The 144,179-nt window shown below is 32.8% G+C and overlaps 7 protein-coding genes and 1 long non-coding RNA gene across 10 annotated transcripts in view; 3 read left to right on the forward strand and 5 right to left on the reverse strand.

Moving 5' to 3' along the window:
• Positions 1-325: 325 nt before the first annotated feature.
• Positions 326-17,553, reverse strand: LOC139513814 (post-GPI attachment to proteins factor 3-like). The gene is made up of 8 exons (XM_071302637.1): positions 17,414-17,553; positions 10,937-11,347; positions 10,110-10,259; positions 6,972-7,034; positions 6,177-6,238; positions 4,581-4,717; positions 3,476-3,680; positions 326-2,335 (listed from the first exon to the last, which is right to left on the reverse strand). The coding sequence occupies exons 2-8, from the start codon at positions 11,258-11,260 to the stop codon at positions 2,266-2,268; spliced, it is 1,011 nt and encodes a 336-aa protein (XP_071158738.1). The 5' UTR covers positions 11,261-11,347; positions 17,414-17,553; the 3' UTR covers positions 326-2,265.
• Positions 11,644-12,867, forward strand: LOC139511149 (putative uncharacterized protein DDB_G0291812). Its single transcript, XM_071297723.1, has one exon. The coding sequence runs from the start codon at positions 11,644-11,646 to the stop codon at positions 12,865-12,867; it is 1,224 nt and encodes a 407-aa protein (XP_071153824.1).
• Positions 17,554-20,053: 2,500 nt separating the features above from the next.
• LOC139513815 (E3 ubiquitin-protein ligase TRIM45-like) lies at positions 20,054-24,375 on the forward strand. Its single transcript, XM_071302638.1, has 2 exons — positions 20,054-20,488; positions 22,796-24,375. The coding sequence occupies exon 2, from the start codon at positions 22,804-22,806 to the stop codon at positions 24,130-24,132; it is 1,329 nt and encodes a 442-aa protein (XP_071158739.1). The 5' UTR covers positions 20,054-20,488; positions 22,796-22,803; the 3' UTR covers positions 24,133-24,375.
• A 450-nt stretch (positions 24,376-24,825) lies between these two features.
• LOC139513816 (uncharacterized) lies at positions 24,826-26,805 on the reverse strand. The gene is made up of 2 exons (XR_011662517.1): positions 26,571-26,805; positions 24,826-25,063 (listed from the first exon to the last, which is right to left on the reverse strand). It is a non-coding gene; the product is annotated as an uncharacterized lncRNA (long non-coding RNA).
• Positions 26,806-38,381: 11,576 nt separating this feature from the next.
• LOC139513817 (transmembrane channel-like protein 7) lies at positions 38,382-64,629 on the reverse strand. The gene is made up of 17 exons (XM_071302640.1): positions 64,538-64,629; positions 59,430-59,508; positions 57,227-57,408; positions 55,696-55,768; positions 55,094-55,166; positions 53,203-53,375; positions 52,821-52,954; positions 52,100-52,244; positions 50,614-50,717; positions 49,021-49,165; positions 46,503-46,631; positions 45,853-45,927; positions 44,937-45,050; positions 43,738-43,943; positions 42,353-42,535; positions 40,389-40,467; positions 38,382-38,830 (listed from the first exon to the last, which is right to left on the reverse strand). The coding sequence occupies exons 2-17, from the start codon at positions 59,484-59,486 to the stop codon at positions 38,768-38,770; spliced, it is 1,935 nt and encodes a 644-aa protein (XP_071158741.1). The 5' UTR covers positions 59,487-59,508; positions 64,538-64,629; the 3' UTR covers positions 38,382-38,767.
• On the reverse strand, positions 61,505-62,218 carry LOC139511150 (uncharacterized). Its single transcript, XM_071297724.1, has one exon. The coding sequence runs from the start codon at positions 62,216-62,218 to the stop codon at positions 61,505-61,507; it is 714 nt and encodes a 237-aa protein (XP_071153825.1).
• A 325-nt stretch (positions 64,630-64,954) lies between the features above and the next one.
• On the forward strand, positions 64,955-86,141 carry LOC139513818 (probable ubiquitin carboxyl-terminal hydrolase MINDY-4). Of its 2 annotated transcripts, XR_011662518.1 has the most exons (17): positions 64,955-65,112; positions 69,351-69,470; positions 70,202-70,412; positions 70,731-70,921; positions 72,863-73,290; positions 73,681-73,984; positions 75,881-75,969; positions 76,324-76,422; positions 76,849-76,915; positions 78,538-78,603; positions 79,377-79,447; positions 79,965-80,028; positions 80,395-80,559; positions 82,019-82,199; positions 82,831-82,909; positions 85,339-85,951; positions 86,044-86,141. XR_011662518.1 is itself a non-coding variant. In XM_071302641.1 (16 exons), the coding sequence occupies exons 1-16, from the start codon at positions 65,032-65,034 to the stop codon at positions 85,385-85,387; spliced, it is 2,265 nt and encodes a 754-aa protein (XP_071158742.1). In that variant the 5' UTR covers positions 64,955-65,031; the 3' UTR covers positions 85,388-86,141. The 2 variants fall into 2 exon arrangements, 1 of the variants encoding a protein (XP_071158742.1); XM_071302641.1 differs by having other exon boundaries at positions 85,339-86,141.
• A 12,883-nt stretch (positions 86,142-99,024) lies between these two features.
• The window catches only part of LOC139513819 (corticotropin-releasing factor receptor 2-like), an 89,598-nt gene continuing 44,443 nt past the window's right edge, over positions 99,025-144,179 (reverse strand). Inside the window, exons 4-15 of one of the 2 annotated variants that reach the window (XM_071302642.1) lie at positions 125,622-125,726; positions 114,421-114,527; positions 112,013-112,131; positions 111,465-111,594; positions 109,747-109,903; positions 109,135-109,265; positions 106,137-106,222; positions 105,325-105,460; positions 104,402-104,443; positions 103,770-103,883; positions 102,901-102,927; positions 99,995-100,938 (exon numbers count right to left, since the gene is read on the reverse strand). In XM_071302642.1, the coding sequence (XP_071158743.1) occupies positions 100,141-100,938; positions 102,901-102,927; positions 103,770-103,883; positions 104,402-104,443; positions 105,325-105,460; positions 106,137-106,222; positions 109,135-109,265; positions 109,747-109,903; positions 111,465-111,594; positions 112,013-112,131; positions 114,421-114,527; positions 125,622-125,726 (1,952 nt within the window). In that variant the 3' untranslated portion in view covers positions 99,995-100,140. Of the gene's footprint in view, positions 100,939-102,900; positions 102,928-103,769; positions 103,884-104,401; positions 104,444-105,324; positions 105,461-106,136; positions 106,223-109,134; positions 109,266-109,746; positions 109,904-111,464; positions 111,595-112,012; positions 112,132-114,420; positions 114,528-125,621; positions 125,727-144,179 lie in introns of both variants that reach the window. The other variant, XM_071302643.1, reaches the window with a different exon arrangement.

Consider the following 144,179-nt stretch of genomic DNA (forward strand, 5'->3'; position numbering starts at 1 on the left):
GTAAAGGAATGATAGTTTTGATAATCTGTGCTTAATCGTGGCTTAATCAGTAGAGGTTTTATTGGTGGGCGAATCACAATGTGTATTTGGAACCCACTAAAAAAAGCAGCAATCATTGTCAATAAAGATCCAACACACCTCTCCACAAGAAGAGTACAAACTCACAGCCTTAGAGGTGATAAGCTGGTTTTGACTGCACTTGTATATAAAATCATAGGAATGAGAGAAAAAAATGACCTTTTATATCAAAAGAAATCTAAAAGTTTGAGAGAAAAAAAAGCGGCTGATTGCAATGACTTACAAATGAATATAAGGTAACAAAAGATAACATAAATAAATTTAATAGTATTTTTATCATCTTTACACAATATTTCATGCTTCTTCAACAAATATATTATAACAATCAATAACCTGTAACAAATTATAATAAAATCATTGTATTCGTTAAGTAATTGGTCCATTTTGTTTTAAACATCAGAATATGTGACTGAGCATTATGCTTATTTAGTTTTCCTCTTTAATACATTATAGTCTGAGTAATATCTTTAATTCAAAGAAGCATTATTGCCTCCAATTTAATCAATCCTCAACTAAATTTCCTGTACTGTCCTGATAGAACCTCCTAAATTATCCAACAGAAACAAAGTATAATGGCTTGTACCTTTCCTATGATGAAATCTATCAATAATTATATATCCTCACAATAAACTGTGCGCATACTTTTAAATGTATAAACTAGAGGCTCTTAAGGGTGAGCCTGTATCGTTCACCTTGGTCTATGTGCATTTTAAACAAAGGACACACATGGATTCATGACCAAATTGTGTTTTGGTGATGGTGATGTGTTTGAAGTTCTTACTTTACTGAACATTCTAGCTACTTACAATCATCTCTATCTATAATGAACTTGGCCTATTAGTAACAGAGGAAAACATTTTGTAAAACTTTTACAAAAATTTACAAAATTTATGAAAATTGTTAAAAATTTACTATAAAGGGCAATTACTCCTTAAGGGGTCAACTTACAATTTTGGTCATGTTAGCTTATTTGTAGATCTTACTTTCTGAACAGTATTGCTGTTTACAGTTTATCTCTATCTATAAAAATATTCAAGATAATAGCCAAAAACTATAAAATTTCCTTAAAAATTACCAATTCAGGGGCAGCAATCCAACAAACGGTTGTCTGATTTATCTAAAAATTTAAGAGCAGATAAATCTTGACTTGATAAACAATTTAACTCAGTCAGAATTGCTCTAAATGCTTTGGTTTCAGAGTTTAAGCCAAAATCTAGCCATCTGCCATCTTGATTGGTTGGCTGGGGGATCACACACTTTTTTTAAACTAGATACCCGAATGATGATAGTGGCCAAGTTTGGTTAACTTTGGCACAGGAGTTTCAGAGGAGAAGATTTTTGTAAAATAAAACAAAAATTTACGAAAAATTGGTAAAAAATTACTATAAAGGGCAATAACTCCTTAAGGGGTGAACTGACCATTTTGGTTATGCTGACTTATTTGTAGATCTTACTTTGCTGAACATTATTGCTGTTCACAGTTTATCTCTATCTATAATAATATTCAAGATAATAACCAAAATAAGCAAAATTTCTTTAAAATTACCAATTCAGGGGCAGCAACCCAACAACCGGTTGTCCAATTCATCTGAAAATTTCAGGGCAGATAGACCTTCACTTGATAAACAATTTCCTCCAGTCAGATTTGCTCTAGATGCTTTGGTTTCAGATTTATAAGCAAAAATCTACATTTTACCCCTATGTTCTATTTTTGGCCATGGCGGCCACATTTTTTTTTAACTTGATACCCTTATGATGATTGTGGCCAAGTCTAGTTAAATTTGGCCAAGTAGTTTCAGAGGAGAAGATTTTTGTAAAAGTTAACAATGCGGGACGCCAAGTGATGAGAAAAGCTCACTTGGCCCTTTGGGCCAGGTGAGCTAATAAAAAGAGGAGTGGAATATATGTCAATGAGACAGCAATCCATTGACACAAAAATCTGAAACATCTAGAACTCAGCATTGACAAAAAGACTTGGTGCTGGGTGCCAATTCTCCCCCCAGAGACCATATATAACTATAGGTCACAGTACAATTGATTATTAAACATACCAAACACATTTAAAAATCACTTACAAAATACATTGTACACACTTAAAGATCAGTTATACAATACACATTTCCTGATTACATATACAATACATGCTTAATGAACACAAATTTAACACACATTCAAAGACTCAGAGTATCAAACTATTTTCTTGTCTTTTTTATCTTCTAATTTTAATTCCAAATTTAAGCCATCTTCTATAACAAAACTGAAAAGAGAGAAAAACATTTCTTTAATATTTAGATATACTGTTTAAATTGTAAGACTTAAGTCAAATGAACTAAAGACTATATCAACATGCAGAAATAAAAGTCTAATCTATATACATTTTGTACTAAACTTACCACTGATATTTTAGATTAAAATCTTTCATTTCCTTCTTTTAAAATAAAATATTCTTCTCTATTACTATGAAAAATCCTTTATTTCAGTAAAAAGGCAAAATCAGATATTTTATGATTTTGACATTACATAATAAACTGCTTCGATGAGCGCAGCTGGATACGCCCACAGAGGTCCAACCCTGAACAATTGTGGCAAAAATGGACACATTATTCAAGCTTCATCCAGGTCTGAATTTGGATTGTAATTAAATATTTGACATATCCTAGGTTTCTGAATAAATGTAGTCAAAGAATTTGAAATTGATTATATGAATTGAATTTATATTCAGTTAAAGATTTCTTGATGTTGTGCAATACACTGTGCTGTTGTGCAATACTTAGTAAATCTGTTGTCAGACTATAAAAAATAAAGTTTAATTTCTTCTCAATGTCATATTTGAAATTAATGAAAATCAATAGGGAGATTACATCAATAACTATAAATAATTCACTAAAATTTCATGAGAACTGCTGAAAGCATTTTTGAGTAATTGTCCAAAAACTGATAAAAAACCTTTTTTATGAATAAAGCCTTGAACTCAAAAACGTTAAATCTGAAATTTATAAAAATCAAAACAAAGCTCATGTCCATGAATTTAAACAATTCACCAAAAATTCTTGCAAGTTGGTGAAAGCATTCTTGAGTTATTGTCGGAAAACTGGAAAATTCCCCCTTTTTTAATGAATAAAACCCAAAACTTGGAAAAGATAAATCTGAAATTTATAAAAAACGAATGGGAGCTCATGTCAATAGATATAAACAATTCACCAAAGTTTCATGCATATTTAGTAAAAAGTTTTCGAGTTAATGTCCGACATGTTGATGACGAATGGATGGTCAAAGAGTCAACAGTATACCATAATACGTCCTGTAAACAGCGTATAAAAACGATAAAAAGCATCAAGCTTGCCCCCACTATTTTCATGATGCTTCTGCCTTATGTTAATCAGTGAAAAATACATACCTGTACCACAGGTAACACACAGGTATGGTTCCTGCATGCCACATTGAATGAGCATCAAAAATCCACAATATTGGAGGAAAATCCAGCAGTTCTAATAAAATAAGGAATGTCAGACCAAACATAGCTAGCATACATTTTTGTACATAACGTTTTTTTATTCCTTCTCTGTAAGCATAAAGAATCCATCCAATAAAGTTTAGTGCACCTGTATTCAAAGAGAAATATTGAAAAATAAAGCAATTAGGCATTTGTTATTGATTCATATGTGTGTAAACTGTGTTTGTACTCTATTTGGCTTTTTGGATTTTTTTTAAGTGTGTGTCACTGATGAGTCTTTTGTAGAAGAATCATATGTCTGATCCCTCTGGTGTTCAAAACTAAAATCATAGTATCTAAAATGACTTTATATTCACCCTTATGAAGTAAGATTTTCCAAATCAGATACCACTTACTTGTGAATCAATGAGTTTTACTTAGGCAATGTGTCATGGACTTATTGATTATTATTATTCTGTTTTCTAGTGTTGTACGGTAAGCTGTTTTAATTTTCCCTTTTTAAAGAACAAAATATACTTCTAGAAAATATCAATGTAAAAATAGAAAAATATAATAAAATTGATCAGGAGTTATCTTCCATAGGCCTAGGTCTATAAATTGATTTAGAAATGTATTTTCTCCGAGTCACAGTGGCTTCAAAAGTGACAATGTTTTGTCAATAACATTTTGTAACTTGTTTAATCATTCTAATCATTTACTGTGCTTTAGTTTGTTATTCTTTGATTGTCATTATTGTATAGCTCAAGTTTTGGGCACCATGAATAGTTTATAAAATATCTTGTATCTTGTTAGTGCAATCTTCCTGTGAAGTTTCAAGAATCTGAGTTAAAAACTGTAGGACAAGTGTTGATCACAAAAATTAGGTCCCTACTTTTCCTTGCCTGCATCTTCAAACTATAAACCTATCCAACCCCTCCAAAAATGAAAAACTTCCCCATAGAGACTACACAGATTATCTGCTGATAAGACAGAGAAAACATCATACAAAGGACAGGATCTTTGGAAGTGGGATCACAAAATGAAAATATTCAAACTGATTTACACTTACCAAAAAAAATATTTACTTGCATGTTATAACCATAATCAAAATGTACAAAGGCAAGGTAGTAAATATGGTAAGTGTATAAGGCAATTACTAATGCTGCAAAAATGAGAGGACGGCGCACAGGACTGGTTCCATATAATCTGAAATATATCAAAATAAATCTTAAGTAGGCACGTGCACTGAATGTGTTCCATATGATTTTAAATATATGGAAATAAAACTGAAGTAGAAAGCTTCAATGGACTTGTTCCATTGATCCGAAATATATCAATATAAAAACTTAAGTAGACTGGTGCAATGGACTTATAATTCATTAACTGACAAAATATAAATCCTCTGACATAAAATACACAGTATCATAACTTTTGTTGGGTGAGTGAATATCTTTAGAACTTAATCAGACAATAAATGTAAAGAAATTCAGTTAAATAGTCACAAATTATTCCAAAATATATATCCTAAAATGAAATCTCAATCTGGAGTTTCATATTATTCAATGATCTTTTCATTAATATTAGAAGATAATTTCTTTTATAGTAGAATCACAGGGGCCATCACAGGAATCAAAATGTTAAAAATATTTAAAAAGGCAAAAGGGAGATAACTCTGAATAAAATTCAATTGACAGAAATAAGAATCTGACATCACCACAAAGTAGGCACAATTAAGGAGTTTGATTACACCATGGTTCGGCTCAGCTCAGAGTCGGAATAATGTGTTCAGGTACGTCATATTTCTACTTGCAGGTTAAACTAGAGGCTCTAAAGAGCCTGTGTCGCTCACCTTGGTCTATGTGAATATTAAACAATGGACACAGATGGATTCATGACAAAATTGTGTTTTGGTGATGGTGATGTGATTGTAGATCTTACTTTACTAAACATTCTTGCTGCTTACAATTATCTCTATCTATAACAGTACTTTCTGTGGAAAATGTTATTGAAAATCTTCAAATTTTAGGAAAATTGTTAAAAATTGACTATGAAGGGCAATAACTCCTTAGGGGGTCAATTGACTATTTTGGTCATACTGACTTATTTTAAGTTCTTATTTTGCTGTACATTATTGCTCTTTACAGTTTATCTCTATCTATAATAATATTCAAGATAATAACAAAAAAACAGCAAAATTTCCTCAAAATTACCAATTCAGGGGCAGCAACCTAACAACCGATTATCCGATTCATCTGAAAATTCCAGGGCAGATAGATCCTGACCTGATCAACAAATTTACTTCCTGTCAGATTTGCTCTAAATGCTTTGGTTTTTGAGTTATAAGCCAAAAACTGCATTTTACCCCTATGTTCTCAGCCAGGTGAGCTAAAAATCAGGTTAAAAATTTAAAATTTGATATGACATAACCCTAAAAAAATCATAAACCTGAAAATACCAATCACATGCATATTTGCAAACTTTCACCTGCGATGAATGCAGCCTATTTGTTATTAAATCATAGATGCTCTAGTGTAATTTAATTATTTATCACCATAAAAAGTTAAGGATTTCTTGTGAGATTATATAAAAGGTTGTTTCATGTAGTTATCTTTCTTTAAAATTCTCTGCAGATAATAGATGTTATTTTAATGCCAACAGTACTCACCTACATAATACAGCAAAACAGTTACTAAGAACCACAGAAAATGCACAGAAATAATCCATTTTCTAAAATAAATAAAAAAGAATTAATTTTATATCAATCTTCACCTCATATGCAATAATACAAAATTTAACCTTTTTAAAAATGCTCTCTCTGCTAATTTCATTTTATTTACTTACTAACTTACATAAAGTCACAAGTGCAGAAAAAAGGAAATTATACTAGCAGTATGTGAAAGTCCTCAAAAAGAGAATTAAAACAAGTGAAACTGCGAGCTACTGCTCACTGATGATACCCCTGCCGCAAGTGGATAATATTAATAGTGTAAAAATATGCAAGTGTTCAGTAAACAGGAAGTTGTCGAGTGATGAATCTGAAAACGCATCACATGGTATAGCTGACTTATATAAATCCTGAAACCAAATTTCAGAAATCCTTGTATTGTAGTTCCTGAGAAAAATGCGACGAAATATATTCATGGGACGGACGGACTGACTGACGGACTGACGGAAGGACAGTATACCCCCCTTTTTTAAAGCGGGGGTATAAAAATTGTGAATGGAAATGGGGAATGTGTAAAAGAGACAACAACCGAATCGAAGGCCACAAATGGGTCTCATGTAATATAAAAAGACCAGTGTTCTTAGATATTATCCATTTAGATATATCTTTAAAGATACATGCTTATAATAAAAAGCATGTTGAAATATTGTCTTTGTCTTAGGAGGCAATCAATATGAAAGGGACTACATTGATTTTGTTTAGAGATAAGATATAAAAATGTGGTAAAACTCATACCTCTGTAAAATCTGTATCTTTTGTATGAAAAACTGTAGACCAAAACCAAGCATTTAATGCTACCTGAAATAGACCAAAAAAACTGTAGACCAAAACCAAGCATTTAATGCTACCTGAAATAGACCAAAAAAACTGTTAATCGAAACCAAGCATTAAAATCTTCCTGAAAAAGACTTTAATCTTATTTATAGTAATCAGCTTAATCATTGATAATGTAAATTCTTATGATCATGATGATAACCCCTTAAATTAATATCAAAATTATTGTTTCTAAATAAAATTATTTAAGAGCTTTTCCATTTAAATGGACCAAATGGTGATAGGAAAGAACTTCAAATTGCCTTTATAAACAATTACATGTATATGAATAACCCTGCCACATTCTGTATGTTCCAGTTCCAAGTCAGGAGTCCATATTTTCATTGGTTGTTGGTAGTTGCTATTAATATTTGTTTATACAATGGCATAAAGTTGCAGCATAGCTACATCATTTGGTTTCTTGTGAATAAATTCTTTTAAATACAATTGATCAAGTTATGAGCTGTTTTCCATATGCCTGGTTAGGACAATTACACTCATCCCATATATAATAAAACTACAATTTTTGCTGATTGTTATTTTACTTACTAAGGCATATAGATGCCAGATATAATATAAAGATTGTTATTTTACTTACTAAGGCATATAGATGCCAGATATACTGTAAACCAACTTATTTTCGCAAGCGATTTATTTTCGCGACTTTCGCGAGTAGAAAAATAACGCGAATATAAATCGTCGCGAATATGTTACACTTGGATCTTTCCTTACTGAACTTCATTGTTTAAATTAGAAATTCACGAAATTAAGTAGCCGCGAAGTGGACTTTAAATGGCAATACGCGAAATAAAGTATTCGCGAAAATAAGTTGGTTTACAGTAATATAAAGGATGTTATTTTACTTACTAAGGCATATAGATGCCAGATATAATATAAAGGATGTTATTTTACTTACTAAGGCATATAGATGCCAGATATAGTATAAAGGATGTTGTTTTACTTACTAAGGCATATAGATGCCAAATATAATATAAAGGATGTTATTTTACTTACTAAGGCATATACATGCCAGATATAATATAAAGATTGATTGTTATTTTACTTACTAAGACATATAGATGCCAGATATAGTATAAAGGATGTTATTTTACTTACTAAGGCATATAGATGCCAGATATAATATAAAGGTTGTTATTTTACTTACTAATGCGTATAGATGCCAGATATAATATAAAGGTTGTTATTTTACTTACTAAGACATATAGATGCCAGATATAATATAAAGGTTGATTGTTATTTTACTTACTAAGGCATATAGATGCCAGATATAATATAAAGGTTGTTATTTTACTTACTAAGGCATACAGATGCCAGATATAATATAAAGGTTGATTGTTATTTTACTTACTAAGACATATAGATGCCAGATATAATATAAAGGTTGATTGTTATTTTACTTACTAAGGCATATAGATGCCAGATATAATATAAACATTGTTATTTTACTTACTAAGGCATATAGATGCCAGATATAATATAAAGGATGTTATTTTACTTACTAAGGCATATAGATGCCAGATATAATATAAACATTGTTATTTTACTTACTAAGGCATATAGATGCCAGATATAATATAAAGGTTGTTATTTTACTTACTAAGGCATATAGATGCCAGATATAATATAAAGGATGTTATTTTACTTACTAAGGCATATAAATGCCAGATATAATATAAAGGTTGATCATTATTTTACTTACTAAGGCATACAGATGCCAGATATAATATAAAGGTTGATTGTTATTTTACTTACTAAGGCATATAAATGCCAAATATAATATAAAGGATGTTATTTTACTTACTAAGGCATATAGATGCCAGATATAATATAAAGGATGTTATTTTACTTACTAAGGCATATAAATGCCAGATATAATGTAAACATTGTTATTTTACTTACTAAGGCATATAGATGCCAGATATAATATAAAGGATGTTATTTTACTTACTAAGGCATATAGATGCCAGATATAATATAAAGGATGTTATTTTACTTACTTAGGCATATAGATGCCAGATATAATATAAACATTGTTATTTTACTTACTAAGGCATATAGATGCCAGATATAATATAAAGGATGTTATTTTACTTACTAAGGCATATAGATGCCAGATATAATATAAAGGATGTTATTTTACTTATTAAGGCATATAGATGCCAGATATAATATAAACATTGTTATTTTACTAACTTAGGCGCATATAGATGCCAGATATAATATAAAGGATGTTATTTTACTTACTAAGGCATATATATGCCAGATATAGTATAAAGGATGTTATTTTACTTACTAATGCATATAGATGCCAGATATAGTATAAAGGATGTTATTTTACTTACTAAGGCATATAGATGCCAGATATAATATAAAGGTTGTTATTTTACTTTCTTATGCATATAGATGCCAGATATAGTATAAATGATGTTATTTTACTTACTAAGGCATATAGATGCCAGATATTATACAAATATAGCCTTTGTATGAGGTCGATACAAGGATATATTGACCTGAAAGAAGTATATTGACTGAGGACGAAGTCCGAGGTCGATATACTTCTTTGGGTCGATATATCCTGTATTGACCTCATACAAAGGCTTTATTTGTTATATTATTAATTTCTGACCATATTTGTATCAAAATCGTCATTAAGGTTTGTTGGAATTTTATAGATATTACATTGTCTCCTTGACAATAACAACATATTAGTTGTTATTTCATTTACTTTTTTTTTTTGACATCTTATGTATTTGAAGATTTTTTTCATCAAAATAATCGATCACAGATATCATGTGTTTCAAAACGTTAAACAATATCCTGAAATTCATTACATGACGTCACAAAGTATATTGGTTTTTAGACATTCTAAAAATAACCGTGCAATATGCTTTTTGCAGGTCAATATGCGTTTTGCTATCCGCCTTTTTCTCTCTACCTTCGAAATATAGTTTAACATGTGACTATCCCTAAACGAATCAAATTTGTTAAATTATACGAATTAATAATATAATATAATATAAAGGATGTTATTTTACTTACTAAGGCATATAGATGCCAGATATAATATAAAGGAACTTGTGGAGATACTTGTTTCCTGTAGGATAGGATTCTCAGGTGGGCTATTCCATTCAGTACAGAGAACAACACTGATGCTGGCTCCTGTATCCCAAACAGTCGGACAAATGGCCACTAAAACAGAATTAGAACAAAAATTATAGCAGTTCATGCATTAGTGTCTACATACCAGACAGTATAAAGAACACATCATACAAAACTGTGTAGGTTGACCAACAGGCATCAGATATAATAACTCACAATAATATAGGGTTTAATAACCATCATGTACCATTTTCCCTTTACAAAAAATGACATTATGTTTTATTTCTTAAAATACAGATCTACTAAAACATATAAGACCCATTTGTGGCTTTTGGTTGTATTTGATCTTTGGTCGGGTGTTGTCTCTTTGACACATTCCCTATTTCCATTCTCAATGTTTATGTCCATTCTGTTAATCATTTTGTTAATAGCTAGTCAATATACAGGAAAATTTTTCCTTCCAGTAAATAGTTCATACATGGTGTTTTTTTTAAACTATTAACTAGTAAATAGTCTTTTTCAGACCATTTAAATGTGTGAAAAAAGTATATCCAATTGTCTACAATTTATAAAATACAAGTATCTTAATTTATATCTGCATTACTAAAAACAAACGTGTTAGCCAACGTTTGGACTGATGCTTGTAAAAGGTTATGCATTTGTCGTATATGTAGCTCCATAAAGGTCTTCCTTTAATCCCCCTCTGTATTTTTCAGTTAAACTAATGAACATTTCGTAGATCGTTTTGAACTGATTATGATACTTACTTTCCCATGAAATTGTGGAACACTCAGTCCATCTTTGTGAAAGGCATCTACAGTTTTCCACATACACTGGTATTTACATTCATCTTTACACGACCACTGTAATACTGTTAGGTACCAGGGCTGAGCAGACAAGAACTTTGATTCACTGGTACAGTTTTTATTGCCACAGTTACTAACACATTTCATGAATATGTATGATCTGTCGCCATAGGAACCTACAGTTACCTTGACACACAAAAGAATTAGAAAACACAATAAAAGTTGTGATGCACTAATGTAACTTATTGATGAACAGATTTTGTGTGTTAGTCTTTGAATTCCCATATTGTCTTTTAACTGTAATCATTTACACAGAGTTGGCTGTTCTTTCTTTCATTTCTTATTCCTTTTGGTAAATTGAACTTCTTAAATCTGTAAAATAAGTTTAAATATTAAATGTTTCTGATATTGTTACCAGTTAAATATCATTTAAAACAGGCAATTGATTACTAAAACAAAACAATTATTATTCATTTATTAATAGCAAGTAACAGCACATCATCAAAGAATAAATTACCTTTCAAAACAATTTTACTTTTCATGTGTTTGGTGAACTTTGGCAACTGTGCAGATGATATTTACTTTTAACACTGTTTTTTATAGAGATGATGTAATGTATATTTCAAATACTAAATGTCAATGTAATTCAAACCAATATCAGAATTACAATGTCAGTCAAACCAATATCAGAATTACAATGTCAGTCAAACCAATATCAGAATTACAATGTCAGTCAAACCAATATGAGAATTACAATGTCAGTCAAACCAATATCAGAATTACAATGTCAGTCAAACCAATATCAGAATTACAATGTCAGTCAAACCAATATCAGAATTACAATGTCAGTCAAACCAATATCAGAATTACAATGTCAGTCAAACCAATATCAGAATTACAATGTCATTCAAACCAATATCAGAATTACAATGTCAGTCAAATCAATATCAGAATTACAATGTCAGTCAAACCAATATCAGAATTACAATGTCAGTCAAATCAATATCAGAATTACAATGTCAGTCAAATCAATATCAGAATTACAATGTCAGTCAAACCAATATCAGAATAACAATGTCAGTCAAACCAATATCAGAATTACAATGTCATTCAAACTAATATCAGAATTACAATGTCATTCAAATCAATATCAGAATTACAATGTCAGTCAAACCAATATCAGAATTACAATGTCATTCAAATCAATATCAGAATTACAATGTCAGTCAAATCTATATCATTACAATGTCAGTCAAACCAATATCAGAATTACAATGTCAGTCAAACCAATATCAGAATTACAATGTCAGTCCAACCAATATCAGAATTACAATGTCAGTCAAACCAATATCAGAATTACAATGTCAGTCAAACCAATATCAGAATTACAATGTCAGTCAAACCAATATCAGAATTACAATGTCAGTCAAACCAATATCAGAATTACAATGTCAGTCAAACCAATATCAGAATTACAATGTCAGTCAAACCAATATCAGAATTACAATGTCATTCAAATCAATATCAGAATTACAATGTCAGTCAAATCAATATCAGAATTACAATGTCAGTCAAACCAATATCAGTATTACAATGTCAGTCCAACCAATATCAGAATTACAATGTCAGTCAAACCAATATCAGAATTACAATGTCAGTCCAACCAATATCAGAATTACAATGTCAGTCAAACCAATATCAGAATTACAATGTCAGTCAGTCAGTCAAACCAATATCAGAATAACAATGTCAGTCAAACCAATATCAGAATTACAATGTCAATCAAACCAATATCAGAATTACAATGTCAGTCAAATCAATTTCAGAATTACAATGTCATTCAAATCAATATCATGAATATCAAAATTACAGTGTCAGTCAAATCTATGTAAAATTACAATGTCAGTCAAATCTATATCATTACAATGTCAGTCAAATCTATATCATTACAATGTCAGTCAAATCTATATCATTACAATGTCAGTCAAATCTATATCATTACAGTCAAATCTATATCATTACAATGTCAGTCAAATCAATATCATTACAATGTCAGTCAAATCTATATCATTACAATGTCAGTCACGTCAATTTTAGAAATACAATGTCAGTCAAATCAATATCATAATTACAATGTCAGTCTAACATGTCTAAAATAAATATGACATGAAGGTCAGAATTACAATGTTCATACATCATGTACATGTCCAAGATGTAACTAGATGTCTATGGATGTTGTCATCAACAATGTAGACACAACACATACACATATGACACATATCGAATGGATATTGTATTGTTTTTCACATAATTATGATATCTCATATAATTACAACATCAGTCAAAAATCAATATCATAATTACAATGTCAGTCAAATCATGATCAGAATTACATGAATGTCAATCCAAAATATCAGAATTACAATGACAATCAATTCCTGCATTTCTATGACACCATAATATACCTTATAAAAGTATCCTTGATTTTAATTGGTTAAAAGCTAAAGCATTATTCATGTATTTTCATGATTATAAGAGAACAAATTTTGTTCATATGTATTACTATCATTTCTAGGGCATGTAGGGTATATGCACAAGAATTAACCAGTGGCAAAACTTTTTATGAACTCTTTGAAGGGGGAGGGGGCACTGACTGACCTAAGTGGGCCACATCAGTCATGCTTCAGTTATTCCTTATATAATAAACCAATTTTTTCCCAAATAGGGGCTGGGCTCTCCTGGATCTGCCTTAGTGTTTTAACTTTCATTACTCTCTCTGCTGTGGTATTTTTCAAAATGTATTTACATGATGTATGCTTTTTTATTCACCATATGTGAGCACTTTATTAAAAAAGGCTTTATTTGCTAACATCATGAATGTCTAGAGACCATATTTCAGTGTAGATAATGTCAGATGATGTATTAAATTTTAACATTTACCTGAACTATCTGCATTGATTTGCAGTGTTGTTTAATTATATATATACTGACCGGCATTAGAAACGCAACACTAGATTATTTTTTTGTTATTTTTGAATGAATGTGTCCCCGTCAAAAGCGATGACTGCATGTTACAAACGCTAAAATAATTGTCACAAAGGTCAACAAAGTCTGTCTGATATGTTTTGGGTTCTTTTTTGCACCTTCTGGTTTTGCATTTGTTCAACCCATTAATTGGTTTTGGCAATTATGCGGTCGGAACTTGAGGGCTTTTAAGGTTTTCCTTCAGTCGATTCTTTGGCAATTCAGTTGATGGGAAACATTTATGGCATGAATCTGTACTCAATGGCACTCTGCAATTTGATTAGCAGTTGACGTTGCGGCCGTAAACCTGTCTGGCAAATGACGTTGCGTAATCAAATTCTGTTGACGTTTCATTGTCTTTAAACGTTTATCTGTTCATTGATGGCCAGCAACAAATCTTGTCTACTTGTATCGTTGTCGGAAGGACAGTAAGACGAGTTTCTGAAGTCATACGATATGGTTGCAGCATGTTTATGTTTTAATGTTTGCAGTATTCTTAAGGGGTAATTCAGTTTTTTGTTATTCAGTCTTGGTCAAATGGAGATGCAACATTTTTAAACTGGTTTAAGTGAGGCAAAGGATTGAAAGAACTGTTTCACAAAGCAAAACAACCTAAACAATCTTTCATGGGTCCAAAATTTCGCTTTAAGAAATTCGTGCGAATTAAAAAATTTGGTATGTTCAATAACCACAGGTTAGTCAGATTTTGATTTTTTTGTACGGAGAAAGAAGTATGATAAGCATGGAAAGTAGTTGTAAGAAAATCAAACAAGATTTAGTTAAAAAAATTTACAAAATGAGTGTTGCGTTTCTAAAGTCGTTCAGTATATTATCTTCAAAAATAACAGTCTTCAGAAGAAATTTTATTTACTTGGCCACTCATAATATTTTCCCTTCTCTCTGATATTTTTTTTTAAATAACCTTAAAATTATGCTTTTTAAATATAAAAACTGTACTGGTATTTGGAAAATATATATAGATTATTCACATAGATAACAAAACTGTTATTATTTGGTGAATTAGATATACAGACATAACAGATAATGAAGATTAATCAGTAACTTGTCATTTGTTAAATATATGTATTGGAAATATGAATTGGGACAGATAATAATAGATTAAAAAGATAAATTAATATAAGATAAGATAAGATAACTTTATTAGCACTAACACATTGACAATAAATAATTATGGCAACAAATTAAAGACAAACTACAATAACATATATACAATGAAGGAGTGACAGTGGATAATTATGAGAGAAATATATAAAAAATAAAAGAGAAGCATATACATTATTACAGAAATCAAGTACCTTTTAATAATGAGTTTCTCAGCAACAAGCATTCATTCAAATAGTTGACAACAATTTTTAATATTGTTGGGGAATTACTATTTAGAATTGATATAAGCAAGTTATATGATAAAGAAGGTAATTTGTTGTTCAATAGAACATTATTTAATTTTTTAATGAGGTTATCTCTCACATAGTTATTGGAGGAACATTTTAAAAGAAAGTGTAGTTCATCTTCAATGTCTCCATTGTTGCAGCAAAGACATACCCTACTCTGTTTTGGTATTTTTAGATATCGCCCTTTTTCAATAGATAAAGTATGAGCACTTAACCTCAATCTACATAATGTTGATCTATCACATTTGGATTTGCATTGATCAACATACGAGGGTCTTTTATTTGGTTTATATAGTATATTAAAAAAGTTGATTTTTTTATTTTGATTGATGTCAGTCTCTTGCTTCTGGAAGGCTATATCGTTGATTCTCTCTTGAACGGGTTGGGGGTTCGCGGGTCTAAATCATTTATATAGGATTTCTCTATATTTTTCTATAAATGAACTTTATCTTATAGTTAATAGAAAAATCAAATAAAAAAGTGGGGTCACCGTTCATTTTCGCTCACAATCTGCCTTCGAAAGAAGCATACATTTTTGTAAAGGTGTTTTTTTTCTGTTGAAGTAATAGGAGAAATAAAGTTAATATCGAAATAAAAAAACGAAATTTATTACAGAACTCGCTCAAATTTTACAATAATTTAGTTTAAGTACAGCTTATATGGAAATTATATTAAAAAATATAGGTCACCGATGAGTTAAAAAAGATATTTAAATTTTAAAGCCAAAAAATGGCATTTTTCCACCAAAGGGAGATAATTTGGAACTTTTTCAATGATGTATACGTTTTAAAAGTCATATTGGGCATACACAAATTGATTGTTTTGAATGAGTTTTGTACCATATGATAAAATAACAAATACAAAAGGTAATAAATAAAATTTGTAATGAAAAACAAATGTTAAATTTTTTTCTGAAATTTTTATACCCTCGAGCCTCCTTAAATACATTTTAATATCAATAGGATTTAGAGTAATAAAATGAAATCCAAGTCTTGAAATAAGATTTTTCATATTTATTATCCAAGAGTTATTTTTTTCAGTTGCTTTATATATTCTAAGGGCAAGTGAATTATTGGCTCAAGTATATGAAGCCAATATTTTATTGCTGAAAATTCTATTCTGGTATATAAAGGCAATCTATTCAGCTCAGCTAAACATGTGTTGTTTGCCTATTCCCCATACTTCACTACCATATAGAGTAATAGGCACAACTAGGGAGTCAAAGAATTTTTCTAATAGCTTGCATTGGTTATTCAGTCCAATTGTTTTTTTTATCTTAAAAAGTGCTTTTCTACCCTTTTCAACAAGCAATGAGCTGCACAGATTTAGATTTCCTGTGTGCTGCAGTCTTACTGTCATGCCAAGGTAGCAGTATGATTTGACAGTTATACATCATGTACATGTTATTTACATTTTGATAAACAGATTCAGAGACATATCTCTGACAGATTTAAAAGAGGTGTGTTGGTAAAGTGTTTTCATTTGAAATGATTTGTGTATGTTCTATATACCCTTGATTAGTCAATGTTAAAGATCAAATATGTAAAAAGTGGGATGGGTTAAGAAAAAAACACATAATTAAAGCAGATTAACCCACCCAAGGATTTGAATAGTAAATCATTGACCAACATAATGATTAAGTTCCTGCCCATAATAGGAACCTTTTATCAAAGTGGTCATATCTTCATGATCTTAATGTGTGCGATTCTTTTTCTTATTTTTATGAAATTATTTGGCTTGATCTGTTGGTGGTAAAATTGTTTGATTTATTTATTCACTAATTGTTTTTAGGCATGAAAGTTACTTCTTGTACACACCCATTTATTGCTTAAAAAGAGTGCAGTCTGTATGTTTATAGTACATTTATTTAAGCTCTATTGATCGAACCTTTAGCAACCAACCAGTAGACTGTAGGCAGTACTGGATTGTGTATAGTATTGGTTTATATGTTTACCTTACTCGTTCGTTGAATTTATTTATATAATAATACCTGACAACTTACCGTTAAGCGTGTCAGCTGTCATGTCGAAAAAATACAACCATTTTCTTGTTTAAGAATTAAGTAAATTGCCGGCTTTCCTCTATTTTTTCCTGAGTTATCTCAGCATACAAATAGCGACTGGTTCTTTTTGTAAGTTATTTATCCTTCGCTCATCGTTAAAACATGGGCTTCAATTATCAGTTCAAAGGGACTTAAAACTATACATTGCTGAGGCACTAAGAGGTTTCTCGTCATGAAACTATCACAGCTACCGGTATTTAAAAAAAAGTGGTTTTTTTTAGTTAGAATATTATTTTGACTAAGACTTGATCGATTAACAGCGCATTTTGTTTATGAAATGATATTTTAAATAAACCAAATCTAAATATTGAACATTTTATATTCGGTGAAAAGCTAATTAGAGCTTATAAATGTTTGTATTGTTTGTCAATATGCCGAATCCAAATAAAGTATTACTTACTTACTTATTGAGTTCAGTAAGCATTGGATTTGTATAGTTAATCCTTAATCAGAACGATAGTTGTATATGTGAGTATATGCGAGTGGGAGAGAAAGGCTTTTTATTTTTACTTTATGTGATTACATGCTTGTTATGAGCCCTATGATTAGGAAATAAAATATCTTTATCTTATCTTATCTTTTAGTGAGATCTTACTTTACAAATCCTTGCTCGAGTATTGAACAAGCCAAGGATTGTTATAGTAAGCAGGGGCGGATCCAGCCATTTTAAAAGGGTGGGTTCTCAACCCAGGACCAAAAAAAAAGAGGGGGGGGGGGGGTTCCAACTATATGTCCTCATTCAAATGCATTGCCGGATCGTCAAAAAAAAGGGGGTTTCCCGAACCCCCGGAACTCTCCCCCCTGGATCCACCACTGGGGAGATCTCACTATACAAATCCTTGGACAAGCTAAAAGTTGTAAGTGATAAATTGTGAATAAGCAAAATGTATTCGGAATTAAAACAGATCAACGATTTATTTGGAAACGGTTTGATCATTGCGTCTCGGTTTTCTCTGCACCGTTCTGTTTTGTATATAACTTCATATTAACTTTTTTTCAATAAATAGACCACGCATGCACCTGTTATAAATCAGCTTTATTTAGATTGAAGACTGGAAAACTTAAAGAAAAGGGGGAAAAAGAGAGCAAATCAATTAATTTCTCAAAACCATTAGCTCCAGGTTATATATTTCAAACAAAATAAAGAAATACTTAAGACTACAAAAGAAACATTTTAGATATGATTCTCATATTTTTGTAATAATTTACTAATGTTGCACAGTATGAGGGTAGTTGTAATGAATCATGCATTCAGAGATTAATAAAACCAGAGACATATAATACATTGTATTATATGTCTCTGATAAAACTCGCAATAAGAGCAGCAAGAATAATTTTAGATGCCCCTTTCTTTACACCATCGAGAGAACTTTTAGACAGATCAGATTAGAATGGATTAAGTTTCGGAGACAGAATGTCATATGACCATGGAAGAATAATATTGACCCTGTCAATATAATACTTCCATGATATGGCAAACAAATTCTAAACTATAGAATTTTACACGATAAATTTATGAAGGAATATTTTGTCTACTGAAAGATAATTTGGTTGTACGACCAAACATAAACACCGGAATGGAAAATAGTTCTGCAATTTTATGGAACCGATTATCAATGAAGATAAGAAACAGTTACACATCATATTATACTATCTCCGTTAAGACACATGGACACTAGTTACTACACACAATTTGCATGCCTGATAATCTTCTGTATATGTCCTTTGATGGATTGGCTATTTAGGCCTTGGGCATGACATCTATCTATTTGTAGTAAACAACCTGAACATTGATACTTTGATACTGAGACTTAATATCAGTATATATGTATAATATGTGTGAGTATACTCAGGTCAAGATTTATCTGCCCTGAAATTTTCAGATGAATCGGACAACCCGTTGTTGGGTTGCTGCCCCTAAATTGGTAATTTTAAGGAATTATTTTTATGAAGCCCAAGTTAGATATATGCATGTATAATAAGCAAAACAGATTCATTCGGTATATATGGTATATTAACAAGATTAAAATGCACTAGAAAATGACAGGACAATAATATAGACAGAACTTATCTGTTTCCTTTAATTTTCGCACATTGACCCTTTGTAACAAGAGACTTGCAATACACATGTGTGGTATGTATACAGAATAAGGTGACATCACATAAGTCCAAATGAAAAGGGTCTAAGCAACTAGGGGTCACTGTCTCTGTTTGAACTTTCAATTTTGAATTTAATATTAATTCCTATAATAAATTTATAAAATGTTTAACTCAGTGGAACATATTGTTTTTTTCATTTATTTTCATTTAATCAACACCTCAATAGTGGATTGTCGACCATTTCTAATATTTACTGAACATATGTGGGTCCTTTTTTTACTGGAAAAAAATCCCAGTTTCACTAGGAACATTTGTCCGATGTAAAGCGCTCATAACTTTAGCTTACTTGGTAGTTAATATCAGAACCTAGATCTATCGATGTTTACCGTCATTTATTTGTTCCTGTTCAACAAAACACAGAGTTTTACCAAAATCTACAAAATCCCCCTAAGTGCCTAGTTTTATTACTTCGATTACTCCCTATACAATTATTTCAAACCTAGCCGCAAAAGTATTGTAAAAATGTCTGGGATGATAATTGTAAAATTATCAATTTTGGAATGTTTCGGTTCTCATATTGTATAAAAATAAGAATCTTACTTCATGGTTTTAATATGGCACGCACAAATACGATGTGCGAACGTTAAAAAAGTGAAGATGGTGAAATGAGAAACACAAAGGATAGGCCTAAGGGAAATATTTTTGTGTTACATTGGACTTTTTCTAGATATCCATTCACATCATCTTTAATTGAGGCGGGTCAACAACATACAAATGAAAATAGGTGAACTTAATGTTAATTTTACCCTTAAAGAATATGAAGTACACAAAAGATTTACTGTACACAGTGAGATGTCTGAGCAATACACAAATCAATACTAAGATTGTTTGTTGATGGATTATAATAAGTAATATGTAAGTATATTTAATATCATGCTTATTACGTATATATATGTAAACAGAAATGGTTGTGGTGTATTTTAAACAAACAAAAGAAAATATAGAATGAGAATAGAATAACCACAGCAGAATTTAAGGTTGATTATTATATTCATATATTGGATGTGAGGTTGGATGTCAGTATAATTATCATTGTTTTAACCTCATCTCTTTTTTTGTATTAAAACTTTTCATCAGCAATTTTTCGAAATCACCAGAAGAGTCGTTACTTACACTATATGCCACTTAAACGTCAGTCTAAATAGGCAGAATGCCACCTTTTCTAGGTTCCTGAAATGCATGAATTGAGAGGAAATTAGTTGTGCTGATCATGCAGACTATTCGACAGAACTGGTTCACGTCTTATTCAGTTCTTGATAAAAAAAAAAAAAAAAATTTACTACAATTTGTCTTTCATCAGTTTCAAATACCTAATTCAATTCTGAGAATATGGCAACGTTAACACCTAGTTCAAATATGCTGCTTATCAGGAAACCCAAACATATGCGACATCCAAGGAATGTTGTCAGAATACGAGTTTTTAAAAGTCCCTTTAATGTCAGTTTAATTATATTGATATCGTTCACTAATGTAAGACACACATTCTATGTTCCAACTGACACTTTGAAGGGTCTGCGATCATTTGGAGAGATCTTATTTTATCAATAAATACATTAAATGTGTGTCAAACTATTCAATAAGATATTATTTAGATTCTTTATTACGATATTCAAAACGACGAAATTTAAATCTGTATTATATAAAGGTATTGATAGATTATGTATGTGTGTATTATCAATTATACGTATTTCGTTATTACATAGATTCACCTGGTTGATGAAACCTAAGGCATTACAGTTTAGACTTGTATAAATCTATTTACTGTTATAACAACAGTAATTAATGGAAGATACAAACTTATGTTGGTGGTATGATAATATCTGTCCCTCTAACCCACATGTCTTAATTTATGCCAAAGGACATGACGTCTGAGACTTAGTTAATGGTAGTGCAGCTGTTTATTTATAAATATTATAAGAAAAATCTATTGACATTCGAACAGTATGGGCTGCTCTTCTATGTTTAAACTTTATGGTTCTCGCATAATGATACTCCCTTTTTGAAGAGTGATTTTTACGATTCCGTCTGTTTGTGTCTGCTACTGCTTCTGAACCGCTAGACAGAATTTTGTAACACTTCGTCTGGCGTCTTAAATTATAATCCTGGTACTTTTGATAACTATTTTTCACAGAACCTTAATCACATGATATACTTTTGAACCTGCCATGGACTTTATATCCGCTGGTCTTAAACCCCTCATTAGAAATTACCGGAACTTTCTAATAATCTTCATCATATAATTTCGTTAAACACCAATCTTGTTTCTTAGTCCGATTTTTTTATTAATTTTTCATAGCAAATCAAAGAATTGCATCATTGAGTTAGCTTGCCAATACTTTTACAATTTTAGGCTGAATTTCAATTTTCAAAATCTATATTTTACTCTGCTAATAAAATGTGCTACATATTTTTATAGCAAATATGACACGTTGACTGCTTATATACAAACAAATCGGAAAAACTAGTAATGTTTGTTTATGTGTTAAATATTTGTTTTTCGTTCATTTTTTTATATATATATATAAATAAGGCCGTTAGTTTTCTTGTTTGAATTGTTTTACATTGTCTTATCGGGGCCTTTTAGAGCTCACTATACGGTATGGGCTTTGCTCGTTGTTGAAGACCGTACGGTGACTTATAGTTGTTAATGTATGTGTCATTTTGGTCTCTTGTGGACAGTTGTCTCATTGGCAATCATACCACATCTTCTTTTTTATATGATTATATTATAAAATAGAACCATAGAAATAGTACGGAAATACATGTTCTCAGATACCATCTCCCATAAAAAAAATCACATCATGATAATAGAACCTAATATGTGTTCCTCTCCTAGCTACAAAATGTATCCAAAATCAAAGATGTGGAACATATCCTATCATAACAATTTGGTAGGCAATACAGTAAGTGTCTCTTCCATGACAGTCTTGAACATAAAAAACTAAATATTAAATAAAAATACTCCTTATGCTCAGGTTGGCTGTCATTTTGCAATACAGTAAATAATATGAAACCCTATTGGAAAACCCAGAGAACTCCTTTTGTCAGAAAACTATGTCAAAGATCCAAACATACTACCACACTGATATGTGTCCACACTTGTATTATATTATATTTCGAGATTTCTATATAAATATCATAAACGACTCGTGTATTTTTCAGAAACGAAAATGATGAAAGAAGAAGAAAAGATAGAGCGACTGAGAGAAAGAATTCTCCAATGTCCAATTTGTATGGACGAATACAACGACCCAAGGATCCTACCATGCCATCATTCTGTTTGTTTTCAATGTCTACAAGATTTTGTTCGGCACTCTTCGTCTTCTGGTCGGCTATTCCGGTGTCCACAATGCCGGTCAGATATATGTGTTCCGAGGGGAGGAATCAAAGACTTCCCGCCTAACTTTTATGTCAACTGTATTCAGGATGAACTTGGTTCTAAACCCTACTTTAGCACGTGTAACGTGTGTGAACGTGATTGGTTGGTCTCTCAGTATAGATGTGTGGATTGTGATATCGATATATGTAAATTCTGTATCCACGAACACAAACTATTCAAACACGATCCCTCCAAAACTCTAAATATCATGCGTATTGAAACTGGAAACATGGGCACGGGCATGTCTTCTCAAAAACAGTGCACTGAACATTCAGAACATATTCTGAGTATGTTTTGCTCCACTTGTAACAGTGCTGTCTGTATAGATTGTATCTTACAGTCACACAAGTCACATGATACATGTACACTGGGTAAAAAACTAGAACATGCAAGAGAGTTCCTACAAAAAGAAATGGATTCAATAAACACATCTGTTCGATCAGTGAAGAAGGCAGTTGAGGAGTTGGACAAGTTGTCAACAGACATAAAAGATAACACCACGCACTGCATTAAGGATGTCCGGAAACAAGCACGTGACTTAACAAACACAATAGACCAAATCGCTGAACAACAAGTGAAAATTATGACAACGATTGAACTTGAGAATTTAACGCCGATTAATAACTATAAGAAGTCTTTGGTTGACTTTACGAACAAGGCTCATTCTGTTTGTCGGTTTCTAGAGGATCTACAAGAGGATGACATGAGTTTGGAACTTCTCGAGTGTTATGCTCAGTACAAGACAAATGTAGATGCCATACGAGAATCAATTCATAATAAGAATATATCTGTTAAAAAGTTCACTTTCAAACCTGGTAAATTCTATTCCTGGAAGGATATTAATGTTTTCAAATTCGGAAGAACAAAAACGGAACCAAACGAAAAAACATTCTTACATGTGCCATCGGAACCGAAAAGAACATTTCGAGGCACATTAAAGTCCATATTTTCTATACAAAACATTATTCTAGTCTTAGTGCCGACATTTATGTTGATAACAATAAGTAGAATATGTGCCTTAATGTCAGACGAAACGGACAGATTTCCAGACGCAATCTGTGGCTTATTTTTATTTCTTTATATATCACTTTCTGCTGCTGTTTCTTATGTAAAAGGGTGATTGAGATCATCAAACTGGTGCAAGAAATATGTTGTATTTGAGGTTCTCTAATAAGGTTTACAACTCCAGTATTTTAACATGTTTAAAAAAAAAACGTGTTCAAATTTTAAGTAATAACTCCATACAGAGACAATCACATATAAACAGTTATTATATTATATGTCTCTGCTCCATATTACATATATTTTTTTACATGTCAAATTTATTTTTAATGAAAGGACATTTGCTATCCTCATATCCTTATGCAATTAACTTTTAGTAAGATATAGTAACGCATTCGTATTATCACCAAGAGTTTCCCCATGAACAATTATTTGAAACGGTTATTGGTTAAGCCAGTTTGGGATTGACACATCTTTTGATTATAAAACTTTCGTTCCCGAGCTGGTTAATGACTCAAAAGGGTCTCTAGTATAGATATACTAGTATTAGGCTTTGTTAACATATGCGGATCTAGGGGGTGACCCCTCTTTTGGTGGGAAAATTTGGTTGATTAAGTAGGGAATTACTGGGGGTGGGGGTTGTAGGCCAAACTTGGTTGATTATTTTAGGGAACCACTGAAACATGACAGTTCTGGATCTGCCACTGGTTAACTCTGATTGATAGAAGCAAATTTATATTTATTTAAAGCTTTAGGGTTCAATATAGGGCTTGATGATTACCTTTTCTTCATAAAACAAGTTTGTGTTTAAAAAAAAACTATTTAATATTTAAAGATGCAAGATGGACTACGCAGATTGTTATGTTTAAAATAATCATGATAATATAGTTATATGTCATGTAGGTCATGTATGTGTGGGCATTTCTAGTATTTTGGGCTTTCATGATAAATTTTCATGTTTGAAAGGCATTTTAAGCACTAAATGTAATATATTTACATTTGTGGGACTCCAGTTTTTAATATTTAATAACGAGGGTGCAGTCAAATGCCTTTTGGGTCTCACTAATTAGCGACAACAAGCGTCAAGAAGCGACAACAAGCGTCAACAAGCGACAAGAAGCGACAACAAGAATTATTTTAGCGACAACAAGCGACAAGAAGACTATTTAGCGACAAGAAAACATTTTTTTTTATCCCTAGATATAAAGAAATTTGTATTTAATGTTGTTTTTTTTAAATATACGAGCAGATATGTGTGTCTAATTAAAATGTTTTATTATATAGATAGACAAAGAAATGAAACATTTGTGAGGAAGAAAGAGATTGTGAAGTTTATATTAGTATATTGGTAGATGAAGAAATTTAACATTTGTGAAGAAGAAAGAGATTGAGCTTCTTTTTTTCATTTTTAAATATGAAGAATATGTATAAGATAATGTATGTATTTGTTTTCATCAAAGTCAAAGTATGAATAAACGAATGGAGATATATATGGAGCGGGCATAATGGAATATAATATTTTGATTCATTTGCTTAATACTATGCTCTAAGTGTACTCTTGTTATGTCAATTCGATGCTTTATTTATAGAACTCTCAGCCACGCTTTGCCATCTTTATTATTTAAGCGTGTTTCCAGACCCCACGACGAGGAGGTGGTTCTACCTTGGGGCCGTCTATATAATTTTTAATTTTTTTTTAATTATTTTTAGTCATTATATAGTAATATGTACATTCCTATCTAACATAATATTTATACATTTTGTACATGGTGGTCCCATTTTGATAAGCAAACATGTGGAACATCAAATGAGATTAACGAGTCGCGTGTCCCTTGTTTTATTGCTACAATAACATCCAATTAACCCCTTCAACTTTGTACACGCGTCAGACTTTACAATTACACGCGCCAGAATATACAATCATTGTAAATAATGAACACCTGTTGAAAATTCAAGATTGTTATTAATTTCCTTTCATCTTCAATCAATATGCATAAACATGATAAATATCGTTAATGAGGCAATATACAAATAAAAAGATGAAAACATTCACTTTTCAATTTTCTTTTCCTCCTGTTTGATTTCAGTTCTTTGTATTTCACAATTTGTGTCAATATTTTCAGGACAATGATGCACAAATAATTCATTTTGCGAGCTTAATATATATTGCACGAAAAGAGTTTTAACAAACAAATTATAAGATAAATAATATGTTCTAAAACACAAGGAAAAGTAATCTCATAATACAATAATTAAACGTACGTAATTAATACTGGCTGTTATTCATAATAGATGATAAAATATTATGTAAATAATGTTTCATTTTTTTCTATCAATTTTAACTTTCTTGTCGCTAAAATTATTTTCTTTTGCACATTCTTTTAATATTTATTGCAATAATTAATTTTAATTAAAAAAAAATGTTTTCTTGTCGCTAAATAGTTTCTTGTCGCTTGTTGTCGCTAAAATAATTCTTGTTGTCGCTTCTTGTCGCTTGTTGACGCTTGTTGTCGCTAAAATTCTTGTTGTCGCTAATTAGTGAGACCGGTCAAATGCCCCAAATATTTTGCAATGAAAAAGTTCAATTAGCATGATTAGGTCATAAGAAGACACATTTCTCAAATAAGCCCTGTTAGAGAGCAAACCGAAACTAACGGTAAAACTTCAGAGAGCCTCACTTTTCGTGCAATATTTTCAGTAGATGCTGATAATTTTCGTTTTATACATGCATGCATGTGCAACTGCGTTTGCTATTTATTTTTTTGCAAGAATAAAATTGACTGAACGAATATATGCAATGGCTTTACTACACGTAAATTATCTGAAAGAACCGAAAGTCGATTAAGATACAAGTATACCTCGACGTAGGACATGACTGATCTACACTCCTGTTAAACTTAAGATGAAACGAAGTATGCACACCTCCCCAAGCTAGCAGAATTTGAGATAAACACAGCTGGTCATACGGTAAAACAACTGTTAACTCTGTAACACCGTGAGCTCATTTGAAAACACAATGAGTGACCATCTTACCATTTATTAAAGTACGGTAACATTTTGTCGTGATATAATTTATTCTTTGACGGAACTTAAAATAACTACAAGTAAAAATGGTTAAGACGGATCCAATGGTTCTGTTGAATTGAGATTTACAGTACCAGGCAAAGATAACAGTCTTTTACAATAATCGCCTAGGCTATTGGCGACTCCTTGGAATCGGTCGATCTAGGTCGAACTAGACTCGGAACATTGCTTTTCTTCAATAAGCAAGCGCATTGAGGAATAAGACCAAAGACTGGTCGGCTAGGAGTCATACATTTCCGTGTAGGGTGACTGTCTTCCTTATGTGAACGGTGTCGTTTGTTGCTGTTTATCATATTTGTTTTCCTAATTTGTGTTGGCCATTAATCAGGCCGATAGTTTTCTCGTCTGAATTATTTTACATGTCATTTTGGGGCCTGTTATAACTTATTTTGTGGTTTTTGCTAATTGCTGAAGGGCGTATGGTGACCTTTAGTGGTTTATTTGTACCTCATTTGGTCTCTTGTTGAGAGTTGTCTCATTGGCAATCATACAACATATTCGTATTTTTATATAGCACGTTTAAAAAAAATCAGATTTAGTACAAAGCACATTTGATATTTATTTAACATCAAGTGTCACCGTCCGTTCCAATATGCAAGTTACAGAGGCATAGGAGAGTGTATGAAGGTCGATGGACACTTCACCATATGTATCGATATGTATGATACAGAATCATAGGTATTGTAGGTTAACTTCCGAAATTAAAGAAAGCTTTTATAGTCTATGTAATAGCCTGGAATTCTGAAAGTTAGTATGTGTCCCTTTTCATTTTAACTCATATTTGCCACTGGACATAACATACATATCTATCTTTATCTGCGACACTACCAACCGATCTCAAATAGGAAACTTAGATGATGAGACTGTGCAATATTTCATTTATAATTTTGTAATAAACCACTGGGATATGGTCTCATATCCAACACTCATCCTTATTTTTTTTTATAGAAACATATATTTTTTATTCAACAGCTTAAAAAAATAAACACTGCCTTTGGCAAATCTGATATGTAAATTATACTTACTGTGAATTACTGTTTATGGTTCAATACTGTCATATACATTAGAGGCTATTTTTATAGGTGAGTGGCACTGATTTATATGAATAAAGTCCAGTGATTATAGAACATTATATATCGACACTGTCATAAAAACCACGACACATGTGATGGCTAGTTAAGATAGATATCAGTTTTAATCCTTTAAATAATTTATATCGAGGTGTTTCCATGTTTACAACAATACAGCAAAGCCAGTAACATGGTTACACTGCCATTATACAACAAAATAGGCTATACACGTATATATCTTTATTGGTTGGTGGTGTATGATGTAACATGGTTACACTGCCATTATACAACAAAATAGGCTATACACGTATATATCTTTATTGGTTGGTGGTGTATGATGTAACATGGTTACACTGCCATTATACAACAAAATTGGCTATACACGTATATATCTTTATTGGTTGGTGGTGTATGATGTACTTCTAAACAGGAATGGTAGCTTTATTGGTTGGTGGTGAATGATGTACTTCTAAACAGGAATGGTACCTTTATTAGTTGTTGGTGTATGATGTACTTCTAAACAGAAATGGTAGCTTTATTGGTTGGTGGTGTATGGTGTACTTCTAAACAGGAATGGTAGCTTTATTGGTTGGTGGTGTATGATGTACTTCTAAACAGGAATGGTAGCTTTATTGGTTGGTGGTGTATGATGTACTTCTAAACAGGAATGGTAGCTTTATTGGTTGTTGGTGTATGATGGACTTCTAAACAGGAATGGTAGCTTTATTGGTTGTTGTTGTATGATGTACTTCTAAACAGGAATGGTAGCTTTATTGTTAGGTGGTGTATGGTGTACTTCTGAACAGGAATGGTAGATTTATTGGTTGGTGGTGTATGGTTTACTTCTAAACAGGAATGGTAGCTTTATTAGTTGTTGGTGTATGATGTACTGCTAAACAGGAATGGTAGCTTTATTGTAAGGTGGTGTATAATGTACTTCTGAACAGGAATGGTAGCTTTATTCGTTGTCGTTGCCTGGTGTACTTTTAAACAGGAATGGTAGCTTTATTGGTTGTTGGTGTATGATGGACTTCTAAACAGGAATGGTAGCTTTATAGGTTGTTGGTGTATGATGTACTTCTAAACAGGAATGGTAGCTTTATTAGTTGTTGGTGTATGATGGACTTCTAAACAGGAATGGTAGCTTTATTGGTTGGTTGTGTATGATGTACTTCGAAACAGGAATGGTAGCTTTATTGGTTGTTGGTGTATGATGTACTTCTAAACAGGAATGGTAGCTTTATTGTTAGGTGGTGTATGATTTTCTTCTAAACAGGAATGGTAGCTTTATTGGTTGGTGGTGTATGATGCACTTCTAAACAGGAATGGTAGCTTTCTTGGTTGGTGTTGTATGATGTCCTACTAAACAGAAATGATAGCTTTATTGGTTGGTGGTGTATGGTTTACTTCTAAACAGGAATGGTAGCTTAATTAGTTGTCGTTGCCTGGTGTACTTCTAAACAGGACTGATAGCTTTATTCGTTGTCGTTGCCTGGTGTACTTCTAAACATGAATGGTAGCTTTATTGGTTGGTGATGTATGATGTACTTCTAAAGAGGAATGGTAGCTTTATTGTTAGGTGGTGTGTATGATGTAATTCTGAACAGGAATGATAGCTTTATTGGTTGTTGCTGTATGATGTTCTTCTAAACAGGAATGGTAGCTTTATTGGTTGTTGGTGTATGATGTTCTTCTAAACAGGAATGGTAGCTTTATTGGTTGTTGGTGTATGATGTACGTCTGTCAACCTAAGGTGTGCGTGTTTACGATTACGTTAACAAAATGACACCTCCGCTAACGCTATTGGGTCTAATCGTTTTCTCCGTTTTTTCAAAAATACCGGCGAGTTTATCGGCTGAGCACAACTTTAGTGTTATTAGTTAGTTGTCCTGGCAGTTTGCTAACTTTCTGCCGCTATTTATAGGGGGTCGCATGTATAGTTTGTCCACAATTCATTAAATGGAAGTGATTTTCCAGACTGTCATAGATTTCCGGGAGTGTGCTAAATGCCGAAAGTTGTTACAACAAAGCATACATCTACTGGCATGAATTTGTTGCCCTGTTCCTATGCTACAAGTCGATATCATTTTTTTATATGTGGCCGTAATATTATGCCCGCAACGTCTGTCAACCTAAGGTGTGCGTGTTTACGATTACGTTAACAAAATGACACCTCCGCTAACGCTATTGGGTCTAATCGTTTTCTCCGTTTTTTCAAAAATACCGGCGAGTTTATCGGCTGAGCACAACTTTAGTGTTATAAGTTAGTTGTCCTGGCAGTTTGCTAACTTTCTGCCGCTATTTATAGGGGGTCGCATGTATAGTTTGTCCACAATTCATTAAACGGAAGTGACTTTCCAGACTGTCATAGATTTCCGGGAGTGTGCTAAATGCCGAAAGTTGTTACAACAAAGCATACATCTACTGGTATGAATTTGTTGCCCTGTTCCTGTGCTACAAGTCGATATCAATTTTTTATATGTGGCCCAAATATTATGCCCGCAACGTCTGTCAACCTAAGGTGTGCGTGTTTACGATTACGTTAACAAAATGACACCTCCGCTAACGCTATTGGGTGTAATCGTTTTCTCCATGTTTTTCAAAAATACCGGCGAGTTTATCGGCTGAGCACAACTTTAGTGTTATTAGTTAGTTGCCCTGGCAGTTTGCTAACTTTCTGCCGCTATTTATAGGGGGTGGCATGTATAGTTTGTCCACAATTCATTAAACGGAAGTGACTTTCCAGACTGTCATAGATTTCCGGGAGTGTGCTAAATGCCGAAAGTTGTTACAACAAAGCATACATCTACTGGCATGAATTTGTTGCCCTGTTCCTATGCTACAAGTCGATATCATTTTTTTATATGTGGCCGTAATATTATGCCCGCAACGTCTGTCAACCTAAGGTGTGCGTGTTTACGATTACGTTAACAAAATGACACCTCCGCTAACGCTATTGGGTCTAATCGTTTTCTCCGTTTTTTCAAAAATACCGGCGAGTTTATCGGCTGAGCACAACTTTAGTGTTATAAGTTAGTTGTCCTGGCAGTTTGCTAACTTTCTGCCGCTATTTATAGGGGGTCGCATGTATAGTTTGTCCACAATTCATTAAACGGAAGTGACTTTCCAGACTGTCATAGATTTCCGGGAGTGTGCTAAATGCCGAAAGTTGTTACAACAAAGCATACATCTACTGGTATGAATTTGTTGCCCTGTTCCTGTGCTACAAGTCGATATCAATTTTTTATATGTGGCCCAAATATTATGCCCGCAACGTCTGTCAACCTAAGGTGTGCGTGTTTACGATTACGTTAACAAAATGACACCTCCGCTAACGCTATTGGGTGTAATCGTTTTCTCCATGTTTTTCAAAAATACCGGCGAGTTTATCGGCTGAGCACAACTTTAGTGTTATTAGTTAGTTGCCCTGGCAGTTTGCTAACTTTCTGCCGCTATTTATAGGGGGTGGCATGTATAGTTTGTCCACAATTCATTAAACGGAAGTGACTTTCCAGACTGTCATAGATTTCCGGGAGTGTGCTAAATGCCGAAAGTTGTTACAACAAAGCATACATCTACTGGCATGAATTTGTTGCCCTGTTCCTATGCTACAAGTCGATATCAATTTTTTATATGTGGCCGTAATATTATGCCCGCAACGTCTGTCAACCTAAGGTGTGCGTGTTTACGATTACGTTAACAAAATGACACCTCCGCTAACGCTATTGGGTCTAATCGTTTTCTCCGTTTTTTCAAAAATACCGGCGAGTTTATCGGCTGAGCACAACTTTAGTGTTATTAGTTAGTTGTCCTGGCAGTTTGCTAACTTTCTGCCGCTATTTATAGGGGGTCGCATGTATAGTTTGTCCACAATTCATTAAATGGAAGTGATTTTCCAGACTGTCATAGATTTCCGGGAGTGTGCTAAATGCCGAAAGTTGTTACAACAAAGCATACATCTACTGGCATGAATTTGTTGCCCTGTTCCTATGCTACAAGTCGATATCAATTTTTTATATGTGGCCGTAATATTATGCCCGCAACGTCTGTCAACCTAAGGTGTGCGTGTTTACGATTACGTTAACAAAATGACACCTCCAATAACGCTATTGGGTCTAATCGTTTTCTCCATGTTTTTCAAAAATACCGGCGAGTTTTTCGGCTGAGCACAACTTTAGTGTTCTTAGTTAGTTGTCCTGGCAGTTTGCTAACTTTCTGCCGCTATTTATAGGGGGTCGCATGTATAGTTTGTCCACAATTCATTAAACGGAAGTGACTTTCCAGACTGTCATAGATTTCCGGGAGTGTGCAAAATGCCGAAAGTTGTTACAACAAAGCATACATCTACTGGTATGAATTTGTTGCCCTGTTCCTGTGCTACAAGTCGATATCAATTGTTTATATGTGGCCCAAATATTATGCCCGCAACGTCTGTCAACCTAAGGTGTGCGTGTTTACGATTACGTTATCAAAATGACACCTCCGTTAACGCTATTGGGTCTAATCGTTTTCTCCGTTTTTTCAAAAATACCGGCGAGTTTATCGGCTGAGCACAACTTTAGTGTTATTAGTTAGTTGTCCTGACAGTTTGCTAACTTTCTGCCGCTATTTATAGGGGGTCGCATGTATAGTTTGTCCACAATTCATTAAACGGAAGTGACTTTCCAGACTGTCATAGATTTCCAGGAGTGTGCTAAATGCCGAAAGTTGTTACAACAAAGCATACATCTACTGGTATGAATTTGTTGCCCTGTTCCTGTGCTACAAGTCGATATCATTTTTTTATATGTGGCCCAAATATTATGCCCGCAACGTCTGCCAACCTAAGGTGTGCGTGTTTACGATTAAGTTAACAAAATGACACCTCCGCTAACGCTATTGGGTCTAATCGTTTTCTCCGTTTTTTCAAAAATACCGGCGAGTTTATCGGCTGAGCACAACTTTAGTGTTATTAGTTAGTTGTCCTGGCAGTTTGCTAATTTTCTGCCGCTATTTATAGGGGGTCGCATGTATAGTTTGTCCACAATTCATTAAACGGAAGTGACTTTCCAGACTGTCATAGATTTCCGGGAGTGTGCTAAATGCCGAAAGTTGTTACAACAAAGCATACATCTACTGGCATGAATTTGTTGCCCTGTTCCTATGCTACAAGTCGATATCATTTTTTTATATGTGGCCCAAATATTATGCCCGCAACGTCTGTCAACCTAAGGTGTGCGTGTTTACGATTAAGTTAACAAAATGACACCTCCGCTAACGCTATTGGGTCTAATCGTTTTCTCCGTTTTTTCAAAAATACCGGCGAGTTTATCGGCTGAGCACAACTTTAGTGTTATTAGTTAGTTGTCCTGGCAGTTTGCTAATTTTCTGCCGCTATTTATAGGGGGTCGCATGTATAGTTTGTCCACAATTCATTAAACGGAAGTGACTTTCCAGACTGTCATAGATTTCCGGGAGTGTGCTAAATGCCGAAAGTTGTTACAACAAAGCATACATCTACTGGTATGAATTTGTTGCCCTGTTCCTGTGCTACAAGTCGATATCAATTTTTTATATGTGGCCCAAATATTATGCCCGCAACGTTTGTCAACCTAAGGTGTGCGTGTTTACGATTACGTTAACAAAATGACACCTCCGTTAACGCTATTGGGTCTAATCGTTTTCTCCGTTTATTCAAAAATACCGGCGAGTTTATCGGCTGAGCACAACTTTAGTGTTATTAGTTAGTTGTCCTGGCAGTTTGCTAATTTTCTGCCGCTATTTATAGGGGGTCGCATGTATAGTTTGTCCACAATTCATTAAACGGAAGTGACTTTCCAGACTGTCATAGATTTCCGGGAGTGTGCTAAATGCCGAAAGTTGTTACAACAAAGCATACATCTACTGGTATGAATTTGTTGCCCTGTTCCTGTGCTACAAGTCGATATCAATTTTTTATATGTGGCCCAAATATTATGCCCGCAACGTCTGTCAACCTAAGGTGTGCGTGTTTACGATTACGTTAACAAAATGACACCTCCGCTAACGCTATTGGGTCTAATCGTTTTCTCCGTTTTTTCAAAAATACCGGCGAGTTTATCGGCTGAGCACAACTTTAGTGTTATTAGTTAGTTGTCCTGGCAGTTTGCTAATTTTCTGCCGCTATTTATAGGGGGTCGCATGGATAGTTTGTCCACAATTCATTAAACGGAAGTGACTTTCCAGACTGTCATAGATTTCCGGGAGTGTGCTAAATGCCGAAAGTTGTTACAACAAAGCATACATCTACTGGTATGAATTTGTTGCCCTGTTCCTGTGCTACAAGTCGATATCAATTTTTTATATGTGGCCCAAATATTATGCCTGCAACGTCTGTCAACCTAAGGTGTGCGTGTTTACGATTACGTTAACAAAATGACACCTCCGCTAACTCTATTGGGTCTAATCGTTTTCTCCGTTTTTTCAAAAATACCGGCGAGTTTATCGGCTGAGCACAACTTTAGTGTTATTAGTTAGTTGTCCTGGCAGTTTGCTAATTTTCTGCCGCTATTTATAGGGGGTCGCATGTATAGTTTGTCCACAATTCATTAAACGGAAGTGACTTTCCAGACTGTCATAGATTTCCGGGAGTGTGCTAAATGCCGAAAGTTGTTACAACAAAGCATACATCTACTGGTATGAATTTGTTGCCCTGTTCCTGTGCTACAAGTCGATATCAATTTTTTATATGTGGCCCAAATATTATGCCCGCAACGTCTGTCAACCTAAGGGGTTCGTGTTTACGATTACGTTAACAAAATGACACCTCCGCTAACGCTATTGGGTCTAATCGTTTTCTCCGTTTATTCAAAAATACCGGCGAGTTTATCGGCTGAGCACAACTTTAGTGTTATTAGTTAGTTGTCCTGGCAGTTTGCTAATTTTCTGCCGCTATTTATAGGGGGTCGCATGTATAGTTTGTCCACAATTCATTAAACGGAAGTGACTTTCCAGACTGTCATAGATTTCCGGGAGTGTGCTAAATGCCGAAAGTTGTTACAACAAAGCATACATCTACTAGTATGAATTTGTTGCCCTGTTCCTGTGCTACAAGTCGATATCAATTTTTTATATGTGGCCCAAATATTATGCCCGCAACGTCTGTCAACCTAAGGTGTGCGTGTTTACGATTACGTTAACACAATGACACCTCCGCTAACGCTATTGGGTCTAATCGTTTTCTCCGTTTTTTTCAAAAATACCGGCGAGTTTATCGGCTGTGCACAACTTTAGTGTTATTAGTTAGTTGTCCTGGCAGTTTGCTAACTTTCTGCCGCTATTTATAGGGGGTCGCATGTATAGTTTGTCCACAATTCATTAAACGGAAGTGACTTTCCAGACTGTCATAGATTTCCGGGAGTGTGCAAAATGCCGAAAGTTGTTACAACAAAGCATACATCTACTGGTATGAATTTGTTGCCCTGTTCCTGTGCTACAAGTCGATATCAATTGTTTATATGTGGCCCAAATATTATGCCCGCAACGTCTGTCAACCTAAGGTGTGCGTGTTTACGATTACGTTAACACAATGAAACCTCCGCTAACGCTATTGGGTCTAATCGTTTTCTCCGTTTTTTTCAAAAATACCGGCGAGTTTATCGGCTGAGCACAACTTTGGTGTTATTAGTTAGTTGTCCTGGCAGTTTGCTAACTTTCTGCCGCTATTTATAGGGGGTCGCATGTATAGTTTGTCCACAATTCATTAAACGGAAGTGACTTTCCAGACTGTAATAGATTTCCGGGAGTGTGCTAAATGCCGAAAGTTGTTACAACAACTACTGGTATGAATTTGTTGCCCTGTTCCTGTGCTACAAGTCGATATCAATTTTTTATATGTGGCCCAAATATTATGCCCGCAACGTTTGTCAACCTAAGGTGTGCGTGTTTACGATTACGTTAACAAAATGACACCTCCGTTAACGCTATTGGGTCTAATCGTTTTCTCCGTTTTTTCAAAAATACCGGCGAGTTTATCGGCTGAGCACACCTTTGGTGTTATTAGTTAGTTGCCCTGACAGTTTGCTAACTTTCTGCCGCTATTTATAGGGGGTCGCATGTATAGTTTGTCCACAATTCATTAAACGGAAGTGACTTTCCAGACTGTCATAGATTTCCGGGAGTGTGCTAAATGCCGAAAGTTGTTACAACAAAGCATACATCTACTGGTATGAATTTGTTGCCCTGTTCCTGTGCTACAAGTCGATATCAATTTTTTATATGTGGCCCAAATATTATGCCCGCAACGTCTGTCAACCTAAGGTGTGCGTGTTTACGATTACGTTAACAAAATGACACCTCCGCTAACGCTATTGGGTCTAATCGTTTTCTCCGTTTTTTCAAAAATAACAGAGAGTTTATCGGCTGAGCACAACTTTGGTGTTATTAGTTAGTTGTCCTGGCAGTTTGCTAACTTTCTGCCGCTATTTATAGGGGTTCGCATGTATAGTTTGTCCACAATTCATTAAACGGAAGTGACTTTCCAGACTGTCATAGATTTCCGGGAGTGTGCTAGAAATGCCGAAAGTTGTTACAACAAAGCATACATCTACTGGTATGAATTTGTTGCCCTGTTCCTGTGCTACAAGTCGATATCAATTTTTTATATGTGGCCCAAATATTATGCCCGCAACGTCTGTCAACTTAAGGTGTGCGTGTTTACGATTACGTTAACAAAATGACACCTCCGCTAACGCTATTGGGTCTAATCGTTTTCTCCGTTTTTGTTGAGCTTGCAACGTTTGTTGCAGAAAGCTCGGCATAGGGATAGTGATCCGGCGGTGGCGGCGTTAGCTAACTTCTTAAAAGCTTTATATTTTAGAAGGTAGAAGACCTGGATGCTTCATACTTTGTATATAGATGCCTCATGTTACGAATTTTCCGTCAGTCACATGTCCAATGTCCTTGACCTCATTTTCATGGTTCAGTGACTACTTGAAAAAAAAGTTAATATTTTTTTTGTAATGTTAAATTCTCTCTTATCGTTTTCTCTGGGTTTTTTTCAAAATACCGGCGAGTTTATCGGCTGAGCACAACTTAAGTGTTATTAGTTAGTTGCCCTGGCAGTTTGCTAACTTTCTGCCGCTATTTATAGGGGGTCGCATGTATAGTTTGTCCGGAATTGTTCAATTTATCTCCAACTTCCTGTGTAGATGCATCTAGTCATACCAATCTTTTTTGCTTTAACATTTTAAGGTAGCAATACACAGTTAGGAGTTTAGTTTCGCATTTTGGCCCCTGTGGATTTTTAAAATAGGAAAGTTATTGTGTAATAAAATTCATTTTTAGACAGATGAGTGCTAATTTAGCCTTCAAAGATGGTTTTATAAGTTCATCAAGATTATTTTTTACATGTTTTATGGGCTGTTTTCTGTTTGACAATCCATATTTTCATAGCTAGACCGGCCATCGGTCCAGAAATTAATGTACTGTTTACAAACACTCTTTTTCTACGTGAAGTTTTTGAATCCGTGTCTGTCCGCCCTGATTCTGGTTCGCCCTAGTTTCTGTTAGCCCTAGTTTCTGTGCGCCCCGAGTCCGTTCGCCCTGATTTTATTTTTTAGTATAGTGTTGCGTTGTGTGTATATAATTGAATGTGTTGAAGTCAGTCTACAATTTGGCCGATCATTAACGATGTATCATGTTGTTTATAGCTAGCTGCTACTAGGTTATAAGTTTCTGTACATTTCAGGACTACAAGATATTGTGACTTCAAGGTATTGGCAGTGGCGGATCCAGAACTTTTCATAAAGGGGGGGGGGGGGGCTGACTGACCTAAGAGGGGGCCTTCTCCAGTCATGCTTCAGTGATTCACTATATAATCAACCAAATTTTTCCCAGGTCCCACAAATTTTATTCCCATAAATGAATATAGGGCGAACAAACCCAGGGCAAACGAACTACCAGGGCGAACAAACTCAGTGCAAACGAACCTAGGGCGAACATGTAATCAGGGCGAACGATCCCGATACCGAAGTTTTTGACGCAATTTTACAAAAAAATGAGATGAAAGACATATGATTTTCATTGGATTTGCTGAATGATATATGTACACAGTTTCAGAAAAGGTATTACTTCAAGCGATTGAAATTCTACTTTTAGCCAAATTTTGGGGAAATATGTGACATCTTTCACCCCTTTTTGCAATATTTTATAACAAACAAATGCAGATTGTTGCCATGGATACACCAAAAAGAAATTATATTTTACCATTTTATTTACTGGATATAAAATCTATGGAAGATTCTGATTACATACATATGCGCATATACGACACAAACAGTAAGCTTGATATTGCAAGAAAGCAATGAAAAGGGGATGGTAAAATTCATAAGGGCAAATTTTAGTATTTTTTCCTAACTGTTTATTGCTAAATTTTTAATGATAACAGTCAAAAACTGAAAAGAAAAAAAATTAACATTGTATTGATGCATCTCAAGAGATTTTTAGATTTACCATCATCTCAAAGTTGATTATATATAAGAAAATACTTTCATTTCAGATGAAATATTCAATATAGGGTCTTCAGATTTTTCTCAAAATTTTAAGGTCAAAAGAACTTTGTCAATGTCTTCACTAGTGTTATTAGTTCCACATGATTCCAAGTTCTTGCATTTTTTTCATTCGTTGTCGATTATCTTCTCTTTCCTGTAAATATACATCAATTTTATTTTTTCATCAGATAAAAGAAAGAATAACTGAAATACAAAACATTGATCCAAGCCTAATCTGATAGAATTATTTCTTCTGCCTCTTTACCCAAACTAAAAAACAAGTTTTTGAGACACTTTCTAAATAGTGTGCCACTATCATCCATAATTCTGCTTTTGAAGAAGGTCCTTGACGGAAGGACTTAAACTGGTGTGGCTATGTTTCTTCACCAGGCGCGTTTACTTGTGTGTTTTGGCCTCACCTAAAATGTACTTTATATTCGTCAAAGTTTTTTTCCCACTGATACACATAAGTTATAAGTTCAACAAATGAAAACTCCATTTGAGCTATTGTGTTTACTCTGACACAAGGGATGACTTTTGGACAAAAAAACTGAGGTTATTGGGAATTGGATGTGATGTGTTGAATGGGTCGACAGTGGCAGATCCAGGATTTTTCATAAGTGGTGTTGCGAAAGTACGCAATTATAAAGACATTGGACTTTTATTTTGACATTGTGTATATAAAATTACATTGTTATCTTAATCATAGTAAATGAATCATACTAGAATATTCTAGATGGATAGTGAAAGTACTTGTGTATATTTATGTTCAAGAAAGTGTTGGCAAATTCCGGAATTTACCCTGTTACTAAAAATAGATTATTTATCATTTCTCTAGTTAATTATAGTTTGTTCTAGATTTAGAATGTTCTTATGATTTTAGTATATAAGTTAAGGGTTTTTATGGATAATTATCATTGTAAAAATAGTAGTAACAGAAGTATAGAAGTATTATCAGTTGAATTAGAAAGAAAAAGACGGATTATTCCAATGTGGTATTTATAAACTGTACATACTGTAAATAACTGTTAGTTATTGGATTAAAGATATAAAACGATTCCGTGTTAGACTGATTTCGCCACAAGTGGGGCCCACTGACTGCCTAAGAAGGGGCCCGCTCCAGTTACGCTTCAGTGATTCCCTATATAAGCAACCAATTTTTTTCCCGAAAAGGGGGGGGGGGGGGGCGGCTCCCCTGCCCCTAAATCCGCCTCTGGTCGAAGCAAAAAAGGGAAAATTCTGTAATAGCATACAGGTTTGGAATGGCCAGGGGAATGAACAGTTCAGTACACTTTATTTTTTGGAAATCACGAGAAATCGTCCAACACTTAGATACTTTTCACAACTTCAGTATAGTAAGGGTAGAATGATCATATAATGTTTTTTTTTGTAATAAAATGCTGAAAATAAACGATTACAGGAACTGCTGAAAGTTTGACATTTTTAAATGCAAGGGCTGTATAGCCAGTCAATGGTCGTTAAAAACTACCATCATCATTACAGGAACTGTTACCCATTCTTAAATTTTGTTTTTTTAACCCTTCAAGAAATAAAATTAACAACAACACTTGGGTCCTTTAATAAATGCATTACAAAAAATTATGCTCTTGTAACCTGTAGTCCTTCAGCAGAAACAATTATATTTCTGTACTTCATTAAGGAGAGACAACAATTGTGGTTTTGATATATAGAGTATTAACTGTGATACATACATGAGTAAGTTCTGCCTGGAGAAGAAGTCGATGCTGTTTCTCCCCTGCTAAGATCTTTCTCTGGTAGCTCAACAATGATCTGAAACAAAAGATTTTGGTTCTTATTAAATGGAATTATTAAAACATTAACTATGTCTTATTCCATAAAACAAACGATAATTTTACAATGAACAAAATAGGACTTTCCATAAAGCAACTGAAATTAGACTGATCTCTCATTTTCCTATACATTGTATAACAAACTTTCTCTAATTCTTCGTAAATTTTTCCCTTTCTGCACCCATTGTATACAAAAATTTAATCAACGTGTGGTCCGTTTAATCTCAGTTCTTCATTGGTTGAAATCCGATTATGACGTTGAATTTTCTTGCTTTCCTCTGAATTTCATATTGTGACGGCATGAAAAAAGGCGACCATGCCTGATGACATAGAAAGAACACATTTTTTGCAGATCATTCACAAAGAAGGAGTATGTTTGCCTGCATATTGTTTGAAAATCATTAGAGAAATAGATTCTACCAACAAATCTCGTGTAATCGATATTTATCCACTCTCGACAGTTAAATTTTAAATATTTAAAACGCTTGGCAAGCTATGCGTTTTAAATTTGAAAATTTAACTGTCTCGAGTGGATAAATATCGTATCACACTCGATGCAGTGGTAGAATCTATATGTATTGCATTTAAGTTCCTATTGTGGATTTATTATTATTAAATGGATACCAATGTTCGTGGATTTCCTGGGTATAGGTGAACCATGAACTTAAAAAGTTCAACAGACTAGACAAAACCACAATATTAAATATCCAGGAATACACAAGTTTTTCGTAATCCACTAAAATTGGTACCCATGAAAATAGATTAAACCACAGTATTCATGCTCACTAAACAGACTGTGTGTCATTTGGTCTCTTGTGAAGAGTTTTCTCTGATTGGCAATCATACATTGTTGAAGGTGTACGGTGAACAATTGTTGGTAATTATTGTGCCATTTTGTCTCTGGTGTCATTGGCAATCATACCACATCTTCTTTTTTATAATAACTAATAATTACATCACATGTACGTTTCAGAAGAATCCTTCATTTTGATTGGATAACAACGCTTGTGCGTCATATTAACATTCACCTTCATATCCCAATGTAGTTTAATTTCATTATGACACATGCTATCACAAAAAAGTGCCCAGGTTATTTAAAGAAATAAATGATAAAAAAATCGATTTTTTTATTATCATAGCAAAACAATGTAATTATAGTATTGAGTGCTTCTTTTAGTAATTTCATAGTGTTGTCAATGAGTTGACCTTGCACAAATTTATAGAATGAAGCTCTTCCGCGCTTAATACAAAATGTACTTCAGTCAACACTTTTACACCCCAATGAATTTACTAAAAGAAGCATTTAAATCTTAAATAAGGTGTCATTTAAGATTCAAATTAACATGTCTTATAAACAATCATTAGTTCAATTAGCGAAATAAATTATCCTGACTTTATTTATAGCTTGCTGCAAGATTGTAGGTTTTACTTCAATAATGCTTATCCATGTAAAATGTAGGTTTTACTTCAATAATGCTTATCCATGCAAGATTGTAGGTTTTACTTCAATAATGCTTATTCATGTAAAACAAACTGATATTCTGTAATTTAACATCCTTTCGTGATTGTATTATTTAATCACTTTTTTTTATGTTTTCATTGATTTTTAAATATTTAGAAATGGCACTAGGCAAGTATTTAATACTGTATAATTTTTAAACATTTTCCAATGTTTGGAAGGAAGATTTTCAAAAAGTTTATGGATATATATAAATGATTATATATTTTTGAAAAAGGGCAAGAACCTAAAAAAAGTTATGTCTTAACTGTTACCATGGTTACCTAAACTAGATATAGGTGCCCTTTTATCAATTCACTAAATGTGGTTAGTATATGTAAAATGAAACTGCTTCAGGATTACTTACACAAGGATAAGAAAGAGGGGAATAAGAACCGAATCAGAAGATAGCCATTGAAGGACCTCCTTTAATATATCCAAGTTTAGTTGTCTTTTAAACTTTCCATAGGCCTCTGTTGGTTTCTTGTCACTGAATGGACCACAATATTTCCCAGGGATTGACGTCTGGCCAAGCTGTATAACATGGTGACTTAAAAGAGAATCATTCAAATAATATTAATTATTACAAAAATATAACCTAAACACACCAATCAAGATGCATTGTCTTGTATGACATTAGAGAAAATTCTTTACAATGTTATTTAGCAAAGGCAACATAAAATATCCTCAGATGGGTGGTACCATTTAGATAACCTAGCATTTCACAAAGTTCTATATCAAACTTTATCTTTGGTTTTCAATATAATCTGGCAAGAGTTTTCTACCATGTCATGTTTTGATCTTGACTTATCAACTGAACTTTTATGAACATTTTTGACTTGGAATTTCTACCAGATTAACAATAATCTAGGTTTACTTCGATTTATTGTTTCCAAGGCTGTAAAGCTTGGAAATCTTACGCTGTAACTTTTGACTTATTCAAAACCCTAATTATTTCAACAATAATATCCCAATTAACATTTTCTATAAAAAAAACTTCAAATATTGAAAAAGTTCAGACTATATATATACAACATTCCTTGCAAAACCTTCTAAAATGCTACAAATATTTTCTGAGGTTTAGCTAGCTTTTATTTTAAAGCTAATACTCTGGCTTTTTTTTTTTTTTTTTTTTTAAAGCTAATACTTTGTTTTGCAGTATGGATAGCAATACTGTTTTTATCAAATATTTGATTAGAAATTATTATTTCACTGGCAATAAAATCAAAAAGGAAGAAATGACATTAGACAGAAATCGACAAAAACAATCTTATTACATTTGATTGACAAAAACTCAATCTTTACTATACTGGAATTTTGGATTAGAAATGTAAGCAAACATGTTTCTGTCAGTTATAAGCTCAAAGAGCTTATATGTTATGTCCTTGTTTTAGTATACTATGCTGAATTCAAATAAAGCTGATTTATTATCTCCCTTACCTTCCAACAACTACAGATACAGGTGCTATTATTACCACCAGAGTTGTCAGCAGGAATCCTATAATGAATGCTGTGTTACGAGACTGGTTTATTATCTCCCTTACCTTCCAACAACTACAGATACAGGTGCTATTATTACCACCAGAGTTGTCAGTAGGAATCCCATAATGAATGCTGTGTTACGAGACTGGTTTATTATCCCCCTTACCTTCCAACAACTACAGATACAGGTGCTATTATTACCACCAGAGTTGTCAGTAGGAATCCCATAATGAATGCTGTGTTACGAGACTGGTTTATTATCTCCCTTACCTTCCAACAACTACAGATACAGGTGCTATGATTACCACAAGCGTTGTCAGCAGGAATCCCATAATGAATGCTGTGTTACGAGACTGGTTCCATCTTTTAATGGGGGGTTTACATGTATATTTAATTATGGCATAATTCAGGAAAAAGAAAACCAGGCTAGACAAGGCACCCAACAGTGGCATCAAAGGGCAGGCTATAGTTCCTACCTGTAATGTAAAATACAGAAGACAAGTTATAATAAGATTTTCAGACTGAAATATTTACACAAAATAGAATTATCTTAATACATTAAACAACAGGTGCCTGTATTGCTCATCCTTTACCTTATACTTATTCATTTATATTTCACATTGATACATTACTATGTGATATAATCCTAAAAGGATTTGATGGAGATGGGGTTATTGTTTTGTTTCAAATGATCTATCATAGCATTCAAGAGAATAGGCAAAAATTTGATAGTTGTTCTAAATTTGTTTTTTAAGGACAGTAACTCCTAAGAATTATTTTTTGGTGGAAATCGGAAGGAGGTATATTTTGACATAATAAGCATTTTTGAGCTATCAGATTATCTATATCTATTATGGATTTCAAACCAGCTGACAACTTATGCATTAAAGCCTTCTGTTCTATCTTTAGCCACACGGCAATGTTGGTCAATTGCTGGGCGGGTCCACTTTCTTAATACCAAGTGATAGGATGTCCCGCTGGAATAGGTCACCTTTTTAGACTGGAAATTATGTGAATAGATCGGGAAAACTATCAGAAATATATGATTAGGTCAATAAAGTTCCCATAACTTCTTCGTCTATCATCTTTCTTGGTGTTCCCAGCAGCTGTTTTCATCAACCAATTTTTCTCTTTTTGGCTCTTTGGTATTTCACTCTTTCATTACAGACCATTACACACCAGGTGTAACCCAAACATTATAGGAAAAAATTACATTTGTACCCACACAATATATGAATAGGTATACATTTTTAAAATCTGAGTTATATGAAAAGGGTGGGGTAACAGAACCCAAGCAGCACCCCATATCAATTAAGTATTGAAGTAACCCGTCAAGGTTGATAGAAACAAACAGAAACATAACACTAAATACCCCAAGGATGATTCAGTTAAAGTTTGGTTGAAAATGATCCAGTGGTTTCAAAAGTTTTTTTTTTTATCTAAATAACAAAATGAAATAATAATTATACCCAGACTAATCCCTGTCTATAGATCAAAACCAGTACAGCTGCTGATATATTAAACTCTGATTTTTCTTTGGTATATTTATACTTTGCAATACTCATCCCAGTACTAACAACAGCCTGAAAGTATAAACAGAAACTACAAATACAAAAATAATTACTATAACAAAAACAAACAAGAGCTCCAAAAACTTGAATTGCTCCCCTGGTTCTAAAGGTAGAAGCATACTCATCTGGACGTTTTTTTAAATTCCATTTCACTGCATCTGTTATCACAATAAAATCAAAATATCATTTCCCTTGGTGTTTCAATAAATATAATTTGTTGTGCAAATTTTGTTTTATGTAAGTATTCTGTGTTTATTGAAGTATCTTTGTGGGATTTAAAGGTATGCTGATCAGCCCAGTATGTCTTGTACTGTTTTGTATCTTTTATGACTAAAATCTTTTGATTTAATGATTTGATTTGATAAATCCTTGTAGATTAAGTCCTATAGTATAAGAAATGCCTTTTACAATAATTTATTCCTTTTTTTTTTATGAATTAAATCTAAAACAAGTGAAAGTGTGAGCTACTGATCATTGAAGATACCCCCTCCCCAATATTTCAGTAAACAGGAAGTTGATGAGTGACAAATTTGAAAACACATCACACGGTATATCTGACTTATAAACCCTGAAACCAAATTTCAGAAATTCTTGTATTGTAGTTCCTGAGAAAAATGCACCGAAAAAATATTCATTGGACAAACGAAAGTACGAACGGATGGATGGACTGACAGACTGTCAGACCGAGGTAAAACAGTAAACCCCCACTATTTTTAAAGTGGGGGTATAATAAAATAATCTGATTGTTGTTTATTGAGTCAATTTAACAAAGCACCATAGGAGAGCAATATTAAATTATACAGTAGTTACTTACATGCACAATTGTATCCATGATAACCAGCTTGTAAAACTCCTGTCCAATCACAGTTCCTGTACACCCTCCTGTTAACTGGAAAATAATCCTTTGAATAATGTCATTGTATATCAGTTATGAAAGTAATGGCAAAACATCAAAATATGTGCTTACAATATACATTTCATTGCTTTTTGAACATTTCAATCAATTAAAACTTTTTTTCACTGTTTGAATTTCTGCAACACTATTAAATTTGTACATTCATTTTGCCATACACAGCCCAACTACAGAGCTCCAAAGTTTCCAGCACTTTCATAAACGTTATTCTGTAGGGTAGTGTGGGAATAATTTATGTACCGTAAATACATAATCTTGATTCCTGTACAACTGAGAGAGTGTGACCATCTTATTAGATTTTACTTTCCTAAATATTTTGTGCAGAATAAAATCAAACCTTTTCACCCGTTTGCTCAACATGTGTTGGAAATGAGGATGCATACATTTTTGTCACGTAGTGATGGAAGTCGCATGACAGATTGGTCTGAAAACCTTATTCTGGAACTGACCTATAAGAGCAAACAAGTAATTCATTCTAAGGATAAAGATTCTTGACAGCGTAATGCTCAGCTCTCTCCCACTCACAAAATGTTCTATAAGATATGACTTACTTCTGTAGAGTTTTTGTAGAGCGTGACAATTAGAGCAAACAAGTTAGCCATTCTTAGGATAAAGATTCTTGACAGTGTAATACACAGCTCTTTCTTCCCACTTGAATAGTGTTCTAGATAACCTGGTAACTGAAATAAAAACATATGTAAGAGGCATTATAATAAACGATGATTCCTTCTCCCATGCAATAGTAAAAGAGAGTGTCCCTTTTTTAGATTCTTGAATAATATCATGAAATAAGAAGAAGTGGTATTATTGCCAATGAGACAACTCTTAACAAGTGACAAACGGATGTAGAATTTTTTAGTTGACAACTATATGTCAGAGTACAGCCTTCAGCAATGAGCATAACCTTAACTGTATAGTAAGCTTTAAAAAGTCTTGGGAATGACAAATGTAAAACGATTATATCAAGATAAACTAGAGGCTCTAAAGAGCCTGTGTCGCTCACCTTGGTCTATGTGAATATTAAACAATGGACACAGATGGATTCATGACAAAATTGTGTTTTGGTGATGGTGATGTGTTTGTAGATCTTACTTTACTAAACATTCTTGCTGCTTACAATTATCTCTATCTATAACAGTACTTTCTGTGGAAAATGTTATTGAAAATCTTCAAATTTTAAGAAAATTGTTAAAAATTGACTATGAAGGGCAATAACTCCTTAGGGGGCCAATTGACTATTATGGTCATACTGACTTATTTTAAGTTCTTACTTTGCTGTACATTATTGCAGTTTACAGTTTATCTCTATCTATAATAATATTCAAGATAATAACAAAAAAACAGCAAAATTTCCTCAAAATTACCAATTCAAGAGCAGCAACCTAACAACCGATTATCCGATTCATCTGAAAATTCCAGGGCAGATAGATCGTGACCTGATCACCAATTTTACTTCCTGTCAGAATTGCTCTTAATGCTTTGGTTTTTGAGTTATAAGCCAAAAACTGCATTTTACCCCCATGTTCTATTTTTAGCCATGGTGACCATCTTGGTTTGTTGGCCGAGTTACCGGACACATTTTTTTAACTAGATACCCCAATGATGATTATGGCCAAGTTTGGTTAAATATGGCCCAGTAGTTTCAGAGAAGATTTTTCTAAAAGATTACTAAGATTTACGAAAAATGGTTAAAAATTGACTATGAAGGGCAATAACTCTTTAAGGGGTCAATTGACTATTTTGGTCATACTGACTTATTTTAAGTTCTTACTTTGCTGTACATTATTGCTGTTTACAGTTTATCTCTATCTATAATAATATTCAAGATAATAACAAAAAAACAGCAAAATTTCCTCAAAATTACCAATTCAAGGGCAGCAACCTAACAACCGATTATCTGATTCATCTGAAAATTCCAGGGCAGATAGATCGTGACCTGGTCACCAATTTTACTTCCTGTCAGATTTGCTCTTAATGCTTTGGTTTTTGAGTTATAAGCCAAAAACTGCATTTTACCCCCATGTTCTATTTTTAGCCATGGTGGCCATCTTGGTTTGTTGGCCGAGTTACCGGACACATTTTTTTAAATAGATACCCCAATGATGATTATGGCCAAGTTTGGTTAAATATGGCCCAGTAGTTTCAGAGAAGATTTTTCTAAAAGATTTACGAAAAATGGTTAAAAATTGACTATAAAGGGCAATAACTCCTAAAGTGGTCAACTGACCATTTTGGTCATGTTGACTTATTTGTAGATCTTACTTTGCTGACCATTATTGCTGTTTACAGTTTATCTCTATCTATAATAATATTCAAGATAATAACCAAAAACAACAAAATTTCCTTAAAATTACCATTTCAGGGGCAGCAACCCAACAACGAAATGTCCGATTCATCTGAAAATTTCAGGGCAGATAGATCTTGACCTGATGAACAATATTACCCATGTCAGATTTGCTCTAAATGCTTTGGTTTTTGAGTTATAAGCCAAAAACTGCATTTTACCCCTATGTTCTATTTTTAGCCATGGCGGCCATCTTGGTTGGTTGGGCTGGGCACCGGACACATTTTTTAAACTAGATACCCCAATGATGATTGTGGCCAAGTTTGGTTAAATTTGGCCCAGTAGTTTCAGAGGAGAAGATTTTTGTAAAAGTTAACGCAGGACGACGACGACGTACGACGATGACGGACGCCGGACGCCAAGTGATGAGAAAAGCTCACTTGGCCTTTCGGCCAGGTGAGCTAATAATGATCTATGTACAAAAAAAATAAATTGAAAAAACAAATATGATAAAGCAACAAATTACAACCACTGAATTACAGGCCCCTTGGTCGCATGGCTAATGTGGGCAGAGCAGTCATCTATGCAGTATGGGCTTCGCTCATTGTTGAAGGCCGTACTGTGACCTTTAGTTGTTAGTTTTTGTGTCATTTAGTCTCTTGTGAAGAGTTGTCTCATTGGCATTCCTACCACATCTTCGTTTTTATCTTACAATGACAAAAATTTCTGAAAGGAAATTGAGGATTTTTATTTGATTTACAAAATATTAAAATAAAAATCAATACCATAGAAACAATCAGTGGTATTATGATGTTGATCAAACTGAAGATTATAGATGGTAGGTACACGCTCAGGAAATCTTTACTGTCAGAAAACTTCTCATACAGTACCAACCAAACAATGGTAGCACATCCTCCTCCAATCAAAATACTGAAAAAATATAGATAAAATATCACATGGGAGATACAGTCAGAAAATCTTTAATGTCAGAAAACTTCTCATACAGTGCCAAGTAAACAATGGTAGCACATCCTCCTCCAATCAAAATAATGAAAAACATAGACAAAATATCACATGGGAGATACAGTCAGGAAATCTATACTGTCAGAAAACTTCTTATAAATCCTACTTAACTCAAATCTATGGGGAAAAGGTTAAAGATTTTTCTTTTACCTTATAACTTAACAAATATTACATACATTGTCAATTAAACATGCCTTGAACATTAACAGTACAATTTTCTTATATAGGTGCTTATATAATACATCTTTTGCAATAACTCACAATTTTCTTATTTAAATTAAAAAATTTCCATACAAAATTTTTGACCAAAACATTATTTCAAACAAAGTGAAAATTTCAGTTTTACTTGAGAATTACTTTATAATAAGGCCTAATATTCTGGTTGTAAATACATGCACTAATGTTAATCTTAAATTCCAATGATAAATGTAAAAGGAGGCAAAGATACAATACAGAAAAACAGACTTATTAAACAAAAACAAACTTCCATGCAAAAAACTTAAAACAAAAGACAAACAACAGTACAGTCAGGTAAAACACAACATAGAAAACTGAAACTGAGCAATAACAAACCCACATAAACAAATTGGGGAGATCTCATATGCTTTAGAAGGGTCCTGCTCCACCCTTCAAGGACTGTACTCATTATGTAAAACACCTTACTAGAAAGTTAAACACAAGATTGAAAATTTATGTATTGGTTCCCCTCTAAAAATTAGAAGTTTTAAAAATAATTCATGTAATTAATCATGTTAATAAGATGTATCCCAGTAAATAAACTAGCTTTTGACTGAAATTAAAAGCAATGACCAGTTGAATATTAATTTTCAATTCATATACAATGTATGAAAAAAATAAAAGTTTAAGGAGGTAGAAATAGGTTAAGGGAAATAACTTTTTATATTATCATTACATTTGTGTCAACCATTTTCATTTGTATATTCTAAGCATCTAGGTTACACATATTATTTCCAAATCCTTAAAACACATTAATGAAATTGAATTTTACAAACGCATAACTGATTTTACAGAGTTATCTCCCTGAACCTGGTCATATTCCTTAAACAACAAGTTTATGAAAATTCTATAACACAATTTTTAGAATTTTAGGATTGATTGATTGGTTTTTAACACAACTATCAACCCTATTATGCTATTATGTGGCAGTCTGTTTTTATTTTTGGAGTAAGCCAGAGTGTCAGGAGTAGAATCAAAGGGAAAATGTTATAAAGTCTTTAACATCCAGTCACTTAATAACGCAATATTTCAAAACCAATAACAACATTTTTTATGTAACAAAACATTGAGGATTTTTTTTTTAGAACAAATAATGAACAAATGAAACATTATTTTACATGGTTATTCCCCAGGCAAGAATTCTACTAAAAAGTATTGTATATGTTTCTCTTCTGTTCCTTGTCTTAGATTTGGTCTTAGCTAGGTCTTCTGATATATTATCCTGATCAGTAAAACAAAAATATCTTTAATGCAGTTATAAATATGTAAATAAAAAAAGAATAACATTGGAGGCACTTTTTTTATACCTAAACCACCATTTCATAAAATTTTCGTTTTATTTGTAATTCTTAAAGACCTGTTGGTGACCTTCTGCTGTTGTCTGTTCTACGGTCGGGTTGTTGTTTCTTGACACATTCCCCATTTCCATTCTAAATTTTATTACAAAATTAAAAAAAAAGTTACAAACCAACCATAATTAGATTGTCTTCCCATCCTATCAACTCTACCATAATCAATCATGTAGCAGCCCTAAACAATTCAGTTTAAGATGTCACAGGAATGCAAGGTTCTATTTCTTGAAAACAAATTGTAAGGCCTTTTTTTTTTAATTAGTTGGTTTACGGACAACTAGTGTCAAAGGTTAGGGTCGGAGGAGGTAAAAAAAATAAAAATAAAATAGCAATCTTAGATTTTTTTTTTGTTCACGTATAACTGTTCTGAAAAATTTGAGTTGGAGGAAAAAAAAAAAAAATGCTGTTCATTCATGACATTACAGGGGTTGAGGAGGAGAAATAGTTTAGCTCTTATCTTGATATGCTATGCATTTGATGGATGGATGGTCAATTGTTGTTTAATGTCTAGTGGCTAATCAGATGCATAATTAGGATGAGAATATGATAATGAGAAATGAAATGCTAAACTGACACACTGAGCCAGAATTTAAATGTGGTAGCTCACAAGGTAACAGTTCCCCCAAAGATATGTTACCTTACCCAAACACATTATTCTGACTCCTTTAATAATTGCAATTGCAGCGTGCTTGGCGAAGAAGCAGCAGATACCAAGTAGATGAAGCCGTCAGACTCCATGGTCCTCCCTCGTTGGGTTTTTGAATTCGTCTGCGTCATTTCGAAGCTTTTCAAAATACGCCGTTCACTACAAACGCTTTATTGACACAGACAAAACGTTTTGGAACGCCTCAGATTTTTTTATTCACAGGACTCGAAAAATCGGGTCGGCGGAATAAAAAACAACACGAAATCAAAATTTTAATTTTATTTCACTTTTAAACAAAATCGGGTCGGCGGATCCGTAAACCAACTAATTAAAAAAAAAAAGGCCTAAAGTATTTCGCATGAACACTTTTTCTTGCCTGCAATTGATGTCCATAAAATTTGAAAGAGTTATTGAGGTCTAAAAAACTTGAACCTTAGACTGAACCTAAGGGTTGATGATGTCAAATCAAGGATGGCTATGCCTCCCTTTCACAACATAAATATGTTGTAGGCTTGAAAAAATACAACGTAAAACAATGACATTTTTAAGTGGTTTTGAAAATTGTATATATAGTTGTGCATATCAATGTTTTATGGACTTGCTTACCTTGAGAACACTAGCTATCCCCACACTCAGATTATTTGAGGCATCTGCAGATGTAACACCGTGATCCCAGGATGAAAATATAATCGATGAAAACTTGAATCTTGATGAAAATGTAGATGACTTTGGTCTATCAGAACCACCTAAACTAATAAAAAATGATTATAGAATAAAACAAATCTATAACACAGAAAACAATCAACAAGAAACTGAATAACTCATGAACATGCAAAGTGCAAGAGATTTAAAATATCAGTGCTGTTTTGTCACAAAACATTTATTTGTATAAATTCTTCAATTAGGTATTATTTTATTATGCCCACCTGCCTTTTAAACCTGGGGAGCTTATTGTTTTACCCCTGTCTGTCCATCCATCCCTTTACGGGTATATAGTCATTCAACATAATTCCTCCTACAGTTTGAATCCTAGAAAGTTTTCACTTGGCTGTCTGTATGTACATATATTAGAGGTGTGAATGTGGTCAGGGTTTTGATTTTTATTCATGTTCATATATGCCCTTTTGGGAGATAGTTGAACTTTGTCATTTTTGGGGTGTAAGCAGTTAAATGTTGTAGTTCCTGATAAATCCTCCTACAGTTTAAATACTATGAAGCTATGATGTCAGATCAACCCTAATTATTGAGTAGAAATACCAGATGTACGAAGATGAATAACTTTCAGTTTGGAGGAGTTATCTAACCTTTATATTTTAGAAAATCTTACTTATTTAGAATAACAAACAGACTACCAAAGTATGTCAACAGGATCATCATTAAATAGGCCAGTGCAATGTGATAAACTCCATCAATGACCTCTGGATAACCTCCATAAAACAGCCAGCTCTCCCTAATGGCTCCCTATAAATATAAAAAAAAATCATGCCATCTATAAGGTCAACTTCATTCTTTTCATAATTCTCTCCAGACAGTTACAATTATCAACAGCAATGGTAAATTACTTTTTTAACTTTTTTTTGTTTTTTGTTTTTGTTTTTGTTCATTTATATATATCATGATGATCTTAAGGATTTTTTGCATCTTACAAAGTAAAGTTAGCTTGATCTTTAATTTTTTTTCCCTACATTTTTATGGTACCTTAAAGTTACCTCTCCACCAATGAAGTTCATCCACTCTAGTTCTTGTGAGATGTTGTTGTAGTTAAATGTTACAGCTGTTGGTATGACAACCACTGACAACCAGACTAATGACAGGAACAAGTTTAACAGGATAACCCATCTAACAAACACAAATAGTGAACCAATACTAGAACCAAAATTACCTACAAAACAAGGGAGGTAATCAAACACAAATAAAACATCAATACTAGAACCAAAATTACCTACAAAACAAGGGAGGTAATCAAACACAAATAAAACATCAATACTAGAACCAAAATTACCTACAAAACAAGGCAGCTAATCAAACACAAATAAAACATCAATACTAGAACCAAAATTACCTACAAAACAAGGGAGGTAATCAAACACATATAAAACATAAATACTTGAACCAAAATTACCTACAAAATAATATAGCAGCTTATCATCCTAGGTAACTATTGGAGGACAATAAACTAGAACATAATATATTTAGCTACAGTAGCCTACAGTTATATAAACAGGTGGTTTAATGTCCAGTGGCAAATGTAGCTATACCAATAGGTGGTTTAATGTCCAGTGGCAAATGTAGCTATACCAATAGGTGGTTTAATGTCCAGTGGCAAATATAGCTATACCAATAGGTGGTTTAATGTCCAGTGGCAAATGTAGCTATACCAATAGGTGGTTTAATGTCCAGTGGCAAATATAGCTATACCAATAGGTGGTTTAATGTCCAGTGGCAAATGTAGCTATACCAATAGGTGGTTTAATGTCCAGTGGCAAATATAGCTATACCAATAGGTGGTTTAATGTCCAGTGGCAAATGTAGCTATACCAATAGGTGGTTTAATGTCCAGTGGCAAATGTAGCTATACCAATAGGTGGTTTAATGTCCAGTGGCAAATATAGCTATACCAATAGGTGGTTTAATGTCCAGTGGCAAATGTAGCTATACCAATAGGTGGTTTAATGTCCAGTGGCAAATGTACAGTTATATCAAGACAAAGCATATGTTGATGTAATATAATCTTGCTTTGTACTGCACTAACATGCTGGAGGACAATAAACTAGAACATAATATATTTAGCTACAGTAGCCTACAGTTATATAAACAGGTGGTTTAATGTCCAGTGGCAAATGTAGCTATACCAATAGGTGGTTTAATGTCCAGTGGCAAATGTAGCTATACCAATAGGTGGTTTAATGTCCAGTGGCAAATGTAGTTATACCAATAGGTGGTTTAATGTCCAGTGGCAAATGTAGCTATACCAATAGGTGGTTTAATGTCCAGTGGCAAATGTAGCTATACCAATAGGTGGTTTAATGTCCAGTGGCAAATGTACAGTTATATCAAGACAAAGCATATGTTGATGTAATATAATCTTGCTTTGTACTGCACTAACATGCTGTTTCAGATTGTCAACATGCTAATTCAAAAGGTAACAGTATGCAGGAGGATTAATCAACTGATCACAACACTTTATTCAACCTCTGGCAGACCAGTCTTTTCTCTCAGTCCTAAATATTACGTCATTAATATCCAAGAAGGTAGTTCTTTGGTTTAACCTTTCCAGGGTAAAATCATCCTCCATTTTTCTAAATAAAACGTTGACAAGGAGATTTCTGGTATCATTACTTATGAGACAACTATTCACCAGATTCAAGATGACATGAATTCTAGCATCTATACTATAAGTTATTGTCTGGTCTACAACATTTACCAAGATCCAATAAATCAACTTAAACAACAACAGACAATGACAGAGAAAATTTCAAATTCATCCATTTAAGATACTTTTATTCATGAAAAATAACCATGAATAATGATTGGATTAAATTTATCAAATAATAAACAGAACTTTTTGTATTATTTATAGTTCCATGCTCATTCACTTACTTTCTATATACTTGATATAAGACTTGAAGATAGGATTTTCTGTACCTTTGATCTTCCACCTTCTATACCATACCTTAAAACAAACATGTAAGTTTGCTTTAACAAACTCTTTTATATACTAATTAGATGACTGAAATATCATAGATAAAATCTCATATTCGAGTGGAATGATCTTTCTTTAAATATTGACAATGTTCCATATTTTAACATCTGTTATTAACTCATTTCAGCGATCATGAAATTGTAAGTGACCTTCATTAGAAGATTAATGTTAATAGCATGTGTAACCTAAAGGCAACTCATTGAAACATGAACTATAGTTGTTAATTACTGTGTCATTTGGTTTCTTGTGGAGAGTTGTCTCATTGGCAATCATACCACATTTTGGTTTCTTGTGGAGAGTTGTTTCATTGGCAATCATACCACATTTTCTTATTTTTATATTTAACTAATTATTTATTAATATATATCAATGATTATTGCTTAATAAAATGTAGGCTACATAAACTTTGTATATCTATTACCAATCATAAAATAAAGAATAAGTATGAACAAACAGTTCATGTTATTTATGTATTTACCATAGCGCAAAGACAAATTACCTTGATATCATGTTGAAGTAGCTGGTACATAGTCATCTTGGCTCTGATGTTAGTATTCTTTTTTGGTGAGTACCTGTTATAAAAGTCATAATATCCTAAATAGTTCTAATGAGTTATACTGTGAGGTACTACTGATAAAAATTCCCATCCTCACATGAACAAATATTACATATCAAACATACATCACAACTAAGTACAGAACTTGTTAACTTCAAAATGCAAACATACATCACATGGTAAAACTTTGCCATTCAAATGTACATGGAGGTTATGAAGGCACATTAAAAATTCCCTCACAACCAGCATACTTCTTTCAATGGAATACCTTCTATTTGCTTATACTTAGCTTTGTATCGCATACATGTATTAATGTAAATCTGTAATCATCAATGCAACATAATAAGAATCACTAAATTGAGCACAAAAATGTCAGTATTTACTTCAAAAGCTTACAAAACCTTTAAACAGACTTATTAAGAAGGGATATAGTTACGATATTGTTGTTAGGTCATTAAAGATTGCATACTTTGGTTTTAATATTGATTCACTTATAGGGTCTTTGCATCGGACTAAGCACATTTATTTTAAAAAACAGTTGTTGGCATGACACGGGTTATGTTCTTCTCATATATTTTATGAAAGTATGATACTAAACCCTTAACAGGAGGGATTGTGCCTGATTCATATGATGAAGACATAATGTTTCAATCTGTTTAATTGAGGTCTGGAGCTTGCATGTCAGTTAACTGCTAGTAATCTGTTGTTATTAATATATTATTGTCATTTTATTTATTTTCTTTTGTTATATGTTCTGACATCGGACTCAGACTTCTCTTGAACTGAATATTAATGTGCGTATTGTTATGCATTTACTTTTCTAAATTGGCTAGAGGTATAGGGGGAGGGTTCAGATCTCATAAACATGTTTAACCCCGCCGCAATTTTGCGCCTGTCCCAAGTCAGGAGCCTCTAGCCTTTGTTAGTCTTGTATGATTTTTAATTTTAGTTTCTTGTGTATAATTCTGTGTTTAGTATGATGTCCATTATCACTGTACTAGTATACATATTTTTTAAGGGGCCATCTGAAGGACGCCTACGGGTGCGGGAGTTTCTCGCTACATTGAAGACCCATTGGTGCCCTTCGGCTGTTGTCTGCTCTATGGTTGGGTTGTTGTCACTTTGACACATTCCCCATTTCCTTTCTCAATTTTAATGATAAATAAAACACTGAATACAGAACACTGTATGTGTATGCAGACATTTTAAGGTAATGGGCTATTCTGTGCATTTTTTTATACCTACTTTTTTACATGTAGATCTATGACTATTAAAGCTTTCAAGTTACTTTACTGAATACTGTATTAATTTATTTTGAGATGTAACTGCCTCTATTCTTTACTGTATACTACAATACTACTTCTTAGATCATAGACATGATAAATGTTGAATACCATTGGAATAATTTGAAATTAACTTAATATTTTTCTAGTGAATACTATCAGACAATAATACAGAGATTAATTTTACTTACATCTTTTCTCCCGTATGTAGAATATCTTCAATATACATGTCAACCAATCCATCATGATGAGAGAACTGACGGTCATCCTGATGTGAAATACCACGACTTTTCCTTTCCAATGCAGACCCTGATAAAACTGTTTTAGTCAGACTCTGGGACATAGAACGATGTCTGTCCAGTTTAAAAGACGCCTGTAAACAAATGTCACATGCTAATAACAGTAGGTAAATATTAACTGATTGCAAAATCCAAGGCTCAAACATATCAAACAAATTAAATGGAAAACAACTGTGATATTTCTGACTTAGTGCAATCATTTCCTTTTGTAGAAAATGGTGGATTAAACCTGATTTTATAGCTAGTTGAACCTCTCACTTGAATGAGTTGCTAACAATTCTATTATTATGATTATATTGACAACAATGTGTGAGCAAAACAAACAGACATAATTGGTAAATTTTGTTTCATTCTGGATTTTTTACCAATCTATTTTCTCTGTCCATAAAGTTCATATCACTGATTTTGAATGAACTTGAAAGACTTATACAGGTGATCTATTTGGTAATATGATTTCTCATAGTTAGCATTAACATGCTGGTTTGACATAATTTCATACCACAGAAATCACTGCAAAACTTTTACACATAATTTAAATTGGAATCTGGCGTATATCAGTTTTATCTGCAGTCATACCACATCTCTCTACATTCATACTGAACTCTATATGACCTTACAATTCTTGCTAAATAACTTCCAGGTGAATTTGGGTTTTTTTTATGTTCAGAAGTATCAACTCTGATTTCAAGGAAAATAAAAGGTATGACTGTCTATGATAATGATGATGCACCACTCTTTGACTTCCATTGGTTGTTTCTGTATTCTGTCATCAGGGGCTTAGCCCCTTTGTTAATGAAAAGTGGAATCACAAACCGAAGGGCGAGGGGTCTGGGGGCTGCCTAAGGCCCCTAGTGGGTCCAGGGTAGCAAAGCCTCCCTGACGCTCCACATATATAGCGTTTTAAAACAGTTACAACCTATTAAAATTTGTACATTTTTGTTATGTTTTTTTTGTCAATTATTTAACTTCAAAATGTTCGAGTCGAATGAAGACTTTTAAAACATGTTTTATTTTAGTGTTTTTTGTACGCCGTGATAGCTTTTAAAATCACAGAGATTTGTTCCATTTTTTAGTATTTGTATTGAGCAAAGTAGATATAAAAATAAGGAGATATGGTATGATTGCCAATGAGACAACTATCAACCAAAGTGTAAATGGAAGTTGATGTAAGCAAAGATGTATATATAAAAAAAACATAATTATAAACATAAACACAATACTATATTCTGTTAGCCTAAATATATCAAAACATTGATTCAATCTTTTGACTTTCTAACTTGAAGTCATATTAATCATGTTAATTCTGGTTAGAAAAAAGGAATCCCAAACGACGTTTTTTTCTTAACAGCAAGTGTGTCAGTAACTTTTTCAATATCAATTTCCCAATGTTTGTATGTATGAAGGATGGTCACAGACTAGAAAGTCTTTCTGTATGCATTGTAGAGGGGACATAAGTTATCACTCTTCTCATTACGCTAAAACTTCTCTCTGCTGTTGCTGTTGTCACCGGCTTTATCACTAGAATGAGCGGACAAATGTAAATGTTTGGATATAGGTCACTGTTTGTCACTGGCAGAGTTTCCGAAAGAGAGGATGGCTTTGGGGTCCACTGCCATATCCCACCTTACAATCCATAGTTCAACTTCCTCGTGAGATTGTGCAACATTGTTTACAGTAAGGTCATTTATATACGTCTCAAATGATATGTTGATTGCTTCCTAATTAATCCTATTTGGCTTTGTTGATATCAAATACTGGGTAGAAAACCGCTCTTCGTTAGAAACTAATCTGCATGTAAGTTCTTGTATCAGGTAATCAAGAAATGGTAGAAAGTTTCTACCGGCAGCTCTCAGCATGGAAAAGACACAAACAGTCTCCGAACATTTAACAAATATGTTCATAATAGATAATAGATGCATCACTCTGTCCGATTCCCATTGACCAATTCATCTGTTTCTCTCTCTCTTTTTTTGTTTTTGTTTTTTTTTTGTGTGAAAATGACGTGGATGCATGTGCTGTCGTGCCTCCGGGTAGCTACGCCCCTGGTTATACTCACTGTTACAGAATTCTGCAATTATGACCTCAAAAGACTTACCGGTGAAGTGGCTTCACTTCTTGGCTTCTGTTGATTGTTGCTGTACTCTGCATACATGATGCGACTTTATTTGTCTTACCTAGGCAAAATGTCAATTATATATCTATTAGTATTACATGTATTAAAAGGAGAACATGGAGAATGCACAATGTGGGGCAAATTAACTTGGCCCAGCCCCTAAAATTTAAATGTAATTTGAACATATGAAGTCCTACAGAATTAAATGAAGATCATAATGAGGAACCTATGTCAATGTATGTGCAGGAGCTTTTAAAAGATTTTGCTAGTTTATTGAAAACATTCATGACCAGAAACTTTAATAAAACAGTATTTTTAATTTATATTTCACTTACATCAATTTATATCTTGACAAAACAAATGTTTTACTTTCATTTAGTGTAAATGGACACAGTAAATTTTATATAATTTTAAAAAATATGTTTATATGTATATCATTTTGTATATATACATGTATTTTGTCCTAAAAGTCTCTGATAAATCTTTTGAAGATTGGTGCATAGAATGCAAATGTTTTAATGTTTCATTTTTATTTCTGTGAATCTCATTTTATGTTTGAATATGTAGTGAGACTATAATAAAACATTGAATCTATAATTAACGACCAGCATATTTTAGACTTCAAATGGAGTATGTGAAATTTCTTAAGCCCAATACATAAGGGGCAAACTGTTGCAAACATGTATGGGAGCGATAAAAATTTTGGGAAAAACAGCATGTAATAATGCAAAACAGGAAGATTTATAGATAGATAGATCTTTCGGAGCCAGATTGTGAGCTTTAATGAAAGGTGACCCCATTTTTTTATTACATTTTAAAAGTATAGGATAAAGTTCATTTAAAGAAAAATATAGCGAAATCCTATATTAAAAAAAAGAAAGATTTATACCTGTGAGCCCCCTTAACTGGCTTCTCCTATAGTCATATAAGGGTGGTATTAATTTAAATGGGGATACCTTCATGATAAAAAAACGGTAAAAAAATTGCCAAATGACGTTAACAGTAATTTTTAGTGCATAACGATGCAATGTTCACTCTCTTTTAGACAGTTAAAAAATCTACTTACTTCGACAAATTACATTAAATTTTTCCCCAAAATGACAGTAACAATAAATATTTCAGACTTCTGACAAATCATAAGGACATTTTGATGAACAACGATAAAATTTTAACCAATTTCACACTAACAGTAGCTGAAAATGACCTTTTGACGCCAGACAGTAAAGAGCATACACCTTATCACTAATCCCGGCTGACCCGGCCGCTTGAACTTTTGACGCATACAATAATCACTTTTCCATTGTGGCGTCAGATATTTTGTTTTATGACGTCAAAATTTTACAGGAACCTGTGTGATTTTCAGGAATTGGGGACAAATAGCAATAAGGTGTATTACTACCCTCCTTTATACTATTAGTCCAAATAATTATGACATCTTTAATAATAATATGTAGGAACGACTCAGGAGTCACAGAAAAAATCAAAATAGCCTAGCAGGGCATCATATTTATTTGGACAACAAATGGAAGTTTTTAACGACCTTGACTAGCTATACAGCCCTTGCACAATCGGCTAATTATTTGGACTTATTTACTATATAGTATACTATTTTTTACAGTAAAAGAAAGCTATAAGCAGTGGGTCTCATTGGGGTCTAAGCGTAACGTGAGGGATGGCCGATTTTTAGTAAGCGTGACACTTGAAAGTCCAAATTATTGTGCCGTGAAAACGGGAAATGAAGTCTAGCGGGACACGGGAACTTACAAAAAATTCAGAATTGCTTACGTACATAGTGTAAGCGGGATACAGGAATCTGACAAAACAGTAAGCGGGATACGGGATCAGAACCCTCCAATGAGACCCCCTAAGCAAAGCCAAAGCCAAAGAGCCTTACTTCTTCTTCTTATGGTATCCAGTTATCCATCAGATTTTTGATGATTACTAACTGCTGCGCATGCGTAGGATAATAATAAATAAATATTTATAAAAGAAAAGTGCCAAAAATAAACAAATACTAACATGACATGTGGTTAAAACTATTTACATAACTACTAGGTTTACTGTTTTATATTGTAGAGAACAGTAGGTGTCAACTGTTCTCTAAAAATATTTAAGGTCGGAGAAAGTACTACCTTTGGAGGTAGTACATTCCATTGTGTAATAGTAAACGGAAAAAAGGAATATTTGTAACAGTCTTTAAATGTAAGTATGTGTCTGTAAGTTTGTGGATGGAATTGTCTGGTTCTATTGTCTGTTGGTATGAGTAAATCTGATGGTATGGCGACAATATGGTGAACAATTTTATAGAACATTATAAGTCTAGTTTTAAGTCTGCGTTGTTGTAAGGTAGGCCAATTTAAGGTATTGAGCATGTCTGTAACGCTACTGGTGTTGTGGTAACGATTGCAGGCATACCTAGCTGCCCGACGTTGAACCATCTCAAGTTTATTGCATTGTTCAGCAGTATGAGGGTTCCAAACCGAACAAGCATATTCTAGTTTTGGTCGGACAAGTGCTAGGTATGCCTGGGACTTAATGTTTGTGATTGATGTTTTTAGATTCCTTTTTAGAAATCCTAGACTTTTATTTGCATTGCCAATGATGTTGTTTGTATGCTGGTTCCATTTTAGGTCAGATTGCAGTGTTATACCAAGATATTTAGCTGCGGAGACAGATTCTAGGGTATGACAGTGAAGGATGTAGTCTTTTTTAATTGTATTTTTCTTATTTGAGGCTGTGAGAACTGTACATTTGTCTGGATGGAAAGCCATCAGCCAGTCTTCTTCCCACTTTGCAGCAGCATCAAGATCTTCCTGAAGGCTATCACAATCTTCTTTAGATTTGATGCTTTTGTAAATGATGCTGTCGTCGGCGAACAGTCTGAGTTTACTGGTTTTCAAATATTCTGGTAGGTCGTTTATGTAAACCAGAAAAAGAACTGGACCCAGAACTGTTCCCTGTGGACACCAGAAGTAACTGGAGCAACGTCTGATGACTCTCCATCCAGGACAACTGTTTGTGTGCGGTTTGATAAAAAGGCAGAGATCCAGTTAAGTGTTTCATTTTGTATTCCATAGAAGTGTAGTTTGTATAAGAGTCTTTGATGTGGGACTTTGTCAAAGGCTTTGGCAAAGTCCATAATTACAAGGTCTGTTTGGGTGTTATTGTCTGAATTTGAAGCCAGTTCTTGTATGAAAGATAGAAGTTGTGTTTCACATGATCTAGAGTGTCTGAAGCCGTGCTGGAGGTCGTATAATAAGTTGTTTTTTTCTAAGTGATTAATTAAATGTTTTGTTATGACATGTTCCATTAGTTTGCAACTGATACAAGTGAGAGAGATTGGTCTGTAGTTAACTGCGTTGTATTTTTCACCTTTTTTGTATGCTGGTGCGACATTTGCATGTTTCCAGTCAGATGGTATACAGCCAGATGTAAGTGATTTCTGGAAAATAATGGTGAGGATAGGTGCCGTTATGTTTTGAAGTTGTTTTAGAACTCTGCCGCTGATGTTATCTGGACCAGTGGCTTTGTGCGGATTGATGTTGTGTAAGAGTTTTTGTATGCCAGGTGTGGTAATTGTGAGTGATGGAATGACTGGATGGGGACTTGGTCCTTTATCAGGCATGTTACTTGCTGTTTCAGTGGTAAAGACTGATTGGAATTGCTCATTTAAAATGTTGGCTTTTTGTTTTGTATCAGTTGTTAATTGTCCCTCTTTTTTCAGGGGAGCAACTCCACTATTGTCAGTTCTGATGGATTTAATGTAAGAAAAGAGTTTTTTCGGTTTTGATTGGTTGCTGTAACTTTGGTCAGGGTCATTTGTTGGAAGGTCAAGGATCATTTTTTCTATGTATGTACAATAGGCACGTCTCTGTTCTTCTTTCTTTCTTTCTTGTGTATTAGCTTCCTATCTAAGGAACACCCCGCAATGGGTAATCAGGAGTATTTACATTAGTGGGTTAATCAAAGATTTATTTTATATTTTTAAAAGTTAATTACAATAGGGTTAAAAAGTAAAAAAAAAACAAAAAAAGGTAAAAATAATCGACAAAATTAATAATGTAAAAAAGGGCCAGTAGACGTGCTCTGTACATATGGTGGAGAGGTTAACATGGTTAAGAGATAAAAATACAAATAAATTTGGGATGGAAAAATATTCACAGGATTAGAAAAATAAAATGTACATGTTTGGAGGCATAAAATCTAAAACCCAACTTGTCCATCATAAGTAAAAAAGTAAAAATTGCTTAGGTACAAAAGTTACTAAAGTACATTGTCTATACTAATCATTCCTAGCATTCACATACTTCCATTTGAATTTCACTTGTTTTCTAAGTTCTTAAGAAGCTGTAAGCGGCAGATATGTATTTTGTAACAGAAGTCTCTAGTCAGTGACTTGACATTCATCTTCTGGGTTTTACTGAGGTTTTGCATACTGTGGAAAACTGTGAAATCTAGCAAAAGTGCTACAATGTTTTGGTTAATGTTAAAAAGTTGTTCCCATCCTTTGCAACCTATGATATTTGTGACCAGGATTTTGAGAGGAAGGAAATACTTCATACGAGTTTCCCTTAAAGCTGGACAGAATGTTAAGACATGCGTTAAATCTTCGTCCTCCCTCTGACACAGCAGGCATGTTGCATTTATCTTGTATTGACTAAATTTGTATTTGTCGGCCTGTACCAAGTATGTACCAGTGAGCATACTAGTAGGAATAACAAACATGACCAGCTTTTTGGACATTGTTGGACTTGTTGTTTAAGTTTTTTATATTTAAGTATATGCTTTTTGTCCTTTTTCATTTTAGAGTACAATTTATTCTTTTTATTTATCATTTTTCTGAGTTTGTTGTGCACCCAGGGAAGTCGGTGTTTATATGTTAACATTTTATGTGGGATGTTTGTATCTATTGATTTTGTGATGTTGTTTTTAAATAAATCCCACATTTCGTTTATAGTACTGTTGTTGTATAGACTATAGACTGATAGAGGGCAAAAAGTTCTAAACAGTTTCATCTCTTTCTCTAAACATACTTCTAGAGTGTGTACTGCACAATGTGCTTATTTCTCTATAATACATGTTTTGAATACCTATTTTCTCGAAACAGCAATTTTGCAAGATTGAATTTCCCTCAACATAGCTGAAATAGTCATACAAATATCACTGCACAGTACTTCATCCACAGAACCTTAAAAAAAAATCAATTATACATTGTATAACATAAAAGTGAATTGAACTTATTTAATCTGTATTTGAGTAAATATTCAAAAATTTATAGCTCTATCTTGGGTATTTTTTTTACTAAATACCTTTCACATAGGGAGAAAATGAAGTGATTCTTAGTAGGCACATTCTCAAATGACATACATACTTTTTGATTTTAGAATTTTTCTCTTTTTCTGCTAAAAAAAATTTAAATTGACTACTAAATATTAATCGTTTAGACCTTAATTGCAAACCAAGAATTATAATCATGGAAAAATATATAAATAAAACAAATCTCTTTACAACGTAAATCCCGTTTCCACAAGAATGTTTCAATATGGCCGTCCTAAGTGAACTTTGAAAGTTTAATCGCGAAATTATGGCGAAAGCTGCCAATATGGGGAACGAACATATAGAATGCATGGCATCATCTATAGTTCGAGAATATTTAAGTAGAAAGGTGGTGTAAATATACCTACATTATACTTAATAATAGGTGGCCGGTGTTGCCAGTGAAAGTGGGCTTACAGTTCTATTTTTTTTTTTTTTTCATTATTTTAAAAGAATACAAAATCATATCAGTTTATGAGTTACACTAAATTATGATGGAAGCATGTTGTGAAAAGTTAGTTGGATTCTCCTGTTTTCCATTGAATATTTTGTTAACAGAGCTCAATCAGCTTACAAATAAATTTGATAAAAACACAAACTGCATAAAGGGAGACAACTTAATTAATTTATCTGTCTTATACACCTTATCACTATCTAGAAATCTATACATGTGTTCCAGACCGTATGAGTATTTGGACCGTACGCGTACGGTCTGGACTGTATCGAACTTTTTCAAAATACTCATATGGTAAGACCGTATTATTAAAAAGTTGGTCAAGTTTATTAGATACAAATGCAGTGTTCTCCCCAGGCCGTTTTAGCACCACAATTTTCAGCGCTATTTCAATTTCCCGCTGTCCTATTGCACTGACCGTGTCGCTATATTTTTTTTCGTATTTTTTCAAATTTCCTCGCTTATTTTTCTTTTTGGATCATGTGATTGACTGGTTTACGATTTTTGAAAGAATTATTTCCGTTGTATTAAAGTAACTCCGCGGGACCAGTCTAATAAATTTTACAAAATGGCGTCGTTGAGAGATCAAAATAAACAAAGATTTCAACATTGACATCTATTTTTTCAATTTGATGAATATATAGAGGCATATATGAATGAAATGAGATGAAATAAATTGACCGCATTTCCCAACGACATTCACAAACTTGTTTAACGAACGTTGAACAAACACTGATTTTAACAACGATCAAATTGGTTCAATGAGCTAGTCTTTGAAGTATTAATTATCACCCAATCGAACTAATAACTGTTTAATCAGCAATTCTACAGTAATGAATTTTACCCTTTGAAAACAATTAAGAGGATATGATTAGAAAAACAAACCCCAAGCTGATACTAGACTTGAGAAATTCACTTTCTCGATGTCCACCTTGGGTGAAGCCATACGAATATTATAAAACGTTAATCAGAAAAATGGGTAATCATTATGCTAAAAAATGTCAACTCCTGTTAAACGTCGTATGACTTTTATAGATATATATAGACATTTATTTCAGCTAATTTATTTTATCAATGTGTTTAATTTAGTGCTTAAGTAAAGAACAAAATAGTAACTGTTGGAGTTTATGCTTAAATAGCCTTTAAATCATTGAATGATCTTTGTTATTGTTTAAATATTATGTTTTTTTATGTGATGTACAAATGTATGCTACAGTTTAATCATGACAATGAATAAAATTTATTTTTGTATTTTGTGTTTGATTATAAGAATTTTACAACAGAGATAAAAAAAAAAAAGACTCTTCATCTATATCAAAACAACAACATTGACAAACAAAGGGGTAACTGCCATGAGAACATCATTACAAGAGAAAACATCAATAGCATGATAAAGAAAACACAACATATCAATTACGAACAAATCCCGCACAGCGACAAAGTTTACTGAGAATTGTCGAAAATTACGCGCTTACCACAGCGCTATCCAAAAATCCGAGGGAGAACACTGCAAATGCATATAGCAGATCAACATAACTTAACTATCAAATTAATATAAAAAAGTTCAATTGTAATTGAAACTAAAACTTTATATTTTGACTTGTTTTTAATTCACGCTAATTAAATATGCTAATCTCTTGTATTAAGCCAGTCGATCAGTAGTACATTAATTGTATTATGAACGCTGAAATTGAAGATATCGGAAGTAAACATAAAGTGGGAGTTCAATTGTTTTAAAGTATTTAGCAACTTTACCAAAACAAAAACAAATGCAAAAGAACATGCATGAACTGCATACATGAAATTGCTAAAAACATTACGTTACTTGAATTGTGTCACCTTGGGCGAGAGTACCAAAATAGGATTCATATATACAATTAAACAAATACCTAATTTCAATTGTTCGTTTGTTCATTTTATCTATCTAATTGTAACAAATTATCAATAACCTAAAAATAAAGATTGTTTCAATTTAACCCATATGATCAAATAACATGTATGGTCAGATCGTACTGGACCGTACGCGTATGGTCGGACCGTATGAGTATACGTATACGGTCCGGACCCTACGCGTACGGTCCAAATACTCATATGGTCTGGAACACAAGTGAACCTCCCGGTGGGAGTACAATAATCCTGTTTTCAGGGGTCTCCTCCTGTTTAGGAGGGAAAAATCCTGTGTATGAAATATTTCATGAATGAAAATTAAGGACGCCATATTTGATAGTTTGAAATTTCTTACTACCGTACGGGTGTAATTGACACCTGTTTTAAATTTTACCTGTTAATTAAAGAAGATGTATAATTATATGGCTTCACGTAACAGCTTGGGTGTCAAACATACTGGTAATTAACAATGTTTACCTCTGGCTTACTGCGGTTGTGTAATAAAAACTCTGTGTATTGAAATAAATATTTGTTCCTTCCCTTTATCCTGTTTTCAGTTATTTTGCTTTTAAAAATGTAAATTGTAAAAAGAATATAAATGAATAATATTTTAATCAAAGTATCATAATATGAGGCAGGCATTACCTGTGAATGGGGACGAATTCTGTAAAACTTTTAAAAATATTTGTGAAAAAATGAAACGGAATTACCGTTACGTTTCCGATTTTGGTTCTGTTGTTAGGGATTTTACTTGTGACGTTATTTAAGTTATGACGTCATGTTCAATGTAAACAAAATAACGCAATGCATCAGGTAACGTTTATTCATATCAAAGACAAAGAATGATTTAAAATGAAATATTGGTATTGTGTTCCTTGAGTTCCTATATTTTACTAGACTAATCAAAGTCTCACGACAACAAGACCAGAAAAAGGAAGTAGATTTCTGCGTTCTGCGCAGATCCGGAAATTAAAAAACACGACAAAAAAAAATTGAACGATTTTGAGTTCATTAGTACAATGAAAAATTTTCCCCGATTTTTTTTTTTTAAATTTTTTTTTTTATTGATTTTTCTACTGATAAGGATGGATATTACATGAATTTAAATGTTTTGGGACAAATAAAAAAATATAAATATATAAATTATTTTAGGAATGAATCTAGACTGCTTTTCAAGGATTAAATTGAAATTCACATGAAAAGTCTGACTTTCATCTGTTATACACCGTCCGTGCAAGGGCTGTATAGCCAGTCAAGGTCGTTAAAAACTTCCATTTGTTGTCTGTTATACCTTACCCACCATGCAAGGGCTGTATAGCCAGTCAAGGTCGTTAATATTCCATTTGTTGTCTGTTATACCTTACCCACCGTGCAAGGGCTGTTAAGGTCGTTAAAATTCCATTTGTTGTCTGTTATACCTTACCCACCGTGCAAGGGCTGTTTAGCCAGTCAAGGTTGTTAAAAACTTCCATTTGTTGCTGTTATACCAACCGTGCAAGGGCTGAAAAGCCAGTCAAGGTTGTTAAATGAAAAGGGCCCTAGCCACTCAGAAAATTATTAAAAGTAAGAGGCAGTCAAAATCTTTAAAGAAGTTATACTCACCAGTGGGAAATATCTCCTTCATCCCAAAAAATATGGATGTTCAAATTGTGGTATTTGTAAAAATATTATGGAAGGAGAATCAAATGAATTTAAATTGGGAGAGATTTTCACTATTAAGAACTCTTTTACATGCGCATCAGGAAATTTAATTTATGTGATTAAATCTAATGGGTGCTAAAAAGATTATATTAGCCAAACAGGAAACACATTACAGAAGAGATTTACAGTTCACCGTCAACAAATCCGAAATACAGAAACAAGAATGATTAACCTTAGTAAACACCTGGATTTATGCGCTACCAATAAATTACCAAAATACTATGTTGTCCCAATCTATCAATGTGACGACCAATTGACTGAAGAAATGAGAATTAATTAAGAAAATATGTTCATCTAAAAATACAAACCAAACCCAAACAGATAATATGCTACTTTTTTAAGGGTTACGTCCCTTTTATGTATTGTTACAGACTTATTATCGTGACGTTATCTTACCCATTTGTTACATTCATTATCATTCATGACCATCACAAATATGTGAAACCGGTTGGAGAAAAGATGTAAAAAATTAAAGGACTTTAAAAGCATTTTGGAATTTAATTTAATTTATGTCTACATGTATATATATTTTCTGTTTCTTTTAGGGACTCAAGAATACTCTGCAAATTATGGATGAGGAAATGCCACGTACAGAAGGAGCTATCAGTAATAGACAGTCTCTAATGAAAGAATTGCACATAGAAAGACTAATGAAAAGAAATAAGGTCAGTTTAAATGTGGTTATATAACATACATATATAGATATAAGGTAAATTCCTCATAAACAAACTAAAACTTATGTTTTTAGATGGAATAATAATACTATAGGAAAACATTTGTAACATTTAGTGGACTGTTCATTGACCAACCTTTTATTTACCTCAAGCACTTACAGTCCAATCTAACATTCAAGCAACCAACTCTTTCTTCATCTCAAAGACTGTGTATTACTGTAAACCATTACAGATCAAAGTATGGCCTTCAACATGAAGCCTTGACTCACACAGAACGGCAAGCTATAAAGGGCCCCAAAAATGACTAGTGTAAAACCAATTAAAATGGAAAACCAATGGTCTAATATATATAAAAAAACAAAGAAATAAGAAACACTTATGAACAACATTAACAAAAAACAACCAACTGAACATCAGGTTCCTGACTTAGGACAGGTGCAGTGGGGTTTACTCATTTTAAAAGGTACCAACCTTCACCCTTACCTAAAACAATAGTGTAACATCACAACATAGAAAGACACAATATAAAATATCAATTGAAATGACTTACCTCAATCAAAAGACATATTAACACAAACAAGTGAATATACACTGAACGAATTAATTTGACACAATGTAAAAAAAATAATAAAAAAAATAAGGGATGAGATGTTAAACAATTTCAGAAAGACAACCATAACCTTGAACAAAGTGCCTGAATATTTTTGTTTTAATTTTACCAGGAGAGAGAAGATCCTTTCAGAGCTATGCTAGAAATAATAATTGCCAGCTTTGTTGAGAATGGAGCCAGTCAGTCAAAGTCTGAAAGTAGACCATCTACAGCCCAGAGAACAAAGCCTCAAGATATCCTAGATATTAGTCCTGCGTCAGACAGGCCAAGTTCTCCTGCTGAACAGAGGCAAAACAGGCTATCATCTCAACCTGTTAAAAAAAGTAGTTATTTAATTCTGATTTTATGAAACGCTTTTCTATCTTAAAAGAAATTGTATGTATACATACAAACTTTCATAGAAGGCAATCCAAAGATTTTCAATATAGCTAAAGCAAAATTTTGTATAGTTTGAATCTCCAACTTTTCAATACTAAGTTTGTTGCAGATACAAAAAGGTTTCCTGTTTTTTTTAACTTTCCATATTCTGAATTCTGATCCACAAGAAGTTCAGGTAAACATTGTTTATATAAATGTAGGAACCAGTTTAATATGTTATCTTGATTTTCATCTTCTGACTTTCTTTAAATTATATGTTACAGATACTACAGTTAGATCTGGTGACTTACTGATTGAAGATGATGTAGAAAGTCACACAGTTCTTGGTGATGGTAAAGCTGGACTAATGGACACACCTATTGTGGCTGAAATAGACCCCCCACATAGAACACAAACTAGACCAAGAAGTGCCAAAGTTAAAAATATGGGTGGTCCAATAACATCAAATTTAGATGTATGTATGTTATGTGATCAAAGTAAATACAAGTTAAAAAAACAATTGAATTGTTTATCATTACCTATGATATTTTACTGCTGAAGATTTTCATTGAATACTTACATACACAAGGTGTTATATATATTTAATGATGGTTGTAATGCCCTTTACCATCAGGCTTCAAATGGTCATTTTTGGCTACTGTTAACTTCAAATTGATTAAAATTGTACCATGATTCGTCAAAATATCCTTATTGTGATTTGTCAGTGGTCTCAAATAATTATCTTTACCCATATTTTTGGAAGAAATTTAACCTGATTATTAAAAACCAGTTGATTTTTTGAGCGTCTAAAAGTAGCCCCATTATGACTCTCTTTAATTAAAATCTGGACATATTGTTTGAACACTTTGTCTATTGACCTGAAGATTTCTTTGTTTTGTTGTTGGATTGCTGTCTTATTGACATTTATTCCACTTATCTTTTGTATTCCCAATGAATTGTATGTGAAATAGAGATACATTTGTTTAAATTAATCAAGGGAGACAACTCTGTCAACTATTATTGGTCAAATTCTGTTGAATATTAAACTTCTTGAAGTTATAATGAATAACTATCCATTTTAATATAATATCTGACAACATATAACTACAAAATTAAATGAAATATACAAATCTGCCTATAGGTTAAGTATGCATACATTGTATGTAAAGCTTAATGAAAATGACACTGTCAAACTTTGTATTAAATTTGAAGACACAGTAAATACAGCCTAAATATTAATTTTAATGTTAAAATGCTGAGAAATGTGCATACTCAACTATTTGACAATATAACTAAATTCTGTTGATGATAAAGAAAGTATCTAAATATAAGACTGACAAAAAGTCCACTTGAAAGACAACAGAATTAAGTACTTGATAAAAATGATGTGGTATATTACTTTACAAAAATGTCTTAATAATCTAGATTGATACAGCTTTGTACAAATGTCAGTATTCACTTCAAATGCTTACAAAACCTTTAAAAAGACTTATTAAGAAGGGATATAGTTACAATATTGTTGTCAGGTCATTAAAGATTGCATACTTTGGTTTTAATATTGATTCACTTATAGGGTCTTTGCATCGGACTAAACACATTTATTTTAAAAAAACAGTTGTTGGCATGACACATGTTATGTTCTTCTCATATATTTTATGAAAGTATGATACTAAACCGCTAACGGGAGGGATTGTGCCTGATATTCATATGATGAAGACATAATCTTTCAATCAGTTTAATTGAGGTCTGGAGCTGGCATGTCAGTTAACTGCTAGTAGTCTGTTGTTATTTATGTGTTATTGTCATTTTGTTTATTTTCTTTTGTTACATCTTCTGACATTGGTCTCGGTCTTCTCTTAACTGAATTTTAATGTGCGTATTGTTATGCGTTTACTTTTCTACATTGGCTAGAGGTATAGGAGGATGTTTGAGATCTCATATACATGATTAACCCCGCCACAATTTTGCGCCTGTCCCAAGTCAGGAGCCTCTGGCCTTTGTTAGTCTTGTATGATTTTTAATTTTAGTTTTTTGTGTATAATTCGGAGTTTAGTATGACGTCCATTATCACTGTTCTAGTATACATATTCATATTTTTTAAGGGGCCAGCTGAAGGACGCCTACGGGTGCGTGAGTTTCTCGCTACATTGAAGACCCATTGGTGGCCTTCAGCTGTTGTCTGCTCTATGGTCGGGTTGTTGTCGCTTTGACACATTCCCCATTTCCTTTCTCAATTTTATTGTAATTTTAATTTTGATGTCATTTAAATGAATTTGAATGAAATCTAAACTTTTGTTTTCTAATCAATATTTGATCTGGCTCGCATAGAATTTTATATTGAATTAAAGCTGTTAACAACTCATTTCAAAATAAGTTTACTATAAAATTAGTTACTGTTATTTGATGTATATTTCAGACTCTTGGAAAAGGCAGAAACTTTCACAAGCCACGACCGCTGTCATCATCTGGAAGAGGGGGGAAAAAACTAGATCTTTCAGAAATGAATTCAGGACCAGATATTATAAAAAATAATAAATTGTCCTCAGATTTTAATAATGACAGTCTAACAGTAAAAAAAGTGGTTCCTGAATTGAAAAAAGAAAATCCTAGAATGATTCATGTGAGCTCTGAACCAATTATTGAAAATATAGACAGTTTAATAAAGAAAGAAAGAAAATCTTCCATAAAGGATATTTTAGAAGTTGATGCTTCAGAATCTCGTCCCAAATCCTCAGTTGGTCGACCCAAATCAAACAGAAGACAACAAGACAAAGAACCAGTTACCTATAGTATAGAAGATTCCAGTATTCTACAGAGACCTCCAACTAGAGGGGGCCTAGAAAGGTGATTAATACACTACAATTTATGCTTCTTATGAAAATATTGCTGCTTTGTTGTTTAGACCTATTTCAGAGTTTTATCTCAACAGGTTAGATATTATTGATACCTTTAGGATTATAAATTGACTATAACTTTACATCTTATCCCCTTTTCAAAGCAGCTTTGTTATTTAGTTATCATGATTTAGTGGACAGATTAATTTTCAGAATAGTTTCAGTTTCTCAGTATCAATACATGATAAGATAGCAATATCATTTTAAAATTAAGATAAAGGGAAGTGTTTTTTTTAAACTGAACTTCTTGTTTAATTTTAATGCCTTTGATACATTGTAAACATTTTACAATAATGTGGTGATTCATTGTGCTGTTTATATATACAGAGGTATATTTCAGGACATCATCATCTTCATCATTAATGAGTGCCAAAAGCTTAACATCTAAAGTTGGTGATGTAGAATTTGGAGATGTTGATGATCTAGATAATGACCTTGCTGATTTACAACTAGGTCCAGCTATGCCATCCTCACGCCCTATACAAAATCTTACAGATGCACGTCCAATCACATTGCAAACTGCCATTAACTTGAAAAGTGTAGTTTTTGGAACAGGCAATCAGAATTTTAATGATGAATGGCGATATCAAAGTTTTACATTTTGTGATATTCCTAAATTACAGTATGGTCTTGTCCAAAAAAAGGTAAGCTAATAATAGAGCATATATGGTTAATGGTAAAGCATTAAATAAAAAAGATTTATTTCAAGTATGTGCATAAAAAAATTACTTAACATAGCTCTGCAGAATTTTTCAGCAGAATAGTGGTATGTATACATATTATTTTATGTGACATTTCAAGGGAACATGTAGCCTTGTTTATACTATTTCGTGTTGTATGCCCTACACAATGGATAGATATGGATAACTATTTATTATTTTGGGTAGGCTCAACACATGGGGTACAAGTCGAAATCGGCACCTGGTCAAATCGGCACCCATTGAAAAAGTTAAATCGAGATCTAGTCAAATCTGCTCCCATTTAAAGTCAATTCTGCATCCAATAATATTTGATATGATTTACATATATAAATAATCCTAAAAATGTATTAATGATCTTTCTATTTTTTGTCATTTTGGGGTTGGATAAAATAATTAGATGATACATTGTTAAAATTGAACTCCTAAATTTATTGTTTATAAAAAGTTTTATCTTTAATGAGGCAGGAACATATATATTATATATATGCGTTAGATATACTGTTCCCAGAATGAGGGAAGTGATGCCCTTTACCGTCAGGCGTCGAACTGCCATTTTCGACTACCGTTAGCATCAAATTGGCTAAAATTTTACCATGATTTGTCAAAACATCCTTATCATGATTTGTGATTCATTAGAGGTCTCTAATAATTATTATTACTGTTATTTTTTGAAAAAATTTATCGTGATTCGTCATAATCATTCGATTTTTTATCGTCTAAAAGAAAGTGCATATTTTATCGTCATGCACCAAAAATTACCATTAACGTCATTTGGCAAGAATTTTTACTGTTATTCGTCATAAAGATACCCCCATTACCACCCTCTTTAATTTATCAGTTACATAATTAACATTTTTGTTGTTTAAACTATTTACAGGTAACTTATATATTGCTGTTTTTTCTTCAAAAACTTAATAAAACAATGAAGCCCTTAAATACCCTGTGTTTCTGTTACCCCACCCTTGACCTTATCAAATATTTCTGATAGTCTAAAAGAAAGTGCATATTTATTGTCATGCACCAAAAATTACCATAAATGTCATTTGACAAGAATTTTTACCATTATTCGTCATAAAAATACCCCCATTACCAACCTCTTTAATTTATCAGTTACATAATTAACATTTTTGTTGTTTAAACTATTTACAGGTAGCTTATATATTGCTGTTTTTTCTTCAAAAACTTAATAAAACAATGAAGCCCGTAAATACCTTGTGTTTCTGTTACCCCACCCTTGACCTTATCAAATATTTCTGATAGTTTTCCTGACCTATTCACATATTTTCAAGCTTGAAAAGGTGACCTATTCAAGGGGCACATCCTATCACCTTGTATAAAGGAAGTGGACCCCTCGAGATAGAAACACCCCACACTCACCCAAAAAGATAATAGAATATATTGAACATATCTAACATTGGTGCCGAAATGACGACAACAAGTGCTGATTTAAGCAGGTGCAAAATTGACTATGTGCCGATTTGACCAGGTGCCAATTTAACCATTCAAACAGGAAAACCAATGGTCTAATAAAAAAACGAGAAACGAGAAACACGTATAAGTTACATAAACAAACGACAACTACTGTACATCAGATTTCTGACTTAGGACAGATGCAAACATTTGCAGCGGGATTAAAAGTTTTAATGGTACCAAACCTTCTCCCTTTTTCTGAAACAATTGTATAACATCACAACATAGAAAAACACACGATAAAATATCAATTGGAAGACCTGTTACAACTTCAAGATTGAATTTGTGATGACATAAGATTTAATACCTGTAACTGTGTATTATTTGAACCATAAAATGTCATCTAATAGTTTCTGTACATCATTTAAGGGTGGATCCTGTGGTGTTATGGCTGCTATTCAAGCTACGGTATTACAAACTTTATTGTTCAAAGACGGTAGAATTCCACTTAATAGATTGTAAGTAGTATTTGTTTCATATGTAGAAATAGTATATAAACAGGAAAAATAATATCAACTTACTTTTCGTTACTCACAGCTATTTCTTATCAGCTGAATCATCATGTTTATGTGAGGAATATTTTTTATAGCAAACAATATTTAAGTAATGAAGTTCTATAATGTGTTCTCTGGACAGAGTGTGACATACAAAAACTACTTTGTGTAATGGAGCAGAAAACACCAGCCTTATTAATTAGTTTTTGTTTTGAAGAAGGATTTAAAACACTTTTATTATTATAAATCTGACAATTATCAGGTGTACTTAAAAAAACTTTTAAGGAGAAAATATTTTCATTTTCCTATATTTAACAGTGGAGAACCTACCAGTATAGAGAGGTCCACTGCCCTTGCCATAGCTTTAGCCAAGATATTCTGGAGATGTGGTGAATACAAAACTGCTGTTGTTGTCATGTAAGTCATTATTAACCAGTATTTTAAGGGTACTGTGGATACATTTTAACTGCAGAATTCTAATATTTGTGGATTGATTTCCTGGATAAAGATGAAAGATTGAATGTTAAAAATGTTCAGTGTAAAAAAAATTTCCACAAAAATGAGTACTGGTGAAAATAAATGAATCCACATACTTGTATTTATGTAAAGGTAATTTTATGTAGGCTGTTAACCAGACAGATATAATTGGGTGTTGTCATTATTTGTTTTACTTGTACTACATGTACTATGTGTGTTGTAAATTAACAATGAAGTAAGCTCTATAGTCTATGTTGTTTAATTTAATTTTTCAAAGATATATAATTTTATTTGAAGTTTGCATTTGCTGTTTTATTATTAATATATATAATAAGTAATATAAGATAATAAATATTTGTGTTTCAGGCCATCAGGGAAATCTCAGTTCCAAGGAAGTAGCAATAAATATAAATATGATGATTTAACTGAAACTGTAAGTATGTGTACTACACTTTATTGTTTGACAAGTGTTTTTTCTTACTGAGATACTTTCTTAAAGTTAATGTATTTTTTGTTTTGAATATTATAAAATTTATTTCAGCTTTAATAGTTGAATGTTATTTGACCCATGCTAAATCCCCCAGCTCCTTACATTACAGAAGATGTCCAAAAGTACTTATAGGTAGCTAAATCATCTTTAGTGTCAGTAATTGTTCACAGAATTTCAAGAGAGAAAGAGTTGTTACAAGGGTTGTTAACATGCAATGTTTATGGCACTCTCTCTACACAAGGCATTTGATTTAGCATCACCATTCTGACCCAATTTGACATCCCACACAGCCAAATATACTCCCCACTTTTGCAAAGGTTTTACTACTGGTCAAAAGAAAACCAAGAGTTACCATATTTGTATTCCCCAATCACCCTTTGGAGATTAAGAATTGTTTCGTTTTTTTAACCGGATTTTTGTGACAAAAAGGTCGGTTATTGATTTGGGAATGTACGGCGGGTGGTCGACACGGCGGTCGGTCGGTCGGGCGGGCGGCAATCAAATGTTGTCCGTGCATTAACTCATGAACCGTTCAACCAAAGCTTTTAAAATTTTAATATGTTGTTACTGACAACTAAATGAAGGTCAAGTTCAATAATGGCGATTTTGACTTTTACCGTTCAGGAGTTATGGTTCTTAAAAGATTGAAAAATGGAGTTTTCAGTCGTGTCCGTGCATTTACTCATGAACTGTTCTACCAAAGCTTCCCAAATTTTAATATGTTGTTACTGATGACAAAATGGAGGTCAAGTTCAATAATAACAATTTTGACTTTTACCGTTCAGGAGTTATGGTTCTTGAAAGATTGAAAAATGGTGTTTCCAGTCGTGTCCGTGCATTTTCTCATGAACCACTCAACCAAAGCTTTTGAAATTTTAATATGTTGTTACTGATGACAAAATAGAGGTCAAGTTCAATAATGGCGATTTTAACTTTTACCGTTCAGGAGTTATGGTTCTTGAAAGATCGTAAAATGGCGCTTCCAGTCGTGTCCGTGCATTTACGCATGAACTGTTCTACTAAAGCTTCCCAAATTTTAATATGTTGTTACTGATGACAAAATGGAGGTCAAGTTCAATAATGACGATTTTGACTTTTACTGTTCAGGAGTTATGGTTCTTGAAAGATTGAAAAATGGTATTTCCAGTCGTGTCCGTGCATTTTCTCATGAACCATTCAACCAAAGCTTTTCAAATTTTAATATGTTGTTACTGATAACAAAATAGAGGTCAAGTTCAATAATGACGATTTTGACTTTTACCGTTCAGGAGTTATGGTTCTTGAAAGATCGTAAAATGGTGTTTCCATTCACATTGTTGCATATACTCACGAACCATTCAATCTTAGCTTTTCAAATTTTAATATGTTGATACTTATGACAAAATGGAGGTCAAATTTGATATTGATGATTTTCACTTTCACCAATCATCAGTAATGGTTCTTGTGATATTGCCAGGACACAAATAAATGTTAATAAATCCGGTTTGCTGTCGTTGTGACAGCCTCTTGTTTTGTATATAGAGCAACTCAGACATTCCATTAGTTTTTTTTTACTTCTTTTGTAGTTGATGATCAACCATTTTAAAACCTATGAAGATCTGCAGAGTTTTGTATTACAAAATATTAGACAGGTGAGTATGATATATTTTATGCAGTGATTCTCTCAATATTTACACAAAAATGTTCATAGTAATTCAGGCTTAGATACTATGTTGTGTAAATATTTACACAGAAATGTTTATAGTAATTCAGGCTTAGATACTATGTTGTGTAAATATTTACACAGAAATGTTCACAGTTATTCAGGCTTAGATACTATGTTGTGTAAATATTTACACAGAAATGTTCATAGTAATTCAGACTTAGATACTATGTTGTCTAAATATTTACACACAAATGTTCATGTAATTCAGGCTTAGATACTATATTGTCTAAATATTTACACAGAAATGTTCATAGTAATTCAGGCTTAGATACTATATTGTCAGACTTAGATACTATGTTGTCTAAATATTTACACAGAAATGTTTATTGTAAATCAGGCTTAGAAACTACTATATACAAAATTGTATGAATATTTACACAGAATGTTCATAACAATTCAGCATTTAGATACTATATAGTCTAAATATTTTAAGCAGAGATGTTAAGCATCATTCAACATGCATAATAAATATTTATTTGTCAATAGAAACAATATTGTCATTCAACATCAGTCAATATATTTTCCAAATATTTATGCCTTTCGTTGTTTTGTGTAATTTAACATGACATAGTACATAATCTCAATATAGTGTATTAAAGTCATCATACATATGTCTTAATGGTTTCTCCAAAGTGATAATGGTTTCATAATTATAGGAACAATAATTTATTCTCTATCTGTTTATTTTGTGTATTTCAGTTTGAATGCGATGGAACAGGAGGTGCCATATTATGTGTTTATTCTGCTATCTTGTCTCGTTATATTGATCTGTAAGTTTGTATTCAGCTGTCCTGTCTCTTTATTTAAGAATTGAATGCTTCTTTTTGTAAATTTATTGGGGTGTAAAAGCGTTGACCAAAGAACATTTTTGTATGAAGCGCGGAAGTGTGGAATTTTGCCATAGGAATAAAGAATTTCATGTGGCCCCTTGTTACCCTAAAAGAGAAGCTAATTCTAAACCAATATGAAATAAGTCTTATTTCAGCTTTTGTTTTCATATGCCACTACACTTTTTAAAAATCGTTCATATCTGTAAATAGAATGATGTATAAAATCAATTAAACTTTAACTTTACAAAATTGACACCTAAAATTTCAACATTTAAATCTCTATCTTAACATGTCATGTAATTTCATCATAACTTAATTGAAGTCAATCAAAACAAAACCCTAACAGGGTAAACATTGGGAATGGGAAAAAAGACATTTGATATATGTGTATATGCTGTTTATACCTTATTTGTGGTGTTTGTGTGTTATTTTATATACGTTGTTTGATTATTGACAGAGTCAAGAGTGATATGGATGAGCCGACAGGGAAGTTAATGGGAGCTCATGGTTACTGTACTCAGGTATGAACTCAAGAAATGTAAACACAGCAAAAACACATCATTTGACAATGTTATTTTTAGTTGATACTACAGAAGTAAGAAATGTAGAGATATGGATTTCTTATTCCTCTTAGATAAATTTAACAGCTCTGGACCTTGAACAGTTCATTTGTTCCCATGGCAAAGGAAAACGGTTGTATTCTCTAGCAGATTTTCATTGCTATATGATTGGTTCAGTATAAATGTTCACTGGCATTACAACCAAAATGTGATGGTCTGTTTCCTTGATAGACCTGCATGTAGTTAGCATGTTTTACTTATGTTATTTATCATATTTATGTTAGACAAACTTTACATATAATATAGCATACTGATATTTCATTTCAGGATTTGGTGAATTTACTGCTGACTGGGAAGGCAGTGTCTAATGTGTTCAATGATGTGATGGAGTTAGAATCAGGAGATGGATCACCCCCAATGGTTCTCAAAGGTATTAGTGGGAGGAGCGATGTAGGACTACTTTCTTTATTTGAACATTACAAATCATGTCAGGTAAAGGTCAATAGAGGTTCTTATAAGACAGACTTATTCCCCTTTGTAGATAACATCATGTTCTAATGTGACACACTTGTTTTACTTTGTAAATACTGTAAAAGCAGAAATTTTCATGGAGGATTTAATTTCATTTATTTCATGGAAAGAATATATCCACGAAATTAAAACTCCAAGGAAAATTAAAACTCCAAGGAAAATTTAACCTCCATATGATATCACTTCCATTTACTAGAAACTACGAAATTAAATCCCCATGAAATCTTATATAGTGACAAAACAACGAAATTTTGACCCCACTAAAATTAATGTTTCTACAGTAGATTTATGTTCTAAAGTGACGCACTTATATCAATTTGTAAATAGATTATGTTTCAATAAAACATGTATTGCATGGGTATGATGTCACAATTTAAACAGTTTTATTTAGAACAACACCAAAGTAGATGTTTCTAGGAAATAAAAAAAAGAGTTATTGTAAAAGTATATGTATCTGTACATGTATTTGGTTTTCTCATTTAGTATCATTTCTCCCGTCACTGATTGGTTGTAGATGAAATGCACGTATGGGGTACAAATTATATATATAAGCCTTGAAACTTTTTATGCCCCACCTACGATAGTAGAGGGGCATTATGTTTTCTAGTCTGTGGCTCTGTTCGTCCGTCCGTCCGTCTGTGGTTCCCTTCGTCCATCCAGGTTAAAGTTTTTGGTCAAGGTAGTTTTTGATGAAGCTGAAGTCCAATCAACTTGAAACTTAGTGCACTTGTTGCTTATGAGATGATCTTTCTAATTTTTAAGCCAAATTAGACTTTTGACCCCAATTTCACGTTCCACTGAACATAGAAAATGAAAGTGGGAGTTTCAGGTTAAAGTTTTTGGTCAAGGTAGTTTTTGATGAAGCTGAAGTCCAATCAACTTGAAACTTAGTACACTTGTTGCTTATTATATGATCTTTCTAATTTTAATGCCAAATTAGATAATTACCCAATTTCACGGTCCATGGAACATGGAAAAGGATAGTGCGAGTGGGGCATCTGTGTACTTTGGACACATTCTTGTTTAGAATAGTTTTTAATTTGCATTATGTTTAGCAATCAACATGTTCATTCAAGTTTCAATTGAAACAAGCTAACAATTGAAAAGAAGAAAAAAAAACCACTAACTAATGAATGATGTATGCTCTATAGTTTCACAAAATGAAAGTTTTTGAAAAAATGTTTCTAAAAAAGGTTTGTCAACTATAAATGGAGATAAAAAAAAAAGTAAAAGCTATAAGTTCTTGTGTTTGTTTATTGAAATTTTGACCAGAAGATGTATTTTAATGCCCTTAATGGGTACAGGATAAATTGCAGGTTTAGATTTTCTATAATACACTATTAATACCCAAGTATAATATGTTCCAGATCTAGATTTTCTGTTATGTACTATTGTTACCAAACTATAATGTGTATTGCAGGTTGGAACCTTCTATAAGACACCAAAGTTTCCTATCTGGGTTGTATGCAGTGAGAGTCATTTCAGTGTGTTATTCTCTATAAATAAAGACTTAGTTAATGACTGGAAAGCTGAGAAACGATTTGATTTGTATTACTATGATGGATTAGCCAGACAACAAGAGGTCATTAAACTGTCTATATGTAAGTACTCATGGAGTATAGTAAAAGAGAACATTTATCCATACAAGCTCACTAAATCAGATATCATCCATATTGTATTGCATGTTCTAAATCACATTTTCTTAACAAACAGTGAATTAATTCAAATATAAAATAAATATACTCTTTCACAAAAATATATACATGATATCATACATGTATAAACACTGTTGAGATTTTAGACTTTACAATATCTGGCATAGTTAAACATGTTTGAAGAGTAACCAACTCTGTTTATATTGTCTAGATCAGTGGTCAAAGTCAAAACAACTTATGGATTTTGAAAATAATCCCCAAGCAATTTTCTGTTGATTAGGGATCATGCTCTTTATTTCATGTTGTTTTTAAATCTTCATGAGATAGGTAAACTTTTCGTCCCTATGTTTGTTTATTCTTCAGCTGCATGAGTATTTTCTACAAATAAGAGCTTCCTGATATAAGAGCATGTTTAAACCAGGCGATGCATTTCCATACCGATTGCTCATCAACTTACAGAATTGTAATAGCATGGTATCATTAGTGAACAATATATCACAGTTTTACTTGTTATTTACATCATTTCTTTAGTCCTTTATAAAGAGTAGGAGTGTGGTACATGTTTATGTTATTGCAGGTACCACAGATAGATCATACAAGCCCCCAACTGGTGAGGAAGAACTGGTACCTCCAATTGATCATTGCATTAGGACAAAGTAAGTACCAGTATTTGGAAAGTGTTCAATTGAAAGAGTCTGGCATGCAAAACTTTGAGACAGAAAACATACACTGATAAAATTGATAAAAAAAAGAGGTTATGGTGTATCAATTCATTAGAAAATCAATATTCTGGCATGACAATTCAAAAGCAAAGGAACAACACTCTTATTGGTGTTCCTCATCTCATAATTAAAGTAAAATTTCTCACCTGATTATAAGTTAAAAGAGAGCCCCTACCACCCCTTAAGCTGTTATAAATAATTTTTTTTCTTCTATAAATGACTTTTTGTCGAGCCTGCAACTTTTGTTGCAGAAAGCACGTCATAGGGATAGTGTTCCGGAGGCGGCAGTGGCATTAGCTAACTTCTTTAAAGTTTTATATTTTAGAAGGTGGAAAGACCTGGATGCTTCATACTTTGTATATAGATGCCTCATGTTACCAAGTTTCCGTCATTCACATGTCCAATGTCCTTGACCTCATTTTCATGGTTCAGTGATTACTTGAAAAAAAAGTTGAGATTTTTTTGTACTGTGAAATTCTCTCTTATTATAAGTAATAGGATAACTATATTTGGTATGTTAAATTCTGTCTTATTATAAGTAATAGGATAACTATAATTGGTTTGTGCGTACCTTGCAAGGTCCTCATGTCCGTCAGACAGTTTTCACTTGACCTCGACCTCATTTCATTGATCAGTGAACAAGGTTAAGTTTTGGTGGTCAAGTCCATATCTCAGATACTATAAGCAATAGGTCTTGTATATTCAGTGTATGGAAGGACTGAAAGGTGTACATACATCCAACTGGCAGGTGTCATCTGACCTTGACCTCATTTTCATGGTTCAGTGGTTATAGTTAAGTTTTTGTCGAGCCTGCAACTTTTGTTGCAGAAAGCTTGACATAGGGATAGTGATCCGGCGGCTACGGCGGCGGCGTTAGCTAACTTCTTAAAAGCTTTATATTTTAAAAGGTGGAAGACCTGGATGCTTCATACTTTGCATATAGATGCCTCATGTTACGAAGTTTCCGTCAGTCACATGTCCAATGTCCTTGACCTCATTTTCATGGTTCAGTTTTGTAATGTTGAATTCTCTCTTATTATAAGTAATAGGATAACTATATTTGATATGTGCGTACCTTGCAAGGTCCTCATATTTGTCAGACAGTTTTCACTTGACCTCAACCTCATTTCATGGATCAGTGAACAAGGTTAAGTTTTTGATTTTTGGTTTCTTTTAATCTAATACTATATGCAATAAGTCAACTATATTTGGTGTATGGAAATATTTTATGATCTTTATGTTAGTCGCTCAGATTGAATTTGACCTTGATCTCATTTTCATGGTTCATTACTTAGTGTTAAATTTTTGTGTTTTGGTCCGTTTTTTTTTTAAACTTTAAGCAATAGGTCAACTTTATTTGTTGTATGCAAGAATTGTTAGCTGTACATGTGTGCCTGTCATGGTTCATCTCACCTTGACTGTATTTTCATGGTTCTATGTTTAAATTGTAATAAAGCTTTATATTTAGGACTATCAATATAATATCAATGATTAGTAAAGAAGGCGAGACATTTCAGTGTGTGCACTCTTTTATCATATACTCAAATAGAAAAATGAAATTAAAATATAGGGTCATTGTTCATTTAAGCTCACAATCTGCCTTCAAAAAAAGCATGCACTTTTGTTGAGGTACCTTTTTTTCGGTTGAACTAATCTAGGAGAAATATAGGTAATTATCGAAATAAAAAAAGAACTAAATTACAGAAATCGCTAAAACTTTACAATTGTTTAGTTTCAGTACAGCTTATTTGAAAATAATAATAAAAAATATAGGTCAACAATGAGTTTAAAAAGATATTTCAATGTAAATGCGAAAAAATGGCATTTTTGCACCAAAGGGAGATAATTTGGAGCTTTTTCAATGATTCAAACATTTTAAAAGTCATCTTGATTTTTGTCCCATATCATAAAGTAACAATTAATAGCGTAATAAATAAAATTTGTAATGAAAAATAAAATCTTTAAAAATTTTCTGTGAAATTTTTGTACCCTCGAACCTTCTTAAGCAGAATTTAAAGACACCTCTTACATGTCTATATCGAAGAACACATGGTAAAGTATTGTCAACAAATTATAAACAATATCTGGTGATAAAATCATACTGCAGATAGTTAGTTTTGGTCATGTTTCCATGAAATAGGCTGGAGTTTCATTAACAATGAAATGATATCAAAGCAAGCATAGACATACCTCTATCTATACTAAACATGAGTTTTGCTGTTATAACATGTTAAAATTGTTGCAACAGTTAAACATCAACTTAATAAATAAATACATTTTGAGCATTCACACAGTATAAATTTATTCATAGTTCCAAGCTATAATTGTGTTTTCTTAGTAACATAATATGGTATTTTTTTTAGATGGACAGATGCCCAGGTAGACTGGAATGGAACAGAACCTTTGTTATGATGAATCAGTTTAATACTGATTATGTAGGCTCCAAAAACAAGGAAGTGAACCGTTAGAAGATTTAGGGTTAAAAATCTCTCTTACATTATCTGCTGGTGGTAGTTCTGTTAACATAGCGACAACAATGGACTTTTTAATGATGTTTATATATAATGAAAAGCAATTGTAAATTAGAGGGGCTAAAACTTGATATACGTTTAAGTATGTTTTAAATCAATTATTCCTATTTGAGACCCATTGGTAAAACATGAATTTGACAGCTTATGCCCCTTTAAAGAACAGTAATAAGTTTATTCTATAGAAACTCTGTTTTGATATAAGAACTTTATTTCCTGGACAGATATTTTTTGTTGGAAGATTAAACTAGATTAGCCTGATATGAACAACATTGTCAATTGTTTAGATTTTTTTCAATGAGCATCTTTTGATTGTTTTGCTTTATAGCAATTTATATTTTTGTATGCTGAGCTACAGTAGCTGTCATTGAAAGAAGATATGAAGATGCCACTTTCTTGGCAGTTGAATTAATAATATTCATCTAAATGAACATAACTTTTAAAACATGTTTGTTCATATATTGTTTATGAAATTGATAATTTAAGCCAGTATGCAACCCTAAAAACAAAATCCTTGAGTCATTTGAGTACTTAAAACAGTTCCTAACTTTGAATTCAATCTGGTTAGTTGTAAAGTACATCATTTTTTGTTTGTCAACATAGCTGTAAGATTTAACTTCTGACAATAGATTGTAGATTTAGGTTATTAACTTTATACTAAGGAATCTCATGTCATTGCCATGCATTGGATTTCCTCTTTTATTTATTGAAATTTATTTACATTTTCCTCATAAATTGATCATATTCCAGACTGCCTGGTTTATTCTTTGTTTACTTTACAAATGACATATTATTATCAAAATAAAAACATCAATGTAAGCAAGATGTGTCACATATAGATATGACCAAAGACCAAAGATCATCAAATCAAAGTATCAATATATATATAGGCGTAAAAAATAATTTTCACATGTGCAGATACACATATTCATTAAATAGAATAACAAAATAAGAAAAAGTTAACAGTTCCATTCTATCGATTTCATCCTTCCATTGGGACTCTTCAGGATAACTGATGTAGTGTCACTATAGGTGATGTCGCTAAGGAGGTATATGACTTTCCGCCATTGTTCGTTATTAAAAGTTCTCAGGATTTAATTTCGATCGGAACGTTGTTATGAAATAACGTTCCATCTCTTTTTTATATGCTTCAATCCGTCTACATTTAAAAATAGGCATTATTTGAAAATGCTTTTTACCACAAGTGTCAAGATGGGCACTAATTGGCGAATTTCTGTATTGTGGGTGTTTTATTTGTTCTTTGTGAACTCGCACCCTTTCACAGAGGCTATTCCCGGTCTGTCCAATATAATGTTCGTGACAACCAGGACATGTGACACAGTAAATAAGATTTGATGTCTTACAAGTGATATTGGCGTTCACATGAAATTTTTTGCCATCTTTAAATGATTTCATTTTACCCGTTTCTAAATATTTTGTATCTTGACCGCAAACACCGCATCTTGAATCTCTGCAAGACTTTATTTCAAAGTCACTAACCTTCGGTTCGAACAGAGCTCTGGTTAAGTGTTTCTTTAAGTTTTTAGGTTGTCTTCGGCTTGTGGTAAAAAGCATTTTCAAATAATGCCTATCTTTAAATGTAGACGGGATGAAGCATATAGAAAAGAGATGGAACGTTATTTCATAACAACGTTCCGATTGAAATTAAATCCTGGGAACTTTTAATAACGAACAATGGCGGAACGTCATAAACCTCCTTAACGACGTCGCTATAGGCGACACTACATCAGTTATCCTGAAGAGTCCCAATGGAAGGATGAAATCGATAGAATGGAACTGTTAACTTTTTACTTATTTTATTATTTTATTTAATGAATATATATATATATATATATATATAGGTATAAAACTTTAAAACCAAGCAATGTCATAGTTATTTACACCCTTAAAATTGCTGCACATTTTATTTGTATTATTAGTTTTAGTCTGTTTTAAATACTGTAAATTCAGAACTAACTGATTTTGTTTTTGAAATTTGTATGAAAAAAGTGTCAGTAACAGGTTTGCAATTTCATTGGTGATTTTGCTTCATTTAGTTTTTGCAATCACATTAATAAGATTTCACACAGTTTTGCCAGTGAACAAAGAACTGCATTAATAAATGCATGCATCAATTTCAGTAGAAATTTTCAGAACATAAATTTTGTAAAACAAGAAATTTCTATAGATCATTAAATTGGTAAAGAAATTTAATATTATACAGAATTTCAAATCAAAAAATTTAATGTTAATGTCAAGAATATTCTATTAAATTAATAAATATAGACATGTCAAAAGAAGAATATTTCAGCAGTTTGAAAAATATATCACTTAAGAATTCTAATGTTAAAATAGAGAATAAAGCATCAGTAAAATGATCAAAAAAGAACATTCAATCCGTTGTTAACTAATAATCAAAGGAATTTAATGTTGACATACAAAATTTTGCAGGAGTTGAGTGATCGTAAATAAATGTTATGTTAATATACCAAATATTCCATCCAGGGGGTCTTTATACACATCTGCCCATTTTATACATTACTTTTGTATTTATTGTACAAGTATGTTGATCATTTTTCCAGGTTGTGTCAAATGTTATGTTTAGTTATGTTTAGTATGTGCTAACTGCTATTTATTGATATCTGTGATATTAAAAACAAATTTAAAATATGACTGTCTTGCAGTATTCTTATTGTATAGTCATGACCATATTGATATATTCTCTTTTGGTTATTATCTGGTCATATAGGTATATAGGTAAATTTCAATTTCCTTCATAGAAATACATAGCTTGTTCTCTTAACCAAAATGGATATGAGGTACTTACTTAAATCATTTGTCTTTGACATGTCTTTCTGCATCTTTGTGTATTTGTTATCTGGTTTTTAGTAGAGCCTATTTTAAAGCTCCTTATCAGATCAAGTGTTTTGTCTATGTGAAAACAAAGGTGTTATGGGCATTGATCCTTGAATTTTTTTCTGCAGTGTTTAGATCTTTTTTTAATTATTATTTATTCTAAATGCTTATTTTCACTGAAATGATGTGTTCTTGCTCCAATTCATACAATAATACTATAACTAATAATCATTGCGGTTTCATTGGCATCATCAATGATGTATTAGTTTGTGATTAGGCCATTTAAGGGGAACCACTAGTGGTAGGTCAATAATATTTGGTATGCAGATAAATAAGCATTTGCACATCTCATTTCCGTGAAGATTATTTGGTCCTTCCTTCTCAGTCATAGCCTATTGACTCTGAACTTTTGCTAAGTTAACATGTATAAGTTTGTGACTAGGTCATTTTAAGGGGAAACATTAATGTAGATCAATAATATTTGGTATGCATGTTTCATTTCAATAGCCCCACCCCTTCATCATGGTTCATTCTTTAGGTGTGTTATGATGGAACAACTTATGACAAGTCAATAGTATTTGGTATGCAGTTTTTGTCGAGCCTGCAACTTTTGTTGCAGAAAGCTCGACATAGGGATAGTGATCCGGCGGCGGCGGCGGCTACGGCGGCTACGGCGGCGGTGTTAGCTCACTTCTTAAAAGCTTTATATTTCAGAAGGTGGAAGACCTGGATGCTTCATACTTTGTATATAGATGCTTCATGTTACGAAGTTTCCGTCAGTCACATGTCCAATGTCCTTGACCTCATTTTCATGGTTCAGTGACCACTTGAAAAAAAAGTTAAAATTTTTTGTAATGTTGAATTCTCTCTTATTATAAGTAATAGGATAACTATATTTGGTATGTGCGTACCTTGCAAGGTCCTCATGTCTGTCAGACAGTTTTCACTTGACCTCGACCTCATTTCATGGATCAGTGATCAAGGTTAAGTTTTGGTGGTCAAGTCCATATCTCAGATACTATAAGCAATAGGGCTAGTATATTCGGTGTATGGAAGGACTGTAAGGTGTACATGTCCAACTGGCAGGTGTCATCTGACCTTGACCTCATTTTCATGGTTCAGTGGTTATAGTTAAATTTTTGTGTTTTGGTCTGTTTTTCTCATACTATATGCAATAGGTATACTATATTTGTTGTATGGAATGATGGTAAGGTGTACATGTCTAGCGGGCAGATGTCATGTGACCTTGACCTCATTTTCATGGTTCAGCGGTCAAAGTTAAGTTTTGAGTTTTGGTCTTTTTATCTAATACTGTATGCCATAGGTCAACTATATTTGGTGTATGGAAATATTTTATGATCTTTATGTCAGTCGCGCAGGTTTTATTTGACCGTGACCTCATTTTCACGGTTCATTGCACAGTGTTAAGTTTTTGTGTTTTGGTCTATTTTTCTTAAACTATAAGTAATGGGTCAACTATATATGTTGTATAGAAGCATTGTTAGCTGTACATGTCTGCCTGGCATGGTTCATCTGACCTTGACCTCATTTTCAAGGTTCATTGGTCTTTGTTTAGTTATCTTGGTTAATGTTAAGTTTATGAGACAGTTGTAATAAAACTAAGCTTTATACTTAGGACTATCAACATAATATCAATGATTAGTATAGAAGGCGAGACATTTCAGCGTGTGCACTCTTGTTTAAGCATTGGCATGTCTAATTTCCATGGAGGTTATTTGACACTGCACATTCTGTCATGGTTCATTGCCTTATTAATGATATGCATTATTCACACACTTAAATATTGTTATTTTTAATTTCAACATTTGCATACATCACTGTATCAACAGTTTATTTATGCTGCCACTCTGTTTTTAATTTCAACATAGGAAAAGAGGAACATTGATATAAGAAGATGTTGTGAGAGTGCCAATGAAATAACTCTCCATCCAAGTCACAAATTGTAAAAGTAAATCATTACAGGCCAAAGTATGGCCTTCAACACAGAGCCTTGGTTCACACCGAACATCAATCTATAAAGGGCAAAAAAATAGCTAGTGTAAAACCATTACAGCAGGAAAACCAACGGTATATTCTAAATAAAAAACGAGAAAAAACTTATGAACCACATCAACAAACGGCAACCACTGAACATCAAGTTCTTGACTTCCTTCTGGTGCAAACAAATGCAAATTCGCGGTGAAAAGGTAAGTGGATTGTTGTTACGACATAAGAAACATATCCGATATCATCTGTGAAACGGTTGTTCCATAGTAAAATTTACGAAGGGATGATTTCAACTTCACCATTTGGAACTCTTGGTTTTATAGCTTCCTTATGAGCAGCAACCCTCATTCAAGGAACTCATGAAAACTTCCTGTATGAAGTCAGCCTCATAATAATATAGAAACAAGTCGGCAAGAAGAGGAGCACAATTGGTTCCCATTGGAATGCCGACAGTCTGTTGAAAAACACGTCTTCCAAACGTAAAAAATATGTTGTCAATCAAGAAATCAAGCATCTTGAAAATGTTAGAAGAATTCTTCACAAAGTATTATTTATCCCTCCCCAAAACAAGATACTTGTATCTACGTTCGTCATTCTTTTTTATGAAACAAAGCTATAACTACTCTTTCAATATGTCTAGTTTGGAATGGGGAATACTCGTGTAAAGTGTAGAAAAGTAAAAAGTTTTAATACTATTGCAAGATGAGAGAGTCTTAGATTGTATGTACTCTTAAAAGATCTTTGGATTTTTTTAGTATTTACATTTGATTCACTCCATGGAATAGACAGTTTCACAATAACTTTGAAGCCTGGTTTTGATTGCTGATAAAATAGATGTTAGTAATTTAGAAAGAGGTTTTGTGCAGCACTTGAATACCCAGCAAGTTTGTAAGGGCACTTATGTAGTTTAGGTATCCAATAGAGTGATAGAAGATCCAGTTCTTCATCTTTGGTTGAAATTCCAAAGGAACATAGAACAGACCTATGATTATCCAGAATGTCTTTTTACTGCTGGTGGAGATTTATTTCCTCGAGGGTATCACAAGCCCAGAAGTCAGCACTTTTTGTGCTGACATGAATTATAATTGATATTGTTATATTTATAAATTAACTGTTTACAAAATTTAGAATTTTTTGAAATACTAAGGCTTTTCTACCTCAGGCATAGATTACCTTAGCTGTATTTGGAAACACTTTTAGAAATGTTAGATCTCTATGCTCTTCAACTTTATTTGGCTTTTTTTTTACTATTTGGATTCGAGCGTCACTGATGAGTCATTTGTAGACGAAACACGCGTCTGGCGTATATATAAAATTTAGTCCTGGTATCTATGATGAGTTTATTGGTAAGTGTCGTGATGGGTATATGTTGAGTTAATCACTACCTAATTCATTAATCAAGCAGTTTATGTAATTATATTTACACACAAAAACGAGGTTGTTTCGGGCTTTATCTGCGGGGACATCAACATATTTGTCATGGAGGTAGGACAAGTGTTTTGCAACATGTTGGTCTTTAAAGATTGACGTTGCATGGGTTTTGATAGACCCATTTTAAATGATTTAGTTGCTTAATTCTACGACGACCTCACAGCCTTAATTCATTCGGAATGAGTATCGACGTCTTCTTTCTCACGTTTAGCCCGTTGCCTAGCATAATCGACTGAATCTATCAGTATTTTGAAGTTGTATTTTCAATTGATGGATTTAGGCTCACAATATTTCGGACCTCTGGATAACACATTTCGCAGTGTGAATCGGGAACTAGCACAAGTGCAATCAGGAGGTTTAGACTTGAAGTCGCCAATATTAAGATCCTACGAAACGTGCCAGTTTGTAATTGAAAATTTTAGTCGCAATTGGTTTGGTAAAGGTATAAGAACTTATTGGTACAGACTGATCTTTTAAAGAAGGAAGTATTTTCGACTGAACTAATTAATGATGAAGGATATTGCATAAATTTTAAGAAAAGATCTATTCTTTTTTTCATCTTTTTCAATGCAAGCTGGTTTGAAAAGTCTGTGACTTGCAATGTCCGAAATGGTAGCTGTAAATTAGTATTGGTTCGAATGAGGGTTTGTGACACTGGTTTCCAAACATGAATTGAACAATGAATGAAGTTTTGAAAGGGGTAATGAATAATGTTTCGTGCCAATGATATGAATACCTAGTGGCTTTTGTATAAATAGCAGCATGTCATTAATAGAGACATCATGCAGAGAAGGTGATGTATTATGACGATGACCATGAATGCGTCTACGTCGAGAAGTATAGTTGAAAATATTCACCCATTCACCGAGCTACAGGAAGGACTAGATAGAATATACCTTTACCGTCAATTTTGTCATTGCAACCATAAGAAGTCGCAGTTCCCAACTGTCGAATTTAGTAGTTTGCATTGTGATTGATATCTGATCGATGGCCGCACATACGTCTGTTTAGCCTTCCTTTCTTTTCACCGATGTATACCATTCCGCAAAAGTTACATTACGTAGACGACATTTATAGATTTATAATTCAGACCATCGTTGCTACTAGTAAAATAAGACTGGTTAGAAAAAGTGCTAGTGAATTGAGCATCTGTTATTAAAATTTTACAAGTTTTGCAGCCATTTGCTTCACATTTTGAAATGAGACAGTGTTGCTCAGAATCATCAAAATCCAAAATGTCTGTAAGGAGACCTGAACATGTACTATTGCTATTGTCATGTAAGTATGGTGATCTGATAGAGTCATGTTTGGGATGAGGGGACACCTGCGTATCAGACGACACCGTGTCCATGTCGACGTCTGTTCCGGACCTTTTTATACTGGGAGTCGTTCGAGCCAGAATCCTGTTGTATCTTTGTAAATTCCTGCAATTTTGCTGCTGGGCGGATGATGTCATCAGGAACAAAATGTCCACCAGCAGGACAAAAGTCCATGCAAAAATGTTTTTATAAAAATTTCAACGTGCGAGTAAAATTTATTTAATCTTATTAATCATATAACCATGATAATCATATGATAAAAGTAGTCAATATTTTTTTCGTAGGCAATTTACAGTAAAAATTACTTTCCAACGTTAATGTAATGATTACTCTGACATTTTTATTTGGTCCAAAAACTCATATACTTTTGAAACATAAAAGATGACCTGGTCACGAGACCATTATAGATGCCGTAGTAAAAATATAAAAAAATAAAAAAAACAACCCAGAAAATTCAATACAGTTGTGAAGACAAATACTTGGTACATCATTACCTTGTATCTCAATTGTGTGCAGTGTATTAGGTACAAGACTCTCTTTTTTGCTGCAGTAACTAAATAGTTTTGATCCCCTTTATTCTGCTTCTGAAATATCTATTTATCATATGGAAGCAGATGTTTCACCAAAGTCGTTGGGAGAATTCAAAGCATTACGGTTTTGTTTATTCTTTACTGGCTTTAAAAAAAATTATTGTATGGATGTTAAATTTCTGAAAAGGCATGTTTATGGAGAGGGATGAATCCAATAACATTGGTTTAGATAGAGATATATTTGGATTTAATCCGACGGATAAATCCTGACATGACAAAAATATTCATCTACATCTAAGGATAGACAAATGTCTATGGAGTATGACATGCTGTCAATAGATCAAAGTTTATAAAAAGTTATGAATAAATAAAATAGAGACTATTACAGATCTGCCAACACCAACAAATATCAAGCGGAAAACATATTGATATAACTAAAAATAACAGTCAATCAGGTTGAACGAGGTTGAAATCTGTGGAAAAACTGATTCAATCCCTCAACATGTACATGGACCTGTCTTTCGTCGGGTTCTTACGCAGTGCTGGTCATACGTAATATCTTGATGTTATAGTCAATTGGATGATTTGGTGTTGAAACTGAGACGTCTCGTTATAATTCTATTGTATGTTTTGTTGGTGATGTGATAAAGATTAACGATCTGGAAGGGTTGATATGAATAGTTTTTCTAACCGTCTATGTTAGTTGCTGTTTAATGACAATAAGTTACCTGTTGGTGTCTTAAGCGTACTGTATCATTGTCATGTACCATACATCCCCTTTTGAATCGTGTTTTTGGTAATTTTTGTAGGTTCCATAGCTTTTAATTCACTGTCAAAATATTATTTCAAAATCACGTGTTGTATATAGATTTTTGATGTTGGCACAAAAGTCCCCTAAATATGTTATGTCATCTAGCATAACTAAAGAGACATTAATTGCCGAAATTCGTCACAAATAAACTCATCATAGATACCAGGATTGAAATTTTATATTTACACCAGACGCGTGTTTCGTCTACAAAAAACTCACCAGTGACACTCGAATAAAAAAATGTTAAAAAATGTTAAAAAAGGCCAAATATAGTACGAAGTTGAAGAGCATTGAGGACCAATTTTATATAACTACCATTCGCTAATCATGTGGCATAACGTGTTGATCCAGTACATAGCAGGGTTCATATATATATCGCCTGGATATTTTCTCTACATTGAACAACATCTGTCAAACTCAAATGTTACAAAATGTGTGCTTGTCAACCACAGTATAATTAAGAAATCACGAATTGTGTTAACCTTTTAAAACACGTCTTTAATTACTTTAATTAAATAAAAACAACCAGAATTATCAATTTCCTATTAGGATGTGAGTTGTTATTTTACTTTTAAGAATTTCCCGTCGAAATTGATAACATGGATATTTCAATTTTATTTCTAATCACTGCGAGACACTTTATTATCAATTCCAAACATTTTATTTCGGAAATTGTTTTTAAATTCGGCATATGTCGGATGTTCTGTTGATTTATGTCTTATAGCATATATGTACTGACACTTTCTATTTTTGTGTGCTAGTTGACGTAAACAACGATTTATAGAGCTACCTGTTACTAATCTACAAGTTTTATCAAAATTCAGTATCCCTTGAGTTACAAAGATAACCGCTGTCATGGCAAGTGATTCTTGAATATAAAATAAAGGCAACAGTTATTTATAGATTTTTTGGAAATCCTTTATTTTATCAGAGGTAACGATAGATTACCGGTATTATAATTTCTTCAATCATTACCTTAATCTAGAGACAACAGCAGCTTACTGATGTTCACATCTCGTTAATAGCGTATAAAATTCAATATAAAAGAATGATACGCGAGCGAAACAGATCTTAAACAGAGCAACCAACTTGTCTATGATCAACTTTGCCAAAGTTTTAGCACAATTGCATATTTCATGAACCAGAAAAGAATATATATCGTTTAGTGTATTGTGTGATATTTTTATTGAGATGTGATTCGGGTGATAGGTGTGATGCTTGTATGGCAGGAAAGGCTAACCAGTGCATCAGCATTTTCTCTATTTGGAGTACGCATTTGTGTTTTTCGTATTCTCGGTTGATTTACGAAAATTCAATATCGATAGATTACTAAATTGGACGAATTCGGTTACTTAACTGATCAAACGACTATACTGGTCGTGAATACATGTTGCAAGATAAGATACAGACGCGTCGAATCGGTCAACAGTAACGGGTACCGTAGAACTTTTATAGTGTTGGTTTTAAGTACATCTTCATTTCCTTTCGTTTACGTGCCAAATGTGATATTAAAATTAAACGTAGTGAAATTGGGTTCTACTGCTTAGAAAATAGAGAGTTTCCAAAGGTAACATAATCTTACGTCTTATTAGTCTGTGTCAATATGAAGACAGTTGTTCAGATGATATCAAACAGACCTTCTCGTTTCTGTAGTATAACTAATTTCAAGTTTATTTGGATATATGAAATTCAAGCACTCACTCCGAATATGGGTTATAAAAGTGACACAACATGTTAAATATATCTTAAAATGAAATTAAAGATAGTTTCTTTGAAAAAGTATTTTTAGAATGTTTTCTCATACGAATTCAGGATCGAGTAGGTCACAAAGCAGGATTTTTTTATACGATCCATTGTTGTGTAGAAAATTCAAATGCTTGCTACCAATGCAAAACAGCAATGATTGTGATGGAGGATTTTGGAACACCTGAGCTAACGTCCAGTTTTTAATGGGTTTTTGTTGCTCGGGTTTTCGTTTTTTATGTACTGTTTTGTAATTTGTTTTGTGTTTACGTCATTTTTCATGTTTTGCCATGTTGTTTTGTAAAGAATTCATATTTGATTGACATTACTGGTTGAGTACACTACTTCACAACTTTTGTAAAGACCTTCTTTTACTGTATTATGAATGGTACTGCGAGCTGCGATATGTATACGAACATGTAAGCAAGACGATTATATATCCTTCTATATAAGGACTTATGTGTTCGGACAGGAAGAATAATTGTAAAAAATAAGACGTTAGCTAAATCGTATTACCTTGACCTCAAATATATTGAAATTATAACTGTTTCTATGGATCTTTGACAAGGACAATACTTCAAATTTTCCTATTGTCATTTTTTTTTATTGTAATTTAGAATTATGAGTGTAAACTACAATGAATCAAACATTTCAAAATGGAAAACGGTTTACTCAAAAGTGTTCCAGCATTTTATTACGGATATTCACTACAATTGTGTATCATTGCAGTGTGTCGATCACTTACTAGTGACATCAAATGTGGTCGAAGATTTGACCTGTTAACTACCAACAATCTGGAATTATGGATGGTAATGTATTTTTTTGGTGCAACTGGTTTTTCTTCGTTTGAAGGTCCATTCGTAATTTTTTTTTTAAATCGGCAGAAATTTGTATCCAAATTTGTTTTGACGAAGTGTGTAATGACAACGTTATAACAGGTTTTTATATCTTATTGTATCTTGATTATATTTCAGAGAAGATGATACTATTTCTGTATCCGATAAAGATGATTGATTTCATAATGTATTAGGCTATACAGGACATGCGTCTCCACTTATTACACTTATCCGTTGCCAGGCTCCTCACCTTTTCTACTTCAAAATTGACACTTATTTTCTTGATGCATCTAATAAAACTCTTTAATCAGGGATGGGACATATTCTCTAGTTTTTATTTACTGCATCTTGTCTCTGTTGAATGATGTTTATATGAAATTGTTTTCTGAAAACAGGAAAAACATTTAAAACAAGTTCCTGTCATATTCATGAATTGTACATTTGCAAGAGACTGAAATTGATTAATATGTATACCTTATATTTCAGTACATTCTGGTTATATAAAATAAAAACGTCTTTAAAATAAAATTGAGAATGGAAATGGGGAATGTGTCAAAGAGACAACAACCCGACCAAAATAAAAAAAACACAACAGCAGAAGGTCACCAACAGGTCTTCAATGTAGCGAGAAATTCCCGCACCCGGAATTAATATATGTTAATTAGTTAATTAGTTTCTTGATTGAAATCTTGATCTTCATTAATTTAAGCCTTGTTGCATGCTACAAAGACTAATCTATTGAGATATTGCTCAGATTCTTATACTGCAGAACGCTTTATATTCTATAAACACTGCTCTGAAATTAATGCTTGCAATCGCATCAGACGTTACTTTTTATTTTAAATTTTCGCATAGTTAAACGGACACCAATATCAATTCAACGGAAATTGTTGTAAACGTTCTTTACAATGCTTCCAAGTATAACATTCAGTACTGATCGAAATTAATAAGTGGTCAAACTCTCTTTCGGAGCACATGTTCCCATCCCCGTTGTTTGTTGGGGATTGTTTTGAACAAGATTCGCTTTTCTATGTTGTGCTTTGTGGACTGTTGTCTTTTTGTAATGACATCACTTCTTGTTTGAATTAATTGAGATAATTGAGATTTAATGTATAATATTTCATTGTTCTTGTTAAATTATATCACAACTTTTATCCATTTTTTTGTGTGTCATATAATTAACTGTTAGTGTTCGTATGTATCATTGGCTTTCAAATATTCGGCTTTTATCGCTCCTGATGAAGGTCAACATAGCATTTCAGACGTATATAATTTATAAAGTATTGTTTTCATTTTCTATACCATTGTGAACTTTTCATGATATCTCTATGTAGCAAAAAGTAAAATCACAAAAATACTGAACTCCGAGTCCCTAATCAAATGGCAAAATCAAATGATAATTAACCAACACAAACGAATAGACAACAACTGTCAAATTCCTGACTTGGAACAGGCATTTCAGACGCGCCTGCATGGAGAGTAAAATTTCCCAGTTGATACTTTTTTCAAATATTCAAAACCTTCTTTTTCCAATCATGATTTCTTTGATAGAGGTTTAACGGCTCTCAAAAAAACTATTAAACCACGAGTTATAAATGATTAAGTTTAAATCATCCAATGGAAAATTCTGCAGACGCCATCACGAGATATGGAATTTATTCCAAAGAGGGCTAAAGACGTGTACCAATTATCGCCCTCTTGTATCTTTCACGTTTCCTTTTTTTTAAATGAAATGTGAATACATATTCAATGAGGTAGAGGGTTTGTTAGTACAGAGAAATGGGAAATCAACAATTGAATATGCCCTGTTACACATTTAAACCATATCATCAATATGAAACGAAATATGAATGTTAAGAACTCAGAAAAATGCTCAAGATGCTCAAGTCGATCACTAAATTCCACACACAATTTGTTTCCATTGTCATATCGATTGATATGGAATATAATAAAAAAAAAACAGGAAAAAAGCAAAACCCAACATGCTAAAATATTTGATTGATTTAATTACAATAATTTAATGATAATATGAAGTGTAATTGTATAACGACTTATGCATAATTTACAATAGTAGACGTTTTATTGTGTCGTCACCACTCACATCACAATAAATAAAACTGAGACATGGACAGTTTTTGAGCAAATAATAAATGAAATAGGAAAATATCACCTGAATAATTTAAATTGTATAAATATATTTATATATATATATACAATACGTTCATAAGGGTATGCAGTATATACATAAGATAATCTTCCATCTCTCTTTTCAACAAAAAAGACGATGAATGATTTGAACAATGCTGATTTATAAGCACTTATATTGCTAATAATCTTTAAAATAAATAAATAATAAAAACAAATATGATAAAAACTGAATATTTTGATATAACTTCTGTATGTTTCTTTATCGATGGAGTAAGAAGTCATGGTTTTTAATCTGTTGGCTATTTCAGTGAAGTGAATAAATACCGAGTAATGTATATCATTACCTAAAGCCTGAAAATTACATTCTTCCAATAGTTTAGAAATGAATAAAGACATGATATTTATACACACAACAGCAGTAAAAAGAAGGATAAATATGATTAATGGTAGGGGAACAGGAAGGCCAGTGGTGCACTACAATATTTACAAGATTTATCATGTGTTTGTAATAAATTCATGCTTTTTTAAATATGATAAAATAATAAAATACTGTTATGCTTAGATGTTTCTTAATGGAATGTATTGGAAATAAAATATGAGCCAAAAGGTCACATGTTTTTGTAACATTTTCTACCCTAAGGATTCCATTTTAATATGTATATCCACGATCAATTTAGATAAATATTCTTTTAAACTGAAAAAAGCAAACATAACCATAGTTTAAAAAAAAGAAGAAATATCATGTCACAAAAAGTGTTGAACTATACATGCATATTAATTGTCGTATATCCTGGAAAAAAACCAGCTTCCCATTTTAGTAGATATTACATGAATGCTCATACTTGGACAGTTAACTGTTATGTTTAAGGTGATATTTGTCAACACCTAGTTTGTTATTACAAGATCCCATTAAAAATGCAATGTTTACGAGAGCAAGATACACCTCAATGACATGATTAAATAAAACTCTCTTCGATATTTTCGAAGGATTCTGCTGATGGTAGTATGTATGTAGTTTTCTCGTTATCGATATATATATAACCGTCCGAACGGACCTGAATATTCATCTCATCTATTCCTTGATTTCCTTTTTTTGTTGATATGGAATTATTTTTGTCACTTTTCAAGTTGTTTTTGTTTTTATTTCTTGTTTGACTGTCACTGTCATAATTAATTTCGAAATCATTATCGATATTATTAAGAGGAACACGTTGTTTATTACTACCCACGTGAGTTTCTGTGATATCGTCATCTAATGACGTCATAGAATGTTCATCACTGTCCTCTTTGTTAATTGTAAATTTGTGTGCTTTGTTGACACATTGTTCATCACTTCTAATTGGATATGCTTTTTCCCTGTTCACGTAGTTCAAAGAAACACCTTGTTCATCACTCCTAATTGGATATGCATTTTCCTTGTTCACGTGATTAATTGAAACATCTTGTTCATCACTTCCAATTGGATATACATTTTCCTTATTCACGTGATTAATTGAAACATCTTGTTCATCACTTCCAATTGGATATGCAGTTTCCCTGATCACGTGATTAATTGAAACACATTGTTCATTACTCCTAATTGGACATGCACTATCCCTGATCACGTGATTTAACATAACACTTTGTTCGTCACTATTATAGTTTGCTACAATATCCTCTTCCGGTATCGATGTTTCTACTTTATGATAACGATTGTTGTTCACAAAAGGATTGATGATGTCAGATGATGTTGGTGTACCATAAAGTTGTGATTGCTGCAAGGTGAGGGAAAACAAAATCATAATGTATTTAAATCAAAGTAACTACAGGTTATAAACGTTATCAAATTATTGAAAGTAAATAAACTAATCATAGATACCATGCAGGATTAAAATTTTATATATATGCCAAACGCGCGTTTCGTCTACAAAAGACTCATCAGTGACGCTCGAATAATAAATTTTAAAAAGGCCAAATGAAGTACGAAGTTGAAAAGCATTGAGGACCAAACATCCCTAAAAGTTTTGCCAAATACAGCTAAGATAATATATTCCTGAAGCAGTCCAGTATGGAATAGTTCTGTAATAAATGTTAGATATTGCAATGAATCTGTTTACTACATGTGATGTGTTGTATTCTAGTACTATTATGCAAAAAAAAAAAATGAAAGGGAAAATAAACGACATCCGGGATATCAGCTTCTAACTATAACTAAACAGCTAAGCCATTCTTTATAAACAACAATAAAATAAGAATAAGAATACTCTCTTAACATAATGTATCGACAGAAGAAATGAACGTATTCTTCTTTTTTAGTATTCGAAAATGCAAAGTTTAAGTTATTTTTTTACGCATACAAAGACATTTTCGTTTCAAATTGTTGTTAACTCATACCCAGTACTTATCATGCTTTACATATTGTTTCAAGGAAGACATAAAATAAAGTGCTCAAGATATCCCGTGCGTACAACAATCTTATACAAAATATATTCTATACACATCGTATAATAGTCCTATGATTGTCTGATCTGGGAGATAGATCTAGAATACTAAATCAATTTTAAGATTTTGTTTTCTTAAAATGTCCTGTACCAAGTCAGGAAAATGACAATTGTTATATTATAGTTCGTTTCTGTGTGAGTTACATTTTAATGTTGTGTTTTTGTTGTGTCGTTGTTCGCCTCTTATATTTGATGCGTTTCTCGCAGTTTTAGTTTGAAATCCGGATTTGTTTTTTTCTCAATCGATTTATGAGTTTCGAACAGCGGTATACTACTGTTGCCTTTTTCTATATCTATCACCCATAACTATAACATTTTTTTAGATTTTTCCTCGGAGTTCGGTTATTTTTTTATTACACTTTTTTCTATTCATTTTAGATAATTTAATGACAATCTAACAACTACCATAGGAAACCTAAAAAATACTCATCGGATTCCACCCCTTAGTACATGTGTGGTGTTAAAAAAGTAAAACATACACGTTTAACTTAATGATATTCCCCTTAAAACTAATATATTGAACTGGAGTATCTCAAAAATACCATGGAGTTCTTCTTACATTTACCTTATAACAGGTTGGCTTAACTTTGGTCCCCTTTTTGTTTATTCGATTACCTCTTTTACTTTGTATGAGGTTTTTGAATTTCAAACATTTTGGCCTCAAGCATCACTGAAGTGACAATAAATAAAGGCAACAGTAAATGCGAAAATGCGAATAAATGCGAAAATGCGAATTGTGTGCAATACAATGGGTATTGTTGATACTATTATCCAAGTTATGCCATGTTCCTCTCTGGCACTTACGAATGATAAATTTAGAATCGAAGTGTGATGGATGCTGCCACCATCGATCACATGCTTGCTGGGAATTATTTGATATTAAAAATATGCCTTTTAAATGTGCATTTCTAATATATGTTAACTTCAACCATGTATATGTGTTGGGGTTGGTACATGAAACCCAAACTAAACCTAAAAATTCATTGGTCAATATAAGCTATATAACCATTTGAAAGTTTTGTCATCTTTAATAAGACTAAATATGAATTGCATTTGCAGATTGAAGAAAGCTACAGGAAAATTAAAAATAGCAGTCGACTTGCCTTCAAAAAATCAAATAAGATAAGAAATAATTGACCTTTGAAGTTGCAGTAAGTAAGTATGAATATAAATTGAATTCCTGAATACAAAAATGTTTATAAGTGTGAGTACCACCACAAAGTGCATAAGCCTTACCATCATGTTGTCTGTTAATTCAGAAACCTATTAAGTGTTAGTATATATGTTAGTTGATCACTGTGGTAGTTTCATTGTTTAAATTTTATTTCATCGATTGCAATTTTACTAAATATTTCGTTTAAAATCAAATCTTTCACATGCCAATACAGTCCAGGTTTTATAAAGCTAACATATTATTTGTAGTTAGGATGAAAACGAAAAGTCAATTCAGGCTATGAAGTTGCTTAGGTAAATAAACGGTTTAAGAAATACTAAACGGAAAACATTGTAATTTGACTTGTACACGAAATCCTTTTTTTTGATAATTTACAAATGTGAAGACCAAACATATTGCTGCCATGCACAAGACGTTTTGAAAACAAAAGTGATGATGATAAAAAAAAATAAAACAATCCAGAATCTTACTTTTTTTCGCCTGTGAAACTAAAATATTCAAATACACTCCATGATCTACAAAATTATAACGACAACTTGCTAGATGTAACAGCATCACATATAAAACAAACCCTCTTTTTAAACTATTTAAACCTTGCAGTGTATTTATCTGTATAGTTGGAAACACAATACCTATTTACTTATACACTTTCCCTAATTTATTGCAATAGTAATAGATTTATTTAATCCAAATTTGAACAAATAAGTGCATCTAATGAAAAATAATTACAATTTGTGTTAGTACTGCTTGTGCAATAGGGTTAGTCAAAATTACAGCATCTCAAGCAATCTTCGTCCTCGTCCCAAGCACAAGGGCAATATATTTTTCTTTCTTTATTTGTACATTCATTCCCATGATCACATATAGAATCGTCATGACAACCATTTAGTGCTTGACAAACACTTTTACGTAACGCAGTCAAAGGATGTACCTCAGTTTGAGACAGCATAAAGTCAGAAGTCCGTGAGCTCCGAGATTTTCCACCTCTTTTTAAATGTCTTCGAATATTAAATCTTGTCCATTTCTGTTTAATTACTCTTTGAACCTACAAAACAAACTTTGTTATTTGTAAAACATTACAAGAAATCCTACTGAATCGTGTGTTTACTTGTTACAATCAAATGAAAACACGATATCCTGTTCACAATCAGAATGATTGCGGAATTTAATTTCCATTTCAATTGCCTTTAGATAAAAAATGTTGATCCTCGGAATGTAAGAATATTAGAATGAAGAAACAAAATAAAATTGAAATAGAAGATAGTTAATGGTCTCATTTATTTCAATTCACGTACTTATTTAACTCTATTCGAGTTGGGGTTAACATATTGTTCGGGCACTAGTCTTGTTTATAATTAAACTCATCATAGATCTGTATGCTGACCTCTAGATTTCTTGTTTGTTTGTTTCATTAATATGGAATTTAATCAGCATAGTTTTTAAACCTCTTCTGAAATAAATGTTCAGATTTGCGATCAAACAATAATGAAAAATGTATGCATACAGAAATATATTTCCGATTCACACCCACAACCAAATATGGTTAAAATAAACCAAGCTTACCTCTCCATTCATAAAACAATACAGCACTGACAGCAGAATTCCCTAAAATTAAAAATTAAATTTTGTCACATGCACGTTTTTATTCAATATTTATTAACCGTATCCGATGTTAAAATGCTTCAACAAACAAACGACAAATCTTTGGGAACACACTGTTGTACTCTTCTTCTTGTCGACATTACTTTATTATTATGAGTCTGGCTCCATAGACATTTATTGTTTATCATTTGTTTAATTACTACAAACATTTTTTAACCCTAACACAGACTTTAGCATGATTTTGGTTACTGGATTCATCTCCATCAGTAACGGTCAAAGCCGAATATGTAATCGCCAAAGATGTGTTAAAACTGAGACAGTTAAAGAATGATATAACCAAAAGGCACTTACAAATAGTCAACTTTGCCTGAAGGCATTGACTTAACTAAGCCCGGTACCTATAATTAATGTATTCCAATAGGAATTTCACATGAATAATGAATATAGAAGCAGGAATATTTCTTTATATTCAAAGCCCACAATAAAGAGGATTTATGATGGCTAATGAGACAAAAACAATGAGACCTTTATTAACAAATCTATCGTATCGAGTTACAATTTAAGGATAATAAAGTCTGGTTCATATCCTTACTTACTTACATTTTGAATTGACAATGAGGTTTGGTTGGAAACTGAACAACATATTTGATTGAAGCTTTCCAATTGTACTTTTTATTTCTATTTAGCAGCACTCCCGGTATATACATCTCATTGTTCACACATACATATATCAAAAAGATGATTGCATAAATCAAATCTTATGGAAAAGAAGAGTCCGAGTAGATTGCATCAACTCATATTTAATGTTCAGAAGAATGACCGAAGAAAGTTGCAGCTACGAGTTACTAGTTATGTTTAATACCGGTTGATGGTGAAAGACTTACCCCCGTTGATTGCAATAAAGCATTAGTTATATGGTATGTCAGCTGAAGACTACCTCCATCTTCTGGGTTGTACAGAAATATTATGTTCGTCAAACCCAACAAAGGAAACAAAATGATTGTCGCTCTTATTGTTTTTCTGAAATGAAAAGATTTCTTAAAATTTACAACATTCAAAATAGTTAGTAATTTTGTCTTCTAAAAATAGGTTATGACCTAAAGATAACAAAAAAAAAAAAAGAGGCAAACGTAGTATTCCGCTGTTCAAAAGTCATAAATCGATTCAGAAAAATACAAATCGGGGTTACTAAACTAAAACCGAGGGAAACACATCAACTATAAGAGGAAAACAACAAAACAGCAGAAACACTGAAGTGCAACAAAAACAAACACCAATGCAAAATACAAAGAAACGAACAACTGCCATATTCCTGCTTCGGTATAATACATTTTTAGAACATCTGGTGGGTTGAACCTGGTTTTACGGCTATCCAAACATCCCGTTTATTTGGCAATGTTTACAAATATCGCTAAATCACATTACTTTGTGACAGAAATACAGCACAAACAAACAAAAGAACATTCAGCAAAGAGAAACGCACAAATAAATAATACAATAGTCGTTAGAACATGTAAACAACGGAATCACGAGTCTCTTTTTAGCTGATGTATTAACTTATTTATATAAGGTTAAGGTGTGACCCAACATATAATCTGAATTAGTTCAACATGTAGTTATTAACCGATAAATGACATTTTGATATTACTCAATCAAGACTCGGGATTATAAGATTATAATGAAATGTTCAACTTACTTGATTCTTGATGACTCGTCTGTATTGTTGGATCTTAGTTTGGTGACTAGAATCCTTATAATATTAATAAGGAAAACTAAATTTATCTAAAAAAATAAAATAGAAGAAAATGCACTATTTAACTGTACAAATAAAATTTAGAATATAAACGGGAATGTGTCAAAGAAACAATAACCCCACCAAAGACCAGAAAACAGTCCAAGGTCACAATATGTGTTCAGTACAGAGCGGAAATCCCAGACTCAAGGCGGGCTTCAGCTGGTCACAAAAGAATAATGTATACGTGTAGGTAAGGAAAAGAAGGTTAAATTGATTTACATATACAGTTAAGAGTTGTTATCCTCGACTTCATACCGTTTTGAATAACTGTATATGAAATATGTCCAATTGCATAACAGTGTTTTAAACCTAAATCTTTTATACATCCTTGACTAACAATTAATTAGCATTTCGTATGATAATAAATTCAGAAAAAACCTTGGACGTAAAAAAAACTCTTAAAGTGTTATATTTCAATCTTATTCTTATTTTAGTGATGTACCACTGACTTTGTCTCTTATTCTGTAAAACATGTTATTCGGAAAGTTATGAAGCCGAGTTAAAGAACTGTTAATTGTATTCATATATGACCTTATACTATCTACAATTTCCCACAATGAACGTAAAGACGAAGTTAAACAAATACCAGTTTGTGTAGCATTTCTCCATAAATTACGGAATGTAAATAACGCAACGTAATAGTTGAATTAGTTTTTTTCAGTTTGTATAAAATGGAAAATACAACAACAAAAAAACCATGAATATGAAGAATCAAATGTAATTATAAATGAGACGCCAGATATAAGTTTATATGATATGATACATGTCCAGGATGTTTATTTGTATTTGCAGATGCTACTTATCAATGATATCGTAGCCGTTTTTGAGCCTATTTCTCATATAAAACGTTTCAATTATTCAAGTTGTTTCGATTTTTCATTGTTTCTTATTGGTATATTTTAAGTATCACCAGCCCAGCAGTCACCACTTCTGTTTTCACTTGAGTTATCATTGATATGTTCATAATCATAAATTGACTGTAAGCAGAACTTTGAATTTTTGAAACACTAAGGCTTTTCTACCTTAAGAACAGATTACCTTAGTTGTATCTGCATTTTTCATATTCATTGCAATATCTAACATTTATTACAGCACTATTCCATACTGGACTGCTTCAGGAATAGATTATCAGTTCATTGCAATATCTAACATTTATTACAGCACTTTTCCATACTGGACTGCTTCAGGAATAGATTATCTTAGCTGTATTTGGCAAAACTTTAAGGAAGTTTTGGTCCTTAATGCTCTTCAACTTCGTACTTTATTTGGCCTTTTTGGCCTTTTTTTTTATTCGAGTGTCACTGATGAGTCTTTTGTAGACAAAACGCGCGTCTGGCGTAAATATAAAATTTCAATCCTGGTATCTATTATGAGTTTATTTAACATAACACGTATGGTATGATAGTATGTTCGTCATCAACAGCCGTGGCCATCTTAAATACACATTCCCTTTTTATGTCAGGGAATTGATCCAAATTACATTATAGAGCTAACTGTAAGTGTAATGAAAATGTCGTCGTGGTTTTTCTCAAGGGGATTATAATTGATTTAAAAGTGATATGGAAGATTGTCAATTAACTGTAAATAAGATATCATAATCTCAGCATGGTGACAAAAAATAAGCTGATTTCAAGGTAATATATATTGTGGTTTTCTTTGGTTATATGTCAACATAATTAAGAAAATAAATCACTTCGAAAAAACTGAGCAACGTATCAGGTAATTTTTCTATTCCTGCAATTATCAACTACCACTTATCAAACTATTCAGCTTCAAACTAGAAAAAGACAAAATAACTAGTTCAACCAAAATGATTACCTCTTGCTTGGTCAACTTTGATAGCGACACAACCCAAATATATAAAGTTTCGAAAACGCCACCCAGAAGTCAAGCCGACCATGCATAAGAGAATCTAAAGGTATCAAAATGACATTCAAACTTAAAAGTCGAGGATGTAAAGGATGTATTCTTCTGACGTTTCAGTCTCGTTGTAATTTCGTTCTGGAATTATTTCCAAAACATGTAATACAAGTGGAAAATATCAATGAATTTTAAAAATATCATAATCAAACATAACTCTGTGAAAAAATTGTGTGTTTACAATGAAAAGTTTTTGAGTAACCCAGTTTTCTAATTTTATGACCAATCAAGTCGGTTTTTTAGCCAAAATTTTGAGAAAATGGGTGACGGGTACAAAAAATGATTTTACAAGAATCATACACATCCAATATCATTTTTCCAATTTCTAAGATATGTATTTTTTCAGCATTTATAACAAGAAAGTTGAAATAATATGCATTTTTTTCTTAAAACTAAGAAAAATCTCTAATTTACAAAATTGACAGTATAATAAATTTGACACAAAAAAGCATCAAAATATGATAAAACTTTCTTATATTAACACCTACCTATAATTTTTGTAAGTTAGATTTATTCAGATTCGTCCATTTCATCTTTATTGAAAGTATGAAAAAATGTTTAATTGTGGAACTGTGATTTTTTTCACGATAATAGCCCAAAACTAGGTAAAACTTGATAAAAATGGGAAAATCATCAAAACTGGGTATTTTCAAAGGGCCGTAGCGAAAAAAGAAGTGCACCACCATATGATTTTTTTCTTCTCCAATTATTTCTTTACAGTCTTATAAACCACAAAATCAGGATAAGAAAAAAAGTTTAATTCTAGAAAATTTTAGCTCCTCAGAGGTGTACATCCTTAAGGTAGTCAGAAACTTCAGAAATATTCTTCGTCATCGACTATATATTATATTATTGTCGTATTGAAAATCGATGCTTTGAAAATATGAACGAAATATAAGGCTAGAAATAGCATAGAGGTGCTGCTGCTTAAAAAAAACACCGTACACACCAGATAGCTGAGTATTGTAGTTATACTTACAAATATAACAACTAAAAATGGAACTAGGACTAAATAAATCCAATCTAATTGGGAATAATCCTTCCAACATGCCTTATCATGTGTAAATTGCATTATAATGGACCAAGCTAATACAATTATTCCTGGCAACCCTAAAATTAAATATTTGCATCATTATAAATACACTGCATCAAAAACTGCTGTTAGAAAGACTAAATTTGTTTTTATTATAAAAACACAATTATATTTAATTCATTCATTTAATACACATACAATTCATGTTTTTCGAAAAAAGATAAAAGAAATAATTGAGAAATATTCTTGACAAAAATAAGTGTTTTTTTGTTTTTCTTCCATTTTTAATAAACAGAGTTGCCCTCTAACATGCATGGATCTTCTATAGCTACATTAAATTTTCAATATGATTGCCAATAAGACAACTATCCCTTAAAATTAATATGTTAATGTGAGCTAACAACCAGCATTTACAAAACCGAGAGACACAGGGTTTTATATGTCTCTGCCCTACATTATTAAACAAAATATTTAAGGGTGTAACTCCCAGGAATTTCACGAGTTTATAAAACATAATACATTTATTGTTTTCTGCATTGATTTAACTCCGTAACTTACCCCATCCTATAAAACAGAATAGTTTAAATGGTGCCTCGGTACTAAATACAGCAGCAGCTATCTGGTTATGTAGATACATCCCCTCTACAAACATCCAGTACATGTTAGATGTATTACCGTACTCTCGTAAGGCTATTAACGTTTTACACAACCATTCCTAAAACAAAAATGATAATACATCAAAATGAACGAAGAGAAGTACAATGCAGAACGCGAGATATTAATTATAGAACCCTCATCATACGCATTCGCTAAAAAACAACTTAATATCGAACCGAGAATTTTTATAAAATCTATTCTTATATTTGTAGGTATACAATCAGATACAAAACAACCAAAGAAATTCTTCAAATAATTTGCCTAAATTCTGTTCTGAGATGTAAATATAGAATATATATAATTCAAAAATTGAGCCATTATCAGTAACATTGTGCTGAATTGATTTTACAAAAATGATACTGCATTTAGCATGAGTTGTTAAGAAAGTAAATTAAGGGAACTTAGATTGCCATGTGAAAACATTGCCATCATGATCTGCAAAGGATCAAAATCAACAAAAGTTCGTTTTATTGTCGTTTCTTTTGTTCAAACCGTCAGGAACCATTACAATCATAATAGGCATACAAGGATTAAAACTTCATGCCTACCCATGCTAAAATGAGCATAGAGCATGACCTGACGAAATTATTTTCTAATTCTATACCGCTTTATTTTAAGAGGGGGCAGGACCTTTATCTGGACGTCGGAATCGGGTGTTTTAAAGCTCGGGCTTTTGGGATTTTGTTTTCGAATTTCAGGATGTCGGGATTTATCATTTTTTAAATTCGGGACCTCGGGATGTCGGGATCAAGACCCCTCCGACCCCCCCCCCTTTCAAGAAGTTATATATAATTTTATGTCAATTTCAGAATTGTAAAATTTTAACCCTCAAATTTATGCCAATTTAATATGATCAACAGGTCATATAATTGATTCTTTTAAAAAAATAAACTCCCCGATCTAAATGTTTCAGATATTTTCATAAAAGATAATGCTTGATCTTCAAACGTTGAGTTTACATAATAAACGGTACGATATAATTACATGAGAGCATGTTATACGACGTTATCTTTGAAGCCTACAATCATCGGACTGACGAGCTTTGACACATTACCGTTACATCGACCCGCTTTCAACCAAAATAGAAACTTAATGTTGTTAAAAACATAGAAAATGTATTATATAACGTGTTTTAATTAAATAAAAACGTTATTCAATTAAAGTGCATTTTTTTCAGCTAAGGGCAAAGTTTGGTGTAAATAACGAAGGTTTGATCTTTTAAAGGATGAGAGAGAAAACCAACAAAGTTAAGGACATTTTCTAATGACACCTACATCAAAGTTAACTTATTTCTTTCATTAAAATTATGTACCAAACTGAATAGTGATCACTGCATCACTTTGAGGATCCGTTGATAATCCGAATTCGTCTATCTTTTCGTTTGCAACTTATCCTTAACAATTGATTGCATTTAAAAGAAAACAAAACGTGATTAACCCTAAGAATATAAAAAACGGCATTGTACCTTCGCAACACGTTTCTCACCATAATCCGGATGTGATATCTGGTGCTCTGGAAGAATAAGCAGATAATCTAATCCAGATGCGTCACAATGATGAAATTTGATCTGAAGTTCAGAGAAAAACTCACAGTACCCAATGTTTGTTATTAATACTTACAACGTCTTTATATGTTCCACTGGATCTTTTAGTAACACCCGGCTCAACCATGACAATAACAATGACAAATTTGATAACAAATGATATAAACATATGGATGTGTATTGTTATTCTGTGACAATGTAACGACCTGTAAATAAAAAAACAACAACATAGTACTCTATATAAACAACATAGTATACACTGTAACAGTATTGCATGATAATCCAAATAAATGCCAATAAAACACGCGCTAAGAGGAAAATGATATACAAACTGCCTTTTAAAATATCTTGCCAATATTATCAAAGATTATGTAAAGTAAAATCACAAAAATACTGAACTCCGAAGAAAATTCAAACGGAAAGTCCCTAATCAAATTGCAAAATCAAAAGCTCAAACAAATGGATAACAACTTTCATAAACAAGTTATAAGATTGAAGGTTTAAAATTTCAACTAGAAAATACAAATAACAACTTGTTGAAGAAATGTTTCATCGACGAAAAGTACGGGAAAATCTGACAAATAATCAAGTTCATTGTTACACATATATATAAGATTTACTCACCTAAAATATATAAATATAAATATTGAAATGAGTAGAAACAACAGCGATATAATACTGAAGACAAAATAAATATCCGTCATTATACGGACAATATGACTTTCATATTCATCAGGAGGGGGCTGAAATAGAAGACAGAGAATTGATTAGTATTTCGCGTTACATTGGCGTTGTTACTTTATATGGTTTTATATTCATCCGATTCGACCTGCAAGAGGAATAAAAGGGAATATCCGTAAAACTAAGACTGAATTACATGGAAAGTATGAAAAGCAGTACAGCTATCCGTCATAATTCGCGCAATGCAAAGAATAACAGATATCTATCATTATACATACACTGCAAATGTTCACAGGTATCCGTCATTTCACGTGCAATTAAAGAAATAGCAGATATCTATCATTATACGTACACTGTCCATTATACCAGATGTCCGTCATTATACGTGCAATGCAAACGATAACAGATATCTATCATTATCGCATTTCCTTTGATCTTGCTGACTGATAATTTTGTTTCTCAGCGGAGACAAATGATATGAAAACTATCGCTTGAAACTAAGGACGCACGTGCCCGTTGTCACAGATTATCATTGGTCATCTCAACACGTTTGCTTTTCTCGCTTTCGCCGTACCGGCTCAAGCGAGAAAATCAATCTTGTTGAGATGATCAACGATAATCTATGATTATACGTACACTGTCAATAATTATAGATTATCGCTATTTTGTGCATTTTTCTTTTCATCTTTTTTTGTGATAATTTTCATATCATGCTTCTCGCTTGAGATGGAAAAATTATCGCTGGAAACTAAGGAGGCCACGTGGCGTTGCTAACGAAATTGACATGAAATTGACAATGTCGTCATAGGTAAAATAGCGATAAACAGATTATCATTGGTCATCTCAACTCGATTGCTTTTCTCACTTTCGCTGTACCAGCTCAAGCGAGAAAATCAATCTCGTTGAGATGATCAACGATAATCTATAATTATCGTTGATCATCTAAACGAGATGGATTTTCTCACTTGAGCTGGTACAGCGAAAGTGAGAAAAGCAATCGAGATGAGTGAGATGACCAATGATAATCTGTTTATCGCTGTTTTACCTATGACGACGTTGTCAATTTCATGTCAATTTCGTTAGCAACGCCACGTGGTCTCCTTAGTTTCTAGCGATAATTTTTCCATCTCAAGCGAGAAGCATGATATGAAAATTATCACAAAAAAAGATCAAAAGAAAAATGCACAAAATAGCGATAATAACAGATATCCGTCATTATACGTGCAATGCAAATGATAACATGTATCCATTACTATGCGTACAATTCCAAGAATAAAAGATGCGTAATATAAATGAAAAACCCCTCCTCAAAGACCATAGGCATGATAGGAGAGATCAACGCAGTGACATATGTGAGGAAGCTTTTTTGCAACTTAAAATTGTAACACTTTATACATATGGAATCCAGGCGAAAAAGATATTCAAAATAGATAAATAGCAAAACCAACAGTTTAAATCAGTTGACTGAATTCAAGTCAATTCAATTTCTTCTTTCTCTTAGAATTTAAAGTTCATCAGTTAAGAAAATCGCAAAGAACAAAATAGCTTAGAAATTTTCAAATTGTTTTCTGAGGGATAACTTGGCCAAAACCAATGTTTCTCTTCCGTTTCAGATTAATCTTGGTAATAACAACCATTGTAAAATTTTAACATATAAATCGGATTAAGTTTCTTTGTATGAGAAAGCTGTATTTACTAAATTGAAATGCATTGAAATAAAGAGAAATGATTGCTATACAGGAGAAATTGACGCACATTTAGCATGAAATGTTTAATCGAGAAGCAGAATGTTTCAAAGAAGAAATAGTTCTTATCCGATTTGAAGTTCGTGCTTCATTGGACCAATTTGAATTGCAATCGATCTTAATTATGAACAGACAAAGGAAAGAAGAAACTTGCTAATGCTGTCGGTTTCGGAGAAAACATGTCCAACAATATTACAGAAGACAGCATTATTTGATAGGGTTCAACTCCACCTTGTATGTGTTTAATAGCTAGTGCATTTATAAACCTTTAGTCCTTTTTCTTCTTGATTTTTGGTTGAAGGGTGTACTAAATTCCTTGGAATTTGCTTATTAATGTTATGTTGTGCTATGAAATCGTTTATGATGTATTGCAACATATTTCATAGTTTATTACTTATAAACCATTGGGTATAGTTGTACTACATGGATTAAAATGATGCGAGTTGTAAACCAACGAGACAACAAACCGACGTCATAACGACATACCAATATAGACTTTGACCTTAATTTCGAAAATGTTAGCAATCCAAAGATTCTTCAAAGGTGTCATATAAAGACCCAAAGTTTCCATGATGTTTTCAGTTGTAATAATTTGAGAAAACTTACATGTGTTGATATTAGGTTATCTGATGGTATGAAGGGAAAACATGCATTGTAATCTGTCCTCGACCAGTTTCCGTCAACGAAGCATGTTTTGTAGGCAATAGCATAATCTGCAAAATTAGAATAATAGTTATGAAATGTATCAGGATTATAATTTAGTACGCCAGACGCGCGTTTCGTCTACATAAGACTCATCAGTGACGCTCATATTAAAATATTTATAAAGCCAAACAATTACAAAGTTGAAGAGCATTGAGGATCCAAAATTCCAAAAAGTTGTGCCAAATACGGCTAAGGAAATCTATGCCTGGAACAAGAAAATCCTTAGTTTTTCGAAAAATTTAAACTTTTGTTAACAGGAAATTTATAAAACAAAATGACCACATTATTAATTTTCATGTCAACACCGAAGTGTTGACTACTGGGCTGGTGATACCCTCGGGGACGAAACGTCCACCAGCAGTGGCATCGACCCAGTGGTGTAAATAGTTATCAAATGTACCACAAAAAAAAAAGAGATTAAAAATAGAATTAAATAAAAATAACACTTAATTTTCACTTATTTTGTTGTGATCATAAAAAAAGTGTTTACTATATGTATATATCTATATATATAAACAAGTCTAAATTGAAAACTACGTTCAAACCTATGATTGCGTTGGACAAAAACCGCAATTTTTATACATGTGCATGTAAAACAAATTTCGTTGTAGAATGGTCTAAATACAGCACAAACAACATTTTCCAAAAGACCAAAAAAGTGAAAAAGTATATTTAAACAAAACGCATTTGATTAAAAGGTCGAACAACTGATGTTCGTTAACCCTGCTGACTGCCATTGGCGATAGCCAAATAAAATTGATCACAAGATGTAACAAAATGGATCTTAATATAGATTTAATACTAAACAGAAAACAATAAACTTGTGGCCAAGATGTGATGCCACAAACATGAGGTGTCAATATTTTTTTGTACACCAGATCCGGATTGCGTATAAAAATTGCGGTTTTTATCCAACGCAATCATAGGTTTGAACGTAGTTTTCAATATATATATATATAAACAAGTCTAAATTGAAAACAACGTTTAAACTTATGATTGCGTTGGATAAAAATCGCATTTTTTATACGTGTGCATGTAAAACAAATTTCTTGGTAGCTGGATCCAAATACAGCACAAACAACATTTTCCAAAAGACCATTAAGGTGGTATGGGTGTCTTCCTCCATCTTGGATTGTAAAAAACAGAGAATCAAAGGTCCAGATTTTCCATCAAGTTAGCAAAATTTGATGCAGGAATGCAGATGTTTAATGTACATTTTCATTTAAAAGTACCAATTTATAAGAATATAACTTCTAAATATTGATATTTTTGCAAATGTTAATTATTTTTGGTTGTTTTTTTTTTTTTTTTTTTAAATTGGCATTTTAAGGGGAGGTAACTCTAAAAAAGTGCATTTTCTTAAGGATTCTGTATGGAATTTTCCTATTTTGTATTTTAGCCGGAAAAAACGTATGGTGACCCTATCTTTTCTTTTGATATTCTCAAAGCAGTGTCTGAAAGCTATATTTTCCTGAAGTATTTAACAATTCTATCATTTTGTTAAGTTTCTAATCACAAAATGGTGTTTTTTACTGTATAATCCATACAAAATGTGTCATTTTGTCCCGTCCTATAGCTTGAGAAAATGCGCGGTGACCTATCATTTTTATTATATTTTTCCACATGTATCAATAGAAACAACGTTTTGGCAAAGTATGAACAAATTCTATCATTTTTATTTTAGACTTCCATACCACCTTAAAGTAAAAAAAAGTATATTTTGACTAACAGGTCGAACAACGGATTTTCTTAAACCCTGATGACTGTCATTGACGATTGTCAAATAAATTGATCACCAGTTGTAACAAAATGGATCTAATTATAAATTTGATATCAAACAGAAAACAATAAACTTGCGGAAAAGATGGTTTACCGCATACGTGAGATATTAAAAATTGTACATTATTCCGGATTTCGACAATTAATGTCTCTTCATTGATGTAAGGAATCGGAACGGTATTGGGAAGGCCAACTAATTTACCTCAATTTAGGATAGAATAATAAATTGTTTGATACAGATAGCAGGAACTTGTCAGCGCAAATGAAAACAAAACTAGTTCTCCATCAACTATTGCTAAAAGAGGAATCCAGGAAATAAATTACAGGTCTGTTTAATAATTCCTTGGAATATTTACCAATTATAAAGAATTGGATCTTCCATCGCTCTACTAAAAACAAACCTTAAACCAAATGTTTAGATAGTGTCTGTTTACTTCAACAAAAAACATAAAAATTGGCGCGATTGAGAGCTTGATATACTATATAGACACGTGTCTAATGTTGAAGCCCGTATTTTGACCTTTAGATACCCAATTGATTATTTGCCTTGACCAAGTTGGGTTACTGTCTCTTTTAAGAAGACAAAGGAAATTTTCTCATTCGCAGCTTAACGGACGAATGAAATTTGCCTTAAAGCCAACCATTATCTTTAAATTATTCCTTTGAAAATATTTAGAAACTATTTAAGTGATAACTAGCATAGCGATTTTAAAAAAGTTCCTGTAGAGAACATTTAGATATTTGTGATAAAATTATTGAGATTTATATTTCTCTACAATTAAAGATATTTATAAACTTAATGGCTTCCAATTCACGGAAATATAATGGAGGAAACAATTCAGAACATGTGAAAACTACCGGGAATTATAGAATCAAGGTTTATTCTTCCCACCATACAATGAACGCATTGACTACAGAATTAACAATGAGATAACGACTGAACGACACTAAATAAGACTTTTGATTAACATAGACTATGCGCGGGAGAAAAAAAAGGTTGAAAAAAGTACAGACAACTACAGATCTACAGATGAAACAATTAAAAGAGGAGAGAGAAAGAGAGTGAAATAGAAAAAGCAGAAAAAAACTATATTTTCTTGTACAAGGTAATATTGCCTTCCGACGTTATGCATTCCATTATGGAAACGGTGAGCGAAATTATGGACATATTTAAACTTTGACTCAATCAAGATACTAGTTCAAGCAATAAATCGGTACTGTTTTCTTGTTTTAGTAATGGAAATTTCAATGCCAATCTAAATAGTTGTATTATCTTTTTAGTTCAAAGCTTAGAGTACATTAACTCATTTTCTCTCTTGGAAACAACAACGGATAAATGGAATTAATTCCTCAGCATTGCGTGAGTCTCTTGTTTGACTGTTTGACAGTTGACTTTGAATCCTTATAATTTGTAATCATTACCCTAGCTTACACAGCACATGTCAATGCTGTTTGGAACTTACTGGCAAAAACACATGAACCAATTAAAACGTTCTTCCATTTGTTCAATTATTTCAACGATTCCAAACTTTCAAGAATTAAAATGTTTGGTTACACAAAACAAATTTTTTAAATTCGAAGGAACACTGTGAGAAGTTTAATATCAAGATGATTTGAAAACAGATGAGTATGGGACGATATTTTATGAATGAACTGATACAAATGAAGTTTAGACGGGATTGTCTGATCTTTAATCGTCTACAATATCAATGTATATTAAGACAAAAATAACATTTTCGTGTAGAGAATATTAGACATCAAGCCAAAAGACAATTACAAAATTAATTGACAATTTTATATAAAACATTAATATATTGATCTGAAAAATAGTTAATTTGTTCCATGATCACTAGAAATAATACGACAATTCAACACACAACCTCCCAAGTTTATCATATAATTGTTTCTGTTTAAAAAATAAATCTCGTTTGAAGTCTCGACTGGATTTGTCAAGTGATTGCTTGTAAATCTGTATAATATCCGTACTCTCAAAGGAACAATCATGAAACAATTCCGGCGATCTAGTTACAAAGAGAGACTAATCACATCACAGTCCGCATTAGTTTTACACAATGGACGCTTAAAATAGAATAATACTTCTACAATCCTTTCTTCGAGTAGGAACTAATACATTTAATGCACGAGTGTCGAAGGACGAATAGTGAAGGAGATTTGATTTCAAGATTCACCAAAGTCTAAATGGAGACTATTTCATTGTCAACTTCTTATCATATTTTCCTCTTTTTTATTTTGAAAATTACAAAGATGCATTTTAATTAAAGGAGAAGTGGGGCAAACGTCAAATGTCTTCTTACTAAAAACAACAAAGCGCACAATAGTATAAAACAGAAAAAAAAACCAAATATTTTAATCTTCAAGATATATAACAAAATGTCCAATAATACAGAACAAGTTCGAGCAAGTTGGCAATTGTAACCATTGTTAATTGACTGTCATATTGCTGGCTTTTTTACAATCATTTTACAAATGAAAGTGGTGGGTGTAATTAGGTTTGTCGGAGTGTAAACCTCCTACATGTATGACAGTTTTTATCTTAACGTATATCTTTGGTAAAACAAGATACGTTATTGAGCGTAATGGTCAATCTTTAAACCAAACAGGGGTATAACATTTAGCGAACTTTGTTTTAATGGTTTTACTTCTAGGCAATATTGTCAACATATATAACTATTTATAAAGAAACAGTATCAAAGTATCTAAAATCAGTTCTAAATATCAGCAAAAGGAGAGACCATGAAATAAACCTGATACATTTACCCGGGCGATTTAGACATGTCGGTTTTCTGAAGATCGTTGAAGAGTGTTTAAGTTTTCTCCGGTATTACGTTTATCTTGAGTAATTTGTTATTTCGTTTTTCTTTCTTTTTAGTTTTCATCATAACTTATATCTTTCTCTTTATCGTAGATGCCTGTTTGTGCGGTTTTTCAGCTGAGCAATCGAAAACTACATATATCTTTTGATTACCAACATTCAATGAAAACTAAATTACGATGTTAGTCGGATAACTGTTGCTGTTCATTTATTTTGTATAACTGTTGAAAATCTGCTTTACGTGCATATCATGTGATTTGGCTCATCAGTCAGTGTGATTTGATTGGTCGGTCAATGTGATATGACACATCAGTCAGTGTGATTTGATGTTCGGTGAATGTGATATGACACATCAGTCAGTGTGATTTAATGTATCTGGCACTGTGATTTGACGCATCAGTCAATGTGATTTGATTGGTCGGTCAATGTGATTTGATTGGTCGGTCAATGTGATATGACACATCAGTCAGTGTGATTTGATGTAATTGGCACTGTGATTTGACGCATCAGTCAGTGTGATTTGATGTATCTGGCACTGTGATTTGACGCATCAGTCAGTGTGATTTGATGTATCGGTCAATGTAATTTGACGCATCAGTCAGTGTGATTTGATGTATCTGGCACTGTGATTTGACGCATCAGTCAGTGTGATTTGATGTATCTGGCACTGTGATTTGACGCATCAGTCAGTGTGATTTGATGTATCTGGCACTGTGATTTGACACATCAGTCAATGTGATTTGATGTTCGGTCAATGTGATTTGACGCATCAGTCAATGTGATTTGATGTTCGGTGAATGTGATTTACGCATCAGTCAGTGTGATTTGATGTATCTGGCACTGTGATTTGACGCATCAGTCAGTGTGATTTGATGTATCTGGCACTGTGATTTGACGCATCAGTCAGTGTGATTTGATGTATCTGGCACTGTGATTTGACACATCAGTCAATGTGATTTGATGTATCGGTCAATGTAATTTGACGCATCAGTCAGTGTGATTTGATGTATCGGTCAATGTAATTTGACGCATCAGTCAGTGTGATTTGATGTATCGGTCAATGTAATTTGACGCATCAGTCAGTGTGATTTGATGTTCGGTGAATGTAATTTGACACATCAGTCAGTGTGATTTGATGTTCGGTGAATGTAATTTGACGCATCAGTCAGTGTGATTTGATGTTCGGTGAATGTGATTTACGCATCAGTTCATGTGATTGATGCATCAGATGGTTTTTATAAAATGGATACATACAGTTGGTCAAATGTTCGTTTTTCTGGCCACTTTGATAGAAAGGACAAACAGAAAATCGATCTGTCATTATCACAAGGGTGTCTATGCGACAAATTGTTGAAGTATTTTAGGGTCAAATACTTATATTTCATATACATAGAGTCTATGCTACCAGTACAAAACATTAGATTTATAGATTTCTTATTATAAAGAAAATTTTGAACAACTTGGAAGCTAAATGTTTTTTTTTTCGTATCCTTACAGATTTCAGATCCTGGTGATTATGTTTTGTTTTGTCACTTCGATTATAGCAGTTGTAGCATTACACATATACCATTTTATTCTATGAATATTTATGTATGGAACACAGGACCGTTCATGTAGACACGAATATATTGAAAAATATAAAATAAAGTATTTTTGAAGCAATAACATCAAAATCCAATATAAGATGATGCGGGAGAAATACTGTGACATAAAGGAAGTCAAATGCATGTCTCGCATAAAGGTTTAATTATTTAAAACATCATTGATTTTCCCTAGCTCTTATGTGGTGATCTTTTCCTAATTTCGTTTTTGTCATTAATTACTTGATTTAATGAAACAAACTGGAAAAGATAGACTTGGAAAGCACTGACTTATTAGATTTTACATTATACAATATCAGATAAATAATTAACGTTACCGGATACTTCCTGTCTTTAATAATAGATTACAACAAAATTGTCATTTAAGCGGTTCAAGAAGTTCGATATCCTTATATACACTAAGACATTATATGATTTAACATTCTTTGGCGCTATTTGAAGCCCTTTTAGTATCTCACCTGAATTGAAAGATGTCCAAATCTTATGGTATTAGAATAACTTAAAGCCCAAATATAAAGGGAGGGTAGAAAAGGCCTCATTATAATGGTATTAGTGAAAGAAGCCTAAATCTATGGGTATTGGTGAAAGAATGCTTAATCGAATGGTATTGGTGAAAAAAGCCTTAATCTAACGGTATTGGTGAAAGACGCCTCAATCAAATGGTATTGGTGAAAGAAGTCTAAATATAATGGTATTGATGAAAGAAGCCTAAATCTAACAGTATTGGTGAAAGAACTCTAATCTAATGGTATTGGTGAAATAAGTCTAAATCTAACAGTAGTGGTGAAAGAATGCTAAATCTAATGGTATTTTTGAAAGAAGCCTAAATGTAACAGTATTGGTGAAAGAATGCTTAATCTAATGGTATTTGTGAAAGAAGCCTAAATCTAACAGTATTGGTAAAATGATGCTAAATCTAATGGTATTAGGTGAAAGAAGTCTAAATCTAATAGTATTGGCGAAAGAAGCCTAAATCTAATGGTATTGCTGAAAGAAGCCTAAATATAACGGTATTGGTGAAAGAAGCCGAAATGTAATAGTATTGGTAGAGAGAAGCTTAATGTGGACAAGAAGAAAAATTACATTGGATCGGGTTATTTAAAGTGCAGATAGTGCAATATTTTCCATAGACGAGACATCGACTTTAACGTCCCCATTTCGACAAGGAACACAATGTGTTGTTATAACTCATCTAAGAGGCGACAACATATCTGTCTTTTATCAAGCTGACTAACAATATAAATACAATGATATAAGTATAAAAGGGTTAGGACTCAATTTTCTCAAAACACATCCAATTCAGGAAGATGATTTTTACACTAGATATAATATCATACCATTGCTAGAAAGTTGTGTATTTTCTCTAGCTCAGGAAAATGTTTCACGTGGTACAGTTTTAGAATTGCATTATTGGCGTATTGGAGAATTGGATTTTTATTTGGTTATAACATTGTTTTTTTCTGCCAAGTCATTCTATAAAATGTCCGTAATCATGGAAAGTAGAACACATGCCATTATTGTTATAAATCTGATCATTCGATAACAACTAACAGCAATTTACTTAATGTATTGATCACTTATTGGTTTGAATTAGGAGTTAAGGTATATTAAAGAGCGGTTATTATAGTAATAATGTCAGGTTAATTACAACACCCAGCTATTAACAATCTATTATTGGATTCAAGACGACTATTGCCGCTCTCCACTAATGGCTATTAAATTACTATTACGGAATGGTCAGAGGAATACTCGCGTATGACTGCCTCAGTTCGGAATGGCTGGTAGATAAGTTTTGTTTCAATTCTACATATTATTATTTTTACGGGTAAAATGTTATATAAAACGCATATAAAGTTTAGTTGGAAAACAATCATTTGCATTGACATTGACAATGTCACTAGTAAAGTTAAGATAGGAAACAATCATTTGCATTGACATTGGCAGTGTCACTAGTAAAGTTTAGATAGGAAACAATCATTTGCACTGACATTGACAGTCTCACTAGTAAAGTTTAGATAGGAAACAATCATTGACATTGACATTGTCACTAGTAAAGTTTAGATAGGAAACAATCATTGACATTGACCTTGACAGTGTCACTAGTAAAGTTAGATAGGAAACAATCATTGACATTGACATTGTCACTAGTAAAGTTAGATAGGAAACAATCACATTGACATTGTCACTAGTAAAGTTAGATAGGAAACAATCATTGACATTGACATTGACATTGTCACTAGTAAAGTTTAGATAGGAAACAATCATTTGCATTGACCTTGACAGTGTCACTAGTAAAGTTAGATAGGAAACAATCACATTGACATTGTCACTAGTAAAGTTTAGATAGGAAACAATCATTTGCATTGACATTGGCAGTGTCACTAGTAAAGTTTAGATAGGAAACAATCATTTGCACTGACATTGACAGTCTCACTAGTAAAGTTTAGATAGGAAACAATCATTGACATTGACATTGACATTGACATTGTCACTAGTAAAGTTTAGATAGGAAACAATCATTGACATTGACCTTGACAGTGTCACTAGTAAAGTTAGATAGGAAACAATCATTGACATTGACATTGTCACTAGTAAAGTTAGATAGGAAACAATCACATTGACATTGTCACTAGTAAAGTTAGATAGAAAACAATCATTGACATTGACATTGACATTGTCACTAGTAAAGTTTAGATAGGAAACAATCATTTGCATTGACCTTGACAGTGTCACTAGTAAAGTTAGATAGGAAACAATCATTGACATTGACATTGACATTGACAGTGTCACTAGTAAAGTGTAGATAGGAAACAATCATTGACATTGACATTGTCACTAGTAAAGTTAGATAGGAAACAATCACATTGACATTGTCACTAGTAAAGTTAGATAGGAAACAATCATTGACATTGACATTGACATTGTCACTAGTAAAGTTTAGATAGGAAACAATCATTTGCATTGACCTTGACAGTGTCACTAGTAAAGTTAGATAGGAAACAATCTGACATTGACATTGTCACTAGTAAAGTTAGATAGGAAACAATCATTGACATTGACATTGACAATGTCACTAGTAAAGTTTAGATAGGAAACAATCATTGACATAGACATTGACAGTGTCCCTAGTTAAGTTTAGATAGGAAACAATCATTTGCACTGACATTGACAATGTCACTAGTAAAGTTTAGATAGGAAAAAATCATTTGTATTGACATTGACATTGACATTGACATTGACATTGACATTGACAGTGTCACTAGTCAAGCTAGATCTGGTCAGTCTGACAATAGATCTGCGCCAGTTTTCTTAGGGGTTTTGTTTGTCTGTTTTTGTCTTTGGTCGTTTGTCATGGCAATGTCAGTTTATTTTCGATTTATGAGTTTTGAATATTTCTTTAATATCTTCCTCTTCTTTTTTAATAATAATAAGTTGCTAAATGTTTTACATTGTGTGGCCCCCATGTGTAAGGGTGTAAACAGTTCTGTAATTAGGGGAATTGTTTGACCAACCATGCAGTGATATTCGTTGCCATTACCCTGACCTCAGAGTTATGTTTGATGCAAGTGATCATCAATGGCCTTTGGTGCCATTTCCCTCTCTAACCACCAAGTGTTAATTGTTGCCGATTATCATCGATTCTTAGAATTCATTGTAATGTGTATGTGTAGATGGTATTTAGATTTAATATGTTTGTTTTGTTTTGTATTTGTTTACAGTCTGTTTGTCTGTATCGGAATCGCAGCTTTTGAGTGCCTCTTTGATCGTAATTATTGTGCATACAGAAAGATAACTAGAAAGTTTTTATTAGTGGTTGAAAAAACAGCAGAAAATATTAGCCCGTGGAAATTCAATAAATTGCAAAAGATGATAAAAAGTTAAGAGTTCAGTATCTAATTTCTTTGCACTTTTGATTGCATTGAAACATTGGTAATCAATTCTGAAAGAAGTAAAGAGATTTTCGTGCAATTGCAGATTTTGAATCATTTAGTGGAGGGAACTGTCTCGTTGTTAATTAAACCAACAAGAAACTCATGTTTTATCATATGACGACATGTAACCATAATATTACATATTGCCACGAGAATTAAAAAAAAAAGATCGCAAAGGATACGCATTCTGCATGAAACCAGAAGATCCATATATAGTAAAAGTTATGCTGTAATGTACACCATCATACGTAGCATTCAAATATAGCGCACAAATCAAAGTCAAATTTAGATATGGTGCACCAATCAAACTCAGCATACAGATATGGTGCACCAATCAAACTCAGCATACAGATATAGTGCACCAATCAAACTCAGCATACAGATATGGTGCACCAATCAAACTCAGCATACAGATATAGTGCACCAATCAAACTCAGCATACAGATATAGTGCACCAATCAAACTCAGCATACAGATATAGTGCACCAATCAAACTCAGCATACAGATATAGTGCACCAATCAAACTCAGCATACAGATATAGTGCACCAATCAAACTCAGCATATAGTGCACCAATCAAACTCAGCATACAGATATGGTGCACCAATCAAACTCAGCATACAGATATGGTGCACCAATCAAACTCAGCATACAGATATAGTGCACCAATTAAACTCGACATGTCGGTAAATTTCAACAACAATGTCGACATGCCTGTATACAAGCCGCTTTAAAAAGTATTCCAATATCGTAGGTTTTAAAAGCACAGGCCAACTTCCGGTGCGGATTTTTCTCGCTGCGTTGATAGACCAATTGTTAGCCTTCGACTGTTATCTGCTCTTTGGTAGGATTTTTGTCTCCTTGGCATATTCCCCGTTTTCATTGTCAGTTTTAATATCAATAAATTTTACATAATACTGGGCAAGCCATAAATATCACATATAAGTGCGTACTTACCAGGCAGGTCAACTGGAATCGGACATCTCAGTGATATGGTAGAATTAGCTAGGGCTGAATGCCAACATACCAGGCCATCAAACTCAGCATTACAGTATACCTCACCTGAAAGTACAAAGATATAATTGCAATTATAATACTTCAAGTATAGCAATGAAAATTGTAATGTGAGATTTATTTGTAGTTTTTTTACAACACCAACCATTAGAAAAATACACTGTTATAAAAGTGACAGGGTTAGCTAGCTATAAAACAAGGTTTAATCCAACAGTTTCTACACAAGGAAAAATATGTACCAAGTCAGAAATATATGTCAGAAACTGTTGTTATCCATTCGTGTGATGTGTTTGAGCTTTTGACATTTTATAAAGGTCTGTCCGCTTTGAATTTTCCTAGGTATTTTAGTTATTTAACTTTTAATGTAAAGAAGTTATTATCTCCTACCACCTGATGATTTCTAATTCAAAACGATGACACTTCATAAAGGGGTTTATTTTTCAAGCCTATTAATTGTGTTATATTACTAGAATTATATTTTCTGTCAATTCTAAAAGCGTTTTGTTTGCTTAGGTTTTAAATATATGTTTTAACCCAGAAGCGTAAACGCAGTTCTCAAACATATTATTGATAGCCTAAGTAAAGGCTATAGCATAGAACAATTATCAAAGAAATAATATCGTACCAATAACGGACATGTTCGTGTAGTTCTCATAAACACATTGATAACGCCTTTAAAGGATATGTCCCCGCAGTTGCCAGAAATATAATGACCGTCTCAGTAACAGCCAAGCGGCCACTTTTCTTAGAATAACATTGGGAGCCTCAGTAAATGATACGAAGTTTAAAATGTGTTTCTGGGCCAAATTTTTATCTGTGATATTTGAGCATTTCTTCCTGTACCAAAACCACTAGAAATCAGCAACTTAATTAATCAAATTATGATTCATATTATACAACTGTATTGATTTTGTTCAATAAATCACAAAGTGGAGAAATATTTAGAGATAATATCATTATTTAGTAGCGGATCTGTGGAAGTATGATTACTGTAGATAGTGTACTTGAACATAGATATGATCTAACAGTAAACATTGGGCATTGTCTCGCAGGATCTTCAGTGTGGGATCCTTTACATCTGACGGACAAAACATCGACATTATAACAATGAACAAAAAGATCTCTCGTGCACTTGTAGTACTTACTTTTCACAATAAAGAATGAGTATGTGTTTACAAAACATAAACTTTTATAATTGCTAGTAAATATTTTACGGTGCAGTTGCACCCTTTTTTCTACATAAACTATATATTGTTTTCATTTTATCTATTTCTTCTAATATCATTTCAGAACAACGACGACATTATCAGTTTTATTCTTGTGAACATTTTGTGTTTTTTTTGTCACAATCCTTTTTTTATGATTTGTATTTTAGTCATATAAAAAATATATAATTGTCAAAGAAATATACAGAATAAAGTTGCACTTAGTTGGTTCCAAATTAAATTGACGTTTTGTCAGTGACCTTAATATTGTATATTTTACAATGAAAAAAAAAACAACAACAACAAAACTATCAAAAACAAATGAAATAACTGAAATGTTGATATTGACAAATTGCTGGCGACCATGTTCCGGAAAACTCTGGCTACACGCACGAGACATATGGCTTCTGCTTTATCTAAAACGCGGGAAAATATCAGTACTTGTCACAAATCGTGTCAAATAATGTGATTGAATGTGCCCATTTCCGTCAAGAGAATGGAAATCATTAAATGAAACTGTACAACGTTTGTCTAAATAAAATCTTCTCAAAGGAACTCATCTCAAAGGAACTCATGATGTTAATCTTCTCAAAGGAACTCATGATGTTAATCACATAAACGAAATTATATTTTTGCTTAACTTAACAAAACGGTGCATAATATTTTTTTATAGTAGTTTTAGTGTAAAATGTTAAATGAATGTAAACCAACTCTAAAGTGCTCACATACTTGCTTTTTTCTAGCTCTCCAAATGAATTGGTTTTGTTAAATAACAGTGAATGGAGTTTATTAAAATGAAAAAGGAAAAATAAAAGAATTGTCATTGAAAAATACATTTGTGAATTTTTCACTCCAAGCAAAGCAATTTACGTGTGAAGTAAAATGTTTCATGTACAGTCGCATGATAGGGTTAAAAACTGTTATATAACATACTATTTATAGCTATTATAAAACATCATTATTAAGTAAATGCAAATATATTTACTCTTCATTTAAGTATAACTCTGATGAACAGACGCATTCAAAATGAGTGATAAATAGCTGGTTATAAGTTGGATCATTCAAAAACATACAGAGAAAAAGACAACTTAACACAATGACCGTAAAAAAGGACCTGTTTTCAATGAATGAGAGGATTGGCAAATACCTCAACCAAATACCAAACGTACCTCCCTTTAGTCAAAGTTACCAACTACTTGCTTTTTATGTCATAACGTTCACTAGTACATGTAACTGGTAAATACTGTTGGCACTGCGTTCGTGTATGTTGCTCAGTCTTTAGTTTTCTGTGTTGTTTTTTGTGTACTTATGTCTGTCTATGGGTCTTTTTCTTTCTTTTTTTTGCCATATGTGTTGTCAGTTTATTTTCGACTTATGAGTGAATGTCCTGCTGGTATCTTTCGCCTCTCTTTAAATGTAACGATCTCTAGCCAAAATAAACAAATACTTTTTGTATTTGCCATTAGCCCGTATTCCCTGTCTCAATTTTACTGGCCATGTTTGGATGAAAACTGGGGCTATATGAATAGACTAAGCGGTATGGGGTTTATCAATTGATTTAGGCTGACGATGATCTGGTTTCAAAAGGGTTAAAGAAGGCAAAAACATCATAAACAAAGCATTACTGAGGCTGTCGTTTAACCTTACTGTTATCTGCATTTCTTGCACAATTATTATATAAATTTAGCAAGGAAACTTCAACGGATTTGTCGGCTGTATGATAAATGCTATTTTCAATTTTAGCACCTTCGATACACCTGATGCTGGTGGGTTGCTGGTCCCCAATGGTATTATCTACTCTGCAATCAGTGCGTTCTTAAACTATCAGGTAGATTTGACTATTTTCTACAAGTGACAACTCCAAAAGTACTTATACATCATTGGCTATTAAATGTTCGTGTTTTAGGGTTCCTTGTAAAGATTGATCTAGAAACACGTTAAATACGGACCAAGTTTACAATGTGTCATTTTATAAGAATATGAGACTCTACATTGTGCGTCCCTCAACAATAGTCAAAACTCATTATGTAAGCCATGACAGAATGGGGAAAAAAATCAAAAGAGAGACCATAGTTTACAAAGTTTGTTACTACGACTTGTTGGTCATGGTTAGCACCGACCACTGCCTTTTTTCATAGAAACGTCGAACTAGAACTACAATTGTTGTTGCAACCTGTATTGATTTTCAGAAGAGTTTACGATAATTTGTTATGCACATTGAATGTTGTTAAAGGACTTGCGGCTGGAATTACAACTGCCAATTAACAGATCATCTTTGTAGGAGGTAAGGATGACTGAGGCTAATGATCTATAATTACAGTTATACAAGAAGAATTATTGCACCTGCATATGAGATTATAGTCTGATTACGGAGATTTAGTCAAACAATACACACTGTATTTACCAAGGGAATAACCTCCCGCAACTAAGTAGAACATATTGTCAATATTGCCAAAAGACAAATAACAAAATAACAGCAATCCTTAACTTTCACACCTTCTTATGAAGTTTTAATCTATCACAATGAAAGGTGTTAAAAGATTTACTAATCTTAATAAATAATTCAAGGCTTTGTTAATTTCAATTGTAAGATGTTGCGGAATTGAACCTTAAGCTATCTGAGTGCTTATCCGCCGTCGAGATTCGAATATTGGATGTAACGTATTATTTCATTACTTTAAGAATTGTAAAAATCAGAAGTTGCGGTATGATTGCCATACTAGACAACTATCCAACAGAGTATACAGAATTCAAGCACTACTTTAATATATTATTTTGTCAGGTTTTCCTAAAACCCGATAGCTATCGTTCATTATTAATCTGAATCTTTAGTGAGAAGCAATTCAAATGTGTAGCACTGATTTCCGCGAACACATCACACGAATAGACACGAATAGAACGAATAGTAACCTTTTTCAGTGCACCCGAGACCAAAGGGTTTTAAGGGACTCTAGCTTCGGGAGCTGCAGCTTCCATAGTCACAATTAGTAATACAAAAAATGAAAAACTTCATTTTCAACATTATTTCAATCCTGACTGTACCAAGTAACTGGCTACTGGACTGATTGCACAGTGACTTAACTGTCCACGAGTATTGAAATCAACGCAGTGACCGTTATATAAACCGTAGGTATCATTATACAAGACACGTGTTTCTGTCATTAATAAAGTACGCTAAACACGATTAGTTGGGTAAAAATACAGTTTTAAAATGGTATTAGTAATAAGTAATATATAATTCAAGCAAGAGCAAGTGTACTTTAGTTTATATGTTAAAACGTTTTATAATAGGTATATAACAGGTTGGGAAATCTTATGACTGCTGTTCTGATTCACAGTATGTTTCAGGAATTAACATGTCGTCAAGTGAGGCAATCATAATATTTGCACAACGTGGAAGTACAAAAAAAAAGACATCATTCAAACCCTTTTGATTATAGTCCCACGCAAAATTTCACTTATTACCCCCCATCAACAAAATGTAGTAGTAACCTGAATATTTGATAACATATATTGTAAACATTTCCTCTGCAAGAGATCATTTCTATTTATGCAATAAGTCTTTGTTATGTGTAAACAGATTCACCTATTTATGCAATAAGTCTTTGTTATGTGTAAACAGATTCAATTAACTGATGAAATTCACTTAATAGATTTTTGCTTAAAGAGATTAAACACGTCTAATCGTTATTATTCTTTACACAGAACTTTTAAAGACAAATTGAAGAACATAAACACGTTTTGTTGTATATTGGTTGACTTTGAAATCGCACTATCTTTTTATCATCTTCATTCAATGCAGTTTTATGTAGAAGCCGCATACAGCAAAAATAAAAACATACTAAAACATTGGACTCTGTCGGAACTCGTAAAAAAGGAGCAATTATATATCATCGTATAAATTTTGTACTTTTATTTCCATAATCGACGATACAAACCTATTCAGTTATATATCAATTTAAATCTGAAATGAATACAAAGAAACATCAATGACAGCAAACCAACAACACAATGAAGAGTTAAGAGGTCGTCATAAATAGATAAATATCGAAATAGGGGAAGTTGAGAACTGAAGCAAAAAACTAGTTGTACTCGGCCTCATTTAATAGCCCTGCGAATAAGTCCAGAGACTGGTTGCAAGAGAGACTATAAAGACTAATGCAATGAGGAACATTCAACTCCATCCAGGGTTAGTTTATCCTCCGTTTGTTTGTGGTATGGATTCAAGCTGACAGTGTTTTCAAATTGAAGACAGATATCTACAAACACTTGATATATTTTCGAAACATTGTAAGATTCGAATAGAATATTCTTACTTCTTTTAATACTGCAAATTTTGGTAAAGTCTATAAACTTAATTAGATAAATTGTGGTTCATTGATTTATATGATATTAATATTTGTGATTTGACTTCTGGTTAAGATTTAAAAGGGTTAGTTCTGGTTTTTTCTATGCATAGAGAGTTCTACGGAAAAGATTGAATAATATCAACAGTAACAGTTTACACTTTCGGTCCTTTATATGATTGATATACGTCTGTCTATTATTTCTGGATTGATTTATCACATTATTGAGGAATAACAGAAGGAACACGAGAGTGGTCTAAATAAAAACAGTAAATTTAGTTAACCTTACATTGTAATTACATATCATTTTGGTTTATTGTTGTTGTTGGGTTAGTATGTGGTTGACTTATAACAACATCTCCTTGTATGCACTATTTAAATATAAACCTAAATGTTTAAATAATTCCTGTGTCCCAGCTCCGACTATAAATCCCTCTGGACTTGTCTGACAAAGTAACGATATGTAATTAATGTCAGCGAAAGTTGGCATCAAATTACTTTGAAAATCCCTATAATCTTTAACGCATTCGAAAGTAAGACAAAGTAAATCGTATTATTCAGTATTATAGCAAAATATTCACAACAAACAGCTTAACACACGAAACAAAAGTAAATTGTGGCTTTAAATCTTATAATACCAAACAATTATATTGATTAACAATAAGGAATTTTTGGAACCTTGCATGATTTCATAATACTGAATGGAAAGGTTTCATAGATTAAAGTAGCATAAGTTTTTGAATGTTAAATGGTTGGAATTAATGAAAATGTTTGTCCTTAGTTGGACACTCGATAATTTTGTAGAACACTAAGACATAAGACATAAGATTGGAAAAAATCAAACTGTGTTTTCAGTTTTCAATGAACCACTGATATTTAAAAAAAATGTAAATGTACAAAAGAAAATTTTTACAGAATTTTTTAATTTGATCAAATGTGTGTTTTTTTTAAGACATGCCGTATTAGCCCATGTAAATAAAGCTTGCTTACATTTTTGGTATACTGAATCTTGTTGGGAAAGGTCTTTTGGAAAACAGTTAAATGGTTGTATACGTGTCCAGTATCCTTTTACAAAGTCATTACATAGAGTTTAAAGATATTCATACAAACAGTCTCTAGATTTTATTCTTCAGAGTTAATTAAAGAGGAACAAATTAGACACTACTGGCTTTATTACACAAACTTAACAGAAGTCTTTGAAAAGAATATAAAGGTCGACAGTGCCAATAAAGAGGTGAATCTACTGCCTACTGAGTTCTCCAGAATAGACTATACAGTCGAAATTCATTAGTTTACAAATAAATTTGATTTAAATTTGCTCGGTTTACAAGAAATCAACAAAATTAAGACCTGAATAAATTGAGAATTGATTAAGGATAAACAAGAGAATAACATAGATTTAATTTACATCAGCATTTGTAATCCTGAACAAGTACTTTGTACGTAAATAAAATTTAAATATCTGTTTCGAGGCAAAGAAAAGATAAATCAAACCGACTTTAAAAATTCGAAACCAATTAAAAGAACTGTATTTGATAATTTAGAGATGTTTGTCACTACAAAGAAATCCTATATATAGAGAACTTGAAACAAGATATATAAAATACGTTACTGTTCAAAATGACATAAATAGTATAGACATGGAAATGCTTTAGTAATGGTACATCAATCTTATGAACAGATTTATTTTCTAAAACCTCAGTAAGCATATTTGAAGGTAAAAAAGGAAGTTGGAAATACTGAAACAAGCAAGTCGACTCAAAATTCGAATAGAGAACGACAAAAGCATGACAAAAAAGGTAACGATGGAAGACGAATCAGTAAGACAAAAAGACACTAAATATCGAGGGCTGATTGAACAACTTATATTGTTATCAAGCTAAACACATCTTTACCATGTCACATACTTACCATATTTAATTGTCCGTTGATTTCATAATTTCTGTCTATGTGCATAAAACCGGGAGCAACAGACTGTCGAAGGTTAAATCAAATTAACAAAGTTCATCCTCCTAATAACGGAGAACACAACAATCGAAAATATTGGAATAATGTTTTAGGGAGCAAACAATTAACCGAAAAAATAATTATACCAATGAGCTATGTTATAGACGTAAGAACGATAGATTGACGGCTGTTAAAGCTAAAAGACAAAAATTCATCCTAGAAACGGGGAATGCTGCAATTACAAGTTTAAAACGAGCATGTATACAGACAAATAGGTTATAACAATGTCCCTGAGTCTATTTACAAATGATGCAAGCAAATTATTGTCTGGATCTTGGAATGATTGAAACAACAATAATTCACGTGATGGCATCATAGGAAACGAACAAGCCGGAAGGAAAATTCCATTGTCTTCAGTGCTGAGATTATTTGGACTCAACACACATTTAGATATAGCCATACCATATGAATTCATCAATGTTTTTCAAAACAAGTTTTGGTCTACTCACACAAATGATTTTTCGATTGAGATTGTGACACGGTGATGACTGCTGTACCTCTATATTGACAGTTTAACCTATTATATAAAAAAGAAGATGTGGTATGATTGCCAATGAGACAACTGTCCACAAGAGACCAAAATGACACAGACATTAACAACTATAAGTCCCCGTACGGCCTTCAACAATGAGCAAAGCCCATACCGCATAGTCAGCTATAAAAGACCCCGATAAGACAATGTAAAACAATTCAAACGAGAAAACTAACGGCCTTATTTATATAAAAAAATGAACGAAAAACAAATATGTAACACATAAACAAACGACAACCACTGACTTGGGACAGGCACATACATAAATAATGTGGTGGGGTTAAACATGTAAGCGGGATCCCGAACCCTCCCCCTAACCTGGGATGTGGTAAAACAGTACAACATAAAAACGAACTATAAAAATCAGTTGAAAAAGGCTTAACTCATCAGATGGACAAAAATGCAAGTGAACGTGGCCGGGTACTTATGCATCCTGACACAAAAAGACACAATGAACAGATCTGAGAGTACTCGCAGTTATCTGACAGCAAGTTCAAAGCCACTATCAAACTAATAAAAAAATCATGCACCTAAGACTAAACTATCAATCCGTACACATCCAACATGGATTTAGTGTAAAGACGTCATAAGCATCCAGAGAAAAACATGACCTTGTGCAATGCCAAGTTACAGGTATCGACAGATTGTAGATCCATGAATATGTATATGTGTATAAGATACTAGTAATATTTAGTTAGTTTTTAATTTACTGATAACAAAATCAATATTTATACCAATAAAAACAATATTCAATGATCTTATTACAGTGTTGAAAAGGTAACCTTTTAGAATAAATTTATTTAAAGGAGCGAAAAGTTTACATGGGTCATTTCTAAGTTTCCGGGCACGGTTAACAACATTTCCGTAAAAATGAGGATGTGCTATTCCGTTTGAAATAAGTTTTCTACAGGTACAACCAAACTTCAATACCAAATCTTTATATCTATGGATAAATTTAGTAAAGGTTTTAAGTAATTTATGATAACGATATCCCTGGTTTAATAATTTACCAGTAATACATAGATTCGTTCGTTAAAATAAAAAACGTCACAACAGACACGGGCATAGCGAACGAGCTGTGAAATATAAACACCGTAAGATGGTGCCAAAGGAACATCACCATCTAAAAATGGAAAATTAACAATAGGGAACGAAAAATCGTCTCTTTTGTCGTAAATTTTAGTGTGGTGTTTCCCGTTTAAAATCGAAATATCTAAATCCAGGAAAGGACAGTTATTACCGAATAAATTTGATTTATTTAAAGTAAGTTCCTTGGGGTAAATTCAGCAGTATATTGAGAAAATTCTTGATTATTTAACGAAAAAATATCTTCAAGATAACGGTAAGTGTTGTTGAATTTATCAATGCAATTTCGACGGGTCTTTACTGAGTTTAGTCATAAACTGTGATTCGTAACAGTACAAAAACAAGTCTGCTATTAAAGGGGCACAATTAGTGCCCATGGGGATACCTACAACCTGTCGATAAACTTTTTTTTACCGAAACGTACATAAATATTATCAAGGAGAAAATGAACCGCTTCAATCATCTCATCACACCTCCAGTAAGTATATCTAGCATATGTACCTTTCTCATTAGAGAAGAAGGCTTTAAATGAGTTGCAGCAAATATATTTGCATTCAGCTTTAACAAACGACCATTTAATTAAATAGGAAAACTTTTGTTTAATAAGATAGTGTGGAAGTGTAGTGTACAGAGTAGAAAAATCAAAACTGTCAACTGAATCAAAAGGACCATCAAAAGCACGTAATTTATCTTAAACATCCAAAGAATGTTTTACACTCCAAAAATGGTTTATACCACTATGTTCATATATTTTATTACAATAGTTTATGATAAGCTCTTTAATAGTAATTAATGAACTAGTTAAGATCACTGAAAGATTAGTTGTAGAACACTTACTAGAGGCCGAGATGAAACGATATTTGAATGTTTTTTTGTGTAGTTTAGGTAGCCAATACATGGTAGGGACCTTCAAATGTTCAAAAGAAGCCTTAAGCTTTGATGTGGTTGTGATATGTTTGTTTACTATATGACTCTCTGTGCGGAGCGGATGGACTTGAATGTAGATGAATTTAAAATTTCATTCTTAAGAACGTCCGTGTAGTATTTACGGCATACCACCACCCAATTGTTGGCTGCTTTGTCGGCCAGTACAAACACAAACCGCTTTGAAAGTTCTTGAAGTTTGTTTCTTATTCTGGAAATAGATGTATTATGTACTCTATTATTTACTTCTAAAATTTTTTTTCAAAATGTGATATTCTCTTATCTACAACATTCATACATTTATTTAAATAAGAATCAAGAGATTTTTTATCAGATTTTCCCCGTTTACACCACTTTTTACAAAACGAGGAAAGAGCATCTTTGGTGACTTGGCGACACTCTTTTTAGATGGAGGACGATATTTTGGTCCTTTTTAAAAAAAAAATTTAACCTCTCTGTCCTGGACGATATTGACGATATTGACGTCCCCTGTAATAACATGGCCATAGGGAACATATCTAAACTTCGACGATTCACAGTTTCAAGTTAAGGGAGTATTGATATCTATATTCACGTCTGATGTAACCGACGTATAATTAAAAAATTAAACTTCTGCTGGTTTTTTTTGTATGTGTATGAAATTATAGGTGGTTCTATATTATCAAAATAGGGAGGTATAAAGTTTAGAACGGAAGAGTCATTAAATATACTTTACAAGTTGATAAAATCAATACCTCTGCTAATATATTTAATTTTCAGAAAATGACGTTTATGATCTTCAGGTTTGTCGATACGCGGGAGCAGCCTATGGTGGCAAAAAGCTGTAATTATACGAGAATATTCATCAGTAGGCTGAAGAATGAGGTGGTGTCACACTCTTTGAAAATATCGTGTAATTTACTAATGGGTATTTGTCCCAGTTTACATAATAATTGATGCCTACTATTGTTTTTAAATATAGATAGGAGATTACCAAGTGCATAATTTATACGATGTTTAACTCGTTGATTTCGATTGATACGTTTCCCATGAGACCTATTATTTCGTTGGTTTTTTTATCAATAATATTCATAATATCAATAGAAGAAGTAGAAGATATGTTCCCTTGTCCAAGTAGACCCAGGGGATAAGCTGTTTGAAGTCGTTTAATCCAAGACAGTTCGATAATTTACGGGAATCTTCAAATTGTTTATGCGACTGCCCTTGTGGTTTCTGGACCGTTTCGAGCGGTGGAAATCTAATAAATTTAATATTGTGGTTGTGTTTACCTAAATGTTGATATACTTTTGAATTTCTTAGGTTTTCAGAAGCGGTATAGATGTTCCTGTGTTCGTTTAAAAAACTCCCGTCCTGTTTGTCCTACATATTGTATACCACACTTAGGCTTTGTTCATGTAACCAGATAAATGAGGCTTTGGGTTTTTCATGTTATGTCACAGGAAAAGGAAAGCGAAAACGCTCTCCCGTTCACTGTTGACCTTATAGTATTATCAGAAGATAATCTAGAACAGGTTTGTCATTTTCTGGCATTGCATATGGAGATATTTGTGGATATCCACCTGCATTTTTATTGAAATTAATCTGGCTGCAGCAGCATTGCCACCTTTAACACAATTATAAAAACTGTTAAATTTAGATGGGGAATTTCGATTGACGGCGGTTGAATTAATATTTGGAATAAGGTTTTTAGAGCACGTGAATATCCTTGAAGGATTGGTGTTTAGTGTTTCTTACCATTTCGTAAAATCATGATTATTTAAAGGGTTATGAGAAGATAAAATGAGGCCGAAAGTCATAACATTGAATTAAGAGTTACAATAACGGAATATATAAACAATTTATAAAACAGTCGAAGAATTCTTATAAAAACTATATTGAACAGCCCGACAAAAAATGACGTAATATAACAAGACAGACGTGAAACAAATATAGGTCCGATAAATTAGTAATGACGTAGTGAATTTATCTATAACTGAAAACAACAAAAATCTTTTAACAAAAATTAGCACCTGCTCGATTCAAAAAATATTTTTAGTGTAGTGTAATTTTGGGACACATCCTAATTTATGACCTTTTCAAACTTGACCAGATCACTAATTTATCTTATTAATAACGTAAAACTACTATAAATTGTTTAGACATGTAATTTCCATTCCATATGACTATATTATGCATAAAATATAAGGAATTAAAATTGAAAGGTGTATTGATCAAATGTAAAACACCGTCCGCATTAGGGACTATATTCGTAAAGGACGAAAGAAGGACGATAACTGTGTCCCGGACCTATTATGTCTGTTTTGTTCATGCTTCGTTGTAAATATAATGGAATTTGATGCAACTGTCATACAAGTGAGAGGTTTAGTGATATAAAACCAGGTTCAATTCACCATTTTCTACATTTGAAAATGCCTGTACTCAGTCAGGAATATGACAGTTGTTGTCCATTCGTTTGATGTGGTTTATCATTTGATTTTGCCATTTGATTAGGGACTTTCCGTTTTGAATTTTCCTCGGAGTTCTGTATTTTTGTGATTTCACTTTTTTCATCAAATCAAAAGAAAGAAAAACAATGCTCATGAAAATATATGTAGATACATTACTATGAAAATAATTATTCTATATGTTTTTTTTAATTTTCATTCCCCTTCCCTTTTAAAACGCCGCTTGTTTTACGACGTCGGCCCAGGTAAAAACTTTTTAAAGAACAAACGAGTAAATACAATCATCACCTCAATAACAAACAAACAAATGGACAAGGGAGTAAAGACAACCATCAGCCAAAGTAACAATCAAACAACAAAACGAGTAAATACAATCAGCAGTTCGATAAAAAACAAACAAATGAACAAGAGAGTAAAGATAACCATCAGCCAAAGTTAAAACAATCAAACAACCAAACGAGTAAATACAATCATCACCTCAATAACAAACAAACAAATGTACAAGAGAGTGAAGACAACCGTAAGTTTAGGTAACAAACTATTGTAGAACAGCCTGTAAATAATTGTAAACGATAAAAATGAGATATCAAACTGCATCCACACTGACGTCCTTGAGTATCATTATCAATCTTCGAACAGCTTATTCTTCTTTTACATTTTATTTGAAAAATAGCCTCGGACTGGTGTAAAAAACTAATCTTTCCTTACATGATTATAAATAGTGTCAAAGAATGAAAGCACGTATTCAAATTAAGCCTTACGAATAATTGCTTATTTTCAGCAATTAAAGTGTTTTTTTTTTTATTTACATCCATAACATAGAGAGGTTGAACGACATTTTTCTTTTTCATCATCAAATTACATTTCTAAAACTGAGTTCATTTAAATCCGTGTCTGATTGTAAAAGAATAATAACATTAAGAAGCAATAATGGAATAATAACGTTATAGGAATGTTATCAGTTGCATGCCAATCGTGTTGTCCCATTGGACCATCTACTGAAGATTTTGTCACGTGGAATCATGTCTCAATTCTTTAAACTTCAGTTTTAAAATAATGGTTATATGCAATCTAGTCAGTGTCCTTTCTTGTCGTCTGCTGACTCGTCAGAACACGCACGTGAGGTATAATAATGTAAGTTTTAGGTTATTACTAAATTACTTTAGTACATTCATGTCATCAAAGGACAGACTATTCTTTTTTCAGCTGCTCGTCATGTTAACGGTATCTCTGACAAAGTGTTGAAAAAATTGCCGCAAGATTAAAGAAATCAATAACGGTAAAAATAACATTGTTGCTTCATCAAATCGTATCCAAGGACACTTAAAGACACGACCTTTACTAAAGATCTCTTTCGTCTTTAGATTTACATGCAATCCAGTATGTGTTGTAAATACACTCCAATAAGTTGTCTATACATGCGCATTAAATTATACAAAAAGGATATGGTTTGATTGCCAGTATGGCGGGAAAAAACCACATACAGTATAGTCGGATATAAATGACTCCGATATGAAAAAATGTGAAACAATTCAAACGAGCAAACAAATCATGATATACTAGTAATTTTATAACAAAATAATACGATACAATACGAAAAACAAATGTGACATACAAAAAACAACGACGACCACCGGTTCAGCACCTGATTTGAGACAGGCACATAAAGAATGTGTAGGGATTAAACCTGTTTGGGAGCATTTAACCGTCACCTTTACCGTGATATTGGTGCATCTCACCATGCCAACAGCCTGTAAAATTCAGTAACATTTGGTTTAACTCATAAAAGTACTCAGTAACTAAAAGCTTGTTCAAAATTTTCTAGGAATTTAAAATTAGTTTACATGGATTATATCTAAATTTACGGACTTTTTAAACAACATCACCGTAAAAATTATGCGATATTCCGTTTTGGATTAGAACTCTATATGCGAAGCCTTCTTACCAAATTTTTGCATCTATGGAAGAATTTGATAAAGGTTTTAATGAATCACTTAGTTACGTTTAGACTGCATGTATTACAATACTTGTTACAATACTAGCTATACAAACAGTCCACTGACAAAATGGTTTACTTTTATAAATTGTAATTTGGATGGAGAGTTGTCTTATTGGCACTCATACAACATCTTCCTATATCTATATACAACATGTTATTTTATATGCAGTGCAATACGTGCCAGTAATTATATCTGAAGGTTGTTGTTTCAGTGCCTTTTATTTACATCGTGTCTATAACAAAGAACTAAACCCTGATTTCATAACATGATAAAGCATATAAAGAATATTGAAAGAAAATATGGTGCATTTACAGACATAAATATCACTATCGTTAGATGTTATCTTTTCAAGTCCTTTCGTTTTGTATTAATCAATATAATTGAAAAAGATCAAAGCCTTTGTTTTCTAGTTAACAGTAATTGTAAAGAAATATTTGGTTAACATCTGGTTCTTTGCATTTGTGATTGACGGAATAAAACAGCGTATTCAGGAAGAAGGGGACAAAACAAAAATAAGCATATGATTAAGTAGCTTGTAATCAAGAATAAACAATATAAGAAGATGTGGTATTCTTGCCAATGAGACAACTCTCCACGAGAGATAATATGACACAAGTAGTTAACAACTGTCACAACTACATGTAATCGTATAACCTTCAACGATGAGCAAAATCCATACCACATTGTAAGCCACAAAAAGCCCCCAAAACGACACGTTTAAATCAATTCAAACGACAAACTAACATCCTGATTTTTAAACCAAACATGAAACGAAAACAAATATGATATACAGCAACAAGCGATATGAACCACTGAATTACAGGCTCTTTTGAGACAGGCATATGCAGAATTTGGCGAGTTTGGACAAGTTTGCTGGCGCAAAACCTTCTCACAACCCTAAATAGTGGTGAAACAGTACATGTAAACACATATAAAAAACAGTTGTAAAGGATTTATGTCATTTAGACAATTTTCAATCTACTTAAAAATTAGTTGTATAATACTTGTACATATACATTCAAGTAACGTGATCTCCATACATTGTATTAGTAACTTGTAACATGAATGACCATGCTAATGAATGCGATAAACTTAAAAAAATGAACTTTAATCCAATATCTATAAAAGCACTCATTCTGAAATTTATAAGGAATGTTGTCTGAAGTTAATGTAGCAGTTGAGTAAAAAATGATCGCAGCATATTATTCTAAAAATTGATTAAATTTAGGTATAATGTTTTGTGTGTGGGGGTTTATAAAGAAGATTAGTCTGGGTTACCTACCGTTGATGCCAATGTTCAGTGGTATGTTTTGTGTGTGGGGGTTTATAAAGAAGATTAGTCTGGGTTACCTACAGATGATGCCAATGTTCAGTGGTATGTTTTGTGGTATATTATTGGCTGTCAAATTTGTTGATACTGGATTGATACCTATGATTCTGGACTACTGCTCAGTGAATCGGTAAATTGTAAAGAACCCAAAGTTTCAACTACAACACCCAAAGATAACAACTACCATGTTCTTAATGGTTCATACATCAATTTTTAAGGTTAAGATTTCCCGATGAACGAAAAAAATATTATTACGCTCGTATGAAAAACTGAAGAATTTTATTTTTTATTATTATCTGCAAAATGATTTCTTAATTCAGCAAATACATGCGGTCTCATAAAACAACAAAATAAGAATATGCGTAGCATAATACCACACTCAAACCAAATCTAAATTTCCCCTCTATTGATTATTAAGTTTCAGGATGTGTAATGTCTGTTGCTGTATAATTCACGTCTGTCTATTGCGAGATATAATAACTTAAGTACCAATAAACACAAAATATATACTGAATAATGAATACTCGTGTAGGTGATAAATGCTATATTATTGTCTCATTAAAAAACACTTTATTGATTTAGAACAGAAAATTGTGTTAAAGAAGTCACAAAAGAATAATAAAATATAATTACCAACGTTTGTATATCAATATTTACCAAAATATATATTCCATTGTCTAAGAGACTTATATCATATTGTTTTATAGTCGTATAATTAGAAATAAGTAATGCTAGCAATAAATATAGGCGTGAACTATTTCATAAAAGAGATGGCATAATAGTAAACATATGTACTTATTGATAGGAAGACGGGGCATATGGTAGGTGATCATCAGATCAAAAGGGAAATTCAAATTTCTACGCAACGTTCCCGAGTTACAAAATATCTACAATTATAAAACATTTACAAATGTTCATAAACCCTAGTAGCATAAAAATGTACTCCAATAACTTCAATATGACAGAATCTTTAACACCGTTAAAATCGATGCAAAGACACAATAAGGATCTTTAAAAGACAGAAAACTTCAATATTTAAAAGAATCTTAAAGAATGCCAAAGGCACAAAGATTACCTCAAGAAGACAAATCAAATGCAATCTTTTACCATTGAACATTAAAAATAGCATACGTTATTAATGCTGTTTTGGAACCTTAATAATAAGACAATTCAATAGTATACTTAAAACTCAATATAACTATAATAGTGATCAATATCAATAGTGGATATAGATGTAAATAAACAATATCTCCACAATTAATCTGGACTGTATAAATAAGAATTGGCAGTCCCATGTGCTCAACTACTCCTGGTCGGTACCGTTTATGATCCGTCAGTCCCTGGTGCTCACGACTTCTGGTCGGTACCGTTTCTGGTACGTCAGTCCCTGGTGCTCAACTACTTCTGATCGGTACCGTTTCTGGTACGTCAGTCCCAGGTGCTCAACTACTTCTGGTCGGTACCGTTTCTGGTACGTCAGTCCCATGTGCTCAACTACTTCTGGTCGGTACCGTTTATGGTCCGTCAATCCAAGGTGCTCAACTACTTCTGGTCGGTACCGTTTCTGGTACGTCAGTCCCATGTGCTCAACTACTTCTGGTCGGTACCGTTTATGGTCCGTCAATCCAAGGTGCTCAACTACTTCTGGTCGGTACCGTTTATGGTCCGTCAATCCAAGGTGCTCAACTACTTCTAGTCGGTACCGTTTCTGGTACGTCAGTCCCTGGTGCTCAACTACTTCTAGTCGGTACCGTTTCTGGTACGTCAGTCCCATGTGCTCAACTACTTCTGGTCGGTACCGTTTATGGTCCGTCAATCCAAGGTGCTCAACTACTTCTGGTCGGTACCGTTTCTGGTCCGTCAATCCAAGGTGCTCAACTACTTCTGGTCGGTACCGTTTATGGTCCGTCAATCCAAGGTGCTCAACTACTTCTGGTCGGTACCGTTTCTGGTACGTCAGTCCCTGGTGTTCAACTACTTCTGGTCGGTACCGTTTATGGTCCGTCAATCCAAGGTGCTCAACTACTTCTGGTCGGTACCGTTTCTGGTCCGTCAATCCAAGGTGCTCAACTACTTCTGGTCGGTACCGTTTATGGTCCGTCAATCCAAGGTGCTCAACTACTTCTGGTCGGTACCGTTTCTGGTACGTCAGTCCCTGGTGTTCAACTACTTCTGGTCGGTACCGTTTCTGGTACGTCAGTCCCTGGTGCTCAACTACTTCTAGTCGGTACCGTTTCTGGTACGTCAGTCCCAGGTGCTCAACTACTTCTCGTCGGTACCGTTTCTGGTACGTCAGTCTCAGGTGCTCAACTACTTCTGGTCGGTACCGTTTCTGGTACGTCAGTCCAAGGTGCTCAACTACTTCTGGTCGGTACCGTTTCTAGTACGTCAGTCCCAGGTGCTCAACTACTTCTGGTCGGTACCGTTTGTTGTACGTCAGTCCCATGTGCTCAACTACTTCTGGTCGGTACTGTTTGTTGTACGTCAGTCCCAGGTGCTCAACTACTTCTAGTCGGTACCGTTTATGGTACGTCAGTCCCAGGTGCTCAACTACTTCTGGTCGGTACCGTTTATGGTCCGTCATTCCCAGGTGCTCAACTACTTCTGGTCGGTATCGTTTGTTGTAC

The sequence above is a fragment of the Mytilus edulis genome, chromosome 2, assembly GCF_963676685.1.
Source record: "Mytilus edulis chromosome 2, xbMytEdul2.2, whole genome shotgun sequence".
NCBI classification, from domain to species: domain Eukaryota; kingdom Metazoa; phylum Mollusca; class Bivalvia; order Mytilida; family Mytilidae; genus Mytilus; species Mytilus edulis.

Excerpts from the sequence above, each read along its gene's own strand:
- LOC139513815 (XM_071302638.1), top strand. The coding sequence starts at position 22,804 with ATGATGAAAGAAGAAGAAAAGATAGAGCGACTGAGAGAAAGAATTCTC.
- LOC139511150 (XM_071297724.1), bottom strand. The coding sequence starts at position 62,218 with ATGGCTTTCCATCCAGACAAATGTACAGTTCTCACAGCCTCAAATAAG.
- LOC139511149 (XM_071297723.1), top strand. The coding sequence starts at position 11,644 with ATGTCAGTCAAACCAATATCAGAATTACAATGTCAGTCAAACCAATAT.
- LOC139513814 (XM_071302637.1), bottom strand. The coding sequence starts at position 11,260 with ATGGGAATTCAAAGACTAACACACAAAATCTGTTCATCAATAAGTTAC. Across the intron at positions 10,260-10,936 it reads TTCCACAATTTCATGGGAAA|TGGCCATTTGTCCGACTGTT; the intron begins GTAAGTATCATA and ends ATTCTGTTTTAG. Across the intron at positions 7,035-10,109 it reads TCTGGCATCTATATGCCTTA|GTAGCATTAAATGCTTGGTT; the intron begins GTAAGTAAAATA and ends GGTCTATTTCAG.
- LOC139513818 (XM_071302641.1), top strand. The coding sequence starts at position 65,032 with ATGGCGAAAGCTGCCAATATGGGGAACGAACATATAGAATGCATGGCA. Across the intron at positions 65,113-69,350 it reads GAGAATATTTAAGTAGAAAG|GGACTCAAGAATACTCTGCA; the intron begins GTGGTGTAAATA and ends TGTTTCTTTTAG. Across the intron at positions 76,423-76,848 it reads AAAACTGCTGTTGTTGTCAT|GCCATCAGGGAAATCTCAGT; the intron begins GTAAGTCATTAT and ends TTTGTGTTTCAG.
- LOC139513817 (XM_071302640.1), bottom strand. The coding sequence starts at position 59,486 with ATGTATGCAGAGTACAGCAACAATCAACAGAAGCCAAGAAGTGAAGCC. Across the intron at positions 55,769-57,226 it reads CTACATACGGGAGAAAAGAT|GTACTCACCAAAAAAGAATA; the intron begins GTAAGTAAAATT and ends CTTTTATAACAG. Across the intron at positions 53,376-55,093 it reads TTATATCAAGTATATAGAAA|GTAATTTTGGTTCTAGTATT; the intron begins GTAAGTGAATGA and ends CTTGTTTTGTAG.